Consider the following 144,179-nt stretch of genomic DNA (forward strand, 5'->3'; position numbering starts at 1 on the left):
GTCCTCCACAATCTGTGTAGATAAAAAGGCAGACTTGTGTCTCTCAGATCCGGTCCTGTCTTGGGTAATTGCTGGATGGGAAGGACTGTTAGGGGAAAAAATGGTTCTCTCAGTTTGGATCCCAGATTTGCCTGCTGGGTCAAAGGTAAGGTATTAGTGGTACCAGCTGACTCCCCAGTGGAATGATTCCAAAAGCCAGAATCAGAAGCCATGTGGACCATGGGTTTAGATTTACTTATCTGAGACTTTTTCTTAGGTTCTTTTCTGAAAAGAAAATGTAAAGTCTTAATGTAGTCTCTTCTATTTTCCTGCAAGCATTTTCTGGAATGTTAGGTTTTTATTTTGGACAGATGAACCCAGTTAGTAATTGGTCTGGTTGATCTTTGTCAACTTGACATAAACTGGAATCACTTGGAAAGAGGGAAGCCCAACTGGGGAATTGTAGATTGGCCTGCAGGCAAGCCTGGAGGACATTTTCTTGATTAATGATCAATGTGGGAGGGTCAAGCCCAGTGTGGGTGGTGCCAGTTCTAGACAGGTGGTCATGGGATGTATAAGAGAGCAAGCTGAGATACTGTGAGGGAGAAGGCAGTAAGCAGTGTTCCTATATGGCAGAGGTTTTCTGCCTTCCGGATGCTGTGACCCTGCATTACAGTTCCTCATGTGGTGGAGATCCCCAACCATAAGATTGTCTTTATTGTTACTTCATAACTATAATTTTGCAGCTATTATGAATTGCAATGTAAATGTCTGCTATGCAGAATATCTGATCTGTGACCCCTCCCAAAGGTCACATAATTAATTAATTATTAATTAAAATAATATAATTTAAACAGTTGTAAGACAAGACCCAAAGCAGAGATAAAACCAACATATTGAAAGACAAACACTGAGGAAATTAAGAGGACTACAAAGGAGTCAGTGTGTAAACTGAAAATTGAATAAATAATCCTGGGAACTATATTACCAAGACTGAAAAAGAAAGGCAAGCGAGGTAGATATATATACTCAATTTCCTAAGTGTAAATTTGACAAGCTTAGTGGGAAACACAATTATCTTGATAAAACATAAAAATTCTCTTTATAAGAAGCCAGGTTTTGTAGATGTTGCCAAGAGCAGAAGAATTACTTGATATTTTAGTGAGAGCTGAAGAAGCTGAAACAGAAAATGTGGCTACGTTAAGTGTTACATTCTTAACAATAATAACATAACAATGTTGCAGAGATAAAAAGGCGAAAGTGAAAAGTCAAACTAGGCAGCGAGCTCGCCTGCTCTCTTAACAGGGCAGAGAAATGCCACAGTCATTTTATGCTTGTTTCCAAAGTCTGACCACTGATTCTCTCCTGAGCTAAGCTGGGGTAACACCAAGGCAAATATGTGGACTTGCCCGGCTAGCAAAACTCAGGCTTCAGGGTCCAGCTGAGTCTGCAGCTTCCTTGGGCTTCTTTGTAGGGAGTTCTTTTTAGATGTGTAATGCCCATGGCTGGGCCCCCACCAGTTATTAGTACGCGTCCTTTCCCTCCCTCCCTCCCTCCCCCCTCCTTCCCCCTTTCCCTCCTTCCTTCCCTCCCTCCCTCTCCTCCTCTCTACTCCTTTCAATTCTTCATTCTTTTCCTCCCTGTCCCCTTCCTTCACATCTCTCATCTTTTCTATTTAGTAAAACAACAATATATGACTATTCAAATAGATAAGACTAAAATTGGAAAGCCAGGTGGTGGTAGTGTACACCTTTAATCCCAGCACTCCGGAGGCAGAGGAAGGTACACCTCCGTGAGTTCAAGGCCAACCTCGTCTACAGAGAGCGTTCCAGGACAGCCAAGGCTACACAGAGAAACCCTGTCTTGAAAAACAAAGCAAGAATAAAATTGTGTTTCCAAACTAATACACATTAAGGATAAACTACCCTTTTTCTATTTTTAAAAAGAAAAAAGTGGATTTAATTATAAAAGCATTTTCTTTCATTGGAGAAAAAAAGTTTCATTCTTGTCCAAGTCAACTGAAATGTCAGTTGGCCAATTCCTTTTTGTTTGTTTGTTTGTTTGTTTTCAAGACAGGGTTTTTCTGTGTAGCTTCGGAGCCTGTCCTGGCACTCTCTCTGTAGACCAGGCAGGCCTCGAACTCATAGAGATCCAATGGCCTCTGTCTTCCAAGTGCTGGGATTAAAGGTGTGTGCCACCACTGCCTGGATGACTAATTTCTTTTTATCCGTGGTGCCACGTGAAGGTTTGACTTTCAACACGAGGGAACGGTGAAGCGGGAGAAGGCAAGCGGCTGGTCAGTGCCGTGGAGATGAGGGAGACCGCAGGCTGACCACGCCTGCATGGCTCCTCAGGATCCAAGCTTCCCTATAATGCCAACACAACCCAATATTTTCTAAGGTGTTTCTGTGGCTACACATATTTTATTAGCTTTTACATAAACGTATTGTTTAGTTTTGCCCCAGATGGAAGAACCACTGTAGAGAGTTCCTGTGACCTGGGGACTTCGTCCTGACCATCTATCTCCTAGAGGACCTGTACCTTCTCCCCTTCCTAGCCCTCCTCCTGGGAGAGGCTCCTCTGACTACTTGTTCCTATGTTGGACTTGCTTGGTTGTTTCAAGTTCTTGTTCCATGTCAAAGTGGCATCCTCCATCTCTGTTTCAGCCTCGTGGGCAATGCTGCCCAAGATGAACCTGTTAGGTCTGACCTCTTCAGATCCAGCTGTAGAATCTTCTCTCTGGCTCCTCTGGTAGCATCTCTGTTTAGCAACGCCTCTTCCAGGTGAGTGCTAGGCACCAATAGTTTATTTGCATCTGAAAAAATAAAACAATAGCATTGCATTTCCGGGCATATGAAGACAAAATTCAACGGAAGAGACCTAGATAAGTCATTTGTTTTCAAAGTCTATGGCTGTGACGGGACTTCATAGCTCACCAGAGCCCGTGTAAATGTTCACACCCTCTAGTTTATATTCTAAGTTAAGAGTTTGGGGTTACTGAATGATTAAGAGAAGAGGTCAGAAGGTTTAAATCAGGCAGCACAAGTTCAAAGACTTCCCTTCTCCCCAGCTCCTCCCTTTGGTCAGCACAATTGCAAATTTAAGAGTTGACTTTGTCATCTTCCAAGCCTTCACTTCTTCACGGATGTTTATATTTATAGACCGTTCACCAAAACAGCGAGGTTTTGCTTTCTCCCTTCGTGTTAATTCTAGGGTGTCAGAGAGCACAGCCTATGCAGAGGGGTCAGTCTCTGGACTTGGTAGGGGTGAACAGGAACGTTTTTAAAAAATGGAGTGCTGTTCCTTTAAATCCCCACAAGTGAAGTTGGCTTAGGAAGAGCAGCAGCTCAAGGTCCAGCCCCTAGACTAGAGAACAGCTCCAGGCTCTCCATCCTCGGGCTTCACAGGGGACAGTGGTGCCAGCCAGCTCTGACAGGCCCCTGGCAGCATGGCAGTAAAGCTCGGGGCCGTCCTGCTGGTGTTTGGGCTCAGCCTGGTCTGGCCAGCTTCTGCCCACCGGAAGCTCCTGGTGTTTCTCCTGGACGGCTTTCGCTCAGACTACATCAGTGAGGAGGTCCTGGCATCCTTGCCTGGCTTCAGAGAGATTGTGAGCAGGGGAGTCAAAGTGGATTACTTGACTCCGGACTTCCCCAGCCTCTCCTATCCCAATTACTACACTCTAATGACAGGTGAGTACCTACCACGTCCACTTCTGGGAGGGGAGGGCACAGCTGTTCTCTGGCATCAAAGACAGGCAAGAACCTATGGTCGCAGCTAAGGCTTTCCTTTTGTCACAGTTGTGTTTTCCCACGAACGTCCTCCCAGGGAACTGTTTCGGATTGTCTATAAACAGAAGAGATGACCATAACAATAGATGCAAGTTGGAGATTTTTAAAAGTGGTTATTGTTGCTTGTTCCAGAGATTAAAAAAAAATAACATTGCATTTTCTAAGTTCAGGTGTAGAAGATGGATAGGGCTCTGTGAACCCACACTAAGTCCCTCTGTGCCTTTGCTGATGCCTGGATTCTTGCAGACTGACTTATCAATGGGAAAACTGTGACAATTACGCTCAGGCAGGGAACCTTGTTTCTAGACAGCTTGGAAGGGACATTTTAGTTCACGCTCCAGTATTCTCTACTCTCTATTTTGGCCTTTTTGGGCCAGGTAACATGATACAGAGATGAATCATTTTTGTTGTGGAATTAAGATTGCCTACCATCTATGTAACGAGGGACAGGGGAATGGCAAAAAGTAAGCACAACCCCTAATGAGCAGATAGAATTCCAGCTGCTCATCTGGGAAAAGTGGATTTGGCTAAAGACGACCTCCCTCTGCCTAGGATTGCCAGAATGCCAAAGGTGATTCCAGAAAACTGAGCCTCCGCGTGATAAATCCTACAGCCTCTTCCTGCTCCTGCACCTGGGTTCCCAGCTTCTGTTTTGCTCATCTAACTTTGCAAAACCAGCAAGAGGTGTCCAGAAAGTTTGGGGTTTTCTTTTGCCAACCAGCTATCCAGGGAGGCTAAGCATGCAGTCATGGCTGGACTTCACTACCTGCCCTGAACTCAGGGAGAACTTTGAAATGACATTGCCAAACAAGACCTGAGAACTGATATCTCATTAGATAGCTTTACAAAACTCCAAAGCCAAAGAAGTCTGAACACTTGGTACTGGTATCTTTAGCTGTGCATTCTGGCTATTGAAATACTTCAGTAAAGGATGGTAACAGGAAGGGGCTGAGCACCCTGGGATTTCTGTCTTGCCCCAGGTGTACACAAACTCACCTTGAACTGACTCCTCAAATTAAAGGGAATAGATACTTTGGAGAATTAGAAATGGAGATATGGGGGAGAAAAAAATTAGGCTGCCGCACACAAGCAAGGACTTTGTTTGTTTTCCCCCCAACAGACAAACCAGTCTCTAAGATAAACAGTTAACAAAAGCTTCTCTGACCTTCCCTCGGCCTGCTTGCCCGTGGTCGCTTGCTCACTGGGAAGCAGTCTGCAGGCTTCTGGGCTACACATAGATGTTATTGTATGTCCCAAGCCAATTCTGCAGGGGGGGCTTCACACACACTGGCCACCCCCTCTCCACTTGTCTTTCAGCGCCTGCTGGGAGACACAATTCATAAGCTGCCACGTGCAGCTTTTTTTCAATTGCAGTGCAGAATGAACAAAATCCAGTTTATCAAGTCTGACTCCAGCCCGTCAAGAGGGCCTATTGCAAGCCCACACGGACATGCAGCTAGTGATGTGGCTGGACTTTGTTTTCCAGAGCCACATACCCGACATGGCACAAGGATGAATTTTCATGAAACCTCCGTCAAGCAAACACACACCTTCTTTCCACGCTCTGGATCTCTAGGGGATATGGGCTAAGTGATCCCATACATGTGCTACAACGTCAGGCTCTGTGTCCCAGTATTCTCAAGAGAGAAAACTATCCCACGGGGAGAGACTATCGCTCCAAGCACGCAAAGATCTCACCCTAATTTTGCCACTAAGGCTAGTCAGAGGAAGAGGCCACACATACCTTCTGTCTATAGATTTTCAGGCAAATACATGATCTGATTGGAAAGTCTGCCCTTCTGTTTGCTTTTAGAGGCGATGCTAGATGTAGCGTGGCCAGCCAGACTCGTGTTTATGCACAGACGCCTTTGGGCATGATTCATCTTACACCTTAGGAGTAAACCCGTGGTTTCGGGGAAGAATTTTCAGATCGTGAAATCCACTTACATCATTCCACTGTCCTGTAGCTGACTGAAGGACACATTTAGACGGTTTTTCCACTTGATGTTGAGAGATTCCATTTGCGCTTAAATAGAAGGAAGAATATATCCATTGAGAATTCTATCTAAACATAGGACTTGAGCATTTGAGCATTTTATAAGCCAACAGAATTGTGGGGTAGGTCACTTGGTACCAAAAGATAGGCTGTTTGGATTTCTCAGATTTCACAAGAGAAACTATGTTTACTCCGTTGCATGGGTTAGTGTACCCTTGATATTTCTAATTTCACATAATGAGGGATAATGGGTTATTGGAAGGAAAACATTGCTGACCTTGGAGTCAGAAGAACTTACTTGGAGCCCTTCCAGGAAGGACTTTGACAATTGTCTTATTGCCCTCAGCCTCTGTGTCCTCAGCCATAGCATAAAATAAGATAAATTGCCAGGTCTAGACCCCTCCTGGGTAGGTGCTACTAGGTGCAGATATGGAAATGAGTGGTGTCTGGGAGTCCGAGATGTTAGGACTGCCCACCCCCCACGTCTATTGTTTAAATGTGGTGTGTCCCACAAGGCTTGTGTGCTGGAGGCTTGGTCCTCAGTGTAGCTATGCTGAGAAACGCTGTGGAAGCTTCCAAGGGTGAAGACTGCCAGGAAGCCCTTAGGTCACTGCAGGGACATGCTCTCAGGAGAGAAATTACCGTAGGTCTCATGGAGCCCATGAGTTCTCACAAGATTGACTTAGCATAGACACTTGAGCCTGGTCCTTGAATGTTCTCCGGATTTCTAACGTGAGATATGATTTATTTCTTCCACGTGTTCTCTTGCCATGATGCCAAGTGCCATCAAGACTTCAAGAAAGACCAAATCAAGGGAACTACCCAATCCGGGACTTACAGCCTCCAGGACTGTAAACCAAACAAGATAATTTTTTTTTATAAAGCTCTCAGCCTTGGACATTTCACGATAGCAACAAAAGCCAGATCAATACAGCCTTCTAGAGAGGCTTTCATGTAGACATTAACAAATGGTTGAGACTCCCTGGGGACAGAATTTTCGAGGACAGTCAATGGAATATAAATAAACGAACTTATTTTTAAGAAACTTTAGGAATTCTCCTGCCCCATCTATCAGGAAGAAGCCGCTGTGCGGATCATTACCCCCACCAAGGCGTTTCCCACAGGACATTTGTAAACAAAATTCTGATAGTGATTAAGACCAATTAGTTGATTGCTATAATCACAGAGTCTTAAAACAAGGGTTTTCACCAAGGAGGTTTACACTGCGCTTGAGGAAAAGAGCCGCTCAGAGACTAGATACCTACTAATACTGTAAAATATACCACGATGTGTTGTGAGCTCCAAGACTTTAATGCCAGTGCTAAGGAGGCAGAGGCAGGTGGATCTCTATGATTCTGAAGCAGAGTGAGTTCCAAGACAGCCAGGGCTACACAGGGAAACCATGTCTCAAAAGTGGGGGGGGGGTGGGAGAAAGAGGAGAAGGATGAGGGAAGGAAGAACGAGGAGGGGGAGAATTAGGGGAAGAGGAGGAGAATGAGGAAGAAGAGACACCTGGTGTATGGCGTCTGTAGAGAAAAGGCAAGGTTATGACAAAGTTCAGAGAGAAACTTCAGGAGAAACCAAGTCTGGCATCTCTTTATGCGTGAACCGCTAGCTCCCAAACTGTGAATGAGTTTCTACTGTTTAAGGCACTCAGCCTGAGGTATTTTGCTATGGTATTCTACTTAGGTGTGAGCTTGTCAGGGGGAGAGGTAGGGAAAGCTGGACTGATTCAGACAGAAAGAATCCAGAAGTAGTTTCCTGACCTGCTGTAAGGAACAGAGTGGAGAATTTCCTTCTAATCATAGGTGCACGAAGACATATTTTTGTTGGGACTGAGCCATGTAGCCCAGGTTAGCACTGAGCTCCTGATCTTCTTGCCTCAACCCCCTTCCTTACTATTGGAATCACAGATATGTACCTCTCTGCCTGGCTATGAGAAAACGGAGAAGCTTAGATCTGAACGAGAGAACAGGCAGAAGTATGGCTTCCATTGCTGTATCTGCTTTTCTGCTTAATCTTCCTGAAGTTCAGTGTGCGTGGATCAAGTTAATGTTAGTTAAAATGCAGACACAGTGTAAACGTGGCTAGAGCACATTCTGTTTAAGTTTGTTTTACTGGGGAGCTTTCTGGAGAATGAGAGTTTATTTGGCAGGCAATTTCACATTTGACTTGGTAATTTCCCATAGAATTAATATTGGAAAGGAGAGTGATCTGTTCAGTCCAGGTCATGGGTCAGAGAAAATGCTATTCAGAGTGACATAACATTGCTTCACTAAGGCCAGTGGAACACTTGTTTGTAAGTTTTTGAAACTCCTGGCTAAGAAGTTGAAGTGTCCCAGACATCCCCCTCAGTAACTGGTAAGCCAGTCTAGAAGCCAGTCTAGAATTTTAGCTTCATTTAAAAACTTCTGCCAGGATGTGAAAATGTGCTTGACGTGATCATCTCTGCCCTGAAAAGCAGCACATAAGAAGCCAGGGAGGGGTGGGGCTGAGTGGTGTCTCTGAGGACCTCAGAATCTTAGCAGGAGAGCCCGAGTCATGGAGCTTTCTAAGTCCTTTGTAGGAACGAAAGCAAAAACCAGGTGAACTGCCCCAATTAGTCTCTGGGCCAGTGTGCTTCCGACCACACTCCCAGAAATTGCGTGCGATATAAATTATTGCCAGATATCAAGGATGCAGCATTCTAGGAGTAGCGGACGGCATGACAATACATGCTTCCCTACAATTTTAAGAAAATCCCTGATGTAGATTAAAACCAAACTTGGACCAAAGGGAATCAATGTAGGAAGTACTCAAGCAATTCCATTTTGAGAAAAGCACACATTCACAGGCTTTTGCAGAATTCAGGCTGTTGTGGGGCTAGGGCACGAGGTTCATGAACCTCTACTCACCCATAGCACCAGGGAGAATGAGACAACATCCTTGGCTCCTCTCCGCCCTAGACCTCAGCACTGACACAAGACCATGAACCCCAGATGTTAAGCTTCTCAGATTTAAATACCTCCACTATTAAGTGTTCTGTACTTGGGCACCCTTTGACTCTTGTCCCTTACTCTCACACCAACCCCTTAAACTCCTGTTTTCACTAGCACCGTCCTAGAGATCCAGGCTCCGTTCTTTACTTCAAAGCTCTTACCCAGGACCAGCATTTGGCATACCTACCGCTCCCCATTGTTGATGATTTATCTGGTGCCAGCACATCCCCCTCTGCTTTCTCTACTTCCTCTTTGTTCATCCCTTCTCCTGGCTCTTCCTCATCTTTCTGATCTTTCTTTCTCACAAGAAAAGTCCCAAGTGTGCTGTGCTTTCAGGGCACATTCCCAGCCTGTGTTTCTTCCACCTCCGTTGCCAGTGCCCAGTGGAAACCACCTCCGTGGTTGCCTAGAACCTCTTCCCTGTTCTGGCTCTTCTGCCTCCTGTGACCTATAGTCACATGACAGAACCAGAGAGTCTTTGGGAAACATCCATCTGTCTGTGTCACTTTTCAGTCAAGACTTTGAGATTCCATGGTCACTCCAAGTAAAAGCCCTTACAGAAGTGGTCCCAGCCTGCTCCTGTTTTACCTTCCCTAGGCTGGTTCATATTTGTCGTTTCGGTACCCTGCTAAACCGGGTGTATTCTCATGTCAGGATCCATTGAACTGCCTACTTCTTCCTGCACTCACAAAGTCCCAAGACTATTCCTCTGCCTTTTCTGACTTCTTCTTCAAAGCCCTGGTAGCAGATGCATCTTTCCCAGCCATCTGAAGTAGAATAACTGACCCCTCCTCCATCACTCTCCATCCTTTATCTTCCATTCCACCAGAGCACCAATGTACTTATTTCTATCTTCCCAAATAAAATGTGCTACAGTGAAGAAGCACTATCCCAGTGACTCAGACATTCAGAACCCCAGAGACCATGTTCCTAATAAGGAGAAAAAGCTAAACTCATGATCATATGAAAGCAATCGAGAGCCATGTAGGTGCACAGTTATGTCTAGCTATAGATCTCAAAATGTATCTTTCAGTTTTGATTGTAAGGTTGGAGGTACCAGAAGGATAGAGGGAGAATTTCCTGGTAGAAGGGGTTGTGCCAAAGGAAGAGATCAAAGAGAATGTGATATGGGTAGGAAATTTAACCATAATGTCAGTAGTTATCACAGCCCAAAGGAGAATCTAGTTGTAGTTAAGATTCCTAAAGCCAAGGAGGGAGATGGAACAGCAAGACACAGAACAAGGCAAAGAATCTGGAACCAATGCAGAGAACTGGAAAAGAAGAAGAAAGGGCTTATTTTGGTATAGTCTTGGCAGTCAGATTTAGGGATGCAGCTGGCTATTTCAGAAGTCTTTGGGACTATTTTTGTGTTCTTGGGATCCAATCCTTACTACTGTTGTGGCCAATCTGTGCATTCTAGGATCATGCGAAGGTCCTTAGATACTCATAAACATGAGATAGTGACTCCAGATGACCTGTATCCACTGTGACATTCATGAGTTAAAATCTACCCTAATACCCTGGAATGTGGCCCGTAGGAGAGAAGGTCCCTACATAGGTAATTCAGATAAATAAATAAATAAATTAGAACAAGCCCTAATCTAGTATCATTTATGCCTATGCATAAAGAAAAGATTGGAACCCAGAAAGGTCTAAGAGGAAGACCTGTGAGACCATACAGAGGAGAAAACCATCTCAAGCCTCACAGGGAAGCCTCAGAGGAATGAACCCTGTTGAACTTGGGTCTTGAACTTGAGAAACAAAGCTCTTCTGTGTAAGCTACCCCATTATGACCTTGTAAATGAACCACATAAGACCGACACTTGGTTGTCTCTGGAAGAATTACGGGGTTTCAGACAGGCTATATCCATTCCCCATCCTACTTTGCGAGAGTTTCTGGAAATTTCTGCCCAGGAATTAAGACACTGGTAGTTTTTTAAGTTTCCCAGGACTTCCATAAAACGATTCTGAATAAGGCAGCTTACATCAGCGGGTGTTTATCCTCTCACAGCCTTTGTGGCCAGGAATCTAAAATTAAAGTGGCGGTAAGGCTATGTTCTCTCTGAAGGTCTAGGGTAAATTTGGCACAGGCCTTTCTCTTAGCTTCTATTATTGCCAATCATTCTCGGTGTTGTTTGGTCCTAAGAGTTCTGCCTCTGCTATTGCATGACATTCTCCCTGTTTGTGTCTGCCTCTCTTTTCTTCTCATACGGGCTCCATCCTTGTGGAACGGGAAACTCCTCTGATGATATCACAATAACTTTGCAAAGTTTAAAAGGCTGTGATGCCCTGGTTGTCCTCTAGGGATTATTTAGAACCATCTGGGAAGAGAATCTCAGTGAGATATCGTCTATATTGAGTTGACCTGTGGGCATGTCTATGGGAGGTTGAGGTTGTCTTGATTCCTAACACCAGCCAAGGTGGGAAGACCCAGCCTACTGTGGGCGACACCACTCCCTAGGCAGTAGATCTTGGGCTGTACAAGAGAAGAAAAATTGACCTGAGTATAAACAAGCAAGCAAGTAAGCATGTGCACATTAATTTTTCTCACCTCTTAAGTGAGATGTGACTTGAGCAGCTATGTGAGTCCCTGCCTTGACTTCCTCACAATGATAGATGGTGACCTGGAGTTGCAAGCTGAAATTAACCCTTTGTCCCCTGAGTTGCTTTTGTTGGGGTGTTTTATCCCAGCAACAGAAATGAAAGTAGGACAAAGACCACATCTGTAGGGACTGGGGACTAGAACATGTGCTTTTGAAGGATACCTGTAATACTTGCTATAGTGGGAAGAGTGAGGGATTTGCTACAAAAATGCAATTTGTCTTTGTTACTGTTCTATCCCTGTGAAGAGAAACCATGAAAAAGGCAACTCTTATTTATTATTTTTTTTTAAAAAAGATATTTAGTTGGTGACTTACTTCTAGTTTTAGAGGGTTACCCCGTTATTGTCATGGCAGGGAGCATGACATCATGGAAGCCAGCATGGTGCTGGAAAGTAACCGAGAGCTTTACATTCTGGCCACAGGCAGCAGGGGGAGAGAGAGAGAGAGAGACAGAGAGAGACAGAGAGAGTCTGGACCTGGCATGGACTTTTGAGACCTCAAAGCCCTTTCCCAGTGATGCCCTTCTCCAACAAGTCCACACATTTTAATCCTTTCCAAACAGTTCACCAACTGGGGAATAAGCAAGAAATATATGAGCCTAGGGAGCCATTCTCATTCAAACCGCCACACAATTTAATCTGATTTGCCATATTTTGACTTTTAGAATTTGCTCAGCCTTGGGTTTTAATGTCTCTTATTCTTTTGCTTGTTTCATTAGCAGTAGGATGGACAAAGTAAAAATTAGCCAATAAGTTTACTGTGAAGACAGAATGAGAGAGGAGAGAGAGAGAGAGAGAGAGAGAGAGAGAGAGAGAGTTAAATTACCATGGTGACAGCTGTACACATTTACAAGCTATCAGTAAGGTCAATCTAAGTTACGTTTCAGTAACAGGCAAATCCAAACAGTACCAGAGACATGATTCATTATTTTTCAGTCACGAACAGAACTTATGGAATTAACTCTGCTTCAGCTTTCCTATGCATTGGGAGTGGTACAACGGACACTGAATAAAATTGTCTTCTAGAAGAGACAAGATGCTTGCATGACCACGAGGGGTGCACCCACACACTAAGACAATGGGGATGTTCTATTGGGATCTCACCAAGGCCAGCTGGCCTAGGTCTGAAAAAGCATGGGATAAATCCGGACTAGCTGAACATAGCAGACAATGAGGAATACTGAGAATTCAAGAACAATTGCAGTGGGTTTTTGACCCTACTGCACGTACTGGCTTTGTGGGAGCCTAGGCAGTTTGAATGCACACCTTACGAGACCTGGATAGAGGTGGGCAGTCCTTGGGCTTCCCACAGGTCAGGGAACCCTGATTGCTCTTCGAGCAGATGAGGGAGGGGGACTTGATCGGGGGAGGGGGAGGGAAATGGGAAGCGGTTGTGGGGACGAGGCAGAAATCCTTAATAAATAAATAAATTAAAAAAAAGGGAAAAAAAAAGATGCTTGCATGAAAGAGAAAATAGTGGAATAATGCAGTGTGTTCGAAATTTCTGCTCAGAGGTGGCGCAGATTACAGAGGCTCACATTTCAATGACTGACGTAAATCACAATGCCAAGGTTGATGCCAATAGTGAGCTACACAATCCTCCCATAAGGAGGGCCAGGGATTGTTTTTAACTTTAAAGGCATGTGCCACAAATACATTGAAAATGATATAGCTACAGTGAGAAACATGTAGAGCTTATTGCATTTAACAAGCTTAGATGAGAAGGGGATTTCAAAGACACCTAGCATGTCGAAGATTGATTTATGAGTGAAATAATGAAAGAACAGGCTCTTCAGTTACTGTCCTATTGTTGTGAAGAGACACCTCAACCAAGACAACTCTTATAAGAGAAAAGCATTTCATTGGTGACTTCCTTACATGATGGAGGAAGGTCATTGGCCAATAAAGAAACTGCTTGGCCCTGTGGGTGGAGTAAACAGAACAAAATGCTGGGAGGAAGAGGAAGTGAGGTCAGAGACTCCACAGCTCTCTCCGGAGCAGACGCCTCAGCAGAGACGCCATGCCCTGCTCCCTGGCAGACACACGCGATGAAGCTCTGACCCAGGATGGACATAGGCTAGAATCTTCCTGGTAAGCGCACCTTGGGGTGCCACACACAGATGATTAGAAATGGGCTAAATTAATATGTGAGAATTAGCCTAGAAGAGAATGGGCCAAGCAGTGCTTAAAAGAATACAGTGTCCGTGTAATGATTTCGGGGCATAAGCTAGCCGGGCAGGCGGCTGGGGTGTTGGGGACGCAGCCCCGCCGCTGCCCTTAATACTACACTTACAGTTTTAGAGGATTAAATCATCATGATGGGGAGCAGTCAGTCATGTACTGGAGAGCTTTACATCCCAACCCATAGGCAGTGGGAAGGGAGGAGGAAGGGAAGGAGGAAAGAAGAAGGAAGGGAGGGACAGGGAGGGATTGACCGACTGATTGGCAATTACTAGTCCTATCCTAGTTCTACTGACTGGGCACCTAGCATTTAAACACTCGAGTCTATGGGAACTATTCTCACTGAAACCACCACAGACCAAAACAAGAGATATCCTAAAGCTGAAAATAGAATAACTCAATTGAACAGTGTGCAGACAGGCACCTGGACCTGGGAAGAAGTGGGTGTCCTTGGGAGCTACAAGGATCTTGACCATTTTCATAGAGAAGCCAGGTGTAGAATTAAATATTACAAGATAAGCCAAAAGGCTTTTAAGTAGGAAATTAAATTTAAGTTAGATAATTAAAGAAAAACGCCAATAAAGAGTTGGGCGAAATGAGGGCCATGACTTAGACCCAAAGAAGCAAATCTGAAAAAGGCAAGAAGAGAGGTTAAACACACCCGGCGTTTAGGTGTGGACTAGCAGGATACAGAGAGAGGAATTTGTAAATTTATTTTAAATTTGCATACAGCACGTGTGACTAGTAGAAGACTTAGAAAACCCAAGGGAGGATAATAGAGTGAGTGAGTCCACCCCTCTTCCCCCCCCACAAGCTTTAAACATCCATTCTTTGCGAAGGGGTAGACTTGAGTTGGAAGACTACCTTTGAGGAAGGAGTTACTGACCAACTGAAGGACGATGTTTCTGATCCTACTGCACGCACTGGCTTTGTGGGAGCCTAGGCAGTTTGGATGCTCAACTTACTAGACCTGGATGGAGGTGGGGGTTCCTTGGACTTCCCACAGGACAGGGAACCCTGATTGCTTTTCGGGCTGGGGGGGGACTTAATAGGGGGAGGGGGAGGGAAATGGGAGGTGGTAGCGGGGAAGAGACAGAAATCTTTAATAAATAAATAAAAAAAGAAGAAAAAAGGAAAAAAAAGAATTAAAGGGAAGGGGGCTTGAGTAGCTTCCAAGGCCGAGATGTGTTCTCCTTACTTTCCACACATCTGAGAGAGAAGAATTCTCACAAATGTACATCCAACACCTAAGAACCCCCCCCCCCCCCCCGTCCAGAGTAAAACCACAGTCTCTCTAACAAGCCCCGGGGAAGCCTCTGGATGCACACTGGGTAACCAAAGTGTGGAGCAACAGAAGCCTTAAAGAGCTCTCGCCAACTCATGCCTTGAAGAGGAAAAAGCGTGTTCGACATGTTTACAAGAAATAATGTCTCCTGGCGCATCGTTATTTAAGCTCCCATCAATGACCTCTCCACACTGAAGTGCCACTTCTCAAAAAGCATGTTTCTCTTGGCCTCCACAGAGCCAAGAGGGAGCTCTTGCTGTAAACCCGCTCCCTGCAGGAGGGAGTGGTAGGGTGGGGAGTGAAGCCTTAAAACGTGGTGAAAGATTTTGATTACAGTAACAGCAGGCCTATTTAACCCCCCCCCCCAGAAGATTCCTCCAAATGGAGCCCTTGTGGTCTACAAACCATGGCAGATCTAGCCCTGGTCTTGCTTGCTCTTGCTCAATTTTGATTGATTGGGACCACATGCCTTTTCCTAGGGCTTTTGGGAGTTTAGTTAGACTGTTCTGTTCTCAGGACCCACTTCATCCTGAAATTCTGTGCCCCCAAAATGGGTAAAGCAGACTTGAAATTAATTGGGGGGGGGGGGCACCTGACTCAGCAAGTTAACGTTTCTTTCACCTATCTGTGTTTCTTGTTTCAGAGTCTCCTTGGGTGAATAGGGCCATTGTCTCCACAGTCTCAATGGGCAGGAAGCTGGGGCAGGGCTGAGGCTCAGGTCCCGTGGGTACCATTTGACTCTTGCTGGACACTTTTCTTAATTGTAATCAACACATATCTTCAGCCCTTTTGAAAACAAGGAGAGAAGTTCCAATGGTCAGGTCTTGGAGTGATTTGTCAGTAAACATTGAGAAAAAGCAGCACGTGCTTGAATTACAAATGGACTTGTGGTTTGGAATCCTTTGGATATCTTGGTCCTGAAAGAAGAAACTCCCGATTGGGTGTCTTTGAGAGGAAGTGCCTCTGGTGTCTTTGGAAGGATCAGTAGTCATGAGAATGTATACAAGCAAGAATATACACAATCTATGTGCCTCGGGTTGTAAATGGGCTGGACCAGGTGTACTCGCCAGTCACCTTCAGCCATGAGTAGCCTTGAACACTCAACACAGCATGCCTGGTTAGAGTAACCCATATGGGGCAAGTCGGTAGACCGGAGAGGGTTCAGGAATAGGAGTTTGAAGCCAAGTCTCTTTTTCTGATCTTGCCACAGTTAGCTGGGATTTGGATAAGCCACTCTCTCTCGCTAGTCCTGTGTCTGAAGGAATTGTCAGCTATGCGTTAGTGACTGCCAGGTGTGTGCTAAAGGTGTCGTGGATGTCAGAAGTCTAGTGGCGAAGCTCCCAGAAGAGTCTTAAGAGTTACAGAGTGAGCCTGGGATGTGGATGTGCTGGCTAGTCTTAGGTCAACTCTGCACTGCCTAGAGTCCTTTGGGAAGAGGAAATCTCAACTGAGAAAATACCTATACAGATTAGCCTGTGTACAAGCCTGTAGGGCATTTTCTTGATTAATGACTGAAGTGGGTAGTCCCACCCCAAGCAGGTTGTCCTGGGTTCTATTGGAAAACAGTCTGAGAAAACCATGTAGAGTAAAGTCAACACACATCTTTCTTCATGGCTTCTATATTAGCTCCTGCTTCCAGGTTCCTGCCCTGACTTTCCGCAATGACGTGGAACCATAAGCTGAAATAAACTCTCCTGCCCACGTTGCTTTTGGCCATGGTGTAGTTATCACTGCAATATAAATCCTAACTAAGACAGGGGGTGCCAATCCTGGACGTTTTGAAATCTTCGTTATGATTGCAACAATTACACTTTGACCTACTTTGTGCATTCAGAGAAAGCTGTTTGCAGTATCTCTGCGGCGCTGATGGTCCACGACAAGGATTCTGGGCTGAGAAAATGAGGCAGCGGCTTGAAGTCCCTATATCTTTGGGTGTAGTGATTGAGACACCCCCAGAGTTTGCGGAAGGGGCTTCTGGGGCTTGTTCTCTTCTTTCAGATACTCTGCACAAACCAAACAAATACACTCTCTGGCTCCATGGCATGTCTGGCTTTCTGTGAGAAAACATCTGTATGTTTAAACTTGGCTTTCACAGTGGGACCTGAGAAAACATTCTGCTTTAATGCCTGAAGGCAAAAATCTTAAACAAACGTCAACGTTTTGGAGAAAACCTCAAATACTGTATTCTTCAATCACTCACTAGCATAGTGAGTAACCCAGACACACTCTCCATATCCCTGCCATCCCTGCCTCCCCTACCTGGGTATCCCAGACTGTTCCAGGTTCCTCCCAGAGGTAAATTTAGCATTTAGCATCCCCAAAGGTAAAATGCAGAAAGCTCTCTAAAGGGTCTGGTATATTTGTCTTATTGAACAGAACAGATGCAGGGTCAAGATTTGGGTCCAAGTGCTGGTTAAGAGTGTGAGTCCACCAAGTGTCTGAATTGGGGACAAGTCTGGATCTCTTCTGAGATGACAAATAGAAGAACGGGGATTCCTGGCCTTTTTGCCTAGCCCCCTCCTCCCCCTCCTCCATCGTTGCTGTGTGCTCTTGCATGGCTAACCATCCCCCAGCTGCTGTTGCTTCTTTTCTCGTTCCCAGAACATGCAAATTGAAATAGAGATGAGATTCAGGTAAGAAAGGAAGTGGAAACGTCTAGAAGGCCACACAGTGTTTGGTGTTCAAGTCAGGGTAAAGGCATTTCCCTCTGAAGCGTTCGTTCATCAGTTCTTTGTGGTGTGAGCTCCAGAATCCTTTCTTCCTGTTGAAATTCCTCATTCTACCAAGAGCTCTCACATTCTCATTTCATAGCAGGTCCTGCAAGCCATGATGCCTGCTTTACCTTCCTCCTACAGCAATGCCTCCCTCCCTCCTGTCCTTCCTCTTAGAGCAATGCCTCCCTCCCTGCTATAATAATATCTTCTTACCATCTTCCGATAGCAGTACCTTCCTTTCCTTCCTCTTTTCCTCCTTCCTCTGTTTCCTCTCCCTTCTTTTCCTTTCTCCCTCCCTTCCTCCTTTATTCCCCTCCTCCCATTCTCCCTTGTTCCCTTTTTCCTCCCTCCCTTCTTTCTTTTTCCTTCCTTCCTTCCTTCCTTCCTTCCCTTTCTTCCATCCTCCCTTCCTCTCTTCCCATCCTCCCTTCCTCCCTCCCCCTCTCCCCTCTTCGTTTCTTCCTTCATTTATTTTTGAGCCATTTCAATGGAAAATGAATTAATATTTCACTACAGTTTTAATTTACAGTTCCCTAAAGACCGGTGGTGTTGGATATCTTTTCATGTGCTCTTTGGGGTATTTGATAACTTCAGGAAAATGTCCATTTAAATCCTTTTAGCCTTTTAAAAAGTTGGATTGTCTTTTTAAATTTTTAGTTGTAGGAGTTCATTATATACTCTAGGTATAAATTCCTTATGAGATACATGGTTTATAGCCCGGGTTGTGGGCTGTTTTTAGCTATTTGATGGAATGTCTTGAAGTACAAGCTAAATGTAAGTGAAGTCTTATCAAGTTTCTTTTTTTTTTTAAATCACCATTCATACTTTTTCTGTCCTATTTGAGAAGTCATTGTTTAATCCAAGACCATGAAGCTATCTGCTGTATTTTCTTCTAAAGGCTCCATTTAGGTTTGTGAACCCTTTAAACAAACCAAAAAAAAAAAAAAAAGGAAGAAAGAAAACATAGTATGTGGTAGTTCTTTTTCTACTGATTTTACAAAAGAGTCTTTGCCAAAAAGTGAATATAACTGTTAGAGTTTGCTCCTCGGTTCTCAATTTTATTCCACTTGCATACATGCATATGTATTCTTATGCATACCATTATGATTATGACTGCCACATAGTTTTGCAGTTGCCTTTAAGAGCACTGTGTGTAAATCTTCTAATTTTGTTATTTTTTTCAAGTTTTTTTTTGACTGTTCCAAGTTTTCATATGAGTTTAGAATGAGCTTGTCAGTTTATTGTCCCCCCTAAAAAAAGAGAAAGAAAAACCATGCCAATCAGAATTCTAATAGGAGTTGTATTGAGTTTATATCAGTTGGGAGGGTATCTTAAATCTACTGGTCCATGAACATGGAACATCTCTCCATTTCTTTAGTTTCCAGCAACAATACTCTGGGGTTTTCATTCTATTAGTCTTGCATTTTCTGCATTAAAAATGCTCATCTATTTTACTCTTTGGATGTTGTGCATGGAATTAGTTTCCTAATTCCATTTCTCAGTATACAGAACACAAAGGATCTAGTGCAGACGCTGTGTCCTGCTACCTTCATGGATTTTTCAATTCATTCAAATATTCGTATAGATTCCTTAGCATTTTTGCACACGAGAACATGTTTTCTTTTTTTTTCTCCCCCTCCCCCGAGAACATGTTTTCTATCAATAAAAACAGGGAGTTCTTCCTCTCTAGTCTTGGTCCTCGTAGGCATCCGGGAAGTTACATGGGATCCTGATGGAGGATAAAGCAGCTCTAGAGAAGACACATGGCTTGTGTGATATCTGTAGGCAGGGAGCGAGTGCACCAGAGTCGGCACAGAGGACACCACCACCCCTCTGTTGCTTTGCATTTTTACCACGCCACTTCCCGTGGGTCTGTCATTCTTAGAAGACAATGGACAGGCTGTGTCCTCTGATTGTCTTCCTATGTTGCAAGCAGGGTACAGGATTTCCAGACCGTGTACCACACTCTGTGCTGGTGAGGCCAAGTGTCTTGAAGGCTCTGTTTCACAAAGCTCACGGTGCCAGGACGACTTGACTGACCCTTCACTGCCCTTGGTGGAATTTACTGCCCAACACTTGCTTATGACTCTGACATGTTTAATATTTGAATTCTTTGCTGCTAAGGGTCCCTCACCAAAGGCTAGAACTGGGACAATGTAACAATTCTTATAAAAGTTGATGTTAATAAGAATAAGATTTTTGATGGTTTCCTAGAATTAGCTATGCAAGAAATTGGGTCTTCTATAGAACCTATTGCTTTTTTTATTATAAATTTTTTATTTATTTTACATACCAACCACAATTTCCCCTCTCTCCTTTCTTCCTGTCCCTCCACCTCCTTTCTACAGCGCCCCCATCTGTTCCTTAGAAAGGGACTAAACCTGGCACATCAAGTTGAAGCAGGACCAGTCTCCTCCCCACTGCATCAAGGCTGAGCAAGTTATCCCATTATAGGGATTGGGTTTCAAAAAGTCAGTTCATGTGCAGGGGACAGATTCTGATCCCACTGCTAGGGTCCCCACAAACAGACCAAGCTACACCACTGTCATCCACATGCAGAGGGCCTAGGTCAGTCACAAGCAGGCTCCTCTTTGTGAACTCCCACAAGCTCTGGTCAGCTGTCTCTCTGGGTCCCCATCATGATCTTGACCCCCCCCCCCCAATATGATTCCTCCTCCCTCTCTTCGGCTGAATTCACAAGGTTTGGCCCAGTGCTTGACTGTGGATCTCTGCATGAGTGTCCATCAGTTCCTCGATGGAAGTTCTATAATGACAATTAGGGTAGTCACCAATCTTATTACAGGAGAAGACTAGTAAAGACACCCTCTCCACTATCGCTGGGGTCATCCTTGTGGATTCCTGGGTGTTTCCCCCAGCATGAGAGAACCTATTAAGTAAGCATGAGACATAGAATTTGAAAAAAAAATCATTAAAGAAGAAAAACTTAGGGAAATTTTAGAAGCTTACAAGCTATAATTGAATCACTAGGGAAATTTTAGAAGCTTACAAGCTATAACTGAATCACTAGGCTTTCATGTTTTGCCTCAGAAACATGGAACTAATCTGGACAAGAACAGATTTTGATTACAAAATGAATGCCAAACCTTCCTTCCTGCTTTCAAGGACAGGGTTTGCAGGGCAATTCTGCCCTCAGCATCTTTCCCTCAGACAGCGATCTTGTAGCTGCCTTGTGCACATGACATCTGCCTGTCCACACAGTACGAGCATCTCTGCCTGTCCAAGCTTCCTCCAGACGGAGCAACCTCCTGGCTCCCTACATTCTAAACCCCCCTTTGTGGGTCTCAATGGACAATGTGAACAATAAGTGTGCCTGGCGTTGAGAATAAAAGGGAGGATTCAACCGCACACACTCAGCTACTCATTCCAAATGGCCAAGGCAGCACAATTGTGAAAAATGGTTGAAACAGGCCTCTTTTGATAGCCCACATCTGGGACACTGAGCCAGACCACCAATAGGCAGCTTTAGGCTGGTTACTTCTTGTACTTGATCTTGGGGACATGGGAGGGCACAGGATCTCAGTCAGGGCAGCGTGGAACTCATTCCACTTCCTACTCGGCCTGCCTCATGCTCTCTGATACTTTGTAGAAACTCAAAAAAATAAATAAAGTTTCTTTGCTTAAAAACCACATCTATTTATTTAGTGTGTGTGTGTGTGTGTGTGTGTGTGTGTGTGTGTTTAGATTAGGACTCACTTCTCCCCTTTCATTATGTGGGTCCTGGGGATTGAACTCAGGCCACCAGGCTCTCTCTCTCTCTCTCTCTCTCTCTCTCTCTCTCTCTCTCTCTCTCTCTGTGTGTGTGTGTGTGTGTGATTAGGACTCCCTTCTCCCCTTTCATTGCATGGGTCCTGGGGGTTGAACCCAGGCCACCAGGCTTGTTGCAAATCCCTTTTCCAGCTGCAGTTTGTTGGTCCCTTCTTTGCTTTCATTTTAAAGTCATTTGGAACTGCTTTACCCCCAAACAGTTTCTTTTTCATCTGTTCTTTCCCTCACACACTAGGGGAAAGAAGGTCTTGTTACCTATCCACTAAGGTGATCATGTCAGCTGAAGGAAAGTCCAAAGGAATGTGGCAAAAGGCCACCTCACCCAGTGTGTCATTCTCTTTGCCTTCTCCCCAGCGCCAGCCCACACTCAACCCCGGATGCATTCTGAGATCTTAAAGTAGGAATCGATGTAATTCAGTGTTTTGCTAACTCCTTCAAATGTCATAAACAGCAAAGCTTGGAAGCCCCATAGTTTACCTTTATAGAAGATTCCAGATTGGTGAGTGGCCCAGCGCTCCAAAGCTTTCAACGAACTCTTCCATTTCACCCAAGAGGTTTTTCACTTCAGGGAGTTTAAGCCATCTGAAACCCAGAGTCTGGGAAAGCCCGCAGAACTAGCAGTTCCCCAGGGGACGCGGTGTGAGGTAGACCTGTACTCTGTTAGCTCAGCTCCTACTTCCAGGTGGTTCGTGGTCAACAGGAGAATATGAAATTTTTAATAACGTAAAATGAAAAGCCAGTACTTCTGCCAAAACAAGATTGCCTAGTGTTTTCCTTAGCCATATTTTATAATCTCTCAGTTGACTGCCAAATCCAGCGACTTAGCCCCTCTTATCCCTCTCTACCCACCTTCACATGTAATCTAGGGCTTCAAAGGGGTTGCTTCTTTGTCCCCTGAGGAAGTTCTTGTGACAAGAGTCATGATGGGCTAGAAGCAAGAGGCACAGGCTCTTGTCTGGGCTATGGAGCTATGCAAATTTTGTTTTCTAAAATATGGTCACTTTGGATGCATGTTTGTTTCCTAAGCCAATGAGAGGGGGTGGAGTCCAAGGAGAACATTCAAAGGTTACTGCCAAGGTCTTTTATGTTTGGTCCTTTCGGGTCCATTTCCTTCTAGAAATTTGTGACTTTTGCTCATGTCAATAAAAGGTTACTTTTCAACCCTGTGAACATACCCTCTTCACATCTGTCACTACACTGAGCCCTGAGCAGGAACCTCAGCAAATAAACCCCCATGGCTGAACATTTACTTTTCAAGACATAAATTTAGTGTGAGTGTCCCTTCTTCTACTTAAAACGCAAGTTATAATTTAAGAAAAGAGGGGGAAAGTTCTGGCTTACGTTAGGATTTGTGGGGTTAGAAACATAGGCCAAATTTTTCTATTTAAAATCATGTCCTTCATTATCAGTATCCCTGAGGAACAAAGTTGAATCCTGTTTTGGGAAATATCAAAATACTCCGCTATCACCAACCCCAGTTCACGGTAGAATTACCCCCACTTAGAGTCATGCTTGTGCGGCAAGGGCCGAGATGGAAGGGTCCCTTGGTGCAAACACAAGGAACAATTTGTCGTATCCACCCCGGTCTACTTTCCTACAGCACAGATGTGCAGTTCCCAGTCCCAGCTCAACCCGAGACCATGTGTCACAAATGGGAAGTTCAGGAAATTAAGTTTTGAAAGAGTGACAAATACGTTTGCTTACGTACAGTACTGACTCATGGGTCTGTCATTTTGCCCCCTAAAATCTTCCGTTTCTATTTAGTTTGAAGTGGCCGTGTCTATAAGGCCAGGGTCATGGCAAGGAGAGAGCATCTTCATCACAGAGAGACACAAGTAAAAGGCAAATTTTTGCTTTGTTCATGGGACTAGGAGATGACTGTTTAGCTTCACAGTTGTGGACTTCTGTTATCTTTATTTTAAAACGCTCTTCCACCTATGAACTTAACGGTGTAGTTTTCTAAATCTTTTCTCATGAGAACCACTTTTTCTTCAAACTAAATTGGTTCTCAATTTTCAAGCATCTGGGGCAATTAGAATCAGTTTTCCTTCTGTATTTTTGGTTTGTTTTCATTAAAATGATTTACTGTTTGTGCCTGTGTGTGTTTGTGCGCATGCGCGAGTGCATGTACGTGTACACTGCATCCTGCCAGATACTCTGTGAAATCAGTTTTCCTCTTTACGTAGGTTCCAGGGACTGACTTTAGTTCCCCAGGCTTCTACAGCAAGCATCTTTACCCACTGAGCCATCTTGCTGGCCCTTAGTTGGGTTTTTGGAGACAAGGTCTTACTCTGTAGCCTTGACTGGGCTCGAACTCCTGGCGATGCCTTTGCTTGAACCTCCCTAGTGCTGGGGTTACGGATATGTACCACCACACCCCATGTAGCAACTCTTTTCCCATACAGTTTCTTCTAAACTCGCTCTACCTCTTCCGTGAGATGAGCCTCTGTCAGGCCGCAGTGGTTATTCCCAATAACGTCAGTCTAAAGACTGACAGGAGAGGTACAAGTTCAGGGTGACAGCTTCCAGCCCGTGTTACCTTAGGCACACTGCTGCTGGCCTGGTTCCTAGAACTTGAAATAAATCTGAGGGTGAAGAGAGTATGTGGAAATAGTAGAGAAATTACCTTCCTAGCCTAAAACGCAAGCCTGGGACAATATTTGATTTAACTAAGTAGAATTAGGCTGGTATTTTAAGAAAATGTTTGCTTTCTATGTCTTGAAATTTACCCCACAGAAGCCAACCTGAGATAATATTTTCTTAAGGAAACACCATTAGGAAAAGCTTAAGATGCAGCGTCAACCCAGACCTGGCTTCCAGAATTGAAACATAAATACAGGAATAAAAGTTTTATCCCATGCTTTTTCAGTCACAGTCCAGCTGGCCTTGGTGAGCTCCCAATAGATCAGCTCCACTGTCTCAGTGGGTGGGTGCACCCCTCGTGGTCCCGACTTCTTTGCTCATGTTCTCCCTCCTTCTGCTCCTCATTGGGACCTTGGGAGCTCAGTCCAGTGCTCCAGTGTGGGTCTCTGTCTCTATCTCCATCCATCACCAGATGAAGGTTCTATGATGATATGCAAGATATTCGTCATTATTGCTCTAGGATAGGGTCATTTCAGGTTCCCCATCCTCAGCTGCCCCAGGAACTAACTGGGGACCTCGGCTTGGGCACCTAGGAGCCCCTCTAGGGTCAGGTCTATTGCCAACCCTAAAGTGGCTCCCTTAACTAAGAATTGTGGTTCCGTGCTCCCCTGTCCAACCTTCCTTTATCCCAATCCTCCTGTTTCCCCAAGGCCCCCCCTCCTTCCCTTCTAACTTTTCTCTCCCCATCCCCCCTTACCCACATCCCATCCCACCCCCAAGATCCCAATTTTCTCCCCGGCGATTTTGTCTACTTCCCTTAGCCAAGCGGATAACTATATGTGAAAGACCAGTGGATTTGCTCCTTTTTACATTCTTTCCTGAGATGATGTTCTGTGAGTATGGGCTCCTTTAAAGGCAGAATAAATGATCTGTAATGAGTAACTCCTGCTCTTATAAATGACTGATTCTAGCAGCCAATAACCGATTTTTATTTAAGAGTGCAAGGCTCCATGGGAGCAGGGGGATGCAAAGTCTTGCTCAGTTTGAATTACAGTTTCTGGACATGTCCTAGCCAGTTCATTCATTCATTCATTCATTCACTCATTCATTAATTCGCCAATATCTTCAGAGTGGTTTCTATACCTACATAATGGGTGGTCACCATTCCGTTATTCAAAAAGTATCTATTACTTTTTACAGATCAAGAGATCTATTCTTCTAGGCCCTGTGTATGTGCATCTAGCAAGCAGGACTAAGTGTCTAGTTTCAAGGAACTTCTAATCTTATCAAATGTTCAAATCAGGAATTGTAATATCAAGTGGTAATCAAATCTGTGGGAAAAGTGGGCCTTGATAGCAGGAATGATCAGAGATAGCCTTTGCCACGGGTGCTGTGGAGACGCCTGGATGAGATGAATTTGTGAACTCAGATTTGAGGGAAGGAAGAGAGCTGACCATGCAGCTATCTGGAGTCAAAGCGTCACAAAGAGGGAACAGGAAAAGCAACTGATATGAGACAGGCACACCCCTGGGACAGTGAAGGACAGCCAAGAGCCTAGAAGCTCCAGCAAAAAGGAATGCTGGGAAGACTGGGAGGTGAGATCTGAGGGGTAGCAAATATGGTGGCTATGACAACATGCTGCCCAGAACTCCTGCTGTGGGAGGAAGACTTAATCACCAGTCATTGCTGATGTCCCCAGATCCGTCACGCTAATCCTGAAGACTCATGTCCACCAGACAGAACATGACCAGCCACTGAGCAAAGCAGGTATCTAGTTCTGACCGGTTCCTCTGAAAGGTGATCACCTTCAGGATACCCTGGCTGACATTCCCTTAGAGTTGCAAGGGTCCTTTTACCCACCATCCTCCCTTCTTTGTCTCTTCTTCACAGATTTTACATCTTGCCCCATGAGAGGCTGTTCTTGTCCACTCTCGCTTCTCCCTTTATCTGTCCTCTAGGATTCTTGTAGGGCTCTGTGTCCTGGTGTCTGTTTCTCAAAGGCCTTGACCTGAGGAGAGGTCACAGCAGGTCACAGCAGACTTTGAGTCTTATTGAGTAAGAAGAATACCATGGGAAGAGTCTAAGTAGAGTGGTAAAAAAACAAAATCGTATTAGGAAGGTATCATGGGAGACTAACAATGAAAAACTCTACCTGTGACCCAGCAATTCTATACATCCCCACCCCCATCCGCCGAGTCCCTTTAGTGCTGCCTGGGTGTCTACAGATGTGAGACCATCTACTGGAGCATCGTTAGCTTCTCATCGACCAAATCCCTGAAGAAAATTGATGGTTCTGGTTCCTCCTCCAGCACCCATCAATCACCAGTATTTCCTCAGATACAGGAGGGACTTCATGAGCCCTGCCTCTATGCCTGCTGGGACTGCATCCGACACTTTCTACATCAACATTCCTACCATGTCTGCCGATGGTGGAAAGTATCTATACTCGTGGTATTCCAGTTTAGTCTGCTCCATTAATTCTGCAACAGCTGGCAGCTAAGGATGGCAGTAGGAGACAGGGTCTCTCTGTGGTACCCAGAGTAGCCTCAAAGTCACAGTCTTCCTGTCCCTGCCTCCTAAGTGCTGGGATTTCTAGGCATGTCCCATCACACCCTCAATGGCTGGCAATGTAAAATACACACACTTCTATGTTGTCAGTGTCTCCTACACAATCGTGTACTGTCAGCCTGAGCATCTGGTTTCCTACGAATAGGAGGTGTAAATGCAAGAACCATATATGTCATGCTTTCGTTTCCGATGCCATTCGTTACAAAGTACCCCAACAAAAAGTGACTTAGGGAAACTCCAAGCTGTAGTTTATCATGTCAAAAAAGGTCTGGGACCTGAAAGCAGCCAATCACAGTACATCCGAAGGCAGGACAGAAGCAGATGCATGCATGTGTGTGACTAGCTCATGTTCTCTACTTTTTGTAGAGTTCAGGTCCTGAATGCAGAAGATGGTACCGCCCACAATGGGTCAGCCCCCACCGTGCATCAAGACCTCTCTCACCGCCATGCCCTCAGGGCAACCTGACCTAGAGAATCCCTCAGTGGGTCAGTCTTTTCCGGGGTGATTCTGCATCAATGTGACAGGTAGAATTAAATGGCGCCCAGAACACATATGTATGTGTGCAGGAACATATGTGTAACTAGAAACATCATATTAGGGAAGTATCCAGACTCAGAAAGATAAACGCTGTGTGCTTTCTCTCATATGTGGATCTTACATTTTAATTTTTATGTATTATTTAATTTTTATGTATGTGGGGGGTGTAGAGGTCATGACACTACAAAGGGGACCACGAAAGGAATAAAGAGAGAACCAGATGAGGAAAGACTGGTAGAATGTGTGTGATGGGAGAAGCAGGGGATTTTGTGGGGCAAAAGGAGCCCAGCAAGATGGGGTATTTACAGTTTTCTCTTAATTTTGATGTTTTGTAGGCCTGTGATAACGTCCCTTATGACTTCTTCGGTCACCTTGAACGTGTTTCAGTCAACTCTATAGATGATCTATTCCCCATCTTGAGTACCAGATCTTAAGTACTGAGGGTACTCAAGATATCTGCACCATTCCTCCCAACTCGGTGGCCCAGCCCTGTTGGTTCCCCGAAGTGCTCTGATCCTTGACAAAGTCCTTCCACCTTCCAGGTCAGTGTGGAGTAAATTCTGCTTGTGTGGCCCCATGGAGAGGCCAGACATCATGCCACTCAAAAGCCTCACTTCCATGTCAGAACAGCCTCTGTTCTCCTAAAGATTTGAGCAGACTTCTCCACTTCTCTGAGCTTCTTTCTGCTCACCAATTCTAAAGGAACATAAGAGTCATGCTTACTGCAAGAGGGTTAGTGGGAAAATTATATAAATAATTCCGAGTGTGTTACTGACATGTATGTCTACAAACCATGTATGTGACTTGTGTCTAGGGAAGTCAGAAGAGGGCGTAAGATGCCCTGGAACTGAAGTTATGGGTGGTTGTGAGTCACCATGTAGACGCTAGGAACTGAGCCCAGGTCCTCCGGAAGAACAACCAGAATTCTTCAGCACTGACCTTCCTCTCCAGTGCCTGCCCTGCTCTTCCAATCCCAGCCCTTTTCTTTTTTTAAAAAATTTATTTATTTATTAAAGATTTCTGTCTCTTCCCAGCCACCGCCTCCCATTTCCCTCCCCCTCCCCCAATCAAGTCCCCCTCCCTCGTCAGCCCAAAGAGCAATCAGGGTTCCCTGCCCTGTGGGAAGTCCAAGGAACCCCCACCTCCATCCAGGTCTCGTAAGGTGAGCATCCAAACTGCCTAGGCTCCCACAAAGCCAGTACGTGCAGTAGGATCAAAAACCCATTGCCATTGTTCTTGAGTTCTCAGTAGTCCTCACCAGTCCCTTTTCTTGTGCGGCACAGCTTCCTTCTATGTTTAGTGGTGAGGGTGCAGAACACCTCTGTTGTGAGAGAGACTCCTACTCCTCAAAGTCCCCAGCGGAAAGCACACCCCAAGCTTCCTCATCATCGTTAGACTTCTCATTTAGAGACTGCCTAGTTTCTAGACCACCTGTTGACAACTTGTAGGCTTGCAGTCTAATAGGATTTTGTTTCTTCCTGTGCTTCCCTCTGGAACTGCAGGGGCAAATGAAACTTTTCCACCACTTAACATAGGCTCCATGGAGGAACAGGAGGAAGAGAGCAGGAAAGGTCTGAGTTCTCCCCTTATGAAAATAATAGCTGCCATCAAGTTCGTGACCATTACATGGTCATTTGCATGAGTAGTCCCCCGACCCTAAAAGGAACAATAGCGTGTCTTATGCTGCGCACAGCACTCCCGTGTCTGTGCTCTGTGCGCTAGACCCCAGTTCGCCAGCTTCGGGAAAGGGAGCTGGAGGTTAAAATACACAGACACACACAGACAGAGAGACAGTGACATGGGTCATCATTGAATTCCCCAAGAATGCCCCCTTTATTGTGTTCAGGGGCAGATTATATAGAGATAGCCACGCCCCAGCCAAACCCACCAGAAACCACTCTCGTGCCATCAGGAACTCCTGAAGGTCTTGTGCTCAGAGCAGCTGTAGGCACTCAGATCAGGGGATTACAAGAAATTCAGGATCTGGGGTCTCACTGCTCCCAACAGGGGTGGGCAGAATCCACACAGAAGTCAACCTCTTCTCATTCTCTCAGTGTTCACTCTTGGTCCAAGTCATATGCCTGACCGGGTCTCCCTGTTTTTACCCTAGTCCCTCTCCATCCACCTCCTACCTTCCAGGCTACTGGACGGTCAGGCAGCAGCTTCTGCCTTTACTGCTGCGAGGAATGAACCATTCTGGGATCCCCAGGGGAGGCAGATAATTGTGTATGGACGAATACGGAGTTGTCATCCTAAAGATGGCAAGTGTTAAGATAGAGCCGAGAGTTGAATTTCTCTCGTGTCTAAGAGAATAGGGTCCAGGAACAAGACGATGTCCTGGCCAAGCCTCTACCTTCCCAAGAACTCCCAGGTAGCATCTTTCATGAAGGAGAATCCTCAGATACATCCCATTATACACAGAATAAAGCCGTATTGTAAACAAAGGCTGCTCGTTCGTTTCCTGGCCGCCCAGACCTGAATAGTCATACAGAAACTATATTGATTACAACACTGTTTGGCTTATTAACTCAGGCTTCTTATTAACTAATGCTTATATTCTAAATTAACCCATTTCTCTGTCTGTGCACCACCAAGAGGCTGTTCCTGGGCATTTGTCTCCTTGGGCAGCTAAATGGCACCTCCCTGACTCTGCCTACCCTCTCTCTCTCTATCCCTTCCAGCCTGGCTATATTCTGCCCTGCCATAGGCTAAAGCAGCTTTATTCATTAACCAATAAAAGCAACACATATACAGAAGGCCATCCTACATCACCACATCCATGATGGCTCTGCACACAGTCAGCCCTGCTTTGGACCTTCTCACACACTTCCCTGGCTTCCTTTCCTAAAGCCTGACTCCCCTTCTTGTCCTTCAAGGCACCCAGGCTTCTTTTCTCCAAGAATGCTTTTATTTTTTTGCCTTACTTGATTTCCTACGCAGCATCCCCACGAGTGAGTGTTCCAACACTGCCACTTGAGTGTGATCCCCCATCTTTTAAGACAACTTCTCAGACATCTGAAGCAGTGCACCTCAGCAGAAACACTTACTTTCTCTGCTCTGTTATCTTCACGACACTTTCTGAATTTGTCTTTCAGAATTTGACTAGTTTACATCTTGTTAACTGTTTTCTTGGCAGCTTGCTGGTCTCTCTTGCTTCATTTTGAGGTTCACCCCAGAACCTCAAAATGTACCCAATACCTGGGTATTAGCAAAAAATAAAATAAAATAATAAGAGCCTATGGTGATGGCTGTCTGTAAAGAGAATTTGACATTTTCAAAAGAATAAGAAAAGCTGTACATGGATGGGTCAGATGATGTTAAGGAGAGTGGTCCGTCTTGTTGAGTATAGCCAGGTTTGACTCCTTCAGTATGAAGACAGGCACAGACATGCTCACGATAATATCCAGAATTTGCTTTAAAAAGTATTCTGCCTTGTGGAGAAAGACATGTGAAGCCAGAGCAGAATGGTAATACAGTGACCGTAGTACTGATGGGGCTGAAGAGAAACCAGTGACCCAAGAGGAGCCATGAACACGGGGAAGGCAAGAAGAAATGCATTTTAGAGAAGATAAAATACAACGAAGAATTCAAAGTCCTGGGGAAGAGCGTGAAGCCCAGTGATGCCTGGGGTGATGGTGGATTGAGGGAATGGGGACGCAGAAAGATGACAGAGTCAAAATCAGTAAAATCCCAACGCTATCCTACATGGCCTCCAGGAGCTGGGTCAGTATTCTCGACGTGTATAGTATAGTCCTGAGCAGACCTAACAACGCCATGGCTCTTGAAGACCGTTCAAGACAGGCAATGAAAAGACTGTCTACCAGGCTGGCAGGGCTCAGCAAACTAGCACCTGGTTACCAAAGAGAGGGGTGGAGATTTTTTTGCAACCAGTAGAGGGCAGTGTTAGGTCATGAATTTCTCAAGTCTTAGGCAGTCGCTTTCTCAGCTATGCTGAGCCTAGTCCGCATCTCCTTTCAATCCTTCAAGCTTCCCTGGTCTGTCCACAGTCAAGCATGGATAGCAACGCCTCTTTATCTTCAGGGAAACTGGGAAGTGAATACCATGTTAAAAGCACACTGCCCATCACCCCTCCTAGCTACCATTTAAAAGTACACCAGGCTCCGTAAGGCAGCCCTTTAACGGGGATATAGACATCAGTGTACACTTCCCAATCCAAGGTTCTGTTACCCCAGGCATCTGCTAACCATCATTTAACCTTGCTAAGAAGGCATGATGATATCCATTTCTCAAATAAGCAATCAGTGCTGAGGGTGTAGGTCAGTAGTAGAATCATTGCTTGTGCAAGGTCCCAGGTTCCTCAGAACTTAAACAGAAAGAAAAGAAAAGCTCTGTCAGAGGGAAAAACCTAAGACCACTGAAGCTCCATGGGTTGGGTGAGGTCCCAGGGTTAGTGAGTAACAGGGATGGGATTCTACTTCGGTCTATTGGCTTCTAAAAGTTTTGTGATGTCACGGGCTAGTCACAGGTCCCAAATTCCTGTTCTCAGACTTCCTAGTGCTGCCTTGGAAAACTTCAACATCAAAACCCCCCCACCCCCCCACCCCCTCTCTCTCTCTCTCTCTCTCTCTCTCTCTCTCTCTCTCTCTCTCACACACACACACACACACACACACACACACTGTCCCCTTTCAGTGGTATGGAGCCCTTGAACTGAAATTATCAATGCAACAAAAAGACACTTCTCACACCTGTCAAAGTACTGAATTGCTCACTGAGGTTTGTCTTTCAACCCTCGGGCAAATTATCTTTCAGCACAGCACCCAGGAAACACAACACACCCATATCATTAAGCAGGCCCTCTATCCACTCCAAGCATATCTGTTTCTAATCTGATCACTGCTGATCACTGAGTGGGACATTGCAGCAGTGGCTGTCATAGGCTATGATGCTGACAGTAGCCACAGGGATGCTGTGAACTCCTGACTACACAGAAAGAGGCTAGTCTGGTACTGTGGGAGTCTCTGGCCCGAGGCTGTGAGCCCAGCTAGGCCAGCATTTTATCGGCTTCACAAAATCTAGCATCAACAAAGAAATTAATCGCACTGACAAAATGGGCTTTCTATTGGCCCATGAGATGGCTCAGTGGCTGAGACTGTCTGCTGCCAAGCCCGTGACTTGAGTTCAGTCCCTGGAACTCAAGCAGTGGAAGGAGAGAACTGACTCCAGCAAGTTGGCCTCTGACTGCCAAATGTGCACCATGGCACTCATACACACACACACACACACACACACACACACGCACACACACATGCACGCATGCTTGCATGTAAGTATACACACAAACGCACACATGCACGCACGCATGCATGTAACTATACACACAAACGCACACATGCACGCATGCATGCATGTAAGTATACACACACATGCACACTCACATAAAATAATGCTTCAGTGAACTTTCTTTAAAAATATGTAAGGTGCAACAATCTGGGTCATAATTAAAGTCCTGTATGCTTTTATTTATAAGAATATCAGAGGCCAGATCATCCAGAGACTTGCTTTGAAGCTGCCAAGGCCAGGTTCCCTGCTGCAGCCTTCCGGATGAAAGAACAATGAAATTAGCTCAAATAGGGGGCGGGAGACGGAGGGGGCGTGGAGATAGGCTGCTTTTCCCTTTAGAGTGCTGAAAACCCTCAGAGTTTACAAGAAACTGGTCAGTGTCTTTCCCAAATCATGCGAAATAGCTAGCCAAGACTGAGCACTGTTTCGGCTGCACCTACATGCAAGTTAGCAAAGGAAACAATAATCAGTCTCACAGGATTATGGTAGAATGCTCCAACAACTATGGAGACACTAAGCGACAACAATTTTTATGTCCCCTAAAGTCCTCGCCTCCGAGGGGATGATATTAATAGGTAGAGACTTTGGGGGTGAAGAGGTGAGGAAGGCAAAGCCTTCAGGCATAATCAGGGCTCTGATGAAGAAGAGAGACCCTCCCCGTCCTTTCCTCTCTGTGAGGAAACCCAGAGTCTGCTGCCTTGCATCTTGGATTTCTCAGCCTCCGTAGCTGTGAGAAACGGCGTTTCTGCTGTTTAATAGACAACAAACAAGACTTTTCCTTCACTTGCTTTTCTCTATAAAAGGGAAGAGGGTTTGATTGATTGGTTGGCTCACAGTACTTGATTGAAGTCATTGTTAGTTCACACCCCTGAAAGAGCTGGATTTAGTTTATCCATGGCTAGCACTGAGGGTTACTCGGGTGACGATTTGGAATCTGATCATCCTCTTTAGGGATCACCCGTGGACCAATTAAAAGCTTGACTGGAGAACATGGCTTGGATCCAAGACCTAACTCTGCCTTGTTCTTCACTAATTAAATCCCCCGTCCTTACTACTGACTCCTGCCCTAGGCTAGACAACTGGAGAACTCCCCAAAACTTGGGGTCTCTTGTCCTGGGGAAGAAAGGGAATGGAAGGGAGGTTGGGTCCCACCTCCTGCAGCCAGACAGTATCAGAGGGACTGGAGTCTGGTGTCTGTGAGTCCCAAGTCATCATCTCCACAAATCTGAAGAAACTGATGGCCCTGGGGAAAAGAGAGTTGGAGAGAGGAAACTGGAACTGTTGCCACAGGGGAGGGCAGTGGTGGGGCTTCAGTATTGGCTAAGTTTCGTCTATGGATGGAGAGGTGATCAAAATGAGAACTATTTCTCCTTCCAGACCCCTTACCTTTTTTTTTTTTGTTGTTGTTGCTTGGTTTGTTGTTGTTGTTGCTGTTGTTTTGAGACAGGGTTTCTCTGGGTAGCTTTGGAGAGTGTCCGTGTCCTGGAACTCACTCTGTAGCCCAGGCTGGCCTTGAACTCACTCACAGAGCTGCCTGCCTCTGCCTCCTGAGTGCTGGGATTAAAGGCGTGCGCCACCACCACCTGGCAAAAAAAAAAAAAAATCCTTTTTCTCTTCTAATGCACTCAGCCACTTTCACAGTGGATTTTATTGGCTGGAAACTTGTTTATTTATTTATGGTTATTTTTCCTCTCACCCAATACATCTCTACTACAGTTTCTCTTCTTCCCTCTACCTCTACATTACCCCCCCCCCCCCCATACTCTGTTTCTCTTTAGAAAAAAGCAGGCCACCAGGGCTATCGACCTAACACAGCATAACAAGATACAACAAGATTAGGCAGAAACCCTCATATCAAAGCTGGGTGAGGCGACCCAGTAGGAAGAAAGGGGTCCCAAGGACAGGCAAAAGAGTCAGACATCCTCACTCCCACTGTCAGGAGTCCCACAGGTAATGCTAACAATCATAACATATCTGTAGATGACCTAGTGCTTAGCCATATAGACTCCATGTTTGCCGCTTAGTCTCTATGAACCCTACTTAGTGATTCTGTGGGCTGTGTTCTCCTGGTGTCCCTGACCTCTCCTCTCCAGTTCCTACAATCCCCCCAGACTTCTTTTAGCCTGCCCATCCCTGTGCTGAGGTGTGAACCCAGGACTTTATCACTGAGCTACATCTCCAGGACTCCATTGAGCTTCGATAAAAACAAACTTTCCAAAGTTCAAAACAGAAGTCCAGAACTTTCAGTTTTCTTCCTGTGCAAGAAAACAATTCGTTTTATCCAATATTTTCACTGCCAGGGAATTGCTCGATGCAACCAGACCTACAGTATCATAAAACACTGCTTCCCCCACCGCCTTTTGTCTGGTGACCTCAAAACTATGGGCGTGAATGTCTCCAGTGAAAAATCTCCTTTAACATTTTGGGTTTTTTTTTTTTATTGCAGTCCTCACACTTCACATTATAATCAAAGCCTGCTATCTCCTGCTATCTTGGACTTGCAAAACGTGTGACTTTCTCTAATCCTGGCCCCGTCTGGCACCCACATCAGTAGTCACTTTTAAAGAAGTGCCAACCGTGAGCTTCCTATTTCAACTTAATCTTGCATGTTCGATGTGAAACTGCCTTTACCACACTGCACCCTAAGTTAAGAAAAACAGGATCTACTTCCCAGCAGGGAGATGTGCAAAGCAAATTTCAATTTGTAAGTTGAGTGCTTGGAGCCATGCGTGGTTCATTCTTTTACATGACTTGGCTGGGAGGAAGTTATTTGAAAAGTTCACTAACCTAAACAGAGTCTCACTTAATCCTTAGCCTCCCAAGGGCTCAAGGATATGTGCTACGAGGGCTCTAATGTGTAGAGATCTGACTGATGTCACATATCCTTAAGCTGCTTGGCTCGGAACGGGATATATAAAGATATTTCTTGGCGCCATGTCAGTTGAAGGGAATATGTATATGACCAGTGTCTAAAACGCATTAACCTGAGACCCCGGATTTCGGAACTTTGGGAGCCTTTCTCTGCACAGCTGGACTCTTTCCAGAGGGAGAGGAAATCTGAGATCATGGTCTCCTTTGTCCGCCAGCATCCCACACTTAAGAGGTACTTACAAGGCTTCTGTGGGGGGCGGGATACTTGGTTGTGGGAGATGACAGTCCGTCTGGTATTCTGGAGGTCTGTGCATCTCCATGTGAATAGCTTGGTGTCTGAGACAACTGCTGTAAAAGCCTGGAATACAGGGCTGGGCATAGGTTTTGGTGCTGACCAACATATGGATGTTGAGTGAGAGATTCATCTTTACCCCAACACTCTGCCCCCTCACTAGCTGTGTTGCCCCAACCCCAACACTCAGCCACCACCAGCCTTCAGTTTTGCTACCTGCAAATCAAATGTCAGAACTGTCTCTGTGTCGGAGAGCTATGCTAGACGCCACAAGGAAGAAGCATCTAATGGGACACATTCAAGGTGGCCAAGGACTGGTCATTGCGGCTCTTTTTTTTTTTTTTTTTGGTTTTTCGAGGCAGGGTTTCTCTGTGGCTTTGGAGCCTGTCCTGGAACTAGCTCTGTAGACCAGCAGGTTGGTCTCGAACTCACAGAGATTCGCCTGCCTCTGCCTCTGGAGTGCTGGGATTAAAGGCGTGCGCCACCATCGCCCGGCATTGCGGCTCTTTTTAAACTACCCAACAAACAACTGTCAAGCCCCGTTTCCCACTCTCACCCCTCTCCTGCACCCCACCTTCGCTCTTTTTATAAACTTCACACCAACAGGGTCTCACTCCAGCCTCTGATCCTGAGATGCCCCAGGGAAATGACTTGTCTTGCGGACTCCAAATCCGGTCCTCACACTCTAGCCTGGTTTGTTCTCTTGAATTCATCTATGGCTTGAGGGTGGCAGTTTCACAGAATACCTAAAAGTAGCCACGAAAACTATCCCACTCTGTGCTCAAAGACCTTCAGTGGAGGCCTGTCATAATCCCAGACAGGATTGCACCTTATGCATAATATGCTACTTCCTGCATACAGACTATAAGAAAATATGGTTTATAAACTAGGCACAGGAAGAGGCTAACAAATATAACTAGTAAGAAAGAGCAACTGTCCCAATCTGTTGTCGTAAAAGTTCTGTTGCTGAACTCACTCGTGCTGGCTCCTGCGCTCCGTCTCTCGCCCTTTCTCACGGCTGTACTCAAGGATCCACGGATCTGTAGGGAGCCGTTCTGAGTTTGCGCCGTACTCATGGTTCCATGGATCTCTAGGGAGCCATTCTGAGTTTGCGTTGTACTTATGATTCCACGGATCTCTAGGAAGCCGTTCTGAGTTTGCGCTGGGGCGTATGATGAACTCTCACACCCACACGTTCCCTCCCACTGGTGACCTGAGACATCCCTTCCTTCAGTGTTTCCTTGCTGTATACACTACCTTCTTGTTAGTTACTTCGTAGCCATGTTGTTACTTCCTCAGTGTTGGGGTGCTTGTGTTTGAGTAACCCCTAGAATGGTGTGTGGCTTAAAATTTACGGATTTCTTATTTCTAGAATATTCCCTGTGTCTAGGCTGCAGCTGATGTTGAGTAACTGAAACTGAGCAAAGCAAAAGCTAGCACAAAGGAGGGCAACTCTATTGAGTTCTAACTCACACCCAGTGGATCAAATGTTAGGCATCCTAAAGAGGGGGGCACACCTGAGGCCCCTCCCATTTCTGTCTGAGACGTGCCCAGCAGTGCTCTAAAAAACCCACATGTCTGCGTTCACGGGACACACAGCCCATGTGGCCTCTGGTATTTACTTAAGGACATCTGTTAAAGCTACCAATGCAAATTGCTTTTAAAAAGCCTTTGGATTCTGCTTGTCCGCGTGTGTGGTGCTCTGTAGCAGGCCTATAGCCTAAGGAAGGGGGTTTTGATGACGACACCCTTCCTCTCGCTCAGAGAGACGCCATGGATCCTCTGCCTATGACAGACGCTGGTTAGAATCTTTGCTGGTAAGCCATTGCCACGTGGCGATACACAGGCTCTTTAGCCCTCAGAGACAGAGGTGATGATTCCTGCGTGTCTCACCACCGACTACACTAGTCCTCCCCACAGAATAGCCCCCACATTAAACGGCATTATTTGTTTACTGCCAGGATCTTGAAGGAGTCCAGCTTTAGATCTGCTCAGTGGGCTGGGCCAGCACAGCCTTGAGAGTACTGCTCTTTCCAAAGCAAGCGAGCCACATTGTTATTTCATCAGAAACTGTGATTAAAAAAAAAATAAAGCAAGCATCTTAATTTTGTCCTAAGAAATAACCAGGCTCTCACCTCTTCATCCCTTTCTACGCACCACTATCTTTGAGTGGAGTGCGGGAGAAACCTCACATACCTCAAGTCCCGGCTCCTCGGAGAAGCCCTCTGTGATTCTTCCAGACGACTAGGCTATATGTTCACAGGCCTCATGTGTGCTTCTTTGGGCTGCTCCTTAGTCCTGCTGTGACTATAGACAGGACGAAGTAAAAAGATGTTCTTCATAGCAACGAGTGAGGTGATCAGAGAAAAAAAATGGGGCAGGCAATTATGCATGACTTTTTAATAAGCAATAAGAAATTCTTAGGAAATCCCACATAGTGTTTGGAAAATATTTGGACACTTTTGTTATGGATGATTGAGGTGAGAAGGGCCAGCCTTGGTTGTATAAGAAAGCAGCTGAGCAAGCGATGGGGAGCGAGCCAGTAAGCAGCACCCCTCCATAGCCTCTGCTTCAGTTCCTGCCTCCTGGTTCCCGCCTTTAGTTCCTATCATGGCTTCTCAGCGGCAGATAGTGATCTAGAAGTCGTATGATGAGACATACATTTTCCTCCCCTAATTTGCATTGGGCCAGTGTTTTTGCCACAACTGAAAAGCAAGAGAGAACGGGCAGTGGGTTTTCCCCAAAATCACAGAGCAGTATTCTTGCTCAAATTGGACTACACAAGAGGGAAACCTAAAGCCTCCTGTGGTTGAACAGAAGGTTCAGAGGAGGAGGAGCCCAATTAAAGTTCAGTCAAGAGAAAGTTCTTGCGACCACCAGTGACAGACACAGTGCCCAGAGCCTCTATTTTTCTGTACCACGTGAAAGCTGTAGAATTCTGCACTGGTAGTAAAATGGAATTTGGTGCAGGGCTAGAAAGTCTCTGGTGATGCCATGGCACCAGAACCCATTAAGTAAGACTTTGCATAATTGCTGGAAAATATTGAGAACTGCGCTGTAGAAAGTTTCTCCTAAACGCTTTGAATAAATGTTCCAGATAGCCAAGCCATAGCACAGCTCTGTGGAAAACACAGAGCGGAGAGAACTCAAGCTCCGCAGATGTGTAAAAATAGATATGGGTCAGGCAGGAATATGGAGATGAGCTCTCCGTAGGCTGTGAAGCTGGTACACTGTGTTTTGTTTTGTTCTGTTTTCTCAGCTACTTCTTTCACCCCCGGTAATAAAATCGCAAGAATGAGTTGCAAGAGAGAGAGAGAGGCTAGGTAAAAAAAATTCTGCTGGAGTCAGGGCTCAGGCTGCTCCAAGTGCCCACTCCCAGGCAGGCTGTGCTCGTGGGAGCACAGGCGGCTGAGCTGGGGGAGAAGAAAGGGCAGATGGGTTAAGAGCATCCAGCCACCTGCCGTTCAGTCTTTGAACAAGGGTAGTCCACCAAAAAAAACAAAACAAAACGAAACAAAAACAAAAACACAACGTCGGAATGTGCGTCTGAGGTAATTCTTTGTGAAATGGCTAATGGTCACCCAGAAAGGCTTTCGGAGCCTCTCTCTCTCTCTCTCTCTCTCTCTCTCTCTCTTCCTTCTTTCCTCCCTGTTTCCCCCTTTCCAATCCAGACCCAACAGCTTTACCATGTACAGAAGTTTCTCCTAATTTTTCAGCTAGACAGTAGAGAGCGAAGACAGGTCGGAGGGTTTTGACTTCGGATTCTGTGCACTGGGGACAGAGGTTAAGGAAGCAGGCACTGCCCTGTGACCTGGAATTCGGCAGTTGTTTAAAGTACTTTAGAAGTTACTTTTGATCATTTCGTGCTTCTTGGCACTGAACATCTTCTGTAAACTGCCTTCACAGCGACTGTTATCATGGCTGCCTTACGGAGCCGTGAGCAAACAGCCTCAAGAAGATGGAGGTGTCTGACGTCACTGTTTTGAAGGAAGAAGTCATAAGTACTTTTGCTGGTGGGGGCGGGGTGGGGGGCAGCTCCTTAACGTGCTTCAACTTTCCTGTACTGAAAGTTTTGAATCAAGAAGAAAGATGTCTCTTCTCAGCAACAGGGACATTGTTGATGGTCACGGTTCTGAAGGGAAGTTGCAGTCTGGTCCACTTCCTGGCTTCCTAGGTCTCTGGAAGCCAGCCTCATTTCCTCAAATACCTTTTGATGGGTATTAAATTAAAAACCACTGAGACCAGGCTTCACATTTGACCCTCTATGCTTATATATAGTAGATAGTAGATAGGAGTGTGTGTGTGTGTGTGTGTGTGTGTGTGTGTGTGTGTGCATGTGTGCGTGTGTGCATGTGTGTGTTCAATTAGTGTGAGTTTAGACCTCCATGGAGAGTCAACTAAGCCTGGCATAGTTGAGGAAGGACCAAATCCCTCACCCCTGCATCAAGGCTGAGCGAGGTATTCCACCATAGAGAATGGTTTCCAAAAAGCCAGTTCATGCACCAGGGATAAATCCTGGTCCCACTGCCAGGGGACTCACAAGCAGACCAAGCTACACAATTGTCACCCACATTAAGAGGGCCTAGTTCCGTCCCGTGCAGGCTCCCCAGCTGTCAGTTCAGAGTCTGGGAGCTCCCAATAGTTCAGGTCGGCTGGCTCTGTGGGTTTCCCCATCAGGATCATGACGCCACCTTCTTGCTCATAAGATCCCTTCCTCCCTCTCTTCAACTGGACTCCAGGAGCTTGACCTAGGGCTTGGCTGTGGATCTCTGCATTTGCTCCTACCAGTTACTGGATGAAGGTTCTATGATGACAATTACCATAGTCATCAATCTGATTATAGAAGAAGGCTGATTCGGGAACCCTCTCCACTATTGCTAGGAGTCTTAGCTGGATACTCAGTCATACCACAAGGACATGTGCTCAACTAGGTTCATAGCAGATTTATTCATAATAGCCAGAACCTGGAAACAACCTAGATGCCCCTCAACCAAAGAATGGATAAAGAAAATGTGGTACATTTGCACAATCAAGTACTACTCAGGGGTTAAAAAACAATGACATCACGAAATTTGGAGGCAAATGGATGGAACTAGAAAAAAAAATACTGAGTGAGGTAACCCAGATCCAAAAAGACAAACATGGTATGTATTCACTCATAAGGGATATTAGATGTAAAGCAAAGAATAACCAGGCTGCACTCCACAGCCTCAGAGAAGCTAGGTAAGAAGGAAAACCCTAAGAGGGACATGCATGGATCTCCCTGGGAAGGGGAAATACATGAAATCTCCTGGGTAAACTGGGAGAAAGGAGGAGAGGGAATGGGAGATACCTGATTTGGGGGAGGGGCGGAGAAGTGAAAATGATATTTTGATAGAGCGGCTCATTACAGGGTTAGGGAGAAACCCGGTGCTAGGGCCTTACATTTAAAGTATGGTTTGTAGAATGTCTGTCTTTCTATGATGAGAGACAAGGCTTCCCCTTTTTATAAATGTTGGCATTCAGCTTTTCAAAATTGTACTTGGTAGTTCCTCTTTGTTTTTGTTTTAAAATCGAGTCGGGCAAGGGGCGGGGAGGCTAGAAGAAACAACAAGAGCAAGCAAACAGAAAGGACTGCTCTGATGGCGCTTGCTTGTGGAGCTTGTTCAAGTGTGTTTCGTCCCGGTGCCAAACAACACTCGTTCAGATTGCAGTGATTTCTGGTGCCCTTGCCAATGTTTATTTTTAACTTTAAAGATGGAACAGATTGCTCTAAAATAAATTATTTAATCTAATGTTTCAAAGAGTCCCAGTACTTGCGACTTTCACTGCTGGCTTCTCTGGGGTGGAGCTCTGTCCATCATAGCCAGCCCGTGTTTTGGTACCTCACTCCACGTGGAGGGTGTTTTCTTGCTTTCTTTTCTTTTCTTTTCTTTTCTTTTCTTTTTTTTAACTGGAGTCTGTTTTGCACTATTTAGTCCCAAATGTTATCAGGTGGGTCATAGTTTATCACTGAAGCAATAACTCATCTTTTCCAAGAAAGGAGAGAATCATGTTCCTAGCAGCTCAATCCCTGATCTTGTAGGAGGAGAATTGAAGGGATGCTGAACTGTCTCTGGGGTGAAAAGCTAAGCCACCTGTTGCAAGAATCCACTCTTCCCAGGCTGATTCATATGTAGACCTCAGGCTATGAATAGATAGATATAAGTGCGCGTGCGTGCATGCATGAGTGTGTGCATGAGTGTGTGTGTGTGTGTGTGTGTGTGTGTGTGTGCGTGCGCACCACTCACACAGAAGCCAGAGGATCAGAGGTCATAGGATAACTTGAATCAGTTCTTTCCTTCCACTATGTAGGTTCTGGGAATTGAACTCAGGTTGTCAAGCTTGGTGGCAAGCTCTTTTGCATACTAAACCATCTCACCAGCCCCCTCAATGTAACTTGAAACAGACTGGTTGGAAAGGCCCAGCTTTGAGCAAAGCGATCCCTCAATCAGCTAGTGGATGTCTGCTTTATTTTTGAGACAGGGTCTCATTACACCGCTCTGGCCTCTAACCCGTTGGTGACTCTTTTGTTTGTCCTCTTGGCACCGTCTATGAAAAAGAAGTCTCCGTAGTGACAACAGAAAGGGACAAGTTGTGGTACTTTCTCTTTTTCCTAAGTGAGGATGAAAAGTTCCTGCAGTAGGATTGAGCAAAGATTTAAAGCAAAGAATGCAGTGACCCCATGCCTCCTCCTGCCCGCAGGCCGCCATTGTGAGGTCCACCAGATGACCGGGAACTACATGTGGGATCCCAGTACCAATAAATCCTTCGACATCGGGGTCAACCGAGACAGCCTGATGCCCCTCTGGTGGAATGGGTCAGAACCCTTGTGGATCACGCTGATGAAGGCCAGGAGGAAGGTCTACATGTACTACTGGCCAGGTGAGTGTGCTGGCCTCCAGGCCCCTCCCCTCTCCCAAACCGCAAGCACCGTGGAGTCTGCCCAGGAGAACAAGGCAGAGCCCTTCAAAGACCACGCCCTGGTTGAAAGGCGGGAGTTTTACTTAAGAACTATGTTCCTGGGCTGGAGAGATGGCTCAGAGGTTAAGAGCATTGCCTGCTCTTCCAAAGGTCCTGAGTTCAATTCCCAGCAACCACATGGTGGCTCACAACCATCTGTAATGGGGTCTGGTGCCCTCTGCTGGCCTGCAGGCATACACACAGACAGAATATTGTATACATAATAAATAAATAAATATTAAAAAAAAGAACTATGTTCCAGGGGCACGTTAAAATTTTTAAAATTAACTTAAAATTTTCTTAAAGGTATATATTTCATATTGAACGAATTCCCTCCCCATCCCTCCCTGCTCCGTTACCCCCTCCCCACCCCTCTACCCCTCCTCTCTCACACTAATCCCCTCTGTTCACCTAGTTTCACCCCTACTGCTATGTACGGTATACACATGTGATTTCCTGTGACTATAGAAACCAGGGACCACAAAGGAGAGGAAGGACATGGTCTTTGTCTCTCTGAGGCTGCCTTACTGTGCTTAGTACGCTGTCTCCTGTTGCATCCGTTTGACCAGAGATGACAGAAAAGCCAGCCTGAGTATAATTTCTGCCCTTGCTGCATGCCAAGGCTGTGCGACCTAGACTGGTTCTCTAACTCAGCTGCTGTGAATCATGCTGCAGAGAACAAACATGCAAGAGTTTCTGCAGTAAGACTTAGAAGCCTTTGAAAGACCACTCAGGGAAGCAGCTCTGTCATACGGCAGCTCTAGTCCGAGCTTGTGGAGAGGCCCCCATACTTATTTCCGTGGGGGGCTGGACTAGCTTACATCCTACCAACAGGGCACAAGGGTTCCCTTCTATCCACATCTGCGCTAGCATTGCGGCTGTTGTTTTCTTAGCAACTGCTATTCTGACTGGGATATGATGGAATCTGTGTGTTTTTTATTTATATTTCTATGATAGCCAATGAGGCTGATATTTTTTCGTGTCTTTGTGTTTCTTCTTTTGTGAGCTGTCCATTTCACAACCCCATTTATTAGCTGGCTTGCTTACTTTCTTGTTGCTTTGTTTGTTTGAGTTCTTTGTGTATTCTGGATAGTGATCCTCTCCCAGCTGCATACCTGGCAAAGGTTGTCTATGGGCAGGCCTTAAAGACCCCATTCCTGAGCTCTGTGACATGAACAGCTACAATGCCGTTCCCTGCTCCCCTGGCTCCAGTGTCGCGTGCTCGAATTTCATGTACAGCATTTTCGTATGGAAGAGAAATCATTTTTGGTTTGCTCATTGACTTTTACAAAGGAGCGGAGTACCCTTTCTATACACTTTTTAGAAGGAATGTTTTATTTGTTCTTTGAGAATTTCATCCGATAGATTTTGAATTTCTATGCCCTTTCAACTTCCCTCACAGCACTGGGAATGATAAACAAAGCCCTCACAACTGTTTGGCAATGAGTTACAGGATGCCTCCCACGGTGGACTCCTTTGTACACCTAGATAACTGGTGTACAAAAGCCAAACTCTTTTATTGTAATGAAGTTAAGAAATGCTACAACCTGTCTTGGCTCCTGTGAAAGCCAGTGGATACTGTCAGCCTGTCCATTGGATATCTTTCATTAAGAGTGAGGAGATTTGGCTGGGCAGTGGTAGCGCACGCCTTTAATCTTAGTGCTTTTAATCTCTGTGAGTTCAAGGCCAGCCTGGTCTACAAGAGCTAGTTCCAGAACAGGCTCCAAAGCAACAGAAAAACCCTGTCTCGAAAACAAACAAACAAACAAAATGAAAAAGAATGGGGAGATTTAGGAGGAGCCATTTCCATCAACTGGAAGACCTGAATTCAATCTTCAGAACCCACATGTTGGAAGGAGAGAACAGACTCCAGCGAGTTGTCTATACACACACACACACACACACACACACACACACACACACACACAGAGACAGACACACACACACACACCACTAAATACAGGTAAAACCATGAGGGAATTCAATATTGACAAACTTGGGTTCATTCTGTCCTCAGGTGATGTGCAATGTGCCTTTTCTGGGCACATGGCTATGGCACTTCCCTCCAATGCGATAATACTGACACTTATCCTTGTGAAGCCAGTTATTGGTAAAAGCCTAGAAGAAACGAAGGAATAAATGAACAGTAGCCTGGTGTGAGGCAGAGAAAAACAATAGAGATCTCACTGGCTTGGGCTGTGTGGGAGGGAGGGAAGGAACAGCGGAGGGAATTGCGAAAGCCCAGGGGATTATGGGAGAGCCTGGCTGACAGGTGTGGGGGAGAGCGGAGGGAAGAGTGAGCCATCCAAAGCCGAGCTGCAGATGGCCTGCACTGAGGGTGTGGGCTTTGTACAGGAGTTCGGAGGATGCTGTCTGGAGGTGGCCACATGGAGAGATGCTCAGGGTTCTCTGTGGATCTCAAAGGATGGCAGGACATAGACAGATGGAGCCTGCAGAAGACAGCCCCACTGCCAAGCTGTACAGGAACCTTTGTCACAAAGCAGGGACAAGCATCCACAGGTAGGCTCGCAAAGGCCAGCACATAACAGTGTTAAGTCCAACTTAGCCAGAAGAGCTAACTGGCTTATTTTACCAACAGGGGTAAGTTCAGAGTTGCACAAGGGATTTTGTTCATCAACCATCAGTCACCTAGACTGATGAGATGTTTTGGGTCAGGGGGAGGAGAATCAGTTGTTTGACATCACAGTGACCAAATATATCTGACAGAAATTCCGTAAGAGAACAAGGGCTTATTTATTTTTACTTCTGGTTTTAAAGATTGATGTCTACAGTCATTGGCATCATGCATTTGAATAGAATACTAACCCTTCACATCACAGTGGACCAGGGACAGACAGCAAGACTGGACCCCGAGACCAGACTGTAACTGTCAAAGGCCTACTTACTCCTAGTGACCGACTACTGTCAGCTAGGTCCTATGTCCTAAGGGTTCCTCAGCATCCCCAAAAAGTGCCGTGGGAACAAACATTAAAAGCATGAATCTATGGGGACCATAATGGCTCAACCCATAACATACAAGTTTAGGGGTATGCCTTTATCTGAAATAGAGACCCAACTGCGGCCATAAAGTTGGATGCTAGACTGAGAAGTGCAGGCCAATCTAGACTTGTGTAAGGGTCCAGTTCTGATTTAAGCCCGTAATGGCAAGGTCTGAAACAGAAAGAAGACTTTGCTGCACATTGAGGTTACTTTTAGAAACATTATTATCAATGAATGCAAGAGATTGCCTGCGCAGGCACAGGAGGATATGACAGCTGCCTGGTCACTGGCCTAAGGACCACCGAGATGAATACTGACACAATACAGCGTAGCCACCTTTCATGGTATTTTAAGGTTTTGAAAAGCACCATCTATATAGTTGGCATCCCCCCCAACACACACACACCAACATCCACATGCCTTGTTTGCACGCAGCTCTGCCAATGGTGTTAGGTATAGCCATAGAAGCCAGTGTTATGGCAAGGTGGGAGGAAATCCGAAGAGGAGCAGTGATTATATTCCAAAGCTCCTACTGTGGTCCTACAGAGCACTGTTTTTGCTTCATCCGGGAGAATCTTAATTTATGTATAATCGCTGAATATGTGATGAATCTCAAAGGCAATATCCCTGTATGATATCTTATTGCTCCCCCAGAGCAGCTCTCTATGGAAAAGAAGGAGCCCTAGTTCAGCAGCTAACAGACATAGTAAAACTGCCTGGTTAGCAGTTACAGAGCTAACAATGAGAAGAGAAGAGGCTAAAACGAGGCTTCCTCGGTGACCTACATGGAAGTTAGCCAAAGATCTGGACTGAAGTCTTCACATTAATTAGATGAAAAGTATGTTGTTTCTTACTCTGTCTAGTCCTTCACAACTGAATGCTGATGGAGGAAGGTCATTGGCTAATAAAGGCACTGCCCTGGCCCATTTTATTGGTTAGAGGATAGGTGGGAGGAGTAAACAGAACAAAATGCTGGTAGGAAGAGGAAGTGAGCTCAGAGACTCCACAGCTCTGCTCTCTCGGGAGCAGATGCCTCAGAGAGAGGCGCCATGCCCCACTCCCGGGATGAAGCTCCGACCCAGGATGGACTAGGCTAGAATCTTCCCGGTAAGACCGGTTCTCACAGATTATTAGAGATGGGTTGATCGGGATGTGAGAATTAGCCAGTAAGGGCTAGGGCTAAAGGGCCAAGCAGTGATTAAATGAATACAGTTTGTGTGTTGTTATTTCGGGGCATAAGCTAGCCGAGCAGGCGGCCGGGGTGCTGGGAACGCAGCCCCGCCACTCTTATTACTTCATATGGCGCCCACGTGGACAACTGCTTCCACATAAAGCCTGAGACAGCTTGGGAAGTAATTCTAGAACAAAATGAAGGCATTGTGCCTGGTTTCTTGGTAGCAGCAATTTCTCGGTTCTACTCTGCTTGCTAGAGGCAAGCAAGCGCCTCATCTAAGAGAGGCTTCCTGACTCAGCTTTAGCTGCAAAGCCTGCAGCTCATTAAGAGGTCCTGCCACGAAACACTTAAATGGTGTTGACGAAAAGCTGAACGCATGCTTTTCGATTTTCAGCCGTAGCAGGAAAAAAGCTGCGCCGTTTAAAAATGCCGGCTTTCTGGGCTGTCCTGCCAGGGCAAACTCTGACTGTTTGAGGCAGGAGGGCCGGCTACCGAGAGAGGACTTGAGTGTTGTCTGTTGTAGCTCACTTGCTGGCAGGGACCTTGAAATGCCATACAGTTGTTGCAGTAAACATGGCTACAGCCTGTATATACGCCATGAGGCTGGAAAGCTAAGGAATGGACTGGATCTAGCTGGCAAAGCCACGCCTTTAATCCTACTGAGATCGCTTGGTAAATTAAAGATTCATGTGGTCAGAAAAAGAGAGATATACAGTAAAGAGAGATTCAAAGACAGAAAAAATTTCTGAATGGTTTAAAGTGTGTTAAAAATATATGCAGACTAAAAGTTAAAGTTCTTAAAGTAAAAAAAAAAAAACAAAAAAAAAAGGAAGAGAGTTGTTGTGTGTGGTAGCACACGCCTTTAATCCTAGTGCCTAGAAGGCAGAGACAAACAGATCTCTGTGAGTTCAAGGTGTAGCAGTGTACACCTTTAATCCCGAATGCCTGGGAGGCAGAGACAGGCGGATCTCTGAGAGTTCAAAGACAGCCTGGTCTACAGAGTTACTTCAGGTCAAAGATACAGAGAACCTGTCTCAAAAAGCAAAAAGTTAAAAGTAAAAATAAATGAAATAGAGGTTAAAACAAAGGTGTAATAAGATGGAAAATAAACAGAGAATTTTGATACTGTATGCTATTATGCTCTCTTTGAATTGTTTGAATGCTGAGGAAGGACAAACAACTGCTAAAAGATATTTGTTTATAAATGCTGCTGAACTAATCCAACATAGATACTTTGAAAATGCCTTAAATTTGAAATTTGGATCTAAAGACATGATACTTTGGAAAGGAGTTTCTTATTTTGTTTTCACAGAGGATGAGACGCTGTTCATTTCTTCTATTCCGATTTGGTATGATGGACCACGCCCTCCTGAAGGGTTGGTGTGAACGCCTTCAAAAAATTGCTTCGCTGAACTGCCAACTGAGATGAAACTAGCACACAGGTTATACCATGAAAGACCAAATTAACGACGCCCCCATTCAGCAGGAAGCAGTTTGGAGAGAAATAACTGCGCCCAAATTCCCAAAAAATGTTTATAAATGTTCTTTTACATTTAAAGGGGGATATGATATAGATATGAATAATTTGCATTAGTATAGATTTTGCTTTATTGATAGAGATTTAAGGTCAATTTTGTTATATGTATAAGTGTTTCTGATTTTGATTAAGGTATTGTGATTGTGTAGTTCATTTAAATATGTACTGTATAATTAAGAAATATAGGTTGTTAATGGATAATCATCGATAATAGTAAAGCTTGTAGTTATGTTAGTTAGATTTTCTAGATATATAGAGATGTATTTCAGTTAGATAGACATTCTTCATGTCTTTCAAAGATTACAGATTAGGACATTTAATGTTTTAATAACTGAGGACTTTTCATGACAATGAGACACTCTGCTCCTGGCAGCACCAATCTACTTCAAGAGGAAGATGGGCATCGAAGAGGCTTGTTATGGAGTTTTGATAGCCATTTGGGCAAGAAACTGCTCTTGCCTGGACTATTGCATAAACTGGACACAGAGAACCCGCAGAGAGAGGACTACTGAACTTGCCTAAGGTGAGATGATCTTTTGGGGTTCCTGATTCATGAGAGAGTCTGTGAGACATTCTGCAGGACACAACAGATAGTGACTGAACTGACTTTGAATTTTCCTGCTTTATGGAAATGTCTGCTGGATACCATGGGCCTGAAGGCTGAAGATGGATGCCCCAACGGTACAGAGGAACTTTGGGTGACTATCCAGGCAGCGAGATGTCTCTGTCATTTCTAGAGTTTGAAGTTTCTTAGTTCTTGTTTACTTAGGTAATATATCTTTCTGGAGTCTTTGATGGAGTTAAGAATAGTTAGTTATAGTTATAGTTTTCCTTAGTTATGATAAAGATTATTGTAACTTTTACTTGATAACTGTTTTGTTATATGTAATTTTGCTATGTTAAAGCCTTTTTTTTTGTTTAAACCGAAAAAGGGGAAATGATGGAGGAAGGTCATTGGCTAATAAAGGCACTGCCCTGGCCCATTTTATTGGTTAGAGGATAGGTGGGAGGAGTAAACAGAACAAAATGCTGGTAGGAAGAGGAAGTGAGCTCAGAGACTCCACAGCTCTGCTCTCTCGGGAGCAGATGCCTCAGAGAGAGGCGCCATGCCCCACTCCCGGGATGAAGCTCCGACCCAGGATGGACTAGGCTAGAATCTTCCCGGTAAGACCGGTTCTCACAGATTATTAGAGATGGGTTGATCGGGATGTGAGAATTAGCCAGTAAGGGCTAGGGCTAAAGGGCCAAGCAGTGATTAAATGAATACAGTTTGTGTGTTGTTATTTCGGGGCATAAGCTAGCCGAGCAGGCGGCCGGGGTGCTGGGAACGCAGCCCCGCCACTCTTATTACTTCAGAATGCCTTACGGAGGTTTTTCTGAGTGTAGGCTGCCTAGCTCAGGCTGCAATGCCCCAGTTCCCTTCCTTCCTGCCAAAAAGGGCTGAGGGAGTCACGGTCATTGTGGTCCATTCTCTCCTCCCTGGTGCCTTCCAGCATCAGATAACGACCTAACAAGTGCTCATTTGTCTCTACAAGATTAAGTGAAATGCCATGTGTGTCTTCTAAACATGCCTGGATTTTATTTGTCTTCTTGTATCTTCTGTTTCCTTTTCCACTCCTGATGGGACGTTGCACAGACTTCTCAGTGAGGCCTGGACAATCTTGGTTGCTTCAGTGAGCTGTGTTATGACACTTTGAGTCTTGCCTTTAAGTCAATATTTAGAAGCATAACTTAAAAATGGCAGTAGTTCAAGCCTTTCTGTCAGGTAGATAAAGCAACAGGGTGAAAAACTGAGCAAAGGGGAAGAGGCCTCCCTCCGTCAGCCCAAGTCTTAAGACATTTAAGATTTGTCAACAGAGCCTTCAAAGCCCTGCCCGCTGGTCCCATTGAGCTAGACAGAGGAAAGATGCTCAGGAAATAATTCCAGGCTGAAATAAGCCAGGCACCGGGATCCCCTGGTGCTTTCGAAAGGGTTATAACTAATTACATGTTGATCACAAACTTTGCTTTTTGATCTCAAGGAAATTTTATTTTGAAAGACCAAAAGAACCTTCAATTGATAAAAGATATAGATGGCTGTCTCGAGGAAGAAGTCAGGGAACTGGGTCAGGTGATCAGATTATACATGGGATGAACATTTGAGCTCCTTGTATCTCACGGTGGCAGCAGATTGTAAGTTTATTCTTTAGTTATCCAGTAAGTGTTGGCATTGCAGTTCTGTGTCCTTTTGCTATGGATTTTGCTGCTAATTTTCAACAGCCTGCTGTCAGGAAGATGGGAACAAACCCACCCATTTACCTTAGGATGATGTTGGGGGTACCTCGGCTCAATGCCACTGCCTCTTCCTGTTCCATACAGGTATTTAGACCTGTATGCTACTTTCTATATATGAAAACACACATGGTTACCAGCCCTCTCTCCCTCCCTTTCTAGATAAGGGCTGTAGGTGGCTCTCTACTCAGCTCATATCCAGTTTAGACAGTTATAACCATAGTGATTTCATTTGAATTAGCAAAAAGAACATGCTAGAAATTGGTCAAGAGTTATGGATCATTTACAGTACCTTTCTGTATCTGGCCATGTGCAACCTCGACACCCTTCTGTCAAGTTGACCTTCGATGCATATCACTAGGTAAAATTAGAAGCATCCATCACCAAAAAGTGTGAGCCAGCATAATAGCTCCATCATTTCCTGTGTGCACATGATGCTAAACATCTAGATAAAGATTGCAATTATTTTTCAGCCAGATATTTGATGTGCAAATGAAACAATCTGCATAGTCATTAAACTTCCCAATACTGTCACCAGTTTGGCGTTAGTTTTATATATATGTTATATTTTATATGTATAAGGACATATGTTAAATTATAGAATCTATATATTCGCTGTGTTATATCTATTCTATATAATATTTATATTAGGATATTAACTCGATATGTAGAACAGAGGAACACTTGGGGCTCATGGAAGGGTCATGTGGTAAGGCTAAAAGCAAGACAAATAAGGCCACACTGTATTTGTGCAACATAAAGAGTAAATAAGGATGGTTGTGGCACACGCCTTTAATCCCAGCACTAGGGAGGCAGAGGCAGGAGGATCTCTGTGAGTTCAAGGCCAGCCTGGTCTACAAGAGCTAGTTCCAGGACAGCCTCCAAAGCTACAGAGAAACACTGTTTCGAAAAAAACAAACAAAACAAGAGTAAATAAGGTCACAACTGCTCATCTAATCAAGGCATACGTTGGTATGAAACTAGAAATGTTCAGACTTTCAAGAATCTTATGACATATAAAGAGATTTGGGCTCAAGGAACAGTAACAACACTATCAGTAGCAGAAACAAGGCCCCGAGTCTTGGCAGCTCAATCAAGTAGAAATTTCTTTTTCTTTTTTATTTTTAATCTACAAAGTCCAAAATGGGATGTGTGCTCACAGTCCGTTCTCTTCAGACATGGAGGCACTGATGCAGGCATCACCCAGGCTCCTCCCACCTTGTCCCTTCCCCGTCACCCACACAGGACTTTCAAGCTCACACTTAGGAATGAACACAAGCATCCCATGTGGAAGTTCCTGTGACTGGGACTCGATTCGTTTCATTTCTGCTCTTGTCCAGTTGGCTAGAACTTTATCATGTGGCCACATCAACTTCCAGGAAGCTGAGAAATCTGTTTGTCTGGGTCAAAGAGGACACATATTTGACAAGAGGCTCACAGTCTTCTTGGACACCATAGGGAGCTTACTAGAATGTATTACCATACACATAAGTATAATATGTAAATTAATTATCAAATGCTACAAAGAGAATTGTTCTGTTTATGGATAGAAAACAGTAATATACTTTTATATAAAAGAGATGTAGAAATATATATAGAGAAACTATACATATGAGAAACACATATATATTAAAAGGATATGGATATATGTGTGTACATGAAATATATACACATATATGGAAATATACATATAATACACACATATATATATACATGTGTATATGTATGTATATGTGTATGTATACACACATGAAAAGCAACAGTTGCCATCAGGTGAAATTACGAAGGTTCATATGTTTTTTTTTTTGCTTGTCAATATTTTCTTTTAGAAATAATGTTTTGAGTTTATATTTAAAAAGCTATTACAGTTGTTCCAACTAATTTCTACATATCCTAAACATTTTTCAACATCCTTAGTCACCCTCAGGAACATGTCCATTTACACTGTATTGGGAACTATATAGATGACGGCAGGCACGCAGGAAGGTGAATAAAGGTTAAAGGTGAGGAACTCACCATTTTTTGCTAGGGACCTAAGCAAGAATTGTGCTATCCTGTACCAGGCCTTTTCTTGTGGCTCGCCAACCAGCTCCCAAATCATGACACAGAGACTCATTATTAGTTTCCAATGCTTGGCCTAGCTTAGGTGTATTTCTGCTAGCTCTTATACCTTAACCTGTTTCTCTTCATCTATGCTTTGTCTCAGGACTTATTGCCTTTCTTACTTCTGTGTATCTTATTTCACTGCTTTGTATGTCTGCCTGGCTTCTTGTGCTGGGTGTGCCCCTTGTTCTCTCCTCTCACTCTTCTCTTTTGAGTCTAGAGTTCTCCTCCTGTTTATTTTCTCTGCATGCCAGCCCCACCTATTCTTTCTCTGCCTAGCGATTGGCTGTTCAGCTTTTTATCAGACCAATCAGGTGCCTTAGGCAGGCAAGGTGAAACAAATACAGCACATCTTTCCATAATTAAATACACAGCCTTATATCAGTAAACAAATGCAGCATAACACACCATTATGCAGTTAAAGTAATATTCTACAGCAAAAACAAATGTAGCAATCTTTGCCTGGTTAAAATAATATTTTACAACACTATCCTAAAGGGAACTGGAACTTACCTCCTGTGGAAACCGGGGGATAATTGTACATGAAGCTGATCTGACCTAATTTGCGTATTGATCAAATTATTTTCAGTCAAATTGTTTTTCTCTAAATTAATTTCAATTAAACTATATATCACTCTGTATATTTTCGGGTGATTCACTTTAGGGACCTAAAGAGAGGAATGCCTCCACGCACTGGAGGGCATCTACCAAAGGTCTTGTGTCTGCGTTCTCTGCCCTCAGTTGTCACACTTATGCCTTAGGGGCTTGCATGTTGGCAATTCAGGGGAGAGCTTGGAGTGATTTGGTAAACACATATCTCGAAAAGGAAATCTGGAATCTCTTGGGTATAGTATTCATTGATGTACTCATCCCATGGCTGCTTTTATAAGTGATCTGCGTTCCCGATGCATGGAATACAGACTGACTGTGGTATAGCCCTGCCACCGAGCAGCTTGGAGTCTGTTAATATCACCAAGCATGCAAAAAGTAACCACTCCACAGCATGGCCCACCCAGGGCAGACGAACCACAGAGCTGCTATACATCTCTGAAGCCTTGTGTCTGAAATAAACTGAATGCCTCAAGGGGAATGGAAAACAACATGAGACCCTTGTTTTCATGTTGAAGAAAACAAGAAGGGAAAATGGAAGAAGCTGGAGAGGAAGGAAAGGAATAAAGAAAGAGAATAGTAAGGCGAAGGAAGAGAAGATGGAAATGAAGATGAAGAAGCAGAGAAATGGAATATGGGTTAGGAGTCAAGTAAGTCAAAACAAGGCTTTGGGTGACCACAAATCCAAAGAGGAGATGTTTTACCAAGGCCCTGTTGCTGTCATTATTTTGTGACAGCCTCTGAAATGCTGTAGGCTCATCGTTAGGCTTAACTGCCTTTTGCTGACACCCTCTTGAATCCAGTTTCCAAGTTCAGGGCATCCCGGCACTCATAGAACCTCCTCTTGGCTACTCCAGCACCTTTTGCTCACACCTAACCTGACCAGGAGATTTCCAGTCAGGCCGCTGCTGCACTGTCCCAGGCCATACAGTATCCAATCACCGTGCCCTTGTGCTGGTCTAAGCTGAAGGAGGAGCTAGTAAGGGAATCACGGGCTTTGAGTTTGATCAAGGAAAGAGGCTGTGCTGCAAGACCAGGTGTCATCCGTAGAGCTCAATAGTTTCTTTCCAGCTTATGCCTGGCTTACAGACATTCTGCCAGCTTGTGAATTTGTGAGTTCAAGGTTCATTTGCACCTTGATTTCTTCTGGCTCAGAGCAGATGCTGATGTTATGTGGCAGCTCATCTCCATTGGTACCTGCGAAATGGAAAAGGCACTGGACTATTGTGAGCATTAGGCTCCTTGGTCTGCTCCAGTAATGATTCCTCTTCCTGGGGGGGGGGGGTCTCTGTAAAGGATTCTAGGGAAATGTCTCCTGGTCCATGCTCCCTAGATCAGGGAATACCTGAGAAAATCCACACTCAGAGAACATACAACCAGGAAGTAAGCCAATTGAGCCACCATCCCTCCTATCTGACTCCAAACCCTATGCAAATTGTCCTGTACTGGTACTTGAGCTCCAGCCAAGCCTGGTAAGGGCCTCACATCAGTCTGTCTTCCAGTTTTACTTGCTCAGCTACCAAATGTTCGACAGAGAATGGCCGATTCAGAAGGGCTCCTAGCATAATAAAGAAGTGAGCTCAAAGTTGGTACTTCTTATATCAGATTAGTCCTCAGACAAGGGGACAGAGTCTTGGGGACCTGAATCCATTCTGCATGGTCTGGCCCCTGCCTGGACCTGTAACATATTCTTTATTGGTGTTGAACAAATAATGGCAGACCTTTGGGAAGGGGCCAGTCCAGAGAGCCCTGTGCTGGTCCTGTCCTAATTCCTGGCCCACCATGGGCTACCAGTATCATTTTTTTTTCTCCAGCCAGACTGTTTTCATCATCTAAAGCTAACTCTGGGATCTCAACAGAGCCTTGGCCCTGTGGAGCATGCTTTCCCTCTCTCCTTGGCTTCCTGCTTTTATCCCCAGTTGGTTGCTTTCTGCCAAACTTCTGGACTCAAGTGTCACAGAGGAGATGCTCCTCAGCTGTTCCTAACTTGCTCTCTTTGTACACAAGGCATCCATGGCACAGCCAGCTTCTTTCCCCCAGCCATCAGAAGAAACCTACAATAGTTCTTCTGGTCTTCTGGGGCCAGGCCAACCCTGGGGAAAGGATCTCTGAGATCAAAGGCCACATTTCCCTCCAAAGACTTGTTCCCACAAGCTCCTGTACCTCAGATGTATTTTCCTGGAAAAGGTTGCGTGTTTCTCCAAGAGTTAATTGGCTTAGCCGCTTTAATAAGCTCTCTTGAGACATGTATTCAACAGTTGCACACCTGTCTCACATCACATAAAATGCAGCTCACAGGAGTTATTGTTACAAGATGTGTCAAAGTTGGCACGCGGGAACTCCACTTGGAAGGCGAGACCTGTGCTCTAGGAGGCTGGGAGAAAGGTGATGTTTATGGGCTTGGGTTGGTGGTCCTTGGAGAGAGTTGCTAGGAAGCGAAGCACATTGACAAAAACAATGTGCTCAACGGGAAAGCACCGGAACCAGGAGATCAGATGGCTAGCCTGCAAAGAGGTGTTGGAACATTCACTTCTGTCTGAGGGTTTGGTTTCACAGCTATGAAAGAACAGGGTTCGATGGAAGCCTGTTGGGTATTGCTTTGAAATGGTTCCTCTGACAAGGACGCTGTATCTACGTGATGCATTGCCCACAATGGATTTGCGTATTTGTTTTGATAGCTTATTTAGGGCAATGAGGTCTTGCTGTTAAAAAAAAAAAGTATATTAAAATAATCTTCTGATAGAGGAAAGATGAGAAAAACTGCCTTAAAATATTAACACAAGAGTTCACAAACATAGGGGTGGCCTTTGGTAATTGTTCCTTCTAACTTGTTTCTTATCAGGACAATTAGTAGGTCATCAGAAACAGCACAAGGTACCACTACTAAGCAAGAAGACAGGCTCTAATAAGAACAAGAGTAGGTCGAGATGAGTTACCTTAATTGAGGGCAATTTCCTTCCAAACTCAGCAGTAATAATGAAGAAAGAAGATGGAATAAAGGAGAAACCACACCCTCACGATTATCACGTAACCTAAACCTGACTTCCAGACCGTGCCTTGGCCATGACCTTCCCTGCAGATCCCTAAGGCAACAGTCTAAAGCTTCACACTTCCCCCAGACACACTTGAGTGACCTCAGTGGACCAAATTTGTTGTTCTCTGAGAAACTACAAGGCAGGCTAGGAGTTAGCAAACCGGAAGTTGGGAAATGCTCGCCCACACTCACAGATCAGAATGAGCCTGTGGCCGATCCAGCAGTCCACAGACTTCTGATTAAGGAGCTATCCACACAACACCCACTTCCAGTCTGCTGATTCCTATCAGACAAAGACCAAAGAAAGCAAAACAAAGCGCCCACACAAATCCACCTAGGAGTAATTAACTCCGCTCTCTCTGAAACTACCGATTCCGTTTCCACCATGTTCCATTACGCTGCCATTGTCTTTCTCACCGGCTTTCTCATTGGTGGTTTTTAGCATTCCCAATAAGGTGCAATGTTTTTCCCTTTGAGAGTTCACACAGGAAAGACCCCATGGTGGACTGACAGAGAAGAAGAAGGATTTACTTGCCCCAGATGTACTTAGTTGGCTACTTATCCAGTCCATTCTGTGAGGCATGTGGAGGGATATAACTTTCACCCAAATTGATGGCACCTTCAGGACATGCAATCAGAACATCTCTCAATTGGGATAGGACTTCTTGCTCCATTGTCTGGATAGCTGACCCTGAATAGACAGGAATGATCTGCTCCATTGGCCCTATGGCAATGGTTTTCTCTCTCTCTCTCTCTCTCTCTCTCTTCGCTTTCAGAACTTTGGTTGTGAATGACCTCAAGGTGGACTGTCAGTCATAAGACATTTCTCATCAGCAGCCCCCAACTCCCCTTCATGTCGTTGTTTTCTGGACCTTGCACTTTGGTACTGTGACTTTCTTTCCTAGTTCAGAGATCTTCAAACTGGGTTCCCAAGCATCTCCGAGACCAAGATTAATTTTGATGGAATATTTTATAGACTCCCTCAAGTTTAATATTTGGTATTAAAATTACTCTGACTGGTATATGCCTTTTTCTTACTTTACATAAGAAAGAATACCCCTCACCCAGAATCTTGCTAAGGTACATTGTACTATCCTGACTGTACATAGAAACTTCCAGTACCAAACACAGCTCATATGTTTGTATATTTGGAAAGTAAATGAAAAAAAATAAGTTGTTGCTACTGTTGTTTTTAAAGTTATTTAAGAAAAACTTAATTGAATTGTCAACTGAAATAAGTAATAGTGTCTGCTTTCCATAAGAACATAACATACAAAGCATCATATATCTGTAACTTTTCATACACAGCATGCAACATTTAATAAAAAAATAAGAAAATAAGTCTTGACCACCATTCCCAAGTGAAGACGAATGTACTAGACAACAGGCTCAGCTTTACAAGCAACCCAGACATCAGTTCTGCACTTCAAAAGAGCCATATAAAAAGAACAAAATGGAAGTTTACTAGAACCTTTCTAAAAGGACTGAAGACAATCATCCAAGTCAAATGTGGAGAGGCAAAAGGGTAAAAGAAAGAAGACAATGTAAAGGATACATGAGGTATGGTGGTGACATGCAGAAAAGGAGAAACAGAATGGGAAAGAAGTGATATTTGAAGAAAAAAATGATTAAGAAAAAATTTAAATTAACAAGTGACCCTAAACACATATTGCAGAAGGGCTATGACTGTCATCCTGCCTGCTCTGGAAGCTGAGGCAGGAGGATCACAAGTTGAAGGCCTGTTTGGGCTATGTTGTGGTTTCATTTCTGTTTCTATGATAAACCATCACAACCAGAAACATACAATTCCACTATTGTCCATCCATGAGAGGAGGTCAAGGAAGGAACTCAAAGCAGCAAGTCCACCCACAGTCAAGATTAGAGAGAGACTACAAGCATGCCTACCTTCCCCACTCTTGAATAGCTCGGGGCCCAGATCATGAAATGGTGCCACCCATATTCAGATATTTCATGCCCCCTCAATTCTCACATGTATGCATACCCCAAAACCAAATCGATTCAAATAATTCCTCATTAAGACACTTCCCAGATGATCCTGAGTTATAATAAACTGACAATTAAAACTAGCCATCACAAGCAACACAGGGTGTTTAAGGCCCAGCCTGGACAACTTGGCCAGATCCTGTTTCAAAACAAAATACAAATAAGAACCACAGGGCACTAGAATCCAGGAAGGCCCTGGATTCGATTCACATACACACAGTGAGTGCTGTGCTATGAATGCTAAATGAACTTCAGAACTGTTGAAAGAGAATGAGGAACGCTTAACATTGGCCAGAGAACTTAGTTCAAAGGACAACAGTAGGAGCGACAGCCAGCACTGCAGTATAAGGGCTGGAATTCAGGGAGAGAGTGGGATGGTGGCCTCAAAAGGATAAAAGTGAGCAATCATCAACCTAAAACTCCATACCCTCTTGAAATACCCTTCCAAAGTGAAGCTACAATAAGGTTGCCGAAGGATCAAAACCTGAGAGAATTTAGGCTGGAGAAATGGCTCCGAAGGAAAAGGTGCTTGCCACCAAACCTGATGCTTGAGCTCAGTCCCTGGAACCCATGTGATGGAAGAAAACTGACTCCTGTAGGCTGTCTTCTGACCTCCACACACATGTTACAGCATGTTCACATGCAAACACATACATACACACAGAATGAAGTTTGAAATTAAAGATGGAATTTCCTGCCAGCATGTCTAAAGGACAGGGATATTAAATTCCTCAGACAGGAAGAAGGTGATGGAAGAAAAGAGATGTTGGAAGCAAGGAAGAACACCAGAATGGGCAGTAAACACAAATTAACAGCATTATTATAATCTTTGAATTAAAAGCCTGTGTAGGGTTAAGATACTTGGAAACAGAAGGTAGAGGTTCTAATTTTTAAAATTAGCCTATCTTCACATGGTTTGTGAAGTTAAAGAAATGAAAGCTTATAGCAAATGTTAATAGGCAAATATTTTATTTTCCATCTTCCTCTGGGCTCTTTGCAAGTATATAAATAATTAGCTAATAGAAGAAAAAGAATGACATAGCGATAATAGGAACTAACTCAATAGAAACCAAGAAAGGAGAGCCAACCAATGTGTGATGGGTACAGGACAGTCAAATGCCAAGTGCTTAATACAAAGATACCAGAGACTATACTAACTATAACTCTACTACGAATGTATTAAGCATCTAATTAATTTGAAACCTTACATTATATTAAGTTTGGAGGTAGGTAAGGCTAGTGTTCACCTACAGAACAGAATTTAAACTTTAGAGAAGAGGGACTGGAGAGGTGTGTGAGAAGGTGCCCGTAAAAATAAGACAGCAGCATTCTGCTTCCTAATGTGAGTTTTGGATACTCGGCTCACCCATTTAGTAAGAATTCATTGATCTGTACATTTAGAATTCATCTCATCTTTTTACTTTATACTAAGCTTTTTTTGTTTTATTTTGGAAATAGTTTTGATTTTTAAAAATGAATTTACCCATATATATAATATATATATAATATATAATATATATATTATGCATTAAGCAACTTCCCCCTCATATATCTTACCCCCATTTTCTCACCACTTATCCTCTATTAGTCCCTTCTGTCTACAGGCAATTTGATTTCCACTTTAATTCACACACACACACACACACACACACACGCACACACACACACACAGTTTGACCAGGAGTTTGTCCAAATCTTATCTTTTCAAAGAACCAACTCTTTCCTCCATTCATTCTGTTGTTTATTTTTGTTTCTAATTCTGTTCTTTTATGCCCTGCTCTTATTTTTGACCTTCTGCTCTTACTTTGGCTTGTTTCTGTGTTTCTAAGGCCCTAACATGTGTCATTTTGTTATTACCAGAAGTTTCTATGAGTTTTTAAGTGTAGGCACGTGTAGCTGTTAACCTCCCTCCTAGGACTGCTTTCCCAGTGTCCCACAGGTCCTGGTATGTGGCTTCCATTTCCTTCCCATTCTCTTCTAGGTTTTAAAATTTTTCCTTCTTGATTTTCTTCACCAAACAAATTATCATTTAACAGTATGTTGCTTGGTCTCCATTAATTTGTATATTTTCTGTAAGTTCTCTTGCTGATGGTTTATAGACTTATTCCATTGTGGTCAGTCAGAAGAAAAATATTTCACTTCTTCTGTATCTTTAAGACTTGTTTTGTGCTCTATTATAGCGTTTATTTTAAAGAAATACCACCAGCTGTTGAGATGAGCGTGTATTCTGCAGGGTTTGCACGGAAAGTTCTGTAGATGTCTACTAGGTTCACCCAGTCTGTGATATCATTTAACTCCAATGTTTCTCTGTTTTAATTTGAAGAGTGTTATTAAAACTGCCCTTTGATATTGTGTTAGGGTCAACCTGTGACTTCATGTCTAGTACTGTTTGTTTTAGGAAATTGAATGCATCCATGTTTGGTGTGTTTATGCTTAGAATTTTAAAGTCCTCTTCCTGTTTTGGTCTCTTAATAAGCATGCAATGATCTTTAGTTCTCCTGATAAATTTAGGATTGAAGTTTATTTTGTCAAACATTAGAACAGTAAACACCTTTCAGGGTGGCCTCGAGGGAGTTTCTCCATTTGTTTAAAAACATCTTTCCATCTTTTCATAGTAAGGTAGCATCCATCTTTCATATCAGAGGCCGCATATTGATGAGTCTTGTTTCTTCTATCCAGTCTGTGCCCCTGACTGGGGAGCTGATATTAACATCAAGAATACTGTTGACATATGTGCATTAATTTTGGTTTTTGTTTTTTGTAGGTTTTTTTTTTTTATGTTTTCCTGTTCCTCGTTTGCTTCACTACTGCCCCAACATGGTTTATCTTTTTCTGTAGCTTCCTGGGTACATGTACCTTTCTCTTCAGTCTGAAGGATTCTTTCTAATGTCTTCTCTGGAGCCAGCTTTGTAGTCATAAATTCTTCAGCCTGTTTCTAATCATGGAAAGTTTTTCTTTCCCCTTCAGTTACGACAAAGAGCTTTAGCGGATGTAATAGTATGAGTTGGCATGGGATGTCTTTCAGAGCTTGAAACATGTTCTAAGATTTCCGGAAACTTTTGAAAGTTTCTGATGCAGAATCAGCTGTTATTCTGGTGAGTCTGACTTCATATGAGACCTGGATGTTTCTCTCCCGCAGTGTTCAATGTATTTCCTTTATTTTGTTCATTTTATGTTCTAACTATATGGCATGGAGTTTCCTTTTCTGATCTTATGCACTTGTTGTGCTTAAAGCCTCTAGTACTTGAGCATCTCTTCCCTTAGTTGGAAAATTTTATGCTGTGGTTTTATTGAGATGTTTTATGTCACTTTAGCATGAAAGCGTTCCCTCCTGCTAGCCTCATGATTCATAGATCTGGTCTTCTCATGGGGTCCCATATATTTTCTGTTTTTTAAAGCATATTTTTTGTTGTTTGGTGGTGGTTTTTTGTCTGTTTGTTTTTGTTGTTGCTGTGTTTTGTTCATTTGTTTCTTGGTTTTTCGAGACAGGGTTTCTCTGTATAACAGTCCTGGCTGTCCTGGAATTTGCTTTGTAGACCAGTCTGGCCTTGAACTCACAGAAATTCATCTGCCTGCCTCTTCCTCCTGAGTGCTGGGCTTAAAAAGGAGTGTACCACTACCTCCCGGCTTAAAGCATGTTTTATTAATTATTTTTGTTACTGATAAAAGATAATCCCTTTCCCTTGTCTTCAAGCCCTAGTATTCTATCTTCCCCATAATCTGTTCTATTATTAATCTTTCTAATAAACTTTTTATTTACTTATAGAAAATTTTCAATGGAATTTATTTACAACATTTCAATTTGGTTTTTCTTTAGTATTTCTCTCTTAATTCCATTTTCATATCCTGTGTTGACTTTTTTTTTTTAGATATTTGTATATGCTCTTAGAACTCATTCAGAGTTCATTTGTGTCCTCTTTCACGTCTCTGACATATTTATAAGCATCCTTTGGAATTCTTGCCTAGAATTGTGCATCGCTCTTCTTGGGCGGCCATTACTGTGGAGTTGGCAATTTTGGAGGAGACATGTTGCTCAGTTACTCACGTTCCTTGTGTTTTTGCATTTGGACTTTCACATCTAGAGTCATTAGTGCTGGGATTAAAGGCATGCGCCACACTGGGCTTGTCAGAAGCTTGGTTTCCAGTGCTGGGTACTTCCTGTTGTTGGGAATGCAGTTGGAGCCTGTGTGGATTCTGTCTCGGCTCAGATTCAGCTCACTGCATCCGGCACTCGGATTCGGTTTCCTTCTGCAGTCTAGCAGTACGCTGTTGGGCAGGTTGCAATGCATAGTTCAAGCAACACTTGCTCTTGGTTTTCCAAGAATAAGATTCACAATGGGTCTCGGGCTGCAGAGTCACAGATGAGGCAGAGCCCTGTTGACAAAGTCACCTCGCTGATGCTCCCTTGAGCGCCAGGGCAGATGCTGCTGAGTGCCGAATGCTGAGCACCCATGCCAAGTGTCCAGCGCTTGAACAAGGTTTTCAACACAGCCCCTGCTAGTGCCACTGCTGTGCTAGATCTACCCTGATTTCCAGCCCTTTAGCAAGAAAGGTACTGAAAGTCCAAAGCGGTTTTCAGCACCCCTGGTCCCTCTGGTCCCTGCTGGTGGTGTGGGCTCTGGCTGGGAGAGGCGAGCTTCCCAAACAAAGCCAACACCTCCGGGATAGATTCTAAACCCTCTTTTTTTGTAAAATTCCTTGTTTGACTTTGCTCTTTCAGCCAGGAATATTTGCCCGTCGTCACCGCTTCGGATAGCGACTATGGGCCGTTCGCTAGGCCCCAGCTTCAGGGGCCGCAGGCAAACTTGACTTCAGGGCGACTCACGAGGCTGTGGTTGCTGTGGGGGGAGGGAGGGGAGAGTCCACGCAAAACTCTGACAGAATTTACTCCTGGTTAATTACTCACACTAAAATGGAAAAAATTGGCTGTTTTAAAAAAGAAATTGCAAATCCAAATGTTGATAAGAGTAGAGCAATGAGTGGTGGCACGCGCCTTTAATCCCAGCGCTGGGGGGGGGGGGGGGGTAGAGGCAGGTGGATCTCTGTGTGTTTGAGGCCAGCGTGGTCTATACAGCTAGTGCCAGGACAGGCTTCAAAGCTACACAGAGAAACCCTGTCTCAAAAAAAAAAAAAAAAAAAAAAAAAAAAAAGAAAGAAAGAAAGAAAAAAAAAATGGAACAATGACATCCCAGGAAATGCGAATGGGAGCAAAGCCACACGACAGCTTTTTAACTGTATGTAATGCCCAGTCCTAACAGTTCTGTTCATGACACATCCCAACAGGAACGCACCCCTAAATGAACCAAAAGGCATATGTGAAAATATTTATGTCTGCATAATCCATACCATTTAAAAGCTGGCAATAAGCGAGGGTCCAGCAGCTGTAGATGGGTAAATAAAGCCGTCTCATAATGGAGCTTTTGTGTCCTGATTGGTATATTAGGAAGAAGTTGGAAAGTTATCGCTAAAACATCATCTTTTGGCTCCTTCTGACAAACACAACAGACACTTGTTTTATAAAAGCGAGGCCGATTTGAATGGGCCATATGAAAATATTTAGGATATCTAGAGCCCCTTTATATCGCAAATTAGGAGATGTCTGTTATGACTAATAGAAAACAGGCTAAGAGTCGGCAACAAAGGGACTTGTTTGGACCACATGAGAAGAATTGCACATGGCTCTGATGCTTATCAGTGCGGTTTTCAGAGTGCGTACCCTGGGACTTGTTGCTTTGCTTTAAGATATTGACTTTGGAATCTTCCCGGTTCTTGTCTCATTCTTTTCAAGATGGCTGCCTTGAGTCCGGGATTCTATCTTCGCAACCTACATTCTGTGCCAAAGGAGGGAGAGAGCCCCGCAATGCCTCTTTATCTTTCCTATGGAAGCAAAGCTTCCCACCTCGTGCTCCTCAGTAGACCCTGGGGTCAGGGCTGGATCACATGACCATCCCTTCCTGAAGAATCAGCAGCTAATAGCTTTCCTCCTAGAGTCAAAGATGGGCCGCGGGAGGGACGTTCCAGGTGATTTCAGTTTGGATCACTACAAAAATAGTTTACCCAAGCAGCCACGAGCACGCATTCCTGCGGCCATTGTATCGCGTTTATTTCCCCTCTTTTGTTATGCGTAAAATGCGCTTTCCGGCTTTCTGACTTTGTATGCTTGCGATGTGTTCCTAGAAGTGGCTTGTTAGAACGGGCAGGGCCGTCCTAGACATGGTCAGAGTATGCTGCTTTGTAACCTTTCCCCGCAGTGGATGGAAGTGGCCGAAGACTCCACTCTGAGATGTGTGCTCCACGGAGCGCTCCTTCCCATGCTTTGAGCTACTTCGCAACTGCGACGTGAAAATAGAAACTGCAGAAGACACGATGATTGAGTTTTAATATACACAGCACGTGTGAGCTAAAAATCTCCCCCTCAGGATGAACATCGCCCCTTTGCCTAGCTGTATTCACACTGTTACCCACCACATAATCACTTGGAAGCCAACTTGGCTCCCAGGTGGGCTGTTTGCTTGTAATCTAGTAACTCCTACTTTACTTAGTAAAGAAGCCGAGGCACAAGAGTAATGGCGCGAGATACTGGCGGAAGGAAAACTAGGAAGTACTTCTTTTAAATGATGATCTAGGCAGAAGAAAAGCTAGGAAGGACTCCCTTTAAGTGAAAAGGATTCTTTAAGAGACCATAGTCATATGAATTTTACTATAGGATATTATTATAATTCTTCTATTTTATTGTCGCTTTTATCTCTTACCATGACTAATCTAGAGATCAAATGTCATAGGCCTATCTATTTATCTGCCTGTCTGTCTGTCATCCACCTATCAATCTATCTATTTGCCATCTATCTATTATCTATCTAATCTATCTACAAGACATCCGAAGACAGACTGCATCTCGCGGAATGTGGTATGAGGCAATCTCATTGTGTGGACATCATACAGTGTATTAACACAAACTAAGGTGACTGCAACATCACTAGGCAACATAATCTGATATACGTTGTTGATCAGTTTTGTGTATGAGTTTCTATACTCTATGTGGTTTCTGGTATAGAGGTCTGGTATCCTCTGGATAAGACGGTGCAATCATTAACATTGTTCCAACACGGGTCACGGCCCCATAGTGAACAATAATGTATACTTGTGGCTTGTTAATCAACTTTTTAAAAGTACTCAGAGAGGTTAACATAGAATAAGTATTAGTGCCCATTGCTCACAGTTTGGAGATACCTTTGCTCCTACTGTGAATGTTCACACCACTGTACTATGTCATAGAATAAAATTTCCTACAAGTGTGCATGCATGTGTGCACATTTGCACATGTGTGCATGTGTGTATCTGGAAGTTGGAGGCTGATGTTAGGTCTTGAGGACTGCAGACCACCAGACCCTGAATTTCCTGTAAACAACTTGTTTTCCTCTGGTCTGAGCAGCCTGCAGCTGCTCTGAGCTCCAGACCCTGATGGCAGGGGAGTGGGTTCTGTTGTGTCTGCAGCTGAAAGATCCCGAGAGCTGGGGCGTGACCAGAGCTCTATATAAACTTCCTCTGAGCACAATAAAGTGGGCATTATTGGCATTCTTGCTTCTAGGATGTTCCCCTTGCCCCTCTGTCTGTCTGTCTCTGTCTGTTTGTATGTGTTTAAATTTTCAGCCTAGTTCTCCTAGCACATAGGGAGTAGAATGTGGAATGGAACTGGTGTACTTTTACAATTAGGGGCCCCTCAATTGCTCTCTACTTTATTAGTCTTTGAGGCAGGGTCTCTCAGTTGGACCTAAAGCTCACCCATATGGTTAGTTAATCTAGCCAGCTTACCGGGGCTCCCTTGTCTCCACTTCTGATGACCTGAATTAAAGGTAGGTTGCCCTGACCATCGGGCAGTTACATAGGCTAGGGATCTGAACTCAGGAGTCTGCATTTGCGTGGCCAGCATTTTAATCTTTGATCCATCTCTCAGCCCTGTAAAAGTTTAGTAAAGACTCTTGGGCACAACTCCTGATTTCCAGATTTATTTACTTCTATTTTTCATTTGATGAAAAGCATGTTAAGAGCAGTAAATTACAGCAATGAGGGAAACATTCCTGATTTTCTTCTGGCCTAAGTGAAAATGTGAAGTTGTGAAGTATGGAATTTTCACTGTTGTTAATAACTAGCCTGTCAAAGAAGTTTTCATTTCCTCTGTGTGTCCATTTACATAACAGTTTTCTTTCAAATTTGTAAGTGGTTAGGTTTATTTTTAGTTAACTATTATGATTAAATTCCTAATGCTATTACCTGTGGTCAGATTGTATGCATTGTGCTTGGAACTTTTCTGCTTTGGGGGAAACTATTGAGATTTTATTTATGGATCAGAATATGCCCAGTTTGCCTTAAAGTTGTCTTTAAAAAATTCACATCCTATGCTCATAAGATAAAAACATTCAGATTTATTTAGTTCATCCCATTGATACCAACACCCAAATTCTCCATAGATCTTCTCTATTTATTCATTTTATCTGTATGTTTGTTTTTTTTAAGTAATTGATCCAGGGCCTCTGGTAACTCAGTCTAGCCACGAACATTGTATAGCCAATCACCAAGGCTGAATTTAACCTCTGACCCTTCTGCTTCAGTCTTCCAAGTATAGGGTTGCAGCTATGAGTCATCATGGCAGATTATTCATTGTGTCTCGAGCCAGTTTCCATTAAAGTCAAAGCCTTATACTCACATCACCAAGATTCCTCGGTGTGTGCATGTCCATGACACATAAGCAGTAATCTAAACACATGTCTGTGTGGAGTCGTGGCTCCTTCCAGCTTTACATGCCTTTCATGTTTGTCAGAAAACTAAAATCCTTGCTTTTGTCCTCATTTGTCATTATGACTTCTTGAATCCTCCCTTCTTTTTTCTTTTTCTTTTTTTTTTACTTTTATGAACTTTGATAATTGGTTAAAATTTGATGCTTTATTTTTTTCTTTTAGTGATTTAGTAGTTATTCATGCAGCACTCCTTTGCATGTCTGTATCTTTTAAAGGAATGTCTAGCATAAGATGTATCTTAATTAACCTTTCCCTCTCTCTGTAAGCAAAACACTTTCCTTTCTTCCCTGGCACGCACCCCAGTTTTGTTGAAATTTAGAACTTTAGATTTAGATTATCCTATTTAAAATTTTTAAATATACAACTCATTTTAAATAAAATACTTTGACATATGTAATTTTTCTTGGACTTAAATATACTTTACTATTTCATGGTTTAGTGCTATTCATTAGCTTATGGCACTGAAACCATGGCTCGTGGTTTCTGAGGGTTCAGTCCATGGCCTCTTGGTTCCATGCTCTTGGGAACTGTATGGTGGTGGTGGGAAGATGCGGCAGAAAAGCATCACAACTCCTGGCAACTGAAAGAGAAGGGACAGGAAGGGGCGAGGACAAGAGACCCCTAAGAACCTGCCCTCAGTGATTCACCTCCTTTTTCTAGACCTCACCGTCTAGAAGTTCCAGGACCTCCTCAAACCTTAGTAACTCCCCAAATAATTCATAAGCCTTCGTGGGGATACCTCACATTGAACCCATATCACCAAGGAACAATTTTATAGAATAGCTCTATCATTGTCCTCCTACTTTTATTGTAAGACTTGCCTATCCCTCTAATGAATCTTTCTCTGTCTATCAGCCAGCTCCAAACTAACAACACGAGATTTATTCTTAACTATGAACGCTTGGCCTTAGCTTAGGCTTGTTCTTAACTAGCTCTTACAACTTCAATTAACCCATTTCTATTAATCTATGTTCTGTCATGTACCACCCATGCTTCTCCATGTCTCCTGGTGTCCCTTGTGCTCCTTAATTCATCTCTCACTTCCTCTCTCTCTGCTTGGAAGTCCCGCCTACACCTCCTGTCTAGCTATTGGCCAGTCAGCTCTCTATTAAACCAGTCACAGCAATATCTCTTTACACAATGTACAAATATCCCACAACACATCCCCTTTATCATTTGTTGTTCCATAGTATTCTGTTTTATTTGATATACATCACATGACACTCACTGTAGAGTCTGTGCTCTTGGGTAGAATTTATCTGTATTCTCCTGTCACCCCCAAAGACTTTTGTAAGATGCTACTATGGTCCTACTATTTGTGTGTGTGTGTGTGTGTGTGTGTGTGTGTGTGTGTGTGTGTGCACATGCATGCCTGCACACACACTTCATCATATTCTGGTTCACAGCTACTTCATTTTTGTGGTTTTTAACCCATTGCACCATTTTCTAAAATTTCATGTGATTGTGATCATTTTCAGAAATATAGTTTTAAGCTGAAAGTCCTGCTTTTATAAACAATGCTACACTGAATTCAACCATAGTATGATGCAATGCAACTTTTGTAGGCAAACGAGATCCAAAAATGCCTGTGTTTTGCCTTATTGAGATATTTTACTTATCATGATGGTCTGGAACTAAACCTACACATAAGTATCTCCGAGATATATGTGCATACTTTTTAATATAAAAAATTCTGTAACAGTGTAATAATATCTCTATTTTCCTACATATTGCCTATACTTACTACAGAAGACTAGATATAATTAACAGGAAAAAAAATAAAACAACAACCCTGCTTGTATCCTATTTTAACCTAGGCCAAGAGTTAATTTCTTAGATGAAGAATATTACTACATCAGTGTTAAGTCCAGCTTAATTTTTTAAAAGATTTTATTTATTATGTATACCGTTTTCTGCCTGCATGTATGTTTACAGGCCAGAAGAGGGCAGCAGATTTCATTGTAGATGGTTGTGAGCCACCATGTGGTTGCTGGGCATTGAACTTAGAACCCCTGGAAGAACAGTTAGTGCTCTTAACCACTCAGCCATCTCTTCAGTCCAGGACCAGCTTAATTTTAAACAAATGAAAGTATCAAGAGAATACATGCTTGATAATTTTAGCAAATATAATTATTGTTGATTATACATCAAAACCAAACTGTGGTTTGCACTAACCTAACAAGAACAAAAACCATGCCATTCGTTCATCTCTGAGAGAATGCTCAGGATCTCCTTACTTCAAAATTCCCATTCCCACATACTGGAAATGTGACAAGAGACACCTGGCCACACTGCAGATAGTGGCTGAACTCAGAAAGGGCACGTGATGTCTGCTGTGTTTCTAGCCCTAAGCAAAGGCTGCGTCCAGGACAAATGACTTTGAGACTATAATCAAAATTTACAAATAACTGTTGGCAGACAAAACGCAGGTATCCAAGGCAATAAGCGGTCAACGTTCCCCTTGCATTTCTGACTATTCTGGAAACCACACTTGTCCAGGGAAGGAGCACTGCCTACTTCTTAGTCCTCTCTCATTTGTCTCAGCTAAGCCTGGGCCTCCAGCATCCCAAGATCTCGGGCAGACATAGGGTCTCCCACAGACTATTCCAATCAAATGGCGATATGCTAATGAGGGAGTCTTCCTAGGAGCTGCTCTGCTAACTTTTGCATCACCTGGCAGATGTGCTCCAAAGTGCTTGCCAACCGGTTTCCTGGCAGACGTCTTCGTCTCCGACATTCTCCATCTCCCACTTTTACTTACTTCCACTTGGAAGTCTTTTTCCCCCAGGCTGTAATCAAGAGCCACATCTGCAGTCCTGGTTTCCCTGGTCCAGCATTTCATGGTTCTTAACTGTTTAGACGTTCCCTGAACTCTGGTTCACACTACTTTCTTTGCCTTGGTACCCAGTCTCCCCCTGCCTCCGACTCCTTCCTCCATCCCCTATAGCCTTGCTGCATTTCACTTCAGACCTCACACAACACAGGTTTGCCCTCTCCCCTGAGACTACACTCTGGCCTGCTTTGAGAAGGAAACCCTGACTGATTCATGTTTGTTTACTCTGCCTGGACAGAGCCACTCGTTCATAGTTAGTGCCAATAAATATTTGCTCAACAAGTGTAAACTGAGATTGACCCCCCCCCCCCCGCCTCTCTGTTCTGATATCCTGATTAAGTGTCCCCTCCTGAGGACAACTATGTCTCCGTGTCTAAGAGTCTGGGGTAGAAAACTTGAACAGATTCACACCCAGCTTTTGACTTTCGTTGCCTTTTGGAAGAAGCTAGCACAAAACCGTTGCTTTAGCTCGCTCGGTGAAACTGGCTTGCTGTTACAACTCTATAGTCCAGTTAGTCTTTATATCACGACAGTGAAATATTATTTTATAATTCCCTGGCCACAAGATGCTATCCTTCACATGTCTCTTGAGTAAGGAAGGGTACATTAGACTAGAAGACGGTAGTTACAGAAAATATAGAGAAGAAAATTGAGACATTTTGGTACACTAATTAATTTATATTTTGTTTCTGTTGTCCAATTGTGGCAGTTTCTGTCATGGGGCTCCAGTATTACATTGGAATGGCATTTAAGAAACTACTCCAGTAAAGCAAAAATACAATTAACAATGTGACCTATCAGGAATCAATTATTTTAGTTTCTGGAAAGGTACAAAAATATTTTGACTGATGTTTGTTTTATGGAATAGGCTCATAGCCCTACTTTAAATATTTGAGACAATAACTGTTTTTCCTCTTTTTTCTTGATAGGCTGTGAAGTTGAGATTCTTGGTATCAGACCAACTTACTGCCTAGAATATAAAAACGTCCCAACGGATATCAATTTTGCCAATGCAGTCAGTGACGCTCTTGACTCGTTAAAGTAAGTGTCCCAAATTTTTAGCCTTAACATTGTTCTTCTTTGTTTTTCAGAAGAGATGTGTGTGTGTGTGTGTGTGTGTGTGTGTGTGTGTGTACACATGTGCACGCATATGCTCGTGCAAAGGTAGGATGGATGTAGGTGTTTGCAGAGAGTAGAAGAGTTAGGTCCCATGTAACTGAAGTTGCAGGCAGTTGTGAGTCACCTGACATGGGTGCCAAGCACTAAACTCTGGTCCTCTGAAAAAGCAGCAAGCTCTCTTGACCACTGGGCCATCTCTCCGTTCCCTCTTCCTTGTTTCCTGGACAAATAGCAGTCTTAAAGTGGTTTAAGAGAGCTGGACCTAGGTGACATAATGTCTCAGAGAGTTTTATGTAGTGATTGTTCTGTGGTGTACTAACGGACTGTAGCTCTGAGCAGTCGCACTGTTTGCCCACGGAGAATGAAATGTTAGAGAATCCCCAGGGCACGAGGACCTTTTTTTTATGTTATTAGACTATAGAGAAACCATATAGCTATCAAAATTTTCATAATGATGATTTTCTGAGTGCAGAGGACTTCTCGACCTGCGAGAAAGAACAACCACCACATCAGAATTCCACTCAGATCACACTTTACTGGAGTGTCCTTGATTGATGGGGAGCAGGAAGCAAGAGGGGCAGGAAAACAAGGGGCAGGAAGGGAAGGGCAGGGAGAGCATGAAGCGAAGGGATGAAGGGCTCTTAGGCAGCTGCTTGAATAGGGAAATGGCACATGGGTCGCCCTGTGATTCGCTGCCACCAACAGCTGACACCAGACCGCATCGGGATAGACTCAAGGATCCTCATCCACCGCGCATGCAGGAAGCGGGGGACGCGCAGCTCTCAAAGGCATAGCCAAATATGGAGTTGTTTATTTCCAACAAGACAGGATGTCGGCGCCATCTTGTAATGGCGATCCTGTCTGGCTCACTACATCTGAGCAGGTACATTGCAAAGACATCAATGTGCATTTGCATACAGGAAGGCTCTGTGAGCAGATGTGTTTGGGGGAAATCACCGTTCCCATACTCTTGTTTGAAATGCACAAAGCACATTAGCGAATCAGAACAAGGAAAAGGTTTTGATTTTGTTTAGTTTTGTTTTGTTTCTCCCTTGCTCCCAGAGCAGTGACATAGAGTCTGAAACATGCAAGGCTGAGTTCCTTGCCCCAGAAAAACACTTAGCTCTATCAGGGAACTGATTACCAAGTCAAAAATAAAGCCTCAAATCAACTGGAAGCAGTCAGGTCACCCAGATGGAGGTCCAGCAGGGAGAGTGCTGTAGAAATCAGCGAGAAGGAGCCTGAGGGTGTTGGGGTCGCCTATTCCTGGAGCTGGACTTGAGGTCCTTTGAGGTCATCTTGTTGGCTGAATGGGTTTCCTGGGTGGGGTCAAAACAGATGGCATCGAGAGAATCACAGTATATAAGACTGGGACAGGAGCTTGATCATTTTGAAAGAGCATGGTTACCAGCGAGGCACTGAGCGATCACCCTTCCTAAACCCAGGGCATGAATCGCTGGCACCAAACAATGAAGGCCGGCTATGGTGACGATTATCTTTTCACCCAGGAGATCAACTATGTATTGAATTCTAAGGTGCCTCAGGTACAGAGGTGAGCAGCTGGGGGAGATTACCTCCAGTAACCCAAGAGTCTGCTTAGCAGCAGGGTCTTCCTCGTGGTTTACGATAGCCCCGTGGTACAGAAGTGACAGATGACAGATGCCACGCTTTCACTTCTTTTCCTGCCCCAACCTTCAGAGTGAGTGGTCGCCACTCCCACAGGGTTAACAAAGGAGAACGCAGGACCCCATCCCGTGCTGATTTTCAGATCAATCTACCTGCGTGAAACCTATAAAGAGGGGGGTCTTTAGGTCACAAAATGGTTTAGCATGACTGACATGCTAAAGAGAAAATGGCTTCAAAATACTAAACATCAAGAAGAAACAAACTTGTCCACGTCATTTGATTCTGGTTGTATTTAAAAGGGGCAGAGTTAACGTAATCAGATGTTCTTCATACAGTTTTATATATCATGTGTGTTGTGTGTGTTATATGAGGCTGCCTCCTGCTACCTCATCTGCCTTTCTTTTTCTTGCCCACGAGGGCTGGAGAGCCATGTGCAGGCAGAGCTAGTATACTGGGCCGCAGTCTGGTTAATACAAAGCAGACTGTCGTAGCGTGCATGGCAGATGAACAGCGCTGGAACTTTGGAATCCTCCATGTCTACTCAGTGCTGCTTCCAATGTATCCCAGACCCAAACACAGTCCATCCATATATCCTACTGCTATGAACGATATGAGAGTTTGGGTTGTAATTGTCAGACTGCAAGTAGTCTAACAGCCTGCTTATGAGAACGTTTGTATAGCTCTCACGTTTACTTTGTGCTTGGAACTGAATGGACTCTCTCTGGACCCAATCTAGTAATCACAGCAAAATAGCAAGGAGTGCCACGAGACCTCCAGGCTAGTGCTCATCGATTTGAGCAGACATTCTTATCTTCATAGCACCAGAATGCTAGAAAAATAAAAACCGGGCTCTATTTCCTTTAGAGAAGTGTTGTCTTTGTGGGTTTCTTCCCCTTTGTTTTTTTTTTTTTGTTTGTTTGTTTGTTTTTTTTTTCAAGCAACATGATGAAGGTAACAGAACTCTTGGAGCTGCATCTCTTCTCGGAAACAGGGAAGATTTTCTGATTGTTACTCTAGTTCCTGGTGGTAGTGGTGGGGTGTATGTTTATATTTGGTAAAGGAGTTGGGCTTCTCTAGAAACAAAAGGCCACAAAGAAGGGGAAGTCCATAGCATTGTCCTCAGGTTAGGTTTCCAGATGGTATCTGGGGCTGTGCATTGCCCAACTCAATGCTATTCTGTAGGGATAAGTCCTGCAGGTAGTCTAGGTACGTGACCCTGAACTCCGTAGTCAAGTGTTTCTCAACCTTACTAATGCTGCAACCCTTTAATATAGCTTTTGATGTTGTGGCGACCTCCAACCATAAAATTATTTCATTGCTACTTCATAACTGTAATTTTGCTACTGTTATGAATCGTAATGTAAGTATCTGATATGCAGGATGTCTGATATGCACCCCAGAGGGTTATGACGAAAGGCTGAGAACTGCTGCCACAGACTGTCATTCACAAATCTGCAACCTAGATGATGTGTTTGCATTTTGACAGCATGGACCTGGAGCAAGACTAATGCAATTGTCTTGGGGTGGAGGTGGGGGGTCTTTATAATGCCAAAGTTAACAGAGCAGCTAGAAGCAGCTTCCTTACATAGCAGATAGAAAGATCATTTCTAACATGATCCAGGTCCATTCTGCTTATGAGTTGACAAAGAAGGGTGGAAATACAGCCTCCTGCTCAACATCTCTAAGCTAGTGAGCATTAGGAATGAGAGAGAAAGGAAAGGCTAGGGGTTACTGCCTGGGGAAGGTAGTGGAGGTGACCACGGTCGTCCCTCCCCCAGGAGAAACAAGGAAGCACTTCCTTCACCTCTCACTTCCCTTCTTACAAAGCAAACCAAAGACTGATGTTTGTAAGACAATACTGTTACTCAAGCAAAAATCAAACCATCCTCTTCAGGAATGAAGTGGTCGCCAGTCTTAGCCAGGCTGAAACACTCTAGAATGTTCGGGGTATGAACTTGTCCATGAACTTGTGCATATGGCAGAAGGGATCTGATTCTTGGGGCAGGTGTGTTTAGGCAGAGCTGTTGCGCGATTTAGGTTCCCATCAGGTACCCCGAATCTCAGAACCCCAGTCACTGCTGATGTTAATAAAGGAACAGATGGACGAGTAGAGAATTGCTGCCACCTGGGAAAGGAAGCCAGCTCAGGTGTCTTGGCTGGGACCCTGCTCTCTATGGGCAAACTAAGAAGAGTGGAGAAGCTTGCTGCGGCTCAGTGGGGCTTAAATGCTCCTCCCTGCTAAGACCCGCACACTCAGTCAAAGTGATAAAGTGATGAAGGCACAACCGGAAGGAGGCATTTCCCTCCCTCCCTCCCTCCCTCCTTCCCTCCCTCCCTCCCTCCCTCCCACTCTCCCTCCCTCCTTTCCTCTCTTCCTCTTTGCTATGTGTCCAGTACTATACCAACAGCTCATTTAGCATTTGAATGGCGGTGCTTTAGTTACTTTTCTGTTGTGTAATAAAACACCATACAAGGCTACTTACAGAAGAGTTTATTCGGGCTTATGGTTCTATACAATTAGAGTCCATGATGGCAGATCCAGCATGACAGCAGGCAGCAGGAATGGTGGCCAGGGTAGAGAGCTGAGCATGCATATTTCAGTCACTGCCATGAAGCAGAGAGACAGAGAGAAACAGAGAGAGACAGAGAGAGAGACAGAGAGGGGGGAGGGAGGGAGGAAGAGAGACACACACAGAGAGACAGAGAAAGACAGAGAGAAAGGTAGAGAGGGAGGGAAGGAGAGAGAGAGAGAGAGAGAGAGAGAGAGAGAGAGAGAGAGAAAAGACTGAAAACAGGTGACACCCTTCCTCCACACACTACCTAAACCTCCCTGAACAACACCATCAGCTGGGGGCCATGGGTTCAAATTCGTGAGACTATAGGGGACATTGCCCATTCAAATCACTGCAGGTAGGTTTCCCAGACAGGGAAACTGCCGTTTAGAGATATTTTACCATTCATCTGAGACATGTTATTTATTGAAAAGAGAAATCAGGATCTGAAACTGTATTTGTGCTCCTGTCCAAAGGTAATTCTCACAATTAAGTCTGCCATATCCATACCCCATCATTTAGGGAATTCTGCCAAGATTCAGATCAGTTTAGTGGTGAGGGAATGGGGATATCAAGGTGGTTAGAAGGGGAAGACGAGAAACACAAAATAAAAGCAGAGGAAGCTGGAGAATGATGAGTGTGGGGATTGATGCATGTAAAAATATCAATAACATTGAGATAATCAAACTGTAATTTCAGGGTTTTCCCCAAATTCAAATTTTATATTATCATTTTTTTTTCTGCTCGCTAGCTGCTAAGTTTACAGAATCCGTATGATAGCCATGAATGTAATCTGGTGACCTTGAAGCAAGGGTATTGGATAGTGCCCCAAGATGATACTGACCCTTTGGGTAGACTGACCCTCTCAGCCCTTTTTCCTAAATATTAAGTCATCATTCTTAACAGTCAGTGACTAGCTATACTTTTACATTGTTTCCATTTCCCTCTGCCCAATTCTCCTCTCTTCCCAACCTACTTTGGTAAGAAAAATGCATATGACATTATGAACTCTTTATACTGCAAAGCAATCTAGACAGAATTATGAGGTGATAGGAGACTTGGGTGTCCCTGAAACCCTAGGATTGGAGGCCCCCTGCAGCTTTCTGGGAACTGGGTTTGATGGCCACATGTCCTTCTGGCAAGGTTCCTGAACCTCCAAGCTATAAATGGCCAATAGCAGACAGGCAGGCATTTCCATCCAACTTGCCCTACCCAACCTCATAACAAATGAGCTGACCTGTGATACAGACCAGACCCACATCGGAAACAGCTGGCTACCAAGAATTTATCTGCTCAACTCCAAACAGGCCAGAACTGTCAGCCCTGGGAGACTTGGGTCCCTAATGAATCAATGAAACCCTAACACAGCAACCTCTCACGTGTGTATTCCCTGTAACACAAGCATCCCAAATCAAGTGTTCCTGGCATCGGAGCTTGACAGCTTCCTGAAACAATGCCATCGGGTAAATTGTGACACACTCCAGCTTTCTGACCGCATGGAGATTTTCAGATGTGATAAACAGCCTTGGAGAAACCAACCTACACGAGTGCATTAAGGATACATTATCATACGGCGGGTATTAAAATGGGGAGGACTGGGTGGATTTCATTAAACTCCAAGGCCACAGTAAACCTCACTTTATTAAGTCACCAATGCATTAAGTGGGATTTCCCACCGTATCTAGGACCTGTGCTGGAAGTGTGGACACCTAAACAGTTGATATAGTGCATGAACCAGCACATCTGGATGCCTAAGAGGCCTGTACATAAAGCAGATAAATGTGGAGGCTTATCTCCCGGACAGGTTTTATGGAAGTGTCCGTTGTGTTCAGACATAGTGAGGAAGGGAGAGCCCAGAGCTCTTCCAGGTATGGGCCAGGAACAAGTTTCAGCATATGGATAGAGATCATATTGCCTAATATGGACTTATCCCCACCACCCACACACTTGCTGGGCCCTAGAGGGACCTTTTGTACCTCACTATGTATAGGTACAACCCAATCCACCCTGTGGAAGAGGCTGGTGATGGGGTTTTTAAACGAAGGGTCGATTTGTTTTGTTCTAAAAGACAAACGATGTCACTTCACCTGGAACCAATGTTTCCTCAAAGCTGTTGATGATGTGCACCCCGGAGTGCTCAGGAGACCCTAATGACATCACTAAAGGGTATGTGACCTTACAAAGGGGTGCCAGGCAGAGAACACTCTAGAATCTCTTCCCTGGCTGAGAAGGTGGGGTAGATATGGATGGACTTTCAAAGGCCCAATCTACATTTCCACGTTCCAGCTATGTCACAGAGACCTGCCAGGGAGCGGGAAACTTCTAGAACCCTCTGAAGCCTGCGTCTCCATGTGCACATCTGTAAATGCTCTTTTGTGAGGACACTTGTCCCTATAGCTCCAGGCCTAGAAACAAAGTCAACCCATAACACAGAGCACCTAGGTGACAAGGATGGATCTCCTAGTGTTACTTTTGCCCTTTCTCACAGCCAGCTTCTGGGAGTTGAAAGGTGTCACACAACAGAGCAAAGATTTCCAAAGTTCCCCTGGGCTGGGTAGAATAGTTCCCCTTCATCACGGGCTCTTGGTAAATGCTGCAGCAGAGAACCTGGTCATAGGCAAAAGCTCATTTAGTGGGCTCTTGTTATTATCTACTTAGTTGACAGCTGTAGAATGTTTACTGTGTGCCAAATTCTAGGCTTGAGTTGAGATACCATGGAGAATGAGATACCATTCCGGAGGTGAAAGAATCTCTTAGTTTAGAGAGAGAAAAGTACGGATAAAAGTGCCCGGAAGTGAGCATAGAGTCATGGGAGAACAGTGCCATGTCCCAAGGCCACCTGATCTAGCCTCAGAACATGGCAGGAAGCTTCCTGCAGGAAACAATGATTGCCACAGATCTTAAGGAAGAGTGGCTACCTTGTGGCTCCGACCAGGGAAATCAAGCTCTCCATGTATTATGAGGATGCTGTCTGCTAGAGGAGAGCAAAACCTGAGGCCCTCGCAGCCCTGAAATCACACTCTCCCATTGCTCATGCTGGGAAGACTGTATCGAGGGAAAACATGATGTTTGAATATGTGCCTGTGTGTCTGTGTCTATGTGCTTTATACAGATGTGCCTAAAATAGAGGTTTTTTTTTAAAAAAGAGAAATAAGAAAATATGACAAGGGACAAGGATATTAATACTACCTCTTGTACAGATCCAAGCTGAAAGAAATACCTTCCACTTCTTTTCCATTGGCTCATCTGTCAGTTCTGGATACTGGCATACCATCTTTACTGCTATCAACATCACTCCCATCTATGTTGGGTGCTTGACGGGAAGAAAGGCAAAGCCAGAGCTTGGGGAGGGGAAGTCACAGTGGAAAGTGTTATGTGGAGGAAGGAGAGAACATTTCCTGGACTCCTCTTCCTTCTTCCCATAAGCTGACCATGTCTATAGATATTGCTAGCTTCTTAGACCAGCACTGGAGGCGAAATGGTTTGGATTTTCACCATCAATGCTGACCCTGGGGGAGTTTGGGAGTTCCTTAAAGGACAGTTACTTTTAGGATTTACTCTGTGTCTATCCAAGAGCTAACCTGTCACAGGTCCCCATAGAACACATGGCTGGGGTGGGTGTGTCTGCAATGACAAATCCTAAGGATTACTCTATCCACAGCTACAGACAGACCCACAATCTAGCATATTATTGGGACTCCCTTAAAGTCCACTAATAATTTTACAGTTGTTATTGAAAGCAACACCTCCAGTTTCTTGACTGGAGGTGTTTCAACACCTCCAGTTATGAGAAGGGAGTTATATGGACCATGCTCCTTCTCATACTACATCTTTCAATTTTCAATTTGTGGACAGGAAAAGCCAGACCATATGGCCAGAAGGAGGGGTGACCAGTAGACACACTCTTCAAATCTTGCCAGCAATCTTTTCAATGTCGACTCACCTTATTTATGTGGATATATGGGTTTTGACTCATCTGCTGGACTGGTTCACTTGGGGACTCTCACACCTTCACGAGGGTCAGTGGATCCCTAGGGAGCAGCCCCCAGAGGATTCCTTCAACTGTGACTATCTCACTCTGTTCCCTCCAGGAGTGGCCGAGCTGATCTGGCAGCCATATACCATGAGCGCATTGATGTGGAAGGCCACCACTATGGACCCTCGTCACCTCAGCGAAAAGATGCCCTCAAAGCTGTGGACACGGTGCTGAAGTATATGATCCAGTGGATCCAGGTGACCCAAAGCAAGGGCAACTAATCTGGCCTGTTTCGCTGTCATGTCTTGTCATCTCCCTGACTGCCACTCCGTCATACGTCCTCCAACAATTTCTTTACTAGGCTAGTGTGAGGCTCTCTTTTCTCCACTCTGTAATTTTTGGACACCAAGAGACTCCTTATACCATGGATGGCCAGTGGGGTTTAACTCATCTAATGTGTGTTTTTGCCTGGCTTGCCTAGAGCATTGGTCAGGTTCTTAGTACTATTAGTAAGTCTATTGGCTATTAGTAAGTCTATTGACTATTAGTAAGTCTATTAACTCTTAGTGAGTCTATTGACTATTAGTAAGTCTATTGACTATCAGTAAGTCTATTGACTATATTAGTAAGTCTATTGGCTAGTAGTAAGTCTATTGGCTAGTAGTAAGTCTATTGACTATCAGTAAGTCTATTGACTCTCAGTAAGTCTATTTACTATTGGTAAGTCTATTAACTATTAGTAAGTCTATTAAGTCTATTGACTATTAGTAAGTCTATTGATTATTAGTAAGTCTATTAACTATTAGTAAGTCTATTGACTATTGGTGAGTCTATTAACTATTAGTGAGTCTATTGACTATTAGTAAGTCTATTGACTATTAGTAAGTCTATTAACTATTAGTGAGTCTATTGACTATTAGTAAGCCTATTAACTATTAGTGAGTCTATTGACTATTAGTGAGTCTATTGACTATTAGTAAGTCTATTGACTATTAGTAAGTCTATTAACTATTAGTAAGTCTATTAACTATTAGTAAGTCTATTGACTATTAGTAAGTCTATTGACTATTAGTGAGTCTATTAACTATTAGTAAGTCTATTGACTATATTAGTGAGTCTATTGACTATTAGTGAGTCTATTAACTATTAGTAAGTCTATTGACTATATTAGTGAGTCTATTGACTATTAGTGAATCTATTGACTATTAGTGAGTCTATTAACTATTAGTAGGTCTATTGACTATTAGTAAGTCTATTGACTATATTAGTAAGTCTATTGACTATTAGTAAGTCTATTAACCTGTACATAGGGGTTAAATGTGGGTTCCGACTTTAACAATCTCCATTCTCCTTTAACCAATAGCTTAAAAATGCCTCTTTACCAGGATTTTTGCATGAAAGGACCTTTCTCCAGTGAATGTGATGATGTCTTGTGTCCACCCCACAGGAACGAGGCCTGCAGAATGACCTAAATGTCATCATTTTCTCAGACCATGGGATGACAGACATCTTCTGGATGGATAAAGTGATTGAGCTGAGCAAGTACGTCAGCCTCGATGACCTGCAGCAAGTGAAGGACCGAGGGCCCGTTGTGAGCCTGTGGCCAGCCCCTGGCAAACACTCTGAGGCAAGACACACGGTGGTGGAGGGGAGGTGATGTGGACCCATCGGTCCCTTGTTTGTGCTTTGTCATTCCTCCTAGGGTTTTCTTAACGAACTGTGCAACAGGGTTAGGAGCACAGACTTTGGAATCAGCTGTCATCCACTTACCAAGTGACCTTTCTAAAGGTCATTCATTCTCTGTGATTGTTGTATTCTATAACAGCATCTACCTCTACTGAATTTCATAAAAATTAAGTGAAATAGATGATGCCCCATACTTTGCAAACACTGCGCGTGTCAGCATGCCCTTATCAGGGCTATTATCAGACAAACTCCTGAGGAAGCTGTCAGAGGCAGACTCTTCAGACTGAAGCTGCCACTCCGATCTGCACCCGTTTCCCTTTCACCAGGGGGCTAGAGATATAAAACTGACCAAAGAAGACAGCATAGGCCCCGTGTGTGCAGTATGGGTCAGCCCCTGACTTCACAGCCCTGCCCCTTAGGTTCTGATCCCAGCTCTGTTATCGACTGCATACAAGGCATTGACAAGTCTGGCCCCTCTGCCGTCTGTCTGCACATGCGCACAGCAGTGTGCGCCATCCTAAAGCCCATGGGAGTACACAAAAGCAGGCTGAGATCACAGCTGAGACAACGTGTGAGCCACTCACACTCACGGAGCTCACCATCCAATGAGAAGTTTCCTCATCGGATGAGGGTGTGGTCAAGTTCCTACAGTGTGCAGGCGAGGACCCAAACTCCCTTTCAGGAACTCAGTACCTCATGCTCACCCTTTCAGAAAACAACAGTAGTTAGGGATGGTGGCGGGTGGTAAGAATGAGGAGAAACGGGTGACACTCTTGGCTGACAACCTCGTGTTCATGTTGGTTCGTCACCTCCCGGTGCATAGATGCGGTGCCTGTCCATCCCCAGGGAGCTGACATGGGCCAGGAAGCATCTATCTTTCTGAGGGGGTGGGCAATGCCAGCAACAGGGGAGTCAGGAGGTGTCTGGGAACTGCTGCCTTCCTTCATCCTAACAGCGACAGAACAGTTGCCTTTAGTCAAAGGGTCCTGACGAGAGCCAGACTCTGGCCCTTTGCCTCCTAGGCAGTCCCACCACTACCTTGCCTGCCCTCATTTGAGGTCCCCCGTCAACAGTACCACACTGCTCTCAGCCTTTCCCCCACTCACGAGGGAAATGCCTCCCCCTTTCTGTTTTCTCGAGCTCCGTTGCCAGGAAATGAAGTTTACACAGCGTCCCAGCAAACCCCCTAAATATGAAAACGGAAAGAATATGTTACATGTTGGCAGGTTCCTGGGAAGCAACTCTGTCTTCCTGGCAGGGAAGATCATCTTTGTCTCCAATTTGGCGCATAGGCATGAGACTCCTCCAGAACGCTTGGGCATTACCACTCATGAGCCGGGAAGAGCATCTTCCAGCAGGACGTGCATCCCAAGCCCTGACAGCAGCCAATAGCAGTTGGTAGGGGATCAAAAGTGGGGGCTGTGTTTGGTGACAGTTGTGTCATGTGATGGACACAGCAATCCGCAAGACCTGGTGTATGTCAGCAGATTTTCCGCTTATTCAAAAATAATTCTGCATTCTGCATACGTTGTTTTTAATCAAACAGAGGAGATTAATTCATGGAACTGTGAACAAGTTTCTACTCAGCAGCCCAAAGACTATTTTTAAGTCATGAGTGAATAAACACAATTTTATTATTAAGGAATACATATCTGATTTGGCTAGCGGCCAGCAAACCAGCACCAGCAGGTTGCTTTTTAATTTTAGTCACCAATATTTGAGCTTCTGCTAAATATTGAAAGTGTGTATAGACTTTACGTCTTCATTATGGAATTGGCAATGGGATTAGTAAGCAATTCCTGGTGATTTTAAAATTCACATATGGGTAGGACATCATCTTGATGTCAAGTTAAAGAGCACTAACCTTTTGGCCATTTTGATGATATTTAACATCAGCCAGGCCACTTTGACAATTGCTTCTTAATTTTACTGCATAGAATTTTGGATTTTGGTAAGTAAGTTTTGTAATATGTTCACCAGTCACTGATTATTTACAAAAGAATATATATAGTGTGTATACATGTTTATATATATACATACACACACACACAATAAAAAACATTATCCTTCTAAGCAGTATAGGATAACGTTGCCGTGCTCACCTCGTATTTAATAGAAGTAGAATATTGTCTTGACCTATGACCCTTTCTGAAAATCTTTCCCGGATCCCATGAGCTTTCTACTCTCTCCAAAAAATCACTAAGAAGACACCATTACTTATGTATGGTTGTGTGGTTACTTGAGTTTTACATGATAAGAATCTCTGTGGTATTTTCTACAATGCACATTATTTTTGCTCCGGCTGAGGTCTCGCGTCTTCCGAGTGTCTTTGCAGATGCCATGTCTGTCTTTACTATACTTTGTCATGTCTTGCCCTGAAACTACACCAGTATGTCTTTATCTCTCCCTGTTATCTCTTTGCTCTTCTGCTTCTGCTGTGTGCCTGGGCTATTCTGTACATACATCTACAGGTGCACACACGTGAGAGCTTTTCATTACAGTCCCTAGGGGGTCCATCTCTTATGTCAGAGAGCACATGGATCGTTAGACTTCCTGGATAAAGCCAGCTTGATTTGCAAGCTATACAAAAGTCTCTCATAGCACACACCATTAATCTCAGCACTGGGGAGGCAGAGACACGCTGAGTTCTGTAAGTTCAAGGCCAGCCTGGTCTATATTGTGAGTTCCAGACCAGCTAGGGCTACATAGAAATCCTATCACAAGACAAAAAAAGTATTTATTTTATGTAGCGAAACTCTGTGTGCGTGTGTGTTGTGTGTGCACGCACCATGTGTGTTTATAATCTATCTCACAGATCTAGCATGAGTGTTCAAACAGCTCATTTTTGGTTTTCTTTGCAGATATACCACAAACTCAGTACAGTGGAACACATGACCGTGTATGAGAAAGAAGCAATACCCAGCAGGTTCTATTATAAGAAAGGGAAATTCGTCTCTCCTTTGACTTTGGTGGCTGATGAAGGGTGGTTCATAACAGAGGTAATTATAAAATCTATGGCATTCCTCTCATTGTTCAAACTCTATCCACAGCCCATGAGTAAGTAGCAATTATTGAGCTCCGTTCTCTCGGAGTCCTTTGCTGCACTGCTTCCTTGTTTAGAAAATCAAAGGGCTGGATGGGCTGTCTAGGTGAACACAAGCTTCAGGCACAAACCGACAGTCGAGATTGAGACTTCATGGCTCCAGATCCCCTGTGTTGTAATAAATTGGCCTTAACTAAATTACTCAAGCTTCTATACAACCTGTGTAGCTTAAAGCAGAAATATTACTGTGATCGGAAGCCATTGCTCCAGGGCAACAGAAAGCTAGGAGAGCCCTCTGTTGCTTCCACCAGGAGAGAAATGTTTAGAAAGTAGAGCTGCATGAACCCAGGCCCCCAAATTACCAGCTGGTTTTTACAGCCGAGATTGTCTTTCACTTTTTCTCTGAGCCCTAATTTGCCTCAGGCCTGCCTGATTTCCTCCTCCTTGTCCTCCTGGGCTCTAGGCTGAGGAGAATGCATGATCTTTATGAATATCCTACCTTCCAGAGGAACCTGTGATCATCCCGAGAGTACAGTCCCGTCTAGACAAGAGCAGTACTTCAGATGTGAGTTTGAAAGTGGGCTGTGCTTAAAACAGGCTGCAGGGTAAAAGGAATAGAAAGCTGAAGCCAGTGTTGACTAGGACTCAAGAACAGAAAATAATATACTAGAGGTCACAGGTTCCTCACCCACGGAATCAGGCATTGGGCCAAGAGAGTGTGTGACCAACCAGCAGGGCATGAAATCACAGGACTCTGTGACACGAACTTCAGTTTTTGAGCAAGACTGGGTCATTCCTGGGCATTCACAGAGAGAAACGTTTGGTCACCATGAACTGAAAGCCAGGTAGATCTGGTTGAAACCACTGGCAGCAGAAGGCAGAAGCCAGCCAGGCTCTTCTGAGACTGAATCTGGCTTCTGGTGTCATGCTGCTTACGGGGTTTCTAGGATGGAAGCAGAGAGAGGAGGATTGTAAGTTCCAGGCCAACCTGAGCTCCAACTTTTAAAAGATACCTAGAGACAAAAAGGGTTCAAGAGACTTCTTCTAACACTGCCACTTCCAGAAAAGAAAATGTGACTGTTTAGGTCAACAAATGTCCGGAGTTCACATGGGCTGAGAGAGAATATTTTAAGCTATGCTTTGGGCATGAGTCATTATCATTTTCTCCTCTCTCTCCCGCCCCCTCTCTGTCACACACGAAAGCAATACAAAATGATAATAAGAATACAATCAATTTGATTCATGCCACATGTGGGGTCTGTAATACACAAACACAATTGTTTCTCAGGCTTAGTGGAGCGGACGGGTCACCAGGTTAGAGGCCCACGGACATCAAGAAAGACCTCCCAAGTCACAGCAAAGAACCTACTTTTTAGTTTGTTTACTCTTGTTTCAAAACATCTTCATCTTTATAAGATTCTGGTGAAGTCATTCTGAAGTTCTGGAGGTCAGCCCATTGTGAGGATTAATCCGTAGGGGGCCACCACCAGTGTGTGAGCGTGACCCTGGTCACCTGAGACCTGTTTAGTTCACTTGCTGACGGGCTGAGAGGTTACAGCAAGGGAGGTGGGGAGATCCTCGGGCTACAGGGTGGTTTAGCGATTTGGTAGAAACAAGTAGGGGGATGACAAAGCCAGAGGAGGAGGTGGACACCCAGTGAGATGCCATCACAATTCCAGTGGGAAATGCTTTGAGTCCCCTCAGGGGTGGACAAGCCTTATGAAGTCATTCCAGCTGGGAATGGCAATCCTCTGACGGGGGAAGGAGATTTCTTCCATTTTGGCAGAGGGTTCTTCCCATAAAGAAAATATGGTATCCGGGTGTTGTACATTCAGGAAAAAAGATGTCTGTCTTCTTGAGGGATGAAAACAATGCTGGGGGACCTGAGGGTGCTGGTTAAAACGTGCTGGGTTATAAGCCATGAGCTATCTGCCTTACTATTTTTATTTTTGGCTTCTTGAAACAAAGTATTGCTATGTTCCCCATATAGCTTTACTATGGGAGTTACTATATAGCCAAGACTGGACTCAAATTCACTATCCTCTTGCCTCAGCCTCCTGAGTGCTGAGATTAAGGCTTGTGCCACCAAGTCTGGGTCACAGACCTCATGAACAATGGATTCGATAATGATTTAAGTGAGCATCTGGAGACAATGGGCTCTATGGTCGCTTAATCCAGAAATGGTAAAATCAAGTTCCTGTTTTAGCTCTACAGAATTCTGCTTTTTTTCTCAAGATCACAAAAGAGTTGCTGCAGCTCCAACCTGTGTATCCACTCGAAACACCCCAAAGCAGGAAAGAAATGGGGTGACTTTTCATTACACATCACCTACCATTATGGGATAGGTGTCTGTATTTCAGAACCACGGGTGGAAGCCAGTATGCGGGACCCTGAAGATTAGGGAATGCAGATGGGGAGAGCTCTGTAAGGAAAGGTGTGTAATTATGAAGACGAGGTCTTAAAAGAAACCCATATACTCGAGAAGCTCTCATAGTGAAGTTTCTGCCCCTGTCTAGAAACCATTAGCAACTTCCTCTTTGATCTCATCGACCGACCAACTGGTTGGTGTGACTAGAAAATCCCTGCCCGGGATGAGATTTGCCACTGAGGTGTGCTGCACTGCCAGGTAAAGAACCACAGTCACAGGACTGAAGAGATGCAGAAACTGGGGTTAAGAGATGGGGGCCTCAAAACGAAACAGCGAGGAAGAGAGCCTAGGGCATGGCTTCATTTCCCAGGAGACCGACAATCCCCTCTAGGAAGCCTGCGACTACCTGCCAAAGCTTCCTCCTGTCCCTGGCTTTGGGCCCACCCATCTCCCCCCACACCCTAAGGGGACCTGAGTCATGCTTCCCTGAGTGAAACTGGAAATTAGTATCTTCTGTTTTGTGGTTATATAGATTATATTGTATATTACTTTTGTATGTATCGCACACATTAATTTAAGTTATTAAAAACTAAGAGTCACCAGTTAGCAAAGATGCCCAAGTATTTCATGATGTGGGCTTAAGAACAAAGAAAACCCCATAAAAAAGAAACCAGACCATGGACAACTACAAGAACAGTTTTTAAAATATATAATTAGGGGTGGGGAATGTAGCTCAGTTTATAGACTGCTTGCTCTATCATGCAAGTCCTGGGGTCCATCCCAGGGACCACATAAACTGGCCGTTTTGGCACACACCAGTAATCCCAGCACACAGAGGTGGAAGCAAGGGAGATCAGAAGTTTAAGGTCATTCTTGACCATACAGGAAGCTCCAGGCCTGCCTCAGATACATGAGACCCTGTCTGGAAAAAAAAAAAAAAGAAAAAAGAAAGGCGGGGGAGGAAGAAAGGAAAGGAGGAAGGGAGAAAGAAAGAAGAACTACTTCAAGAGGGAGACTTGAAGTATTACAGATACGTAAAACAAGAGTGGTGGCACACGCCTTTAATGCCAGGACTTGGGAGGCAAAGGCAGGAGGATCTCTGTTAGTTCGAGGCCAGCCTGGTTTACAGAGTGAGTTCCAGGACAGCCAGGACTGTTGGAAAGAGAAACCCTGTCCTTGGATAACCAAAAATAAATAAATAAGTAAAACAAAAAGTTAAGAAGAAGAAGAAGAAGAAGAAGAAGAAGAAGAAGAAGAAGAAGAAGAAGAAGAAGAAGAAAGAAATGAAAAGAAATCAGGATGGGTAGGAGATAAGAGATGGTGGGGGCAAGAGTAACCAGAATGCATTGTGTACATAACACAATTGTCAAAGGAGAAAATAAATAAAACCTCGAGAATAAGTAAAGACAGAAATAAGAGTAAGATAAATTGGACATGAAAATATAAGATTAGCATCTGAAAGATGTGTGTTGACCTGCCATGTTGACCTAACTATTATGGAACTGCACACTAGTTTTCTCTCTCTCTCTCTCTCTCTCTCTCTCTCTCTCTCTCTCTTTCTCTCTTCATTGTTTCTGATATTTATATAAGTCTGTAATGACAAAAAGCAAAGTGCAGAAAGAAATACAAAACGTACAGTTTGGAGGGAAAGGAGAGCACTGGAAAGTTTCGTGCTACAACCAAGAGAAGCTGTAATTGTTAAGGAGACCTGTGGCGTTAAAGAGAGGTCGCTCCACATGGAACAGAGAAATGTGCTCACCAGTTCTTGTTGGTCACGCCTGCACCGTGCATTTTGAACGACTGCTTTCCCAATGTTTGTATGATGTGTACTTAAAACTATTTAACCTTTTTATCAAACAATAAATATATCCAGGGAAAAATGAGCATTGGTCAGTAATAACAACTAAGAAAAGTCTTGAACTAATTGGCTATCCTCAGTTTGTATTGTGGGTACTGTTGGTCCTGGAGTGACACACGGGGACAGACAGTAGAACACGGGTTTATCTCAGTGCTGCTCAGCACAATCCATCTTACTCGTATTGTCTATGGTGTCTATCATACATGTGCGCGTGTTTCTCTAGGAAGTTGTCACTGTCTATCCTGAGAGGAACTGGGGTATCTCCTTCACTCACGTTTTGATCTGAGCACTGTGATCACTTTACTCCTATTCTGGGGCGTACACCTTTTTATTTTCTGGATATCATATGAAAAAAATCTCAAGTGCTGATTCTACTCTAACGCCGAGGAGTCGTTCTCTGCAAAGTCCTGAAAACAGGTGTCTTTCGAACCTCTGTGGCCTTTCCTCTGCAGCCCTGGACTGCCTATTACCCTCTCCTGCCTCCAGTCCCCTGAAAACTGCATTCTTCATCCCCGTGTCCACTCAGGACCAGAACTACTCATCACTCACATTTCCATTTGCAAATTTCTCTCCAAGTCAGAAGAAAAAGATGTCGTGTTTGGCCCTGTAACCTGCCCAGCTGTCCAAGATGTGTGCTGTGGCCTTACAGACGGGGTTACACTCCATATCGGCAGACGACAAAGGCTCAGCCCTGAGCGCAGTCTCACCAGGTCTCCCTCTGACGGCAAGGTAATCTGTGTTCTGGTTTTGACGTGATTAGAAGAACATTTGAGTGAGGACAAGTTGATGCTCACTAGCAGCTGATAAAAGAGAACCCCAGCGCTTCCTCGTGCCACGGTTCCTACAGACACTACCCCACAACCACAAAGGATCTGGCTTTGTTGCTGGACAGGCCGCTGCCCTGGAAGCCCCGCCTCTCACTAAAGCTCTCACAGAAAGAAGAGAACAGCTGACAGTTCTCACCGTCATCAAGAGAGCTGTCACTGAAAAGACAGAGAGACAGACTCAATTTGTCACAGGAATTGGACCAAGATCCAGAGCGACCCAGGTGCTGGATGACTTCTTAGGTCACTTCCGCTCCACGTGGTTTACGATACAAGCTCGTTCCCAGCATCTGTCCTTCATCTGACCTCCCGTCCTCAGCCAGCGGAAATCTGAAGGCATTCCTGTTTCCAAAGGACTAAAGAGACAGAGGAAAATGAGTCACCAATAAGGTCAAGGCCCATGGTCCTCCCAGCCAGTGTCGGTTCCTCAGGACAGGAAATAAGGTTCTTGACTCATGTCTCATCCCCTCTCTCTCCCTAAGAGCTGTCCAGTTTCTCTAGAAAAAAAGAAAAATTCGTGGGTGTTATTTCTTTCTCTTAGGGGATGAGGTCACACTCTCCCGCAGAGCATCAGAGCCCTGAGCAATTCGGCCTTCACTCATGGTCTTCTGGGATTCTCGGGCAGCCATATTGCCAGCTCCTCCTTCAACAGGTGCTTGGCCACAGAGCAGACAGACTGGGGTGTCACAATGTCCGATGCCATTCCAGGGCCTTGAATAGATACATTCAGTACTACCAAATATCCCTGGCATGGGACAGTTAGAACGACACAGGAAATAACCCAGAGCCGTTTCCACCAAACCCATGTCTGTTCTTGCACTCTCAACCATGAAGCCCCTGGATCTGAATAATCTCAGCCTAACAAACTCCACAAATGTTTACTTAGTGCCTTCTCAGGCCATGAACTGTATAACATGCTAATTCCACCGAGGAGCCCCCAGGAGTCCCCAGCTGCCTGACGCGGTCTAGAGAGGGAACCGAAGATCATTTCAGCATGCTTGTCATCGGGGTCAACCAGTGTGCCATTACAGATGTGTTCCCACGTTCTAAAGAATCTAGGCTCCACCCATGAGAGAAAACACTATCTGCTTGCCTTTCTGCTCCTGGCTTATTTCACTAAACGTGATTTCCAGTTCCATTCATTTTCTTGCAGATGCGGAAATGATGAGCTCATCTCATAGACCTTGAACTAGCAATACCAAGGGTGGGAAAAAACCGTGATCATAATCTTTCTTTGACGCGCCAGGGTCTTGAAGGAGCTAAGTGAGCCTCCAGCTACGCTCAGAAAAGGTTGCAGTAACATCCCGGGACATTAAGCCAGTTAATATTTTTCACATTGTAAATATAGCAAGGACTTTTTATTTTAAAAATTTTTGGTCAACAACAGTGATAACCTCAATGACTATCTTGAATTAAGCCATTCCTAGGACCTTCAATCAGCGCCCATGAGTAGTGAACAGGATCTCTGGGTTGTCCTAACTCTTTCAACGTCCTTCCTGTCCTTCAAAGGCCAGTGATGACCCCCTCTCCCTTGATACACTTACTTGATCCTAATTATCCTCATTTTGGGCCTTTCCTAAGACCTCAAATCATTCTGCTGGGCACGAATTTGCCTGCGTCTGGACTCTCTGGTCTAAAGTAGAGGTTTCTAGAGAATGAGTCTTTAATAAGGTCTTTTGAGCTTGGCCCCCACCCAGGAAGGGTATGTACTATGGTGTAGTAGAGTCACAGTATATATGGGTGGCTTGGACAGATTCATAAATACCTAGACTGTTGCATTGTTTACTCCAAGACTATTCACTTCTTGGTTGGCAAACAATTACCAAGGAAAGGAGGGCTAAGTCGAGAATTCAGCTAATTCCTCACAGCCCTAGAAAAGAGTTCAGCTGAGAAAGGTGATTAAAACTATGAGCGGCGATGCTAGCTTTAGTGAGCCCCAGCTTGAGCAGGACACGTCAGAATACATAATCCCCAGCCATCTTTCAAGGGCCAATGTCTGTGGCCTGTCCAGGAAGGTGTCAACTGAGCTGAAGACAAACAAGATGGAGCAAGAGCCTGGAAAAGGACGATGAAGCAAGGTGCTTCGTGCTGATCATTCGGATTCCAGTGTCGGTTAAAACCAGCGGGGCAAGCATAGGCCCAGACATCTGCAGGAGGCCAATATCTGTCTACAGAGGAAAGACTTGCTTTGAAGTCCAGTGTCAGGCTCAGTTCTAAAGCCTGTGGCTGACTGGCAGGGAAGCCTAGCTCCAGAATATTTGAGGAAATCAAGACAATCTGGGAAGCGTGATCTCTGAGAGGTTCTGGCAGCTAGAGTGGATTGTCCAGGCCCAACTAACGGAGCTTCAGGAAGACAGCTGTGAAATGCTAGAAACAGCTTGCTCTCCACAGTGACTGGGGTCACATGTGGAAGCTGTCTGGGAGTACAGACATCCCCACTTCTTCCTCTCTAAAGGATTCAACAAATGTGATCCCAGAAGAGAGAGAGAGAGAGAGAGAGAGAGAGAGAGAGAGAGAGAGAGAGACCGCAATCCCTGGTCCACTTAGTGTTCCTCTCCACTCTGCCCCGGCTTCTCTTCATTCCTGTCACTATGCAGTCTGGCATTTTCCATGTCAAGGAAACTCTGTGTGCAGCAGGAAACTCTCCAAGGTCAGGCTGGGGGACCAAGGCTGAGTAGTTAAGTCCTGTCAAGACAGAAGCCGAGCAACTATTAGGATATCTCTTGGGAATGCCACTTGGTGAACACATACCCAGGTTTAAGACCACTACTCTCCAGGCGCTCCTAGGGTCCTGAAACGGGAAGGCATCCTGCCCAACACTTTTAAAAAGCGGTGATACACAAGCTAAGCAAACGGACCTGTGGGTCCTTTTGTCATATGCACACAAATGCTTCTTCATCTTAGGCAGGGCACTGATAACAGACCAGAGCAATAATTCCATGAACCAGCGAGGTTACTGGTGGTTCTGACAGCAATATGGGTCACCTGTTACATAGCCCTGGTTATTCAAGGCAGCTGCATGCCTGGAAAGCCTACCCTAGTTTGAGTCATGACTCACAGACGCTGGGTCCCTGGAGCTCCGTGGATGACCCAGAGACAACTGTGCCCCCCCACCCCACCCCACCAGCAACCATCTCCTGCTTCTATAAGCAATCTTTAGTGAATCCTCCAACTCTCTGAGGTTCTCAGCCATGGAAGCATAGGTAGCATCTTGAGTCTTCCGAGCCACCCTCTTTCAGGAAGAAATGCTTTCGGTTGGAGGCCGAAAGAACACCACGGCAGAACACATGGTGGATAGGAGACAACGAACTCCTTCTCAACCCCCAAACAGATCTGAGACTCTCCATGTGCTCTCAGCTCGCAGGCCTTCCCAGCAGTGCCTCCCACAACCGGGACATTGTTGCTCCTCCTTTTCATCCTGAGACGACACATTGTAACTCTATAGTTGCCCTTTTTTTGCCGAAGAGGAAGGTACCTGTGAAAAGCGCGAAGCAGGGAAATGATAGCACGTTGATTTTTTAATTAGAGTTCTAAGGCATCTTAAGTAGTTCCACATTTTATTTATTTTGCTTAAATTTCTATAACATCCTCCCACCCTGTCCCACACCGAGATATTTTTTTTTGAAATAACTTGAGGAGGAAAAAAAATTTATACTCTTCATGGTTTTGTTAGTCTGCTTTCTGTTACTGTGGCAGAATAACCGAGTTAATTAGTTAGAAAAGAAAAAAAGATTGACTTTGGCTCCCGGTTCCATGATCAATTGATCCTGTTTGGGGCCAGCGCATCATCATACCGCAGTAGGAGCGCATGGCAGGGGAGAACCATCCGCCTTATGGTCCTAGTGAAGCAGAGAGAAGGAAGGGGCCAAGGTTCAAATACTACCTTCAAAGGCAACCTTCCAAAGATCCAACTTCCTCCTCCTAGAGCCCACCTCTTAAAGGTTCTATCGCTTGCCTATGGTACCACTGACTGGAAAGGAAGCCTTTAACACATGGGCCATCGGGGATTTTCCAGATCTGAATCCAAATCGCAGCAACAGTGGGAGAGAGAAGATGGTTAACGCAGAGCAACCAGGGCTCCTCAGGCACTAGTCAACGAGAACGGGGCCCAGTTGGAGAAAGCTGGCTGCCCAGCTATCCCATTGGGTCAAAGCCAGTTTTATGCTTGATCATGCCATCCCTGAAGGTTTGTGACCTTTCTGGGAAGGGTTTCTCAAGCTGTACCCAGAGCCTCATGGAAAACACATGATCTGACCTTGGGATGGTCGCAAGAACAAAGCGTGTCTTCAGTAAATGATGAATTACCGATTAAGGATGCTGGATGAATGGTTTCCAGGGGGTCCCATGCTCCAGAAAGGGGAAGATCAAGCCCTGATGAACCTGGACCTACAGAATACATCATCCAAGAATGGAATGTAGGGCATGCTCAGGGTAGTCGATGCCCAGCCCGGCTTCTGAGCTACCAGGAGGGACAGTGAGTGTTCCCTTCTAAAGTTGGCCACCACAGCCGTGGCCTCCAAAGGAGCATCCACCAAGAGGAGGACACAGTGAGGCCCTGCTCCAGGCACTCTGGCCAGAGGGAGCATTCGCCCCAGTCATCAGAAGTCAGTCTGTGATTCGGGGTGGGACACAGAGGCCAGATGTTACCCTCCCAGCTGCTCACCCTCTGCCTCCCTGCCTCCTCAGAGGTGCCTTTCCCTGAGACTCAGAAGTCAGTCAAGAGAAAAGGGAGTGCACGGGTGAGAACCAGACGTCCTAATGTACACCAAAGACACAATGGCAGGTGAGTAAAATGAGCCCAACAGAACAAGAGCTCTGCCTGTGTGCAAACAGGAAATGACAAATCCACGCTGCTCAGGCTGCTTCCTCCTTTCCCCAGCCTTGAGCCTCTCCTCCCACCTCCACCCCCACTCACAGCCTGGTCTCTAGCCATGCTTTCACTGCAGAATAAAACCAAGGAGTCCTGCTTGGTGGGGTTTAAAGCAACAGTCCCCAGCACAGCCTGAGCAAACCTCACCTACAGGTTCTGACTTGAACACCACTTTTCCTTATTAGTGCCAAGGATGGTTGAAACAAAGCCCTGAACTGCAAATCTTGTCATTTTCCCTCTGGCATCCCAAATAAAAGTCTGGTGCATCACAGGTGTCATGGCGGTAGGCTGGAAGCAGAACACAGACACCAGGGGAAAAAGCCAAGTCCAAACCCAAAACCCTCACCCATTCTTCCTAGGGTTCCCTTGTATGGTGCCGTCAGCTTCTAGTTCCTTACCACTGGGAATGATCAGCTTGTTGAGTGGTGAGTGGAGCCTTCCTGTTCATTGCATCAACCCACGTGCACGGCAGGGGCTTGGGAGGTGCCAGAAATGCTGGGGAGATCACACGGTGTGAAGATCATTGAATTCTACACGGTGTTAAATGCAGAGCTAGCAACTTGCCCCGGTTTGCCTGCGGCTGGTCCAGTTTTAAAACTGAAGTCTTGACTCTCTGGAGCCCCCATGGCAGCAAACTGGGACAACTGGTGACCTTCCCTAGGCAAGAGTAGAAAGCCCTATGGCTATGTGCTATGGCTGTCACTTTCATCTAGTCTTGTCCCCAAATGAGGGGACAAGACAGCCTCCTGAGGGTCAGGCCTTACATCAGCAGTGTCCCCCAGGTCCTGACATGGAGGAGGAGCTATAGGATATCTGCTCCTCTTGATTGGCTCCTTGCTGCAGCCTCCTCATTGTGGTCACCTCTCCTGCAGCCATGTGTCATACACACACAGGCCTTTCTCAACTTTGGCCAGATCTCTATGATCTGGTTACCTCCCCAGTACGTCACTAGGTGGCGCTGTGTGGCAGTCCACCGTAGGGGTCCAAATAGGGTCAGCTTCTCAATTAGGAGCCAGAAGACCCCGAAGCTGCCATTTCGGATTCCGAACTCAGAGAACTGTGGCATACACCCTTCTTACTGCATAGTTCCGTGTGTGCAGCAGGAAGAGGATGCATGCACAACACAAGGATTCCCAAAAATCACTTTTAAATCAAAGGTGTATTTACATGTCACCTGGTCCACCCACATTCTTTAAAAGAATTAGCTCTTCCTTACATGATTACTTTATTATTATTTATATGGGTAAAAATAATTTTTTGGTTTTTTTCTCCTCTCTGAGACAACTTGTCACTTTAATAAACAATAGTGATTCATTTGTGATTGGACAATTCCCCAATTACCTTCAGGACTGAGATTGTTGTTGTATTTATTTGTGCAATAAGAAATGGTAGCCTTGCCGAGTCTAGTTTTTAAGTTAGGCTGTCTGTCTTTCCCTTGGCTGTGGGCAACAGACATACTACAGGACTCCTCAGAAGTGAGACTTGAAGAATCAAATCGTTCCACTTAGGGCTTCCAGCCTTGCTATCTTGGAGACAGAAAGTGGGAAAAACAACAGATTAAGCTAGCTGATGAAGCTAAATTGGAAAGTGTTGTGATCCTCACTACAGCCGGCTAGCAAACAAAACACGAAAGGCAGCATGAAAAGTTGGCGATGCGGTAAAAGCATGTCCACGGGAAGAACACAAGCCACAGCTGGAGGAGGAGGGTCGAGGCATGATGGAAAGCCCAGGAAGCAGAGAGTCAATAAAAATAAAGTGTCCTTTAAGAAGCAGAAAAGCTCAGGAGCGATTTACGGGGTGACAGTAGATAAGGATGCAATGTGCTGTGGCTACAGACGCAGAAGAACCTTCAACCTCAGAACCAGAGCGCCCCGCCCCAAAGCTAGTGGCATCTGGTGGCCAGACCAGCCATTTGCTGAGTACCTATTGTGTGCCAAGTACTTAACACATAGTCATCTTAGAATCCCAAATTCCACAAGGTGAGAGTTGAGCATCCCTACATCTAACAAGGAAAGTGGAGTTCAGAGAAGGGACAGAACTTTTACTTGGGATCAGAGAGCAGAAAACTAACTTCAACTCCATAGTCAACCCAAGTCCAGACTCTCCTCTCTCTACCCTACATGGTGGGTAAAGACCTAAGACATGAGGAGACACTTCAAGGTCCAGTTTCACCAGGAGCACTGTGGCTTTGGGATGGTAGAATGTGTAGAACGACTGAGAAGACAGACTTGCCCTCCAGTCCTGGCACTACCTCTTAGTAGCTTTGTGATGCTGAGACTTTCATTTAACCTCTGTGTGCCTTAGTGCTTTTAATTACAAATGATAAAAGATAGGATTTCCATACACAATGATGGTGAGCAGCAGGATCGGCCCTGGGTGTGCTGCTTGACTCAGTACACACATGATACCATTAGCTTCGGGACGCAACCTAGAAATGGCTGGTTATTGTGCTGTTTCAGTTCCATGCCTGCATCGGAACACTTGCCATGATGAATTCTCACCAGGAAGGTGATACGACTGTCAAAAGCACAAGGTCTGTCCACAAAAAATGGCTAGAGTTGTGTTCGACAGGCTGCGGGCTCTTCGGGACCCACAAAAGCTTTAAGCTCCTTTTTCAACATAACCTGAGCCTCTGGAACCCCAGAAAATACAGTCTCTAAAATGACCCGGAAATGGTGGCCCTGACACCCTTTCCCTGATGGAGACTTGTGGAGGCAAATGGCTAAAAACAGGGAGCAGGGGGCACTGAGCATAGTGTTGTCCCTGAGGGGAGGGCTGGAAGAAGAATGTCATGGTGTCTGTTGTGGAAGGGGCACTTGGATGGGCTGAGTGGACCCCACAGGGCGTTGGTTGCTTTGCTACAAAATGAGGTGATTCTATACATATCATATTTTATAACACTCTTTTAAAATCTCGGTACCTGAACATTCAATTTTATGCCCCATACCAATGCCTGGAGTTACAGCAGACATCCATCACAGGATAAAGGGTTCAGTCCTGCAAGACTCCACGCACTTACCAGGTGCAAGGACTGGGTCCCCAGGCGACCAACACCTATACCTCATTAGGCTAGGGTTCTCACCCTCTGGCTTCCCAGGACTCAGAGAAGTGCTGTGCTTGTAATTACAGCCAAGGAGACACATATGGGTGGGAAGTGGGGGGCATAGCACTTTTATTCCTTGGAAGGTGTCTGAACCATGCTTGGCAGGGTCGAATCCGGGGCGTCATTTTGTGGAAATGAGATTTTTTTATTGGCTACATCACGGAACTCAAAAGCCAGCAACCTCACTCTCTCTTCAGTGGTTGGGGAACAGGAACTAACGCGCAAACCTTCTAATCAGGAGGTTTGTTCCTTAGGTGACCACCCTCTCCTGAGGCTAGTTAGTCCCCCAGTCCAGTGGCCATCTTTGCATAGACTCTAGTATGGGAGGAAGGCACTCATGAAGGACAACAAAAGTCCCTTCTGTCGTCCAGGAAATTCCTAGGGTCTTGGGAGCTCTCTGACAGGAACCTGGGATAAAGAACAAATCGGCTTTTATACCACAGACACTTTCTAACATCCCTTCTATCTCTAGCTGTGTTTAGTGGTCCAAACCTCATTACACCATGCGATTCATCTTAGTCAGAGATGGTCAGGAATCTAGGACGCTGCTGCCAAGGGTCAGAGCTACCTGAAGAAGGAAGCGGTCTAGCTGAAGCTGGATGATCCTGGCCTCAGAGATATAAGCGAGGAAATCTCCACACTGGCGTCAGTTTGCCCAACTGGTTGTAATTGTCCAGGAGCGATATAATACCGTTGCCTTTCTTGACTTCAGAATCGAGAGATGCTTCCGTTCTGGGTGAACAGCAGTGGCAAGCGGGAAGGCTGGCAACGTGGATGGCATGGATACGACAACGAGCTCATGGACATGAGAGGCATCTTCCTGGCCTTCGGACCTGGTAGGCAGCACTCCAAGGAAGCAGCTCTAATAGGGACTAACCACACTCCTACAAAGTTGGAGAGGTTCCTTTATGGACCCTCTTTATGAGCCAAGCTAAGCAGATCCAGCCGCTCTCCATGCAACATCTTTAGCTGGCTTCCTTTCAGCTGCTTCTTTGGTTTGGCAACTGTGGCCAAATACTTTTCCTTGTAAATTTTAAATCCTGAGTATAGTGCCGAAAATGTATTCCACATATCTGTGATTCATTTGTTACTTAATTCATCGAGACGGTTTTTTCACAGCTATCTGATGTCTAGAAAGGCTTATCAAACACACCAATTTGCTGGCAACTGTCAGTCTCAAGGTTGATGCTATTGCTTCCCAGCAATAGCCCTGCTTTGTCTAGAATATCCACACCTGTGGGGTCCAATTAGAGTACAGCTAGAAACTAGGATGGATTCAAGGGCAGGCTCAGAAATGACCTTGACGTTGACTTTGAAAATGAGCCAGAATAAGGAGAGATATTTATATAGAAGTAAATTTGATGATCTTTCCTTGATCAGATTATATTCCAAGGGTCTGGAAGACAAGACAGATGGGGAGAGTCTCTTTGGCCACTTGACTTGATTGGTATGGCACTATGAACCTGTACAATGGAAAAACTTACCAAGTAGTCTAACGAGCGTATAGCCAGATCCATGCCTCAAAAAAAGGCATCCAGGGGTGAGGAAGAAGGGAGCAGTCACTCCAACAGCTAGCAGGCATCAGGTGGCCAGTGCACAGCCATCCTTTCCACTACTGTCCACTCCTTTATTGAACATTCTCCCTCTGACGTCTGTATTCCAAAGGCTCATTTCTGTGTGCTGATCAAAGAGTATCTACTCAAGAAAGTCCACTCTTTCGTTTCCAACTGTATACTAAATCATGTGAGCTCTGCTCTTCTCATCCGAGTAGCGAGACCAGCCATGTCAATTCACCGTTCTTATTGTGTCTGTCTCTGTTTATCCCACTTATCACACACACACACACACACACACACACACACACACACCAAGCTGTTAAGAGTCTGAATTTGGAGGGGGGGGAGCTATTGGTGACCTCCATGTGACCCCACATTTGATTCTCAAATCCCAAAGTCAGCCTCAGGATCAGTGACAGCAAACATTTATAAAGAGAGCTGGCTGAGTTCCTAACACAGGTCCAAGAGACCAGAGGATGTCTGAGTACATTGTCATTGGCCAATGAAAGTTAGGAGAGCTCCCTGTTGGCCAAGCCCAGAACTTGCAGAATTTCAGTGCAAGAGGAATTAAGAATGGAGCTTTCAGGACTATGTTGAGGTCTGTTGTAGATCAGAAAGAAGACATTCCAAGGTCATGGAGAATGTCAATCCTCAGCATTTTCAGTCAAAAATGTCAGCACTTTCTTCCCCAGAAGAGGGAAGTAAGGTAAAGAATGCCGAACAGTTTTCTGTAGGACTGTATATAAGCAAGTCTCATGTGTGTTTTAAAGCATAAGTCGCTCTATCCCCACATCAAGAGTTCTAAATGAAATGCCCAGCCTGGCGCTAACTTAGAGTTAAATCCACCAGGGATGTTTTGTCCATTAGCAGATGCCTCTGTCATCAGCTCCTTTCAAATGGAAAGCCCTCAGTATTTCACAGACAGAAAGACAACCCCGGAAGAAAATGGGCTGAGCTAATTGCAAAATGTTTTCTTGAGAGCCTTGCAAATCATCGCATTCCAGGCTTCAATTCTCATGAAAGATTAAATAGCTTTACACACCGACTGTTTACTCAGAAGAATATTTCAGAGTGAGCCCTTTAATAGGTATCTAGCTGTACTTGCAGATAAAGGTGCATACCTCCTGATTCACTGTACTTCTTCCTTAGGGAGGAAGCTGGGCATCATTGCGGCTGCCCAGATACCAGCCTTCCAAGCCAGTAAGTCTGGCCCATCAGAGAAAAAGGAAAAGAATTCTGAAGACAGCCTCTCTGTGGTTAATCCCAGTTTCTAATTTCAGCTACCTGGTCCCGTCCAGGAGAACTGAGACTGCAGGAGCAGGAATCGGCAAGTGGGCACAGCCCTGCAAGCCCCTCTCAGGGCTACAGATGAAGGTAGAAGGTGGCTAGGCCTACGGAGCCTTTTATACCCAAATGTAATGCCCATGTATAAGCCTGTGGGAATAATTTAGATTCAAATCTAGGTTCAAAGCATCATCTTGAGCTAGTGGAACTTGGTGAAAGACTTCCAGATCAGATGAGGTGTTGGTCATCTACCAGGGAATTTTCTAAAAGTTTGCATGTCTTTGACTTGAGCTCAAAAGTCCATGCCTTTAGAACGGAAGGTCATGAACTAGATCAAAAATTCGGTGTTCTACTGCTGAACAGGCAGAGGCATTGGGCACAATTTTGCCTTCTCAGTCATTTTTCAAATATGATTATCCTCCCTGGGACTCTGTCAGGACTTCATCTCCACTGTTCCTTTTGTCTTTGAAACACGGATTTTTTTAAAGGTCAGAGAAGGACCCCTCACATCTCCCCCCCCACCCACACACACACCACCTGATGGTGATTTGGCCTGGCGTGGAGAACAGTGTGACCTTCACATCCAGGTCACATGGCACAGCAGCAGGAAAGAAGAAAGCTGCTCCCATGACCCTTGGACAGTCTTTCCATTGATCCTGTAGGCTGTGGTGGGTTCATGTGCTGTCATGTGATCGTGCGGTGTCACCACCACCTCATCCTATTATATAATTCGCCTTGACATTGGGAGAGGCCTCCTTTGCATTTTCCTGCGCTTCTTTAAGTTCTCATTTTTTAAAACTAGTTTTACTTTGAAGCAATTCAGACCCTTAGTCTCCCTTCCTCACAGGAAAATGAACCTGCTAAGCCATTTATAAGGTTATAATTTTTCAACCCTATTTTTTTCTTGCTGCCACTTACTGTACTTATTTATTAATAATAATGGCTGTTATGTCTGACATTATGATTTAGGTGCTATTTCCAACACCCTGTAGAGCGCTGGTACCTCTTCACACTGAATTCAACTTAATTCTCCAAAGTTAGCAAAACCCATTTCTTGAAAAGTTTCCCTAGATCTCACACCCTGGGTGCCAGGGGCTTCTGTCTATAACTTTCTTCCATAATTATAATTTTAGGGGCAGAATTGGTGTCAGTACTGTACTTCCAGAAGATTCTGATATGTTGTTTGTGCCTTTTAAATTTTAGTGTATCTGATCATTTAGCAGAGCACATGAAATGATTGTTTTCTGAAATAGAAAGTCAGGAATCTCAGGTCCCGTTTCTCCTTTAAAAATCTAAGATGGAAGCAGGGCAGTGGTGGTGCACGCCTTTAATCCCAGCACTCCGGAGGCAGAGGCGTGAGGATCTCTGGGAGTTCAAGGCCAGCCTGGTCTACAAGAGCTAGTTCCGGTACAGGCACCAAAGCTACAGAGCAACCCTATCTCGAAAAACAAACAAACAAACAAAAAAACAAAAAAAAATCTAAGATGGATATTAAAAGCACAGGCCTCTGTTCATGGATCAAAACTCAACCCTGAACTCAACCTTAGCATAGCTTGGGATATTTCGTTAGACATTTTGTTTGGGGTCTAAACGCAAAGTTGCTCCTTTATGTTGTATTCAGATTATCGCTGTCTAATGAAGTGGTTCTCAACCTATGGTTCGTGACCCCTTTGGGGGTCAAATGACCCTTCCGCAGGGGTCACCTAAGACCACAGGAAACCACAGATTTTACATTAAAATTAACAACAGTAGGAAAACTGCATTTATGAAGTAGCAATGAAAGTAATTTCATGGTCAGGAGACACTACAACATGAGGAACTGTATTAATTGGTTGCAGCATTAGGAAGGTTGAAAGCCATGGGTCTAAAGGAATAGGGCTCCATCCTCATTACCTGTCCCATGGGGAAGCAACAGGCACACTGCTCCAACTGCTTGGAACATCACCTTTTGTGCCCCTGGAGAACAGCGCTCTGCATGATCAGCCTCTGTTTTACACACCTGTGTTCAATGCCCTCTGCCTGCACAGGATCTGGGGAGAGGCACAATGCCCTGACCTCCAGAGGTCACTTGAAATGTCCCCTGAAATCTCAACTCCAATACCAGTTAGCTCATTTTCCCTAAGGCTAAATTACTTCATCAGTTCCCAAAAGGCTCCCATACATAGTTAATTCTATAAATTTATTGAGAATATTACTGCCATTACTGGTGAGCTGTCAGTTCCCAGAAGGCTTCATGAGCCATAGAGAACTGTGACTTTGGTGTGGTAGGCAGAGAGAGACATTCTCAAGTTGCCATAGGTGCTCTGGAAAGCACCGTACGTACTAGCCCCAGCTAGCCAGGAGTCCTAGAAGATAGCCATGATGTTTTCAAAGAACCCAGCAAAGCAGTCTGACTTTTTTGACCACACTGGCTTCCCAATGCTCTAAGGAAATGGAGCACCTTAACTGGCCTGTCTCCCTTTGCAGGAATGCTTCATTGTAACAGAAGTATAGGAAACTTAGTCACAAAGAAGCCTGTCTGCTAACTTGTCTTCTGAAGGGTCTCATCTCTATGTCCGATAGAAGAGTGTACACAGGTTTTTTTTGGAGGTGGGGGGACAACTCCCAAATAATAACATGGAGACTTAATATGAATTATGAAAGCTCGACCTTAGATTAGGCTTGTCCCATTAGCTCTTAGAACTTAAATTCATTCATATTTTTATTAACCTACATTCTACCACATGGCTTTTACCTCTCTCCCATTCTGCGTGTCTGTCTTGTTCTGCATCTCAGTGATGTTTCCTGTAATTGCTCCTCCCCTTCCTCTCTCTCTCTCTCTCTCTCTCTCTCTCTCTCTCTCTCTCTCTCTCGAAGTCCCACCTATCCTCCCCACATAGCTATTGGTCATTTAGCTCTTCATTAAACCAATCAGAAGGTGCCTTAGCAGAGACGCATCTTTACAGTGTAAACAAACATTCCAAAAACAGGTTTGTTCCTTTATGGCCTACAACTGTCCACAGATGCTTCCTCTTTTATAATCACTTAGGCACAAGGAGGGAGCTGACTTTCCTGGAGCCTGGGCAGAGTTTCTCCATCCTTGAGTCAACTTTCCTTTTTCTGAGTAACCAATCATGACCACCTGCTTGTCTGTTTTTGCCTTTTAGATTTCAAGTCCAACTTCAGAGCTGCTCCGATCAGATCTGTGGACGTCTACAACATTATGTGCAATGTAGCAGGCATCACCCCACTGCCTAACAACGGGTCCTGGTCCAGGGTGGTGTGCATGCTGAAGGGTCAGACCAGCTCGGCTCCATCTGCTTCACTGAACCGCTGTGCCCTGGTCTTGATTCTCCTCTTACGCTTTGTATAGCTGGTCAGATTACTCATTCCAAAATATCACTGCAGTGAGGCCTGCCACCAGCACGGGACAGTTTTCATTTTTTTTTTTATCAATAATAGCTTATTAACACAATCAAGGCCATTAAAGTTATAAATACATCATTCTTGGATGATTATGTACACATGAAAAATTTCTTAAACTATTTTACCTAAGTTTGACATTTTTACCTTTTCATTCTTTTTTTTACATTTTTTTATTGAGAAAAGAAGAAAATAAAACATAAACAAAAAAAACCAAGTTTCCACCTCCTCCCAGCCTCCCATTTCCCTCCCCCTCCTCCCACCCTTCTTCCCCTCCCCCCACTCCTCTCCCCCTCCCTCTCCAGTTCACAGAGCAGTCCCGGTTCCCTGCCCTGTGGAAAGTCCAAGGTCCTCCCCCCTCCGTCCATATCTAGGAAGGTGAACATCCAAACTGGCTAGGCTCCCACAAAGCCAGCACATTAAGTAGGATCAAAACCCCTGCCATTGTCCTTGGTGTCTCATCAGCCCTCATTGTTCGCCATGTTCAGAGAGTCCGGTTTTATCCCATGCTTTTTCAGTCACAGTCCAGCTGGCCTTGGTGAGCTCCCGATAGATCAGCCCCACTGTCTCAGTGGGTGGATGCACGCCTCGTGGTCCCGACTTCTTTGCTCATGTTCTCCCTCCTTCTGCTCCTCATTGGGACCTTGGAAGCTCAGTCCAGTGCTCCTGTGTGGGTCTCTGTCTCTATCTCTATCCATCACCAGATGAAGATTCTATGATGATATGCAAGATATTCGTCAGTATTGCTCTAGGATAGGGTCATTTCAGGTTCCCAATCCTCAGCTGCCCCAGGAACTAACTGGGAACCTCATCTTGGGCACTTGGGAGCCCCTCTAGGGTCAAGTCTCTTGCCCACCCTAAAGTGGCTCCCTTAACTAAGAATTGTGGTTCTGTGCTCCCCTATCCACCTTTCCTTTATTCCAATTCTCCTGTTTCCCAAGGTCCCCCCTCCTTCCCTTCTACCTTTTCTCTCCCCATCTCCCCTTACCCCCATCCCACCCCACCCCCAAGATCCCAATTTTCTCCCCGGCAATTTGGTCTACTTCCCTTAGCCAAGAGGATAACTATATGTTTTTCCTTGGGTTCACCTTCTTACTTAGCTTCTTTAGGTTCACCTATTATAGACTCCGTGGCCCTTATTTATGGCTAGAAACCAATTATGAGTGAGTACATCCCATATTCATCTTTTTGGGTCTGGGACACCTCACTCAGGATAGTGTTTTCTATTTCCATCCATTTGCATGCAAAATTCGAGAAGTCATTGTTTTTTACCGCAGCGTAGTACTCTAGCGTGTATATATTCCATACTTTCTTCATCCATTCTTCCATTGAAGGGCATCTAGGTTGTTTCCAGGTTCTGGCTATTACAAATAATACTGCTATGAACATAGTTGAACAAATGCTTTTGTCATATGATAGAGCATCTCTTGGGTATATTCCCAAGAGTGGTATTGCTGGGTCCAGGGGTAAGATGATCCCGAATTTCCTGAGAAACTGAAACACTGACTTCCACAGTGGTTGCACAAGATTGCATTCCCACCAGCAATGGATGAGGGTACCCGTTCCTCCACAGCCTCTCCAGCAAAGGTTATCCTTGGTGTTTTTTACTTTAGCCATTCTGACAGGTGTAAGATGATATCTCAAAGTTGTTTTGATTTGCATTTCCCTGATTGCTAAGGAAGTTGAGCACGACCTTAAGTGTCTTTTGGCCATTTGAACTTCTTCTGTTGAGAATTCTCTGTTCAGTTCAGTGCCCCATTTTTTAATTGGGTTAATTAGCATTTTAAAGTCTAGTTTCTTGAGTTCTCTATATATTTTGGAGATCAGACCTTTGTCTGTTGCGGGGTTGGTGAAGATCTTCTCCCAGTCAGTAGGTTGCCTTTGTGTCTTAGTGACAATGTCCTTTGCTTTACAGAAGCTTCTCAGTTTAAGTAGGTCCCATTTATTCAATGTTGCCCTTAATGTCTGTGCTGCTGGGGTTATACATAGGAGGCGATCTCCTGTGCCCATCTGTTGTAGGGTATTTCCCACTTTCTCTTCTATCAGGTTCAGTGTGTTCGGGCTGATATTGAGGTCTTTAATCCATTTGGACTTGAGTTTTATGCACGGTGATAGATATGGGTTTATTTTCATTCTTCTACAGGTTGATATCCAGTTGTGCCAGCACCATTTGTTGAAGATGCTTTCTTTCTTCCATTGTATACTTTTAGCTCCTTTATTGAAAATGAGGTGTTCATAGGTTTGTGGGATAAAATCCGGGTCTTCTATACGATTCCATTGGTCGACTTCTCTGTTTTTATGCCAGTACCACACTGTTTTCATTACTGTAGTTCTGTAATAGAGTTTGAAGTCAGGGATGGTAATGCCTCCAGAAGATCCTTTATTGTATAGGATTGTTTTGGCTATCCTGGGTTTTTTGTTTTTCCATATAAAGTTGATTATTGTCCTCTCCAGATCTGTGAAGAATTTTGATGGGATCTTGATGGGGATTGCATTGAACCTATGAACTGCCTTTGGTAGAATTGTCATTTTTACTATGTTGATCCTCCCAATCCAAGAGCAAGGGAGGTCCATCCATTTTTTGGTATCCTCTTCAATTTCTTTCTTCAATGCCTTAAAGTTCTTGTCAAATAGATCTTTCACTTCCTTGGTTAGATTTACCCCAAGATATTTTATGCTGTTTGTGGCTATCGTGAATGGTGAAGCTTCTCTGATTTCCCTCTCTGCTTCCATATCCTTTGTGTATAAGAGGGCGACTGATTTTTTTGGAGTTGATCTTGTATCCTGCCACATTACTAAAGCTGTTTATCAGCTGTATAAGTTCTTTGGTGGAGTTTTGGGGGTCGCTTATGTACACTATCATATCATCTGCAAATAACGAAAGTTTAACTTCTTCCTTTCCAATTCGAATCCCCTTGATCCCATTATGTTGTCTTATTGCTATTGCTAGAACTTCAAGCACTATATTGAAGAGGTATGGCGAGAGTGGACAGCCTTGTCGTGTTCCTGAGTTAAGTGGGATGGCTTTGAGTTTCTCTCCGTTTAATTTGATGTTAGCTGTCGGCTTGCTGTATATAGCTTTTATTATATTTAGGTATGACCCTTGTATCCCTAATCTCTCCAAGACTTTTAACATAAATGGATGTTGAATTTTGTCAAATGCTAGCTGTCGGCTTGCTGTATATAGCTTTTATTATATTTAGGTATGACCCTTGTATCCCTAATCTCTCCAAGACTTTTAACATAAATGGATGTTGAATTTTGTCAAATGCTTTTTCAGCATCTAATGAAATGATCATATGGTTTTTTTCTTTCAGTTTATTTATATGCTGGATTACATTGATAGATTCTCGTATGTTGAACCAGCCCTGCACCTCAGAAATGAAGCCTACTTGATCATAATGGATAATTTTTCGGATATGTTCTTGGATTCGATTTGCCAGTATTTTGTTGAGGATTTTTGCGTCGATATTCATGAGTGAGATTGACCTGTAGTTCTTTTTCCTGGTTGACTCTTTGAGTGGTTTTGGTATCAGAGTAATTGTGGCTTCATAAAAGGAATTTGGTAATGACCCTTCTGTTTCTATATTGTGGAATACATTAAGGAGTATAGGTATTAGGTCTTCTTGGAAGTTCTGGTAGAATTCTTCATTGAAACCATCTGGTCCTGGGCTTTTTTTGGTAGGGAGGTTTTTGATAACAGCTTCTAATTCTTCGCGACTGACAGGTCTGTTTAGATTGTTCATCTGGTCCTGGTTTAGTTTTGGTAAATGGTATTTATCTAAAAAAGCGTCCATTTCTTTTACATTTTCCAGTTTTGTGGCATACAGGCTTCTGTAGTAAGATCTAATGACTCTCTGAATTTCCTCTGTGTCTGTGGTTATGTCCCCCTTTTCATTTCTGATCTTATTAATTGGCGTGTTCTCTCTCTGTCATTTGATTAGTTTGGATAGGGGTTTATCAATCTTGTTGATTTTCTCCAGGAACCAGCTTTTTGTTTCATTGATTCTTTGGATTGTTTTCTGTGTTTCTATTTTGTTGATTTCAGCCCTCAGTTTGATTATTTCCAGTCTTCTACTCCTCCTAGGTGAGTCTGCTTCTTTTTTTTCTAGAGGTTTCAAGTGGGCTGTTAAGTCTCCAATATGTGCTTTCTCTGTTTTCTTTAGGTGGGCACTTAGTGCTATGAACTTTCCTCTCAGGACTGCTTTCATAGTGTCCCATAAGTTCGAGTATGTTGTTTCTTTATTTTCATTGAATTCAAGGAAGACTTTAATTTCTTTCTTAATTTCTTCCTTAATCCAGGTATGGTTCAGTAGTTGACTGTTCAGTTTCCATGAGTTTGTAGGCTTTCTGGGGATAGCATTGTTGTTGAATTCTAACTTTAATCCATGGTGATCTGATAAGACACAGGTGGTTACTAATATTTTTTTGTAACTGTGTAAGTTAGCTTTGTTACCGAGTATGTGGTCAATTTTCGAGAAGGTTCCATGAGCTGTAGAGAAGAAGGTATATTCTTTCCTCTTTGGGTGGAATAATCTATAGATGTCTGTTAAGTCCATTTGCTTCATTACCTCCATTAATTCTCTAATTTCTCTGTTAGGTTTCTGTCTGATTGACCTGTCCGTTGGTGAGAGAGGAGTGTTGAAGTCTCCTACTATTAGTGTGTGTGGTTTGATGGCTGCCTTGAGTTTTAGTAATGTTTCTTTTACGTACGTGGGTGCTTTTATATTAGGGGCATAGATATTCAGGATTGAGACTTCTTCCTGATGAATTGTTCCTGTTATGAGTATAAAATGTCCCTTTCCATCTCTTCTGATTGATTTAAGTTTGAAGTCAACTTTGTTAGAAATTAGTATGGCCACACCTGCTTGTTTCTTAGGTCCATTTGCTTGATAAGCCTTTTCCCAGCCCTTTACTCTGAGTAGGTGCCTGTCTTTGTGGTTGAGGTGTGTTTCTTGTAGACAGCAGAATGTTGGATCCTGTTTTCTTATCCAATCTCTTAGCCTGTGCCTTTTTATAGGTGAGTTGAGCCCATTGATATTAAGTGATATTAATGACCAGTGGTTGTTAACTCCGGTCACTTTTTTAGTAGTAGGGTTTGTGTGTTTTCCTTCTTTGATTTGCGCTGGTGAAGGGTCTCTAGATGTCTGAGTTATTGTGGTCATTGTTGGACTCCTTGGTTAGTGATTTTCCTTCTATTATTTTCTGTAAGGCTGGATTTGTGGCTACGTATTGTTTAAATTTGTTTTTATCCTGGAAAATTTTGTTTTCTCCATTTATAGTGAACGAAAGTTTGGCTGGATATAGTAGTCTGGGCTTGCATCCGTGGTCTCTTTGTTTTTGGAGTACATCTATCCAGGACCTTCTGGCTTTCATGGTTTCCATAGAGAAGTCAGGTGTAAGTCTGATAGGTTTACCTTTATAAGTAACTTGGCCTTTTTCCTTTGCGGCTCTTAATATTCTTTCTTTATTCTGTATATTTTGTGTTTTGATTATTATATGGCGAGGGGATATTTTCTTTTGATCCAGCCTATTTGGTGTTCTGTATGCTTCTTGAACTTTCATAGGTACATCTGTCTTCAGGTTGGGAAAGTTTTCTTCTATAATTTTATTAAGTATATTTTCTGTACCGTTGAGCTGCACTTCTTCTCCTTCTTCTACTCCAATTATTCTTAGGTTTGGTCTTTTTATTGTGTCCCATATTTCCTGAATGTTTTGTGATGAGAGTTGGTTGGACTTGCTGTTTTCTTTGATCAGAGCGTTTATTTTCTCTATGTTATCCTCAGAATCTGAGATTCTTTCTTCTATCTCTTGTATTCTGCTGGTTATGCTTGATTCTGTAGTCTCTATTCGTTTACCTAGATTTTCCATGTCCAGCCAGCCCTCTGTTTGTGTTTTCTTCTTTGCCTCCATTTCAGTTTTCAAGTCATGAACTGTTTCCATTATCTGCTTGATTGTTTTTCCTTGGTTTCCTAGGGTATCATTCACTGATTTACTCAATTCCTCGAACTTTCTGTTATACTTCTCATCCATTTCTATAAGGGCGTTTTTTATATGCTGTTTAAGGGTGCCAATCACTTTCATGAAGTCAGTTTTTTCTACTTCTTCTTGATTAAGGTGTTCATGTCCTCCTGTTGTGAAGTCACTGGCTTCTGGTGGTTTCGTGTTGTTTTTCAGATTGTTGGGAGAATTCCTGCATTGGCGTCTGCCCATCTCTTCCTCCCAATACTCCCCTTTGGATCTTCTTTTACAGGATCAGGTCTTCTTGCCCACTGATGTACCTTCCCAGTGATGTCACTCCCCAGAGATGTTTCTCCACAATGATGTTTCACTTGGGGCCCAGATCGAAACTCCGCGCTGCTTGGTTAGCTCGCCAACAAAGGGCCCACCCTGCTTGCTGCGGGCAGGCTATGGGAACAATGGAGCTACCGGCCACCCCTTTGTCCTCCCGGTTCGGGTTCAGTCCCAGCGCCCTAGCAGGCTGAGCAGGGAGGCGCTATGCCACCCAAGAAGGGAGGGAGGGAGGGAGACAGGGGGTGGGGGGGATCTGGATGTAAGCTGAATGGGATAGGAAGAGAGAGTAGGTATGGGCAGTATAGCCCCTGTAGGATGGCCAGGAAGTGTGGGCAGGCTGAGGTATGTTCCCAGCTGCCGCAGCACTCACTCACTACAATGATGTTTCACTTGGTGCCCAGATCGAAACTCCGCGCTGCTTGGTTAGCTCGCGAACAAAGGGCCCACCCTGCTCGCTGTGGGCAGGCTATGGGAACAAAGGAGCTACAGGCTACCCCTTTGTCCTCCCGGTTCGGGTTCGGTCCCAGCGCCTTAGCAGGCTCTTACCTTTTCATTCTTATCACTATTCAGTTTTCTCCTTTCTTTGCACATCCTACGGAAGATAGCAATGTCTGTCCCAGCAACAGCCAAACTTTAAATGGATATCCTGTAGTCATCCTGGGTCCCACTTCTTGCCTTGCCCTGTCAGTCAGGCCCTCTGGGTTCAGTCTACATCCAAGGGCTCATATTTGGGGATTTGCAGCCAAAATTCTGCACTGTCTTCTCTATTCCAGAAAGAGGAGGTCTAGCTACAGGAAAGCAATACATGCTGTCTGTTTCTGCCATGGTGCATGGTGTTTTTATAACACCATCTCAGAAAGCACATAGGCCAGTAGAGATCACTGATCAACCAATTGGGGGTATCTAAACACTAGACAACTCATAGAACCGGTGGAAGCCATGATTTCCTCTCTCAAAATCTGTGAACACAATAGCTTCTCAGTTTCACTGAGTGCAACCTTGCAAGGTTCCATGAGACTTCATACACAATCTCTGATCTGAGTCTGACCACCTATTTCCCGCAGATACAGCAACCCTTTAGCTCCAGGGTCGGGGTGGAAAGCAGGTAAACACCTGATATGTCAGCATGGGCTTAGGAAGGAAGAGCTGGCTCAGCGATAATAGTATGAACATTAGAAATCGTAACTCACTACTGGGAATGGTGATATATCAAATTCAACTTCATATTTCAGGAGTCCAAAAGACAAATGTAAAAAGAGTTGATTTTATTTTTAAACAATTAGAGGCACACATACAGTCCTCTACATATGATAGTTAGACTTATGAGTTTCACCTTTTTCTTTTTTTTTTCTTTCTTTCTTTCTTTCTTTCTTTTTGTTTTGCTTTGCTTTTTCAAGTCAGAATTACACTGTGTAGTTTTGGAGCCTGTCCTGGGACTCACCCCATAGACCAGGCTGGCCTCCAACTGGCAGAAATCTGCCTGCCTCTGCCTCCCAAGGGCTGGTATTAAAGGCGTGTGCCACCACCACCCAACTTGGATTTTTTTTCCCTTTTTTATGGTGAGGCAGCAAGACACCTTCAATAGAACACAATCTGAATTTTGATCTTGAGCATTTTCTCAGCCTAGTATTAGGCAATATGACACTGTCTCACAAGGCTGGCCAGGAGCGGCAGTGAACCACCACTCCCACCCAGCCACGTGATCCTGGGTGTAAACACACCGTACCTGAGAGCGCTGTGTGTTGCCACACTATGAGGTTCTGTAGGACGGGGTATTAAATTCATTTTGACTAAATAATATTTCCGGTACATGGTGGTTCTATTGGGGTGTGACCCCACTGTAAGTTGAGGATGTAACAATGGAAGTTGTACATCTTGTTGCTTAGGATCCGAAATGAACTGACAGCAGATGATTCACTAAGTGACGCTGCCTTGGGAAAAGACGGAACGTCAGAGCTCAGGAGGAGGAAGCCTTTGTCTGGTGCTCGCCTTGACAAAACAGCAAACCCGGGGGTTTGCTGAAGATGGTGCAGAGCAAAAGATCACCGCTGAAAACTGGTGCGTTTAGCCTCACAAAAGACTTCTAAGGATTTATGTAATGTGTTTTTAAAGCTCCAACAAACCATGGAATCAATTGGGAAGGAGGCGAATCAGCCTTTGTTGTGTGGTTGAGAGCAAATTAGTACTTTCAGAACACTGATAGGAGCCGTGGAAACAGACATCTATTGTTCAAAGTTTTATCTCTCCCCCCCAAACAAAGAATGATGTTTTGTTGAATTCTAGGAAGCAGGGCTTGACTTCCTCTACAGAAGAAGGGCTTTCTGAGAGACAGTCAAGTGATTAAATTAAAAGTGAATCATTAAAATCAAGAGGGGATAATAAGATTGTACACAATGTTGCATTTTTCTTTCTTGGTCTGTTCTGTTCTTTCCTTCACTCATCCTTAAAAACCCTTAAGTTATATAACCAATTTTCAGATCTCTGTCTGATAAAGTATAATTTCTCAATAAGTAATGTTGAATACACGGATGAGAATGAGATACCAAAGGAATCTTGAGGGCTGGAGAGATGGCTCAGAGGTTAAGAGCATTGCATGCTCTTCCAAAGGTCCTGAGTTCAATTCCCAGCAACCACATGGTGGCTCATAACCATCTGGCCTGCAGGCATACACACAGACAGAATATTGTATACATAATAAATAAATAAATATTTAAAAAAAAACAAAGGAATCTTGAGTAGAGGTCAAATAACAAAATTTAGGAAAAACATTCTTTGCCCGAAACTAATGCATATATTCTGATGACATAATTAGTTGGCTGAAATTTGTTCTGCTTTAAAGTCTGATTATTTTCCCCACCCACTCCTAACCCTGCTTAGCCTCTGAGGTGCAATGAGACACAGTGTGTTCAGGGCACTATAGCTTAGACATTCTAAAAGGAATGTGTCTGTAAAAGTAAGATGTCCTGGGAATATGAACATCCATCCATCCTCCTGAAGTTTTCTGAGACTTGACTGCTGATCCCAGGAGGGAGATAACCGAGCAGACCTACCACAGCGAAATGAGAGGGATGGTCTTCAAATTAGAGATGAGACTAAGGGCTACTTTCTCTGCCCATATGCCTCATCTCCAGAATCCAATTTAATTAAGTTCTAAAGACCTAACTGTAAACTACCATAGGTCCACAAGCCTAGAAGAGTCTTAAATTATAAAGGCCCAATTCTCTTCACTTTTAAAATGACTTTAGAAACTCATATTTGATCTGCGTTCAGCCACAGATAGTACCTTGTAAACCCTCCCAGAGTCACAGGGTAGAGCCTCAGACAACAGTTGTAAGTCATAATGATGAAAGTTGGGGCTTTCCCGAGGAGACGTGAGTTTTAATTCATCCCTGGGACATCTGAATCCCCAGAGACCCATTTCATAATTAGTCAGTTTCTCCAGGGATCATCAGCTGACATTGGCCACTGACCAACCCCTTTGGGGGTCAAGCTTCCATCCCTCCAAAACCCAATGAGGGAGGCAGGGTCCGAAGGCTCTTGGGGAGGAAGAAACTTGTGGAGGAAAGAGCAATAACAAAGTCAGCTTCTGCCGTTCCTCGTGGTTCTAAAAATCCCAACGGTGCTATCAAACCAACTTGGACATTGTTCAAGACACACAGCTCTTTTGTGGAATTTTCTAACTGTTTCAAGTTTGTGTAAATGTCAAGAGATTTCCAAGTGTGATTTGTTTTTTTTTTTAACCGAAGTCAGTGACTATAAATTATTCACTACAGAAAAGGAGGGCATAACCAATGTCCACTGGTTATTAAACATTTGAAACTTAGTCTCAAGTTTATGTTAAGGAGAATATGTCTTCCTTAGACATCATAAAATAGCATCAGTACAATGCCTTGAATGTTTATATTTTAAATGAAAAGAATAAATGTCAACAGGGAGACGTAAACTTCTGATACTCTCTCTTTCTTGTCTGGGGTTGCTTCAGTTAAGTGAATTTTCCACATTTGGCTTGCTGTCTCTTCTTATCTCCCAGTTGACAATATCATTACACCATAATTCATAGACTAAATGTATTCTATCACAGGTTTATAACTTAAATGGGAGAAAGGAAGGAAGGAAGGAAGGAAAGAAGGAAGGAAGGAAAGAAAAGAGGAGAAAGGGAGGGAGGCAAAAAGGAGGTTGAGAACCTATCTTAGTTAGGGTTTTTATAGCTGTAAAGAGACAACATGACCACAGCAACTCTTATAAAGAAAAATGTTTAATTGAGAGAGCCACACCCTTTGTGGGCCATTTTCTTTCAAACCATCACAGAAGGGAAAGAGAGAACTGGGTAAGCGACTCAATTTCAAATGCATTGAGCATATTAATTTTTCTTTTTTAAAATGCAATATTTTGTTAATTTTTGAGAATTTCATACATGCATACAATTTGTACTTTAATCCTAACCACTGCCTATGCTGGCTCAACTCCTCCCAAACTACCCTAACTCCCCTACCTCTCCAACATTCACAAACTCCTTTTTCTTTTCCATGTTTTTAACCCTGAGACCAGTTGGGCTGCCCATATACTCACGAGTGTGGGTCGTCTACTGGACTGTGTTTGATGGGTAACAGGGGCCACACCTTTGGCGAACACTGACTCTCCCACACCTAGAAGCCAACAGTTCCTCAGCTGAGGGAGGGGACTTGTGAGGACTCTCCTTTTCACAAAATACTAACTTTTAAGAATATAATAAGTTATTGAGAGTGCACTCACTTACTGTACCACTCGTCTGTTTGAAGTGCACAGGGCAGTAGCTTTTCGGGTATTCACAGTGCTGTACAACCAAGCTTGTCACCGCAGTTCCACAGCCATCAGTGCTTAGCATCCATTCCCTACCCCTTCCTGTTTCAGTTAAGGTCATGGTAAAACACCTTGAACAAAAGCAACAAGGAGGAAAGGGTTTGTTTAACTTTCAACTTTCAGCTAGTAGTTCATCCCTGGGGTAAGTAGAGCAGGAACACAAGGCAGGAACCTGGAGACAGAAACTGAAGTAGAAGGGGAGGGGCTGCTGCTTCCTGCCTTGCTCACCATGCCTGCTTACACATCTCAGAACCACCTGCCTAGGGGTGGCAACATCGTCACAGAGGGCTGGGTCCTCCCACATCACTCATTAATCAAGAAAATGCCCAACAGATTTGCCTATAGGCCAATCTTACCAAAGCATTTTCTTAATTGAAATCCCTCTTCCAAAATGACTCTGTCTTGTGTCAAGTTGACACAAAGCCAACCAACATACTGTCAAACATTAAGCTGCTTTCTGTGCCAACAACTTTGTCAATTTGGGATATTTTATAAACATACTTTGGTGTATAGCTCCGTTCACTAAACACAATTTTTAAAGGTTGTGGATTAAGTCCATACTTCATTCATCTATAAATAACATCCCATTATATGGATAGATACTATTTTTATTTATTTATCCATCTATTGGCCAGCATGTTGTTTTTCCTCACTGTTTAGAAATAAACAACACACATCTGAATATTTATATACATGTTTTGTGTTCATATATTTTTGTTACCTCAGGAATATAACTAATATTATATGACAACTTTATGTTAAACTTCTGAGGAACTTCCCCACTGTTTTCTGAATTGCCTTCTCCACTTCACCTTTCCACCAGTCATCTATGACTTTCTGTGCACCCCGACTGGCACTTGTAATTACTAGTCTTTTGGGATCGTAGATTCCCACATGAGGAGACTGGACAGACAAGGTCAAGAGGTAGCTTCAGTCACCTTTTGAGTTACTTTCTTCATCATTGTGACAAATTACCTTCCAGGAACAAATGCAGGCACTGTGGCCGGGAAGGTGTGCCTATGGGAGGGCCTCTGTCCAGTGTTGGCTGTGTGGTAAGGCAGCTGGGCATCCAACAGTAGGCAGCAATCAGCGAATAGCATCAGCTGCCAGGCTGGGCTGCATCCCCCAATGAAGTAGAAAGGGCAGCGGCGGGGCTGCGTCCCCAGCACCCCGGCTGCCTGCTCGGCTAGCTTATGCCCGAAATAACAACACACAAACTGTATTCATTTAATCACTGCTTGGCCCTTTAGCTCTAGCCCTTACTGGCTAATTCTGATATCCCGATCAACCCATCTCTAATAATCTGTGAGAACCGGTCTTACCGGGAAGATTCTAGCCTAGTCCATCCTGGGTCGGAGCTTCATGGCGTGTGTCTGCCTGGGAGCTGGGAATATGGCGTCTCTCTCAGGCGTCTGCTCCAGAGAGCAGAGCTGTGGAGACTCTGAGCTCACTTCCTCTTCCTCCCAGCGTTCTGTTCTGTTTACTCCTCCCACCTATCCTCTAACCAATAAAATGGGCCAGGGCAGTTCCTTTATTAGCCAATGAACTTCCTCCATCATTTCCCCTTTTTCGGTTTAAACAAAAAAAAAAAAAAAAGGCTTTAACTTTAACATAGCAAAATTACATATAACAAAACAGTTATCAAGTAAAAGTTACAATAATCTTTATCATAACTAAGGAAAACAATAACTAACTATTCTTAACTCCATCAAAGACTCCAGAAAGATACAATACTACCTAAGCAAACAAGAAAAAAGCAACTTTTAAAACTCTAGAAATGACAGAGACATCTCGCTGCCTGGACAGTCACCCAAAGTTCCTCTGTACCGTTGGGGCATCCATCTTCAGCCTTCAGGCCCATGCTATCCAGCAGACATTTTCATAAAGCAGGAAAATTCAAAGTCAGTTCAGTCACTATCTGTTGTGTCCTGCAGAATGTCTCGCAGACTCTTTCATGAATCAGGAACCCCGAAAGATCATCTCACCTTAGGCAAGTTTAGTAGTCCTCTCTCTGCGGGTTCTCTGTGTCCAGTTTATGCAATAGTCCAGGCAAGAGCAGTTTCTTGCCCAAATGGCTATCAAACTCCATAAGGAGCCTCTTTGATGCCCATCTTCCTCTTGAAGTACATTGGTGTTGCCAGGAGCAGAGTGTCTCATTGTCATGAAAAGTCCTCAGTTATTAAAACATTAAATGTTCTATTCTGTAATCTTTGAAAGACATGAAGAATGTCTATCTAAAATATATCTCTATATATCTAGAAAATCTAACTAACATGACTACAAGCTTTACTATTATTGATGATTATCCATTAACAACCTATATTTCTTAATTATACAGTACATATTTAAATGAACTATACAATCACAATACCTTAATCAAAATCAGAAACACTTATATATATAACAAAATTGACCATAAATCTCTATCAATAAAGTAAAATCTATACTAATGCAAATTATTCATACCTATATCATATCCCCCTTTAAATGTAAAAGAACACTTATAAACATTTTTTGGGAATATGGGCGCAGTTATTTCTCTCCAAACTGCTTCCTGCTGAATGGGGGCGTCGTTAATTAGGTCTTTCACGGTATAACCTGTGTGCTAGTTTCATCTCAGTTGACAGTTGAGCGAAGCAATTTTTTGAAGGCGTTCACACCAACCCTTCAGGAGGGCATGGTCCATCATACCAAATCGGAATAGAAGAAGTGAACAGCGTCTCATCCTCTGTGAAAACAAAATAAGAAACTCCTTTCCAAAGCATCATGTCCTTAGATCCAAATTTCAAAGTCAAGGCATCAAAATATCTATGTTGGATTAGTTCAGCAGCATTTATAAATAAATATCTTTTAGCAGCTGTTGCTCCTTCCTCAGCATTCAAACAATTCAAAGAGAGCATAATAGCATACAGTATTAAAATTCTCTGTGTATTTTCCATCATCGTGCGGCTTTATTTTAATCTCTATTTCATTTCTTTTTACTTCTATTTTATATTCTCTGTATATCTTTGACCTGGAATAACTCTGTAGACCAGGCTGTCCTTAAACTCTCAGAGATCCGCCTGTCTCTGCCTCCCAGGCATTGGGATTAAAGGTGTAAGCTACTACACCTTGAACTCACAGAGATCTGTTTGCCTCTGCCTTCTAGGCACTGGGATTAAAGGCATGTGCTACCATACCTTGAAGTCACAGAGGTCAATCTCCCTCTGCCTTTCAAGTGTTGGGATTAAAGGTGTGTACTACCACACACAACAACTCTCTTCCTTTTTTTGTTTTTTACTTTAAGAACTTCAACTTTTAGTCTGCATATATTTTTAACACACTTTAAACCATTCAGAAATTTTCTCTGTCTTTGAATCTCTCTTTATTGTATATCTCTCTTTTTCTGACCACATGAATCTTTAATTTACCAAGCAATCTCAGTAGGACTAAAGGCGTGGCTTTGACAGCTAGATCCAGTCCATTCCTTAGCTTTCCAGCCTCATGGCTGAGGTACCGGCCAGAGCTGCATTCAGTGCCACAAGCCTACAGTGTTTCAATGTCCCTGTCAGCAGGCGAGCTTAAGCAGCCTGTGCTTGCAAACCGCACGAACTGCCTGTGTAAAAGAGTCAGAGTTTGCCCTGGCAGGACAGCCCAGAAAGCCGGCATTTTTAAACGGCGCAGCTTTTTTCCTGCTATGGCTGAAAACCGAAAAGCATGTGTTCAGCTTTTCGTCAACACCGTTTAAGTGTTTCGTGGCAGGACCTCTTAATGAGCTGCAGGCTTTGCACCTAAAGCTGAGTCAGGAAGCCTCTCTTAGATGAGGCGCTTGCTTGCCTCTAGCAAGCAGAGTAGAACCGAGAAATTGCTGCTACCAAGAAACCAGGCACAATGCTTTCATTTTGTTCTAGAATTACTTCCCAAGCTGTCTCAGGCTTTATGTGGAAGCAGTTGTCCACGTGGGCGCCATATGAAGTAGTAAGGGCAGCGGCGGGGCTGCGTCCCCAGCACCCCGGCTGCCTGCTCGGCTAGCTTATGCCCGAAATAACAACACACAAACTGTATTCATTTAATCACTGCTTGGCCCTTTAGCTCTAGCCCTTACTGGCTAATTCTGATATCCCGATCAACCCATCTCTAATAATCTGTGAGAACCGGTCTTACCGGGAAGATTCTAGCCTAGTCCATCCTGGGTCGGAGCTTCATGGCGTGTGTCTGCCTGGGAGCTGGGAGTATGGCTTCTCTCTCAGGCGTCTGCTCCAGAGAGCAGAGCTGTGGAGACTCTGAGCTCACTTCCTCTTCCTCCCAGCGTTCTGTTCTGTTTACTCCTCCCACCTATCCTCTAACCAATAAAATGGGCCAGGGCAGTTCCTTTATTAGCCAATGACCTTCCTCCATCACCCCAAAGGCCTGCCCCACAGTGACTCACTTCTGCCAACCAGGCAACGTTCCCAAAGGTTCTGGGACGTCCCCAAGGAGCACCACCTGCTGTGAACCAAGTGTTTAAACTCGTGAGTCTGTGGGTGTCTTTTCACATTCAAACCCCAATTGTCACAGTGATACAAGTCATGGGAAGGTCAGTGATAGCAGAGTCTGGACTAGACTACACTTACAGAGAGCTGAGGGGGACAGGAAATGCTACCTATGTATAATGAATCACAGGCTCACTCTGGAGGACAGCCACTGGGTAGTCATGCTCGCCCACCCTGGGCATCAGAGGCTCACAGAGGCAGGGTTTCGGTCAGGCCTACGGAATAACTGGAGGTCTGGGTTTGAATGTTGAAGCTTAATGTTTGACTGCAGCATATACCATGTGTTCCTACTTCTCACACTGCAATAACCCAGGGGAAATAGAATAGAGCATCTCCCAGGAGACTGCCCACCGCTTCACATGCATCTTCACTCTCATGCATAGCATGTTGGTAAAGTGTGCATGATGGTCACTTGCATTAATTACCCTTCCATGAGTGCTGAACATAAGCACCATGGGTTTCCTGAATTCACTTTCAAATACTGAAATTAAATTGTTTTAATGGCATGCAAATGAATGTAAGTAGATTAATACAAAAATAACATGAACTCAATTTTGATGGCTTGGGGAATAAATATAGCCATTTTTCATGAATGCCTTACGTTGACCATCTCATGTCAATAAAATTGTTAAAAGGGATTGAAATAGTCCATTCATAGCATGAGTAGAAACCATAAGCCTTCAATACATTTGGGCAACAGCCAAAGATGGTGAATACTTAACGTGTGATATTTTCATAGCATTCTGATGCTCCCAAGGCTACCAATAAATCTTGCTTTTAATTAGAGGGCGGAGCTAGCTACTAGCTTACCAGAATTAACCGCAGAGGTTTTTAGAGGACTGAGAACAGAGAGAGAGACACAGGAAGTAGTAGGGTGGGCTTAGCAAGGGTCTTGACCTTTTGGATTGAGGAAAGAGAGAGGAGGTCACTGGTCACTGTTCCACCACCTCTCTAACCATTCAGGCTCTGACCCCAATATCTGACTCCTGAGTTTTTGTTGATAAAGAATAATTAGATAGACGCTTCAGCTGGTCTCCAACTCAGGCCACAAGATCACAAGATGGCCACTCATCCCTGGATTTGCAGCCACTGAAGCTGCCACAGTGGCTGGCTTTTACCTCTCCTGCACGTCTATTCCTTCTGCATCTGCTGGTGGCTCTGCTTTCTTCTTCCCAGAGCACTCTCTGTCCAGAAGTCTCACCTATACCATCCCTGGTGGCTGACTTTTACCTCTCCTGCATGTCTGTTCCTTCTGCATCTGCTGGTGGCTCTGCTTTCTTCTTCCCAGAGCGCTCTCTTTCCAGAAGTCCTTCCTTATACCTCCTGCCTCGCTATTGGCTGTTTCGCCTTTTTATTAAACCAATCATAGCAACACATTTTCACACCGTGTAAAGGAATATTCCACAACAGCCACTTATTTCATTTAATGAAAATTGAACTTTATCTGCAGCTTATAGTGTAACAAAATCATAATATGATGGGGGTAACAGCTGAGAAATTGGACAGGAATTCTCATTGTAAGCATAACATTCGGCTAGCACTTGTAATTTATTATGGAAAGCGTGATACCCACGAAATCCCCCTTAGCTGTTGTTGCGGGAGGTCCTACCACTCCTCCAGCCTATCACCGCTGAGGTACCAGCCCACTGGGGCGTGGTTTCTCTCCCTTTAAAAAAGCGGCCACTTCCCTCTCCGCACTCTCTTCACTTCCTGCTCCGCCTGCGACTAGACTCCTTTCCTGGTTGCGTAGAGGGCTGTTGCCTGGGACAGTGATCTGTAAGTTTTTTCCCCTTTAAATAAATACCACCCTAATAATCATAACCCCGAATTGGTGTGGCATTGTTTGTGACTTACGCCTTCATTTTGGCGCCCAACATTTGGTTTTAGAACCTCTCCTTTCCCCACTCGCAGCCGCGAGTTCGGCTTGGCGGCCCCAAGTTCGGCTTGGCGGCTGCGGGCTTGGCGGGTGCAAGTTCAGCTTGGCGGCCGCGGGCTTGGCGGGCTCTAGTTCGGCTTGGCGGGAGCCCTCCCCTTCCACAGCCGCCAGCGGCCTTGGACTCCCCACGTGGATTTAAACTCCACAGGCCCGCGTAGTCTCTGGCCGCGTGGTTTGCTCTTTTCTGAGTCATTTTTAAATCTCCCTTGCAAGTACAGCTCTTAAGTGGCAGGAACCAGAGCACGTGGTTGCTGAAAGCTGCAACCCCTCAGGGTGACTTGTTCCGTCTCAGGAATTGATTTAATTAGATTTATTTTGTTGAGAAACTTGCATTTTCCAGTTTTTAACATCTACTAAGGCACTGAAACAGGACCATGTTTTCACCGCGACTCTGCAACAGCGCCACCTGCTGGATAATAGGTAATATTGCAGTTTTTGTTTCTAACGCAAATTTTACTGCTTTGTTTTCACTAATACAATGGATTAGTAAATTTATATTTACTAATACAATGAATTACATCATACAAGGTTTATATGATTATGGGGATACCTTAATTTGCTTGTTACTAGCCTTCAGTTTTCTTTTCCATATTCTATCATTAAGGAAGAATATGGCACTCCTAAGAATGATAGAATCTTTACGAACTAATAATGAACAACTAATTGACAGGATTAAAATTATTGAAAATCAGAGGTTATCTGAACAAGTGGATACTATGACAGACAAAATTGATTCCATATCCAAGGGTATTAGAAAGTTACCTGAAAGGGTTCAGGCTGTTGAATTTGACGTTCAGACTTTATCACAAAGTTTTGATAAGGTAACAGACAGAATGTACCTCCAAGATGGGAATCTACATGATATACAAGAAAAGTTTAAGGAGGACATGTTATCTTTGAAGGAAAAAATTAAAGCTTTGGAATCACAGGTGCAGAATGGGGACCAAAAAATTGATACCTCAGTGAAATCACTGGAAATATATACAGGTCAGGAGATTCAGGATTTAAGAGAGACAATGATAAAAAGATTTGAAAAGATTGGGGAAATTATTGCAGCTGGTGAACAGAGTAAGGAGGCACAAGGACAGGATACAAGGCCTCCACCAGCTATTAGAACTGGCTTACCCAGGGTTCTAGCGACATACCCTATACTTAATTCTGAAAAAGCATCAACTTCTAAAGGCTCAAAGGGAGTCAGAGAAGCTAGATGGACGCCAATAGCAATGAATGATCTGAAAGAAATTAAGCAAGCTGTTGTTAATTTTGGCTTGCACAATGCATATGTAAAGGAAATGATAAGGACTTGGGCTTCTAATGCTAGAGCTACTCCCCATGATTTCCATCAGTTAGTGTCTGCAGTTTTAGATAATGGACCTTCCTTGATGTTCGGAATTTATTTCAGAGAAGAATCCAAACATATGGAACAGCAAGGAAGAGCAAAAGGTATTGAGGTTTCCCAAGATCAAATTCTTGGTGCAGGAGAATATGCTGATCCACAGGTCCAAGCTCTTTATGACGATGAAGTACTGTGTCTATGTCACCAAGCAGCTTTAAATGCTTGGAATAGGATACAAGATCCAGCAAAAAGGGTTGAATCATATACCAGAATTAGGCAGGGACAGAGAGAACCCTTTATTGACTTTTTGCAAAGATTAATTAAGGCTCTGGACATAGGGGTAACAGACCCAGAAGCTAGACGAATACTTCTTGAATCTCTAGCTTTTGAGAATGCAAACAGAGAATGCAAAAAGATAATTGGGCCTTTAAAGTCTAGATCAGCACCTATGGATGAATGGATTCAGCATACGATGAATGTTGAGACGTTTAGCTATAATGATGAATCTTGGGTAGGAGAAGCAATTTCCAAAGCAATGAGGAGACATCAAACTGCCAGGTGTTTTAATTGTGGTAAATTAGGACATTTGCAAAGGAATTGCAGGCAAAGAATTTCTAGGAATAATATCTCTTCTGGGAATGACAAAAATAGGAGACCTCGGCCTTCAGGTATATGTAGGAGATGCGGTAAAGGCAGGCATTGGTCCAACGAATGTAGGTCAACAACAGACAGACGGGGCAATCCGATATCATCGGGAAACTCCTTGGGGGGCCTCTCGCAGGCCCCCAAGCCAACAGTGGCCCAGTCATTCCCAGTCACAGTGGAGAACGTGCCTCACCAAGAAAATTAAAAGCTCCAATTTCTGCTGTAAAAAGTAATACTGGTCTAAATGAAGAATTACGTGTGGAGGATGAGTCAAAAAACCCAATAGGACAGAGTAAACGTATATTTTGGCAGACTTCTATTAATGATCAAAGACCAAAGCTAAGAGTCTGTATAAATGGCACTTTTATTGAAGGTTTATTAGACACAGGTGCGGATGTAAGTATCATTACCCCAGAATCTTGGCATCCGAATTGGCCTCTTCAAGAGGTAGATGTTCAGTTCCTAGGAATTGGAACCCTATCTCGTGTAAAACAAAGCACAAGATGGGTTGAATGCATAGGGCCCGAAGGGCAAATAGGAAGACTAAGGCCATATATAGCCAATATTGCCATAAATTTATGGGGCCGTGACCTGCTACAGCAATGGAATACCCAGATTAACATTCCTGTATTTCCAGGAACTCATAATTCTGGGAAGGATATGATGAGGTATTATGGAAAAAGGTCACCAGCCATTCAGGCTGTACAAGAACATACAGCAAATACCAAACCTTTAGAGGTACCAACAGCCCTACCTTTAAAATGGCTAACTGAGAAGCCAATATGGACCAAACAATGGCCTCTAGCTGAAGATAAACTACAGGCATTGGAACAGCTGGTGCAAGAGCAACTAGATGCTCACCATATTGAAGAATCAACCAGCCCTTGGAATTCTCCTGTGTTTGTTGTAAAAAAGAAATCTGGTAAATGGAGAATGGTGACAGATCTAAGAGCTGTCAACAAATTAATTCAACCTATGGGCCCACTACAATCTGGAATTCCTTTGCCTTCTCTGTTACCAAAAGGATGGCCTCTTATAGTTATTGATTTGAAAGATTGTTTTTTCACTATACCATTACAAGAAAAGGATAGAGAAAAATTTGCCTTCACAATGCCTACTTACAATAATTCTCAGCCTAATAGGAGATATCAATGGACTGTCCTCCCACAGGGTATGCTCAATAGTCCTACACTGTGCCAATATTTTGTAAGTAAGCCATTGGAAATAATTCGTAAACAATTCCCCAAGTCCATCATTTATCATTACATGGATGACATCTTATTATCTGATTCAAATAAAGATACTTTAGAAAGGATGTTTGAAGAAGTAAAGAAAGTCTTGCCTAGGTGGGGATTACAAATTGCCCCTGAAAAGATTCAAAGAGGAAATTCTATTAATTACCTAGGTTACAGAATAGGGTTAGAGAAAATTAAAACGCAAAAGGCACAAATTAGGAGAGACCGGTTAAAGACTCTTAATGACTTCCAAAGATTGTTAGGAGACATTTCCAGTCTACGACCAGCTGTTGGGATAACACCTGATCTAATAGTTCATTTAAACAAAACCTTAGATGGTGATAAAGATTTGAATAGTCCAAGAGAACTGACAGCTGAAGCAGAAAAGGAACTGACAATGATTGAGGAAAAATTACAGGAGGCACACGTGGATAGGGTGAACCCAAATCTTAGCTGCATCCTAGTCATATTGCCTTCCAGAATTTCTCCTACAGGGATTCTAATGCAGAGGGAAGATATTATTTTAGAGTGGATATTTATACCTAATAAACCAAGTAAAAAATTAAAAACTTATGTGGAAAAGGTCTCTGAATTAATTATAAAAGGTAAGCTGAGACTTCGTCAACTAGCAGGTATAGACCCAGCAGAAATTATAGTGCCTTTTACTACTGAAGAAATAAAAAAGTTATGGGAAGACAATGAACCGTGGCAAAGAGCTTGTGCTAACTTTTTGGGAGAAATTAATAGCAACTATCCCAAAAGTGATAGACTTAATCTCATAAAAAGAACTTCTTGGATTCTTCCTAGAATTGTACGTGATGCTCCAATAACTGGAGCCCGTACGTTCTATACTGATGCAAATAAATCAGGGAAAGCAGGTTACAAGTCAGATGAATTGAGTAAGGTGGAACAAAGCCCTTATAATTCTGTCCAGAAGGCAGAATTATATGCCATTCTTATGGTGCTAAGGGATTTTAAAGAACCTCTTAATATAGTTACAGATTCACAATATGCAGAAAGAGTTATCTTGCATATTGAAACCGCTGAATTTATACCAGATGACACAGAGTTGACTTCATTGTTTATCCAGGTACAAGACATAATCAGGAACAGGCTTTGTCCGATGTACATAACACACATCCGGTCCCATACAGGTCTGCCTGGTCCTCTAGCCCAAGGCAATGCTGAGATTGATCAATTATTGATTGGAAGTGTGTTGCAGGCCTCGGAATTTCATAAGAAGCATCATGTCAATAGTAAAGGCCTAAAGAAAGAATTTTCCATTACTTGGCAACAAGCTAAGGACATTATAAAGAGATGCCCTACTTGTTCTTTCTATAATCAAACACCGTTGCCTGCAGGGAGTAACCCAAAGGGTACTAAGAGAAATGAAATCTGGCAGATGGATGTGTTCCACTTTATGGAATTTGGTAAATTAAAATATGTACACCACACCATAGACACGTATTCAGGTTTTCAATGGGCTACAGCCCTGAGCTCAGAAAAGGCTGATTCAGTAATCACACATTCATTGGAAGTTATGGCCATCATGGGTATACCTGCGCAAATAAAGACAGATAATGGTCCAGCATATGTATCTAAGAAAATGAAACGCTTTTTTGATTATTATAATATAAAACACATTACAGGTATACCAAATAATCCTACAGGTCAGGCAGTTATAGAAAGATCAAATCGTACTATAAAGGATATGCTGAACAAACAGAAAGGGACTGAAAATACCCCCAGAAATAGATTACATAATGCTTTATTAACCTTGAATTTTCTTAACGCTAATGAGAAAGGAACGACAGCAGCAGAAAGACATTGGATAATGGAAAAGTCTGCTGAACTAAATCAACCGATTTATTTCAAAGATGTGCTGACCTCTCAGTGGAAGCCAGGAGATGTGCTACGTTGGGGAAGGGGTTTTGCTCTTGTTTCCACAGGAGAAGAAAAATTGTGGATACCATCAAAATTAATAAAGTTTCGATTTGAAGAGGAGAAACCTCTTGGAAAGGAGAAATGACAACTCATCCACAATGATGATATTCATACAGGTGGTAAGAAAAACATAGAATGGGGGCAGGGTTCTGTTCTTATCTCCACAGGAAAACACTCATCTTTGAGAAATTCAAGGGACCCTGGATGTTTGGATACTGACAGATGGAAAAATACCTGCCCAATAGGAAATATCAAGACAACTGAATGGATTGTGTAAGTAATATTAAACCATATTTCTAAATTTATAAAGCTGGTTTTGAAGTTGGACTCTGGCTCAGTCCCTCTCCAATTCCAAGCCTGTTAGTAAGAGAAAAACCCAGAGTTTCTGGAGTTTCTGCCTCATGTCAAGAGCCATGATATGGGACAGAAGGGACAGAAAGAAATATGAGTTTAGAAAACATCTTTGCGTTTCTTCATATCTATCATACTTTTCATTGAATATATCTATCATGTCTTTCATTGAATATATATATATATATGTCTATATATGTCTATATGATTAATGTTTAAGTTTTTCATAATGAACAATGAGTTTTTCCTGAAGTGACATTTGAAGTTTCCAGGAAGAAGATGGGGCCCCATAACAACAACTCCACCTGGTTGATATGACGTCATGATACTGATAGCGCTACTACAAGACCTGCTTTTGGTACCAGCTGCACAAGACAGTTCCAACTTGGTTAGCTGAAATGGTGCACATCTTATACAACATTTTGGCCAGACCTGCACAAAATACTCAGAGACTATTGGCAATTTTAAAAGACATTGATCTTGAAATTTAACCATCATTTCACTTTCACAGGATCCCCCAGAAAGAACGTCGCCCCCATGACAGCTGGAAGTAATTCTAGAGGACGACGTCCCCTTTCCCAGTAAAACTTGCCCTTGGGTTTAGGGACATCATTTAGGGGTTGATTATAATTAGTATACGATTGAGGGTTGGGGGAGGAATTTTATACGCTCAGGGATCATTTTGAAAAAAAAAAAAAAAAGAGGGATGATGGGATAATAGATTTGTAATTGTGAGTTACTGTTTTTAGACAAATACATTGCTATAGATTCTTGTATATTGATACAAAGTTAAATTATATTGACTATTGTACGCATGCATGTTTCTACCTCTGTTTAAAACATTTTTTTATGTATTGACATATATTGTATTGATATATATATATATTGTATATATTTACCATATTGCAGTGTACATTTATACCTCTGATTAAGATACTTATATAATGATTGTGTATTGATATATATTTGCCTACTGCAATGTATATTTGTACATTGTTTATATTTGGAGGTCATTGTCCTCATTTGTTTCACAGTCGTTTATTGTCTTAGTCTTTAAGTTAGATAGATATTGAGAATTATATAGACTAATAGTCATCTAAGTTTGTCATTTATAATAGACTAATCAGGTTCTTTAGATATATAGAGATTATACTCAGTATAGATAGATAATCTTCAACTTCTTCAAAGAGCTGTAGAAAATGGCCTTTAATCTAACTCAGAGTTTTGTGGTAGTGAGACACAATTGCTCCTGGCAACACCACTCTATTCCCGAGAGAATGTTGAGCACCAAAGACACTCCACCTGGAGCCTTTCTTTTTGGCAGAACTGGCGTTTGGGCAAAGAAATGCCCATACCTCAACAACTGACAAAGATACAGAGCATGCATCAATGGATAAAACAGGACTGTCATATCCTGCCAAGACAGGGTAAGATAGTTTTGAAAAGTTGCTTGCCTTAGAAAATGGTATGTCAGTTATGTTAGGCCTTAGCCAAAGTTGGTTGCTTCAACGCTGCTAATGTGACTTTGGGTGATTGCCCAGGTAGCTAGTTGTCTCTGTAATTTGTTGCATGTTTTGGAAGTTGTTTTACTGAACTTCCTAATTACCCAGGTAACATTATTTCCCTTCTCAGATCTTCGATGGGGTTGAAGACTATATAAATGTAGTTACTTTCTCTCATGACTTGGCCAAGTTATTTATTATACAAGACCTAAGCTAGTTAGAATAGGATATTTGTACTTATTGTATATAATTTCATAGTAGGTTTAGAACTCTCTTATTTAAACAAAAGGGGGAGGTGTTGCGGGAGGTCCTCCCACTCCTCCAGCCTATCACCGCTGAGGTACCAGCCCACTGGGGCGTGGTTTCTCTCCCTTTAAAAAAGCGGCCACTTCCCTCTCCGCACTCTCTTCACTTCCTGCTCCGCCTGCGACTAGACTCCTTTCCTGGTTGCGTAGAGGGCTGTTGCCTGGGACAGTGATCTGTAAGTTTTTTCCCCTTTAAATAAATACCACCCTAATAATCATAACCCCGAATTGGTGTGGCATTGTTTGTGACTTACGCCTTCAAGCTGTGACATAGTATGTGTCATTGAGTTGGAATGCTACAGAAAGATGTAGCATGAACCCAAGAGTTCATGATAGTGGGAGAGGAGTCACACTAGATGGCTCCAGAGAGAGAAGCAGTGAGCACAAAGATATGGTGGCTCCGGTGTCCTTCTCTGAATGCTTACTTACTGTCTTCTGGGAAGGTTCCAGACAAATTCCAAAGGAGCATCCCTCCTGGGTCCAGCTGTCTCCATGGTGATTCAGGAGTACTCTGGGTAACCCTCCACAATCAGGGTCCCAGGTGCACCTGTAACCCGAGCCTTGGAGGGTGATGTCACATAGCTCACCTCACGCGGTTTTTCCTTCAGGCCTCCCATCCCTGGTGTGCTTGAACTCGGGACTTGAAGTAAGGTTCCACATTTTTGCCAGAAGCCTTTGTAAACAAAGTCTGATTCTATATAATTACATCTTCCCAGTTATACACAGTCATTTCACTTTTGAACAGAAACAACAACCATAATAATAAGATTGATTTTCTTGACTTCTAAATTACATTAAATTATCCAGAAAAGTTTACTTTGCTGTTGGCAAATTGGAAGCATAAATCATTTGTTTGAAGAAGAGTCTGAGGTGGCTTTCTTGTCTTTTCCACATCAGACCCTAGGACAGTGTCCTAGGTCATCAAACTCTGGGAGATGGAGTGCATACAGTTTCTAGAAAAGAGATCTGTAACTCTGGAATATACTTGCTTAAAGTTCTTTAGTGGGCACTGGTCCAGCCAGCCCTATATGGTCTGAAGAGATCTGAACTGGTAGGAAAACAATAGCAAAATCCCCATACCCTTTTTTGGGGGATAGACTGTCTTCTCCAAAAGATACCTTATCCTCGAAAAGATACCTCTGGATATGAGTTAATTTGGAAACAAGATTTTTGCAGATGTCATCAGTTTAGTTGGCCATCATGATTTAGGGCAGACCCTAATCCATTGACAGGTATACTTATATAGCGAGGTAAATTGGGGCTCATAGATACAGAGAAAGCGGTTAGGTGATGACAGAGACAGAGACGAGGTGCAGCTGCAAGCCACAGCTGGCCACAGATTGCCGGCAATCCCAGCCATTAGTTCGGAAGTGGGAAGGGAGGACTCTGCCGTGGACCTTTCAGGGGGTCAGGGTTCTTCTACCGTCTTGACTTCAGACTTCTGGCCTCCAGACCTGCAAAAACACATTCCCATTGGCTTAAGCACTCCTGTTTGTGGTAATTTGTCATGGCAGCTGGAAGAAATTAGCCTGACCTTCAAATTGCCTCAAGTCAACCCAGCTCATCATTTTCCTCAGCTGCCCTCCTTCCTCCAAGACACCGGGATATGTGCGGGGGCTGGAGACACGGAAACATCTGGGGATTGTTACACTGGATGTACACTGCAGTCATTGCATCCTTCCATGCTTGGGCAGAGGGAATTCTTGACTTTGTGGTAGTAAATACTCCAGTTGCTAAGAGAAATGAGGAGAAACTCAGAGTGAGCCCAAGGAACACAGCAGGACACCCTACCTCGAGGCCTAAGGGCTGGAAGCAGGGAGTCTAGCTACTGGGTTTTAGCAGTGTCTGTCTGCTGCTTCCTCGGGCCAAGATAATTCCCTCTGTTAAACAGAGGTGGCTGTGCTGTTTGCCTTCTTAAACAACACTCTTGTCTTCCTCGCTCCTACAGAATTGAAATACAAACTCCACCGCCAATAAATGCCTGTGATTGATCTTCTCCCTACATCTTTCCAGGTGCCAACCTAATTCTTCAGCTGACCCTTGGGTGTGCCATCCTCAACTCGCTTGCCTTGTCTTTGGACCCTGGGTGTTTCTTCTTACTCTGTTTAGCAAACTCCTTTCCTTTCTTCAAATCATTGATTCTCCAGGAGTGGGGTAGAGTGCCTCCTTACACTGCACAAGGCTTTGGGTTCAATTCCCTCCACAGCACAAACAGGAAAGAAAGTAAAATTCCAGATTCCTCTGAGTCCCTTATGCCTTTATAGTCCTTTTATTGTGTTTTTATTACAAAGAAAGCCACACTGTCTTGTAATCATTTTGTTTCCCCAGACTAGGCTGTGTGCTAGAAAGAATGACGGCATATAGTCTTTTCATGTTGGGGTTGGTTTCCCCTCAACACTCAGCAAAGTCTGCCACAAAATAGTTGACAAGTCCTGTGGAACTTTTGAGTAGCGTGTTCGTTAGCAGAGGCTAAGGCGTCGATCAGATGGGTGAAGTCTAGTCAATGGGTACTGACGACAGAGAGGAGTGCCATTCTGGTGTGCTTGTACACGGCGGGGGTGGGAGGGCACACACAGAGCCGCGTTGTCCTGAGAGTTTCGCAAAGCACAGGGAAAGAATTCTGAGTTTCCTAAGAGTTTCACAAAGCATTCTGAGTTTTCACCATAAAGAAACGATAAATGTTGGATCGAAAAAAACATGTTCATCCAGGTTGAAACGTTACACTGTAGATGCACGCATTAAAATATTACCCAGTGTCCCATCTATCTGTGCAATCTTCCTATTTGGTTAGCAACAATTGATAAGCGACAGTATTTGTCTTCTGAATGAGCAGACCAGATGGATGGATGCCCTGAGACGGTAGGGGGACTCTGGATGGAAGACGATCTGGATTTGGACAGAGCTTTCTCGGAGATGCGGTAAGGCGGAGACCCCGGAGGATGCGGAAGTAGAGGGTTTGAGAAATGACAAGCACGGTGACTCGGAACACAGAGGGCAGGGGTTTCTTTTCCAGCAGTTTAGTAGCTCCCCCACATTAGTCATGTAAAGGAAGTGGAGCATTGGGGAGAAAGGAACGAGTGATAAATTAGCTCTGTCTTCACCATATTTAACCGAACTTTTCAACAAGTCTTTAGTACAAGGCTCTACTGCCGTTTTCCCCAGCCCTTGGAAGAGACAATAAGGAGCCCACAGTCCCGACCACGCAAGATTTTATACACACAGAGGCTCCTAATTGCCATCTCCTTTCTTCCAATCTCAGAGGTGAGGTTTACCTTTGATTCCTTCAGCAACCAGGGGGCATCGAGGTGGTAAGTATACACCTTCTTGGCTGCCCTGCCACACTGCTACTTAGCTAAGTCTTTGGATGTCAGCCAAAAGAGCAGAAAGCTAAACTTCCAGCCTATACCTTCCTACAGTAGTTGAGGATGAACTTCAGAAAGAAAAGGGGCTAAGGATCTGGGAAAAAGGATGGAAGCCACAGTACTGCCTTTAAACAGAAGCTGGATGCTCATCCTAGGCCAGCCATTTCCCCAGTGTGAACTGAGGTTGACGCGCCAATGAACAGCGAGCAAGGAGCATTTGCTAGTAGACTCCAGGAGCTGCGCAGAATGGCAGAAGGCCTCTGGGAGATCCCAGCCTTCTAGAATCCAGATGGCTCCGTGCATCCAGAACTCTAAAATTAGCAAAGACCCCACATATTCCTTCACTTCACAGTGTCGCTTGCTTATCACGGACAACTTCGCAGCGGAAGGGTTTGCTTGAGATGGCAAGAAAGTGACCAGGGCTGGTACTGAACTCTGAGAATGAGAGGAAGCCTTCTAGGGTGGCCTTATATTGTCTCAGCCCTGCCAACCCACTGGTTTTCCTACAAGTTGCCTCGCAAATGATCACATCGGAGCGGTACTAGATTTGCATGTAGGTGTCCGTCTCAAATTTGTACGCTGCTGTGATGGAGTAGTGTAACCAAGGCAACATATAGTGTGGCATACAGTTCCAGAGCAGGGTAAGACTGCACCAAGGCTGAGAGACAAGGGACACTGAGCAGCAGGCTGGAGGATGGGGCAGGAGGCTCATAGCTTCATCAGCAGACAGGAAGCAGAGAGGGCAAACTGGAAGCAGGGCAAAGGCTTCAAATTCTCAAATCTACACCCCAGTGACGCACTTTCTTCAGCCAGACCGCGCCTCCTAAGCCTCCCCAAATAGCGCCACCAACTATGGGAACCAAATGCTCGACCCTACTGAAGGGAGCATTTCTCATTTAACCCACCACAGAACCTAGTTCCAACATGGCAGTAGTAAGAAGTGGAGCCTTTAAGAAGTGATTTGGTCATGGGTATTTTTCCTCAAAAGTGAATTTGTACCTTTATAAAGCATTGCCATCCACTATATTAAGATTAAAAAAAAAAGCCCTGTCTATAGGGAATAGGCATCACCAAATACCAAATCTGCCATTGGCTTGATGTTAGACTCCCCTGTTTCCAGAGCTGGGAGAGATAGATAATATCCTTTATAAATTACCTAAAATTTTGTAATAGTGACCCCAAAACACCAAGGGGGGAAGCAAACAGCTCTTGATACCAAACATACCCTTAGCTCAACCCCCACCAAGCAGTTGCCCATACTCCTCTACACCACTTTTTGGTACCCAAAGATCACATGGTTCCCACATAAGCTCCTGGAGATGAATACTTCTTATTTATGGCATTGAATAACTATGCCAAATTCAATTTTTCCTTTAAAATGTATTTCTTAGTGATGGGATTTGAACCCAAGGTCTTGTGCGTGCCAGGGAAATAACCTACCAAATTAATTTTTTTTTATTTGAGTCATTGAATTTCAGAACTGGATGTCCAAAATTAACTGAGAAAATGACCTCAAAGTGCTGATGTCCAGGTTCCAGTCTGCAAGAGACTGAAATCGTCTAGGGAGGGTCCAAGTGTTACTAGTGTTCCAAAATCTCTCAGGTGGTTCTAGTGCCAAAAAGGAAGAAAAACACTACTACCTGGGAAGAAAAAGAGAAAGGAAAACCAGTACAAACTACATCCTCCTACGACTCATGACAGAACATTAAAAGTTTTAATATTAATTAAATTCAAAGTTTTAATATTAGAATTTGTGTCTAGCAGAGACAGTTAAGAGGGTGCCGGTTATAGAGAACTTGGTAATAACCAAGTTACTGTTCCCATTTTGAAACTCATCATAAGGAAGATGAACACTCTCCTCAGGGTAAAATAGAGGCTACCTGAGCCCTCCCTCAAGGACTGTTGAATACATCAACCTAATCATAGGTGTTCGCTAGCCAAGCAGGAAAATACCTCCTTGGTATAACTCAAAACAAAAGCTTTAGGTGAAAGACAGTTGGTTTTGTTCTGGGTCACAAGATGTGACTGAAAATTTTTCTTTGGGAGAAATTCTATCACATACTTTAACACACCGGTTGAATTAAGAAAGTTAAATCCATGGCCTTGCTGTACAGCTCAGTAGTTGAGCGCTGACTGGTACATCACACTCAAGTCCTGGGTTCTATTTCTCATGATGCATTAAAAAAAAAGTCTAGTAAATTAAATTAGCATTGCCTAGAATAGGCTCAGTAGAGACCAGACAAATATATAAGGGAATAAAACTTTTAAGTCCAATGTATGAAGAGTTAAGCAAAACTTAGCTAAATCGATTCCTAAATAGCAAAAAAAGACAAAATAAATAAATAAATAAATAGTACACATAATAAATACTGAATTCCCTAACCATCAAAACTCCTTATGAAGCAAAGGAGAAACTCACCAATGTCCTCAATAAACAAGTGAATAAAAGACATAGGTTACTATATATAAATATTTAATGGACTTTTTTATTGTACAACCTTATGAGTGATTAAAATTGTAAGCAAGTAAGACATTAGTATAAAATTGGAAAAAGTTATTTCAATGGTTGTGGCAGAAGCAGTCAGCGCTGTTGCCCAGCAGAAACTGAGCACCCTCTAAGGACACATCAGAAGGAAAAACATGACCCTGTCGGTCTTATATTATGTCCTCTGTGTAATAACAACTTGGCCTTGAAAAGACAATGTTGCTTTAAAATGTTTTCATAAGTACTCATGAAGTAATCCATGAACGTATTTTCAAGGTCAAATAGAATGAAAGAGAAAATAATAATAACAATAATAATAATAATAATAATACAACTCCAAATTCTATTTTTTCAGTCCTTTGAACTTGAGATGCTAACCATGTTTTTCTAGTATTTATCTCCAAATTCTGTCCATACATAATATGCTTAAGCCACCATAGCTTAGATTTTTCGACAGCAAATGCTGATTTCCCCAGCATCCCGTATCTGTCTTCTCCTCTCACCATGGCTGTTTTGCAGTTTTCAGCAACGCTAATCAGTGCTCGAGGGAGCACAGCTGGCAAGGCTTACCGTGCCCTGGTTATCTCCTCCACCACTACACAGGTTCTTCCTGATTTAACAGATCATCTGTTCATTCATTCTTAGACTTGAAACACAATGACTTAATAATTTCCAAATGCTCTTTCCTGTGGGCCAAAAGCGAAAAATGTGCGGCTGCTTCTGTCATGAGATATGATTTACCAAAAAATATAAGCCTCATATTCTGTTAAGCTATGTATCAAACATTAATAGAGTTTATGGGGGGAGAAAATGAGGTTGAAGGAGACCTCTCAAAATGGGTACAATGATGTAATCGAAACAGTGACCAAAATAATGATTGGCATCTTTGGGCAATACCTGGGTCACCCAAGTGGGTAGATTAGAATGGCTGGAGTTTACTTTAAGGCACAAGATGAGCTTTAAGATAGATACTACTACAGGCGGGGATGGGGTTCTGAACCCAGGAGGAACAGTAACTGGCCATAAAACAAGAGTTGGGCAAAGTTAATGCCATGCCCGGTTAGGTAGCAGCCTCAGGTTCAAAGCTACTTTTATGAATTTCTCAAAATACAGTTATTTAACTGGAGGACTCTGGGAAGGTAAGAATGATCTCCCAAACCTTACATTAAAAGCATTGACCTGGGGCTGTCAAGTTGGCTGGGTGGGTAAGAGCCCAAAGTCTGACCAAACCTGAGTTTGGTCCCCGGGACTCATACAGTAGAAGGAGAGAACCTACTTGTACAGATTGTCTTCAGACTTCAACATGTTTTGGCAGCACCAATGAAGAAATAAATGCAATAATTCTTAATCGATCTGGAGATTTAACAATGCACAGCCAACTTCACGATAAAAGTAGGTGTCAAAGTATGCCCCAAGAACTGCAGGACACACGTGGCAATTGCATGCCTGGAAAGAAAGTACATGTACTCATGAGGCCAGTGTGACGTTAGTTCTGTGGGGGAAGAACAGGTGGAAGCAAGAGGCACGTGAGAGGTCCAGAAACAAAGGAATCTCAGTTAGTCAAGGCTTGAACACTGAGGAGAGAATGTATCCACTTGCTGGTAATCGCTGACACTGCAGGGGCCTTTACTGGCTCCATGGAGAACAAGTACGGGGACTCATAGAAAATTCTGAAGGCTGGGATACTCCTAAAATGTGGCTTCTGGGGAAAGCATGTGCTTAGTAGAAGGCTGCCCCCTTGGAACTTCTGCAGCTAACCAGGCTGTGTTGGGTTCTAGGACAATGCCCCAAATTCAGGGAAATCTGCTGGGAGGTGACTCAAAATAAAGGAAGAAAGGAACAACAAAGATGAGGGAAAGAGAATGTCCTGGAGGCAGCCGCAGAGAGAGATCTTGAAAGACTCAGAAGGTGTGCCACAATATTGAAAACTCGGAACACCTAGAAGGCAAGCTGCCATATTGAGAACTTGAAACTCTTAAAAGGCAAGAAGCCACAGTTCTGAACGCTCCAGGTATCTTTAAACAGGAAGGTAAATTACTCAAAATAGCCTCAGGAAGTCCCTGAAACTGATCAGATTCATTAGGTTCCTCCTTGCCAGAGTGGGCAATATGTGTAAAGAGTTCCCCTTAGATGCTTTAAGAGGAAAATCCAGAGCAGAGAAACAATTTTACAAAAATGAAAACACGCCAGAAAGGCCTGCTTAGAAAACAAATCAAAACTTTTCATTCCTATCTCAAGATAAGATAAAATACATGAAAACACCATACTTGTATAATATAATTCAATATTATATTGAAAATAACAATATAATTCAAATAGTAAAAGCACAAAGGGTTATAGTCAAGAAAGAGTTAAGAGATAAAGAAAAACAATTTCAGAAACAAAGGCTAGAGCAGATGGAAAATAAGAATCAATAACCCCAGAGATATTGTTTTAGGAAAAATAAAAGGTGAGATGAAGCACAATTTGGAAAACCAGAAATAAAATTAGAGATAAGATTTAAAAAAAAAAAACAGGTTAATGCTGAAAATAAGCATGTTGTCTAACTCCTGGATTAAAGACCTGAATATCAGTCCGAACACACTGAACCTGAGAGAAGAGAAAGTGGGAAGTACTCTACAACACATGGGCATAGGAGACCACTTCCTACGTATAACCCCAGCAGCACAGACATTAAGGGCCTCATTGAATAAATGGGACCTCCTGAGACTGAGAAGCTTCTGTAAAGCAAAGGACACTGTCACTAAGACAAAAAGGCAACCCACTGACTGGGAGAAGATCTTCACCAACCCCGCAACTGACAAAGGTCTGATCTCCAAAATATATAAAGAACTCAAGAAACTAGACCGTAAAAGGCTAATCAACCCAATTATAAAATGGGGCACTGAGCTAAACAGAGAATTCTCAACAGAAGAAGTTCAAATGGCCAAAAGACACTTAAGGTCATGCTCAACTTCCTTAGCGATCAGGGAAATGCAAATCAAGACAACTTTAAGATACCATCTTACACCTGTCAGAATGGCTAAAATAAAAAACACCAATGATAGCCTTTGCTGGAGAGGTTGTGGAGAAAGGGGTACACTCATCCATTGCTGGTGGGAATGCAAACTTGTGCAGCCACTCTGGAAAGCAGTGTGGCGGTTTCTCAGGAAATTCAGGATCAACCTACCCCTGGACCCAGCAATACCACTCTTGGGAATATACCCAACAGAGTCCCTATCATACAACAAAAGTATATGCTCAACTATGTTCATAGCAGCATTGTTTGTAATAGCCAGAACCTGGAAACAACCTAGATGCCCTTCAATGGAAGAATGGATGAAGAAAGTACGGAATATATACATATTAGAGTACTACTCAGCAGTAAAAAACAAGGACTTCTTGAATTTTGCATACAAATGGATGGAAATAGAAAACACTATCCTGAGTGAGGTAAGCCAGACCCAAAAAGAGGAACAGGGGATGTACTCACTCATATTTGGTTTCTAGCCATAAATAAAGGAGCCTATAATTTGCCATCCTAGAGAAGCTAAATAAGAAGGTGAATCCAAAGACAAACATATAGGAATCCTCCTGAATATTAACCTTCATCAGGCGATGAAAGGAGACAGAGACAGAGACAGAGACCCACATTGGAGCACCGGACTGAAATCTCAAGGTCCAAATCAGGAGCAGAAGGAGAGAGAGCACGAGCAAGGAACTCAGGACAGCGAGGGGTGCACCCACACACTGAGACAATGGGGATGTTCTATCAGGAACTCACCAAGGCCAGCTGGCCTGGGTCTGAAAAAGCATGGGATAAAACCAGACTTGCTGAACATAGCGAACAATGAGGACTACTGAGAACTCAAGAACAATGGCAATGAGTTTCTGATCCTACTGCACGTACTGGCTTTGAGGGAGCCTAGGCAGTTTGGATGCTCACCTTACTAGACCTGGATGGAGGTGGGTGGTCCTTGGACTTCCCACAGTTCAGGGAACCCTGATTGCTCTTCGGGCTGATGAGGGAGGGGCACTTGATCGGGGGAGGGGGAGGGAAATGGGAGGCGGTGGCAGGAAGGAGGCAGAAATCTTTAATAAATAAATAAAAAAAAGAAAACAAAAAATAAATAAATAAATAAACAGGTTAATGCTGAAAATAAGCATGTTATCTAACTCCTGGATGTTAGGAATCTAAGACAAACCAGACCCAAAGAAAAGGAGCAGATATTAAAGCTGCTTCCACTCACAGCTTGTTAGTCTCTTCTTTTCATTGTTAAGCAACTTTTCAAATACTCCTTTAATTTTTTTTTTGCCATTGAAGAAAAACATGCTATAACTTGAGCACTTGGTTTTTACAAATCTCTAGTATAATCAAAGATTCAGTTCAGAGGCATAGAGTTAGTTTATAAATTTATTGGCAATTTTATCTTCATAACGGATTTTTTCTCATTGCCCTTTTTCTGCCTACTTAAAAATTTACAGCAATTACTCAGAAACATTTTTCTGTGAGTCATGATAGCTGACTCAGGCATGGGTTGATAATTCCGCGGCACTCAGAATGCTGAGCTGGAATGAATTCAAGGCCAGTCTGTACCACAGAAAGTTCATGACCATGATGGATTAGAGAGTTTTTAAACCAGCCTGGACTATACAACATGACCTGTTTCAACACACAAGAAAGAAAATAATGGTTATTATTCCCAGGGATATGCACAGATGACACATATACACAAACACATATGTGTGTGTACACATATACAGTCTACCTATATATTATATATAACAGTAATATATGCCATCAAATATAAATATACATATTTGTCTTTCTCTGTGATGGAATATGGCTTCTAGGGAAGGCACCTATTTGGCAAGAGTTGACGATGCTGTCCAAGAATTCAGAGGTTTTATATGTAATTGCTAATTATATAAACTAAAGTAGAACGTGGGCAAGAATATTCAAAAGTAGCATAATAATTTGCCAGCCTGAAACACACAGAGATATTTTGAGTCTTTCCTGTTGGAGGAAAAGACTTCAGTTTCTTACATGGGGACCATGCCAATGTGAAGTGTTAATTGTTTATCCATCAAAGATTGAGACTTGGGCTTCTTACACTATGGGGTGCATGCTTCTACCAGAAGATACATCATCACCTGGACTTCCTATACTATGGGGTGCATGCTTCTATCAGAAGATACATCATCACCTGGACTTCCTATACTATGGGGTGCGTGCTTCTGCCAAAAGCTACAACATCACCTGGGCTTCCTATACTGTTGGGTGCATGTTTCTATCAGAAGCACCACATGTGCAACCCTGTGTGAACACACATCTGCAAGAGGTCATCTCTGACATCCTAGGCATAGAATTGTGAAAGTACATGCTCTTATGTTTGTATGTTGCCAGTTTGGCGACCTCAAATGAAAATCTATCGATGCCATTGTGAAGAGCAGCAGAAGGAGGAGGAGGACCCAGGTAGCACACATCTCTTTTGGAAGGACACTGACAAGTGACATCATTCTGATCACATTGAGCCTTTGGCTTTTTCGGCTGGTCATTTTCCTTTGGATTGTACCCTCTGAGATAGGAACAGGTATTTTTAGAAAGTAGTAACTGCCCTGTGGTTCTTGTAAGGGTAGATATGATATATTCACATCTTTATTCCTCCATGACTTTTTTTTTTTCCGAAACAGGGTTTCTCTGTGTAACAGCTCTGGTTGTTCTGGAACTCACCTTGTAGACCAGGCTGGCCTCAAACTCATAGGGATCCACCTGCCTCTGCCTCCTGAGCGCTGGGATAAAAGGTGTGTGCCGCCACTGTGCATTCACACTTTTTACTGAAAAATATACAAGCTCACGGCAGCCAACAACATCAAGAAGACTGTTATCTAGAGTGCCCACTCAAACCCAGGGAAGTTATTGATGCTATTAGTCTGCTTTCATTTCCCTATCCAGCCAGTAGACACAGTCTTTAAATATTGTAAATGCAAGAGGGTACAGCAAGGAAGGTTTTTATCAAACTAAAAAGAAAACTAAGCCTGATATTATATATTGAGTGAATATATAATACTCTGTGTGCATGGGGCTAGCAGCCAGAACAACTAATGCTAAAAGCAAAACATTCTGGTTTTTCTTTTAAAGAATTCTTTGGAATCTTGGTAAAAAGAAGAAATGAAGTATGATGATACAATTTTAAAGCACAATACTTTATGGCAGAAGAACCTGGACTAATGTATTTAAATCCCTGAAGGAAAGAAACTGTGAGCAAAAGATTTTATACCTAGCAAAACTGATTTCCGCAAATATGGCCACTGAAATTTAAGTAATATAGTTTCCTTGAGTCTTTCCAGATTAATTTAGTAGAGAACAAGATTCAAACACAAAAATTACCAGAGAAATATTACCACAATAATGAACATAAAATATATACACTGTGTAAAAAAAAATGGCACAGTATACAAAGGCTATGAACTTTGATGATGCACATAATGTCTATGTTTTCTCATAGAAAGGTGACAAAATAAAAATATACATTATATTAAAAGTCTATTTTTAGTCATTATGTTGGTGGTATAAATATTTGGCCTATTATTTTGAGACTATCATGTAATATGAAATAAAGCATACCCATTGATAGGTGTGTCTAAGAGACAGGATTTTTTATTATAGAAGAAAGGAGATACAAATATACAACATAAAAGATACCCAAACCCCTGTGTGATAATTTTTATGTAGAAATGATTGACTTAAAACATAGAGATTTTGGCCGGGCGGTGGTGGTGCACGCCTTTAATCCCAGCACTCGGGAGGCAGAGGCAGGAGGATCTCTGTGAGTTTGAGGCCAGCCTGGTCTACAAGAGCTAGTTCCAGGACAGGCTCCAAAACCACAGAGAAACCCTGTCTCGAAAAAACCAAAAAAAAAAAAAAAATAGAGATTTTATTTTAAAGCATATATATTTTCTAACTCAGTTCACAAAAAAAGACCTAGAACAAGTTGTATACTATTAGCATTCCTGGTAGACAATCTGTGGTTTTCCTTTAAAGGAGACCAGGACTTTAGGAAGAAAAAGCTGATTTCAAGTCATTAGTAAATTCAAATATGATGAAAGGAATGAAGGAAGGAAGGAAGAAAGAAAGAAAGAAAGAAAGGAAGGAGAGAGAGAGAGAGAGAAAGCAAAAAAGGAGGGAGGGGGAGAGAGGGATGGAGAAAGGAAGCAAGAAAGCAAACAGGGGGAATACACCCAAAGAGTTGTGGTTTATAGCCAATTTAAAATTTCCTTTTTAATGTTTTAATATTTTAACATTTTCTACAGCAACTCTGTTTGAAGAAAATAAGACCTTTAGATGAAAAAGATGGAGAACAGGAGTATATTAAGAAAACACACATGTAAAAATAAACGTATTAAAGTGTATCTTTGGAAGCCTCATCAGTCACTAAGACAGCGATTTGAAATATTCTTTACAGAAAGTCTTCTCTGGGGGGCTATGCACACATGTGCCTCTCCTGGCAGATAGATGCTTCAAGTCTATAGGCAGAAATGGCCTTGGGACCAAGTTAAGAAATCACAGCCTGGCCCTCACTGTGTGAGACAAGAAGCCCTCCCTGAGCCTGCTGCAGCCAGGGAATGAATCATCCTGTCAGCTCCATGGGGGAGAAAGGGCATAGGGGAGGGGGAGACCTCAGTTTTCATTTTAAATGTGCATCGCCCGGCTCCAGGGATTTGGAAGCTGTAGAAGAATGTGTTGCAGAAGACACAGTGCTCGGGGTAAGTATGAAGTGGAAGAACACACCTCCCACCTGAAGTCTCCCGGAGTAATCCTACCTTCCCTCTTCATCTGAACAGGAAATGGGCAACCCACAGCGTCTGCTGCAGAGTGTTTTCATCAGAAACGCACTTTCAAATTGGCTTCAACAACAGCAGACCGCAAGCGATTACAGCGGCCAGAAACAAGAAAAAAGCACAGGTGGACTATGGGAAGACGAAACGATTTAACTCTCTGCCTTACACTCAAATTCTCTTTGCAAATCAACGACCAAGGACCTCAGTTTTCTTCTTAGAAAACGAAGCCCTTCTCCCTTATTACCTCTTTTTGAGGAGGGCAATTAAGATTAATGAGATGTTTATAAATAATTTTAAACCCCCGGAGTCAAAATTAGTTGTATAGGTGTGAAGTATTGTATATTGAGAGCTATCTCGGAATTCTCAAAAACAGAGGGAACTGGGTTCGAAAGGAGGTTTCACCTCTTTGAAATACAGCGCGGGTCTGTTTCTCGGTTGCTTCGGGGGTGCTATGTAGGTCTCTGACTGCAAGGGACTGAGTCTGGCAATTGTGAAATGTAGGACAGTGGCTGATCCGCCGCCTTCCAGGAAGGTCCTGTCTGCCCTGAGCGTGCATTGGATATCGCTAGAAGAAGAGCTCGGACTGAAAGTGAAAATCCAGGAGTTCCTCCATGGAGAAACGCTCTAAGCTATTGGAGGACCCAGGGAGGATTCTCAAACTGAGTTTACGAGGGGGTGGGGGATGTGGATACAAGCTGTTTCACACAGCCTCGCCTTCTGAAACTGAACATCAGCTGGACTGGAGTTCTGCCCAGAAATCTGAAGTTTAATAAGCTGGTTTTGATTTGCCCCGAGCTCTGAGAACCAGTTTAAACTTTCCAGTCTGAAGGTCTGTAACGAATTGACAGATGACAAGGAAGTGATGGGGTTGCCTGAGTTTGAACCCTACTTCTAAGTTGCCAGAGAATGGATAGTGGGTAAAATATATTAACATACGGTAGAGAAAACTAGTCTTGCTGGAGCAGACTGTCACTGATAACCACACACAGTCGTTCATGTACCCAGAACATCAGATGTAGACTATCCGAGGATGCGTGCTTAGATGAAATAAATAATTTTCCATAGCCAGGCTAACATATGTTCCGTAGACTCATGGCTAGTAAACATTTAAAAAAAATCACTAATTAGAGATAGTTACACTGCTGTATTATGTACCATTTTATATAATATTTGACATTATATCTTAATATAAGGTATATTACTTTGTGGTTTTATACTGGCTATATATTGAGATAAAAAAATTTAAATTGTCTTATGTGAGCTATTAAAAATTAAATCCACCCGTTTTCAGTAAATATATCAACCTGAATATCTTTAACTACTTCTGTGATCTGCATCATCATTCCATCAGAGAGCCCGGTTCTAGGTCAGTGTACTGTCTGAGTCTTAGTTTAGAAGGTGCTTGACCCTGAAGTGTCCTCTGGTTAGTACTAGTGAGCCAAGGTCTGTCTGCACTGCTAACTTAGCAAGGTGATGTCCTCAAGAAGGCTGAAGAGTAAACAGGTCTGGCCCAACTCATCCATCAGTGCAGAAAGCCTGCCAAATACAACCCCACCTACAATGCAGGTGAGTCAAAGGGCGGGAGCCGCTCAGTAACTGGGAAGATAATAAAAACCCAGCAGTATTCTGAGCTCATGATAAGTCTACACTGCATCATGGCCTCCAGCCCCCAGGGTCCTGTCCCTACCTAATCACAATGCAGAAGACTAGATTGGGGATGCTCCCCTTGATAGAGCGGAGGGATTGGAGCAAGTTCCAATCACCTGGCTTTTTCCTGTGGACCCTGTGTCTGACCTACCTGCAGTCCTTTCAAAAATGCAGGTTTTGAAAAGTGTTTCTTTAACTCAAGGTATCAGAATCACTGTGTAAGTTCTTTTAATGACTGGCCTAGATACCAAGAAAGATGCAATTAAAAGATTAGCAAGCCACTCTTTAAATGATAGAACATGCAGGGAAACGCTTGTAGGTTATCGAAAGTACGGTGAATTTCACACCTAGAGAGAAAAGTGCAAAGAGTCTCACCTTGTTCACTAAGCTAGAACTGAAAATAAATTCACACAGTGGTGCTCTAAAAATTCTAAAAAGATGAAAACACTCGCCAGTCTCCATCTTCCTAGTAGGCTCACAGGAACCCCACCTACTCAGAGATGTCCACAATGACAGCGACAAAGCTCTCTGTGTGAATCTCAGAATGTTCAGCACAGCCACAACGGAGTAGCATCTTTCTTTCCAGCAGAAGATACAATGTACAGCAAGGAAAACAAAAAGGTAGACTCCTCAAAATTCAAACTTTATTTGGTTCAGGTGTACCTCCGTCACCCTGTAAGAAGAGCTTTGCCTCCTGTCTGCCTGTTTCCAAATTCCCAGCAGCTGCTTTCCAAATTACCACACAGAGCCTTATATTAATTATAAAAGTTTGGCTAATAACTCAGGCTTATTACTAATCAGCTCTTATATTTAAATTAACCCATTACTAGTAATCTATGTATTGCCACGTGGCTGTGGCTTTATCGGTCTTGTGGCATCTTGCTCCTTGGGTG

General features: G+C 43.7%; 1 protein-coding gene across 4 annotated transcripts; it reads left to right on the plus strand.

Moving 5' to 3' along the window:
- The first annotated feature begins 3,390 nt into the window (after positions 1-3,390).
- LOC121462310 (glycerophosphocholine cholinephosphodiesterase ENPP6) lies at positions 3,391-112,635 on the plus strand. Of its 4 annotated transcripts, XM_041673834.1 has the most exons (9): positions 3,391-3,668; positions 42,189-42,368; positions 70,736-70,847; positions 79,195-79,336; positions 80,527-80,706; positions 83,627-83,764; positions 97,544-97,667; positions 102,818-102,993; positions 111,254-112,635. In XM_041673834.1, exons 1-9 carry the CDS (start codon positions 3,428-3,430, stop codon positions 111,263-111,265), a joined length of 1,305 nt encoding a protein of 434 aa, XP_041529768.1. In that variant the 5' UTR covers positions 3,391-3,427; the 3' UTR covers positions 111,266-112,635. The 4 variants fall into 4 exon arrangements, with proteins under 4 accessions (XP_041529768.1, XP_041529767.1, XP_041529769.1 ...); XM_041673833.1 differs by lacking the exon at positions 111,254-112,635 and having other exon boundaries at positions 102,818-103,155; XM_041673836.1 differs by lacking the exons at positions 3,391-3,668; positions 111,254-112,635 and adding an exon at positions 27,499-27,540 and having other exon boundaries at positions 102,818-103,155.
- Positions 112,636-144,179: the final 31,544 nt, after the last annotated feature.

This window comes from Microtus oregoni, unplaced genomic scaffold (genome assembly GCF_018167655.1).
Source record: "Microtus oregoni isolate MIOR12 unplaced genomic scaffold, Mior012 000024F_ref0000369, whole genome shotgun sequence".
In the NCBI taxonomy this organism is placed as follows: domain Eukaryota; kingdom Metazoa; phylum Chordata; class Mammalia; order Rodentia; family Cricetidae; genus Microtus; species Microtus oregoni.

Excerpts from the sequence above, each read along its gene's own strand:
- LOC121462310 (XM_041673833.1), top strand. The coding sequence starts at position 3,428 with ATGGCAGTAAAGCTCGGGGCCGTCCTGCTGGTGTTTGGGCTCAGCCTG. Across the intron at positions 42,369-70,735 it reads CTACATGTACTACTGGCCAG|GCTGTGAAGTTGAGATTCTT; the intron begins GTGAGTGTGCTG and ends TTTTCTTGATAG. Across the intron at positions 83,765-97,543 it reads AAGGGTGGTTCATAACAGAG|AATCGAGAGATGCTTCCGTT; the intron begins GTAATTATAAAA and ends TCTTGACTTCAG.